This window comes from Poecilia reticulata, chromosome 20 (assembly GCF_904066995.2).
Source record: "Poecilia reticulata chromosome 20, P_reticulata-male-v2, whole genome shotgun sequence".
In the NCBI taxonomy this organism is placed as follows: domain Eukaryota; kingdom Metazoa; phylum Chordata; class Actinopteri; order Cyprinodontiformes; family Poeciliidae; genus Poecilia; species Poecilia reticulata.
The window spans coordinates 14,312,076-14,435,634 of NC_088849.1; the positions used below are offsets into that span (position 1 = coordinate 14,312,076).

The window sequence follows — 123,559 nt, forward strand, 5'->3', positions numbered from 1 at the left end:
AACACCAGTCCTACGGACAGATTAGAGTAGCGTATCTCCAAAACTCCTCCACAGTCTGTTGGTCAGGCAAACGGCTATGTCTTGGTAGATTTACAGTTATTGGAATCATTTTCTGAAGTATATGTTTTTATTTAAACACAAACTGTCTACAATGTCTCTGATGAAGACCATAAAATGAAATGCGTTTGTCTGTTAATAAAATTGTTCCCTCAGCGTTTTGAGTGTTCCTGGAGTCTTCCTCTTACCAGATGTGTCCCTCTCTGCATCCAGCTTGGAAGTAGATGAAGTTGTGCCAGGAACCTTTGGATCTCCGAGGTTTACGGCTTTGTCATTCTCTACATTTTGGGGTGATGACTCTATACTTGACCTGTCTTCATCCTAATATTACTTTTTATGGAATATTAGGATATTTATTTAGGAGTATCTTGGTAAAGACGGCCGGGTACATACGCACACCACGCTGTTTAAAACCAGGCTTTTCCTCCACTTCACATTTATGTACAAATCATGTCGGTCTTTCACATAAATCCCGTTGAGATTTAGGGCTATGAAGTGACAAAATGTGAAACGGTTTAGAGGGTGTGAATACTTTTACAAGTTTTTTTTTTCCTGTCATGTGTGTTTAGCAATACGGCGATATCTGTTTTTAAATTAAAAAAATATGTACAGCAGATTCGTCTTTATCTTTCACAGATCATCATCTGGGATTTACTTCCAGTTCCTGTGATTCTCACAGAGACCTCCAGTATTTTTCAAAAGGTGCTTTTCTCAGTGAGATCGGAGTGAGAGATTGCTGGGCGCAACGCTCTCAGTGCCAGAAGTGAATTACAGCGACGGTCCCAACGCCAGAGTTCTTTCTGCTTGTTTTCTTCCAGAAAGAACGAGGTAATGCTTTACTCAACACATTTCATCCCGATGGCTTGTGACTGCTCCCTGGCAACGCTATCCGTGGTGAGTCACAGCCAAAAGTATGTGCGGTTGGACTAAAGCAAAAGGATGACAGAAAGGAGAAGACTGCTCAGGACCTCAGCTCAGGAACACATTCATCTTCTCCCAGTAAAAGTCCTTTTGGCAGGTTTATACTGCATTAGTCCACTCAAGCCCAGCAAAGAGGGATGCATCCATCATCTTAAATGCAAAGGAGGATGTGATTTTGATTTCTTGTGAATAAAGAACCCTCCCTGTTAGTATAAATAACCCCTTTAATCCAAAAGGTAAGCTGCTATGAATCAACATTTTAACTGCGTTATACATTTGTGAGTACAGTGGTTATAAAAAAATATATATATACATACACACCCGGGTTGAAATGCCAGAATTTTGTTATATGACATTATTTCCTCCTCTAATATGAGCTATTCCCCATGTAGCTCCACTGAAAAATCTTTTGATAGAAATTAAAAACTACAATAACATGGTTGTATAAGTCTGCACATCCTATTATTGGCTATGTCTGTGACAAAACACTGCATTCAAGCTCATCTTGAACAGGATCAGTCACCATTGAAAGAACATCTGAATCTTGTAGGGCTTCTCTTGACATTTTCTTTGTTTCATCCCACAGGAAAAAGCCGTCAGCCTGGAGAAGGGCATCAAAGAGTTTCGACGGCATACACTATACGGGACACACTAACAGTTAACATCAAGTGGAGTGCAAGTACCGAGAACTAGATTTCATTTCACGTCTTATAAAATGACTGAATAAGACCTGGTCAGACGGGAAGAGATACAGCAACATTAAAGCCACTGTGGGAGTGTGGATATCTAGAACATGCAACAACAATATCTTGTACTCGCAATGCTCAGTACAGTGTCAATATGGAGGACCAGCGTTCACTAAATTTTCTAAAACCACATTGAGTGTCCCAAAAACATGTGGGGAATGCCCTGCCACATGAATACCACTACCATTGTGAAGCATGGTGGTGGCAGGGCCATGCTTTAAGCTTGTTTTTCTACAGCTGAAATGTTTTCACGTACCAGTTGACGCTTGAACAAAACCTTCGGAAAGCGGACGAAGAGGAATTTCATCTGTTAGCGAAACAGGGATCCAAAGCATACGTCCAAACCATTAAAAGAATAGCTTCTTGGACAGAATTTTAAGAAAAATAAGTCACGGGGCGGCTTCTGATGAGAACCAAATTAAGAGGTTTTGTTGCAAAGAACAGAGAGCACACTTTTACAACCACAATGTTTAAGTTTTCCATTTTGATTTTTTTTTTTCTTCTAGAACATATTAGTTTATCTTTCCATCGAGTTGTACAGGGTTATAGGTCACTATTGGGTTGGAAAATGTTTTGGAACCATTAGCCTTGCTTTCTGCATGTAATAAACCAAAAGAGCTCAAGCAGGGGTCAGTACATCCACTGTTGCTTCACCATAAAATAAGAGCCTGGCAGAGATTCATTTCCTCTTTAAACAAAACTTCCTCAGTTAAATTTGTTGGAGTTTGAATTTTATGGAGTGTTTCAGACAAAAAGCAACCAACAAAGGAAAGGTTCAAGGGGTCCCTTGGCATAAACAGCTCAGAAAGCTCTGAGCTTGGCTGAATTAAAAGAAGGGAGGATGGCTGTGCTCATTTGAGAGCCCACAACCATCAGCTTTAGAAGACACACCATGTCCCCGCCCCACAACAACCCCCCCAGCATATTATCTGGGATAATTTTTTCTTCATTGTTCATCCGTGACCACACCGTCTCCAGAATCCTCAGAAAGAAGGGAAGAAATTTCTATTCTTTCATTTTGCAAAGATAACCAGTTGCAAAAGATTAGCGGATATTTAAAGATTATCAATGAGATCAGTGTGGTCAAAGTCTAAATATGCCTAACATTTTGTTTCAGAATGAATGAATGACTGTAAATCAACTTTATTCTAATATGTGGTATGAAAACCATAGCACAAAACAGGAAACACCATGAATCAAAAGTTGTGAGAAATGTTGAACTCTAAAAGGTGTAATAGGTACAGCTGGTCACTCAAAGTCAGAAAGAAATTGAAATAACTGGATTCGATGTCGTTTCACATTCGAAAAAAATCCATTGTGATAATGGCGCCATCTTGTGTTGATAATACAGCAGTTCAGAAAAGAACATAAACATCTCCAGGTGGTATGGATCCCTGCGCTTCTGCTATTTGATAGAACAAACCTTTGATAAATAAGGACTCACAATGCAGAACAGAAACAAAACATAAATATTTTAAAATCCCCCCCAAAACATTTGAAAGACATTGTAGCGAGTGCAATGTTTTGCAAATTAATCCAAACTCAAAACTTTTTTTTTTTTACATTTCATAACATTGCAACCACATGCGTCAATTCTTTCTATTGGGATCTTATGAGAAAGGGCAACACAGTAAGAGCACCTAACTCTGATCCTTTTCCAAATATTTTTAGTTAGAAATATTTGGTGTGCATATTTAGCTCAAAGTAGCTAAATTTCTATCAAGTTGGATGTAGAGTATCAGTGAATATTAATTTTGATGTATTGCCATTTTTGTAGGTCTGAAATGTGATGAAGCAGTTTAAGAATGAAAGTTTTTTTTTAATCTAAACTGTTTCAGTGTAGCTCTGGGTGTATGTTTAAGGCTATTTTCCCTGTTGAAGGTGGTATGTCCCCTAGCTGGATTAAGTGGATTTATGGGACTAACATAAATCTACAGAGTGAATGAGGAGACAGGATGACACTTAAGATATTCATTGCCTCCCAAATTTTAGCTCTTTTCTGTGCAGACTTTTATGTTTCACTTCAGGGAGACCTCACGCCAACATAACAAAGACCACAACCCTAAAAGAAATTAAAAGTTTTAATTTACATAATTCTAAGAAAGCAGAATATATAAACCAACAAAATAAAATATCCCAACAAGCACATAAACAAGAGAAAACTGGGATTAAACAAAAACGCATCTCTCCCCTACCGAAACAGTTTGACCATAAGTTAACATTTTTTCAAGAGTACAAAAGCCATTCAAGCCTTCACAACAGGTGAAGGTGTAACACAACTCCCAACTATTTGTGGAAAACCTCCCTATTTGTTGACATTTTCATTGAGCAAATCTAAAATTTTTAAATGAAAATGAGGATTGAAAGCTGAAAGACTTCGGTGCAATGCCAGTTGGCACACTATTGGAGCACCAGTTTATGTTCTTTGGTGCTGATTGGCTGTTTGCCCAGGAGCGAAAACAGGAAAGGCCATAGTAGCTTGCTCCTGCGGTAGTACTGAGACAGTTCCCACTGTTGCATATTGATGCATAGTAAGTCGCATTAAAAAATTCAATTATACGCCTGTTCTGAGAGGGTCTCAAGTATTCATGGATTTTAGTTATTCATGGACTGCTGGTTCCTAAAGCTGGGGCTTACAGTCGAGTTGGCCTGGAGTGCTGTTTTGCGCCTCTGAATTTTTGTTCCTCAGCACCGATTGCGAGCGACACTATTCACTCAAACTGTACAAATTTGGAGGGTGATCTTGCAGAGTAGGTTCATCTGCACTGGCATCTATATAAACCCTCTGTGAGGGATCATTTTCAGAGAGTACACATCAAGCAAAGTACACATCAAGTATGAAAGCCACACTGCTTGCTCAGCTCGCACTCTTAATGTGAACCTCTGAAAGTATCACTGTAACTTTGCAAACACCAGGGTTCTGCTGTGTATCGGTATCTTAACACACCTTCAGTAGCACAAACTTGAAATAACTTTGAAGTTATTTCAAAGTGAAAATTGACAACATTTCTGCAAACTTCTTTCGGTGGAAATCTTGTGTGCTGATGTGTAAACTCCCCAAATCACATCTAAAATCCTCAAACCTCAACAACTTTCAGTTGTACTCTACACCGCCTCGTGCTTGCTTCTTTTTTTTGTTTGTTTCTTTCACGCCTTTTCACATATTTCTTGATTTGAGACATGGAAACTAATCTAACATTTGTGAGCCATAAGTCTGAACACAACAAAAACATGAAATGTAACAATAATACATGGTGGTGGCTGCATTATGATGAGTGCCCTTCTTTATGATATGGTGGGGAAAAACCTCAGTCAAGGTTTTATGAATTCCCTTGTCCTCCTTGTTGAAGGTGTCGTCTCCTTTTCCTGTCCGTCCACGTTTTCCTGTCCGTTCATGTTTTCCTGTCCGTCCACCTGATCAGACAGTTTTTTCGCTTCCTGTTTAGGGTGCAGGAAGCGATAATATAACACCAGCAAAATCAGCCCCAGCAATGAACCGCCATAGATTACACCACTAACCACCAAGAGAAATGTAATTGTCTTCAACTCTGGCTTTAAAAAGAACATCAATAAAGGAGTTGAGAAATTAATAACAGTCCAAAAAAAGTAATAGACGGTCATGTCCCGTTTGGTGCCTTGTCCTTTAACGTTAAAAAAGGTAAAAACCAGAATGGCGCCGATGACGCCACGGTACAGCAGCTCAAGGGCTCCTGAACTGCAGAAGCTGGTTTCAAGACGGTGAGCCCTTATTGTTCCCAGCAGCCAGAGGGAAGTAAAGCCTACTGTGCTGTAGACGCTAAGGATGAGGAGGAGGCTGTAGCTGAGAATGAGACTAGTGATGGTGAAGAGTTTGTAGAGCAGGTAGACCGCTGTGGGGAGGCCTGAGGGCAATTCCCGGCTCTGGGGAAGAGATTTGCGCAAGCAGATCCGATAGTCCACCAAAGACCACGCCAGATTAAAGAAAGAGAAGACCATAGATATAGCTGCAAGAAAAAAGCAACTAAAAGTGATAAATCTGAAAACATCTGAAGTTAAGAAAGAGCTTTGTCGTCTACTCACACTGTAAGACCGACCACTCCTCATGGTTTTGATGTATGTACAGCTGTAAAAGAAGTTGAGGCGCGCTCTCCAGGAAAGTCTCGAAAAGCTTCAACATGCTCAGATCGGCGGTGTCGCTGAACAGTTTGCTGTGGTGCGAGGCGCTGGACCCCTCCTCATCACCATTCTCAGACGTTTGATTGTGTGGCATTTCTTGTCCCCAAATCTCTTTGTATCCTTGTTTAAGCAGTTGGCAAGACCTGGCAACAGTATCAAAATGATTAAAAAAAAATCGTCATCATGTTATAAATTCAGTTTTTTCTGCAGCTGTGATGATGAAAGTAACACAGTTCGAGAGCCCACTTTCTGCAGCACTAACGAAATTCCAGTTTGCAGCCTGCAAATCCTGTATGCACGACATTAAGGCGCGTACGTACCTGAGGAGGATTCCCATCCCAAATATGTGCAGGACTAAATACCGTCGCTTCGGTTTGCTGTCCATGACATTTTTATGCATATCTTCTAAAAACCAGGCGTAGCTGAAGATCTGGTTTACTGTCAGCCCAGTGATTATAAACAGTGCAGTCAGTCCACTCCAAACATAGAGCTTTTCGTGAAAATATCTTAAAACCAGTGCAGTATCTGTGCAAATGTCCCCTAGGTACATGAATAGTCCCACCAGAGCTAAAAGCCACCGCCACTTGGAGAACTGCTTATCTGACTGCTCCATTGTTATCACTTTAAAAAGCTGGCACTCCTGCTCCTGTTTGGTTCCGAGGACGAAGCGGTCTCAGTTTCTGTTCTGGTAAGCTTCGTGGTATGCGAGTGTCATCATCACCGGTGGCTTTAAAATCTCTCTGGAAAAGAAATGCAAGTAAAATTGATTTAAAACACTTGTAATTTACAATGATGCAAAACAATTATTTTCCTTATGTTAGCAAAAAAAACAAAAAACTGCATATGCCTTGCAATCCTGGTCAGTTTATGTTATATGTTTTTCTGCTTATTTTATATCTTCCTGTTCGTTAATCAGTCATAAAAATATTTATCATATCAGACTGAATGGCACTTTGGACGAAAGCACAATCACACATGAGAAACAAATTATAGCACAATGTTCAGGACTCTAAATAGTTCAATCTAAATGTTTTAGATGTTTCCCTGCTTCTGCATGCCTGATTTCAGTAGATAGCTGATTAACAAGCTTTTTCTGAACTACATTCATGCGAATCAATGCGTGTTAAAGTAGTGAAACACAGAGGTGTGACCAAGTCACTGTGATGCAAGTCTCAAGTAAGTCTCAAGTCTCTGTCCTCAAGTCCGAGTCGAGTCTCAAGTAAAGACGGTCAAGTCAAGTCTCAAGTCAGGAACCTTTAATTTCAAGTCATTTTTATTTTTTTATAATTTGCAATTATACATAAAATTCAAATAATAGACCATTTGTTCTTTTTAAAATCTGTATTTATCTCAAATAATAGAACATGTGCAGCTGAACACAAAGTATAAAAAACATTTTTAAATTGAACCTCTTTATTGCGCAGTTCTGTTAAACTTAATATTCAATAAAAAAAAGTTTTCAAAAAATGAAATAAGTATATATGAAGTAAACTCAGGAAGGTCTGGTGCATTTATTTTTCTGCTTTTATTTCTAAGTATGTTAGTTTCAGTCCAGCGTAAATATGGGCCAGATATTCTAAACACAAAATTTATTTGGGACAGTCACTGTATTTGGTCTGTTTTAACAAATAAACCACATAAAAAATCAAAATCATTGCAAATAAAGTGGAGTGGTTTTGAATTTGGATGTGATGGTAAAATAAATATCTGTCAGGAAAAGTGGGTTAAATCTACAGCCAATTTCACATCTCAATATTGATAAAAACATGTGTGAATCAAGCTGGTCAGAACCACTAAACACAAAATAATGAGCTCATTATTTTATGTCCTACTCAGTTAACTATCCCACTTAGTGTTATATTCAGGGTCAGTGAGATCAGGGTCAGTTTATTTTTACAGAAATTTTTGAAAGATGGCCAAAAAAAAACTGTTTTTTTTTTTCCAGCAAAGCTATACTACTTGGAAATGGGTTCTGTGCGACATGTGACAGTCTCGCCGGTCGGTGCATTAAGCTAAAAACAGTTGACTTAATGCACTGACTGCAGTGAACAATATAATTTCCCAACGATGTCTTCAAATACACCAACCATCCTTAGATGATACTAGACCGGCTCATCATCATGATGGGACAGAGAGACTCTGTTCCCTGAGTTCAGGTCCAGAATCTGCTTTCTGTTCCGGAGCCCCGCTCACTATCCACCGGCTTCGTGAGCTAATAACACGGTGCACATTATTTGTGGAGGCATTTGAAGGACCGGATTTATGGTAAATCATCACCAATTTAACCCGGAGTACACATGCTAACACGAAGTTAGCTAATGTAAATTGTCTTACAGCAAAAGAAAAGTGCCACCTACCGATCTTTGTGAAGCTTCAAATGCCGGACAAAGTTGGACAAAGTGGTCGCATCTCCATCCGATATTCTCTTCTTGCAGGTTTTACAAGCTGCAGTTAGTTTTTTTATTCGAAAGTTCATAACCTACTAGCCAAAAGAAATTACTCGCGGAAGCATATTCGAGCGGTTATTTCGTCCTTCGTTCCCTGAGCTCTGCAGCGTCGCCGCGTTTTTTTAAATGTCCAAATCCTGTTAATTTGATTGGTTGAGCTGCAGCTACGCACACATACAGACATGAGGAGAGAGGAAAAACAGAGGGACGGTCTGCGCATATTGATACGGAATGAGTGAAATTAATTAGTGACGCCACTTTATAAATAATGTGTTTTAAATTTTAAGACTTTGAGTAAAAAATATCAAGTCTTTTCAAGTAAACAGCTTCAAGTCGAGTCAAGTACCAAGTCAATGGCATGAAAGTCAAGTCCGAGTCTTTGAGCATTTTTTCAAGTCAAGTCTCAAGTCGTGATTTTAACGACTCGAGTCTGACTCAAAAATTTTTTAAAAATAAAATAAAAAAAGAGTCCAAGTCATGTGACTCGAGTCCCCACCTGTGGTGAAACATCCCTAAAACATGCAGTACAGCTTACCTTGAGGAGCAGGGATAAATAAAATACTGCCTGACCGATTGGTAGCTTTATTGAAAATTGAGGCAAATTCAGAGCTAACTAAGGATACGATAAGAAAATGTTTCCTTCCCTAAAACATACCTTCTATTGACTTCGTATGTTGTACTTTCATTATGTTCCTATTTAGAAACAAACTCATATATCTTAACCTATATCACATACGACACACAAAACTTGTTACTTTCACAATGACTAAGCACATATAAGAAATAAGAAAAGCAGAAGTAAACTTACAGAGACAACGTCTATGGCAAAGAGCTCCACACAATCACAGCTGGAGATTACACTCCCTGCATTTTCTTTTTTCTTTTTCTTTTTCCGTTCCTTGAAACCTGTGCTTAGCCCCACCTCAGCAACCAGTAAACAAATCAACACTCAGAGCAGACATTTGGAATTACATAATACATGTCATTCCTATGAAGGTGCGGTGGTTGTGGGAGTGTGATCTTTACACTTCCCCTTCACATGTCTGTGTCCGTTTAAACGTCACCAACAAGTTATTAAAGGAAGTGAACGTATTTCAGAGCAAGTCTAGTTTCCCGAAGGTGAACTCTTAAAATTAAAATACAATTCTTGAAGAAGAACAGCTGCATACAGACACTTAAAAGCCTCGTGCTGCTATGCAGCTTAGATAAATTGCAGCTTTCTAACTTCCTAAAACACTGTTTTCTTTGTAAGTGCCATGACTCGGGTTGTAGTGCCTTCCAAAATTTGGTGGTGGCATTATGGAACTGTGGGGATGCTTTTCTGTATCAGAGACAGGGAAGCTGCTCTGGGTTGATGGGAAGATGACCAGGGCAATCGTGCAAGGAAACTGTCCGCCACAGAGTTGGATAGATCACCAAACCCAAACATAGAGCCAGAGCTGATTACACAGGATTGGTGTTCTTGTCTTGGAATAGCCTAGACAAAGTCCCAAATAAAACTGGAAATCAAATTGATTCATATTTGTCCTGTGAGGACTGAGCCAGCTGTATGTGTGACATATGTACTTCCACATTTGGGGCGATAGGCAGCTAGTCAGTTCGCTTGTGCTGCTTGGCCCTGGTTTTGCATCGCATTACTTCCTGCATGTCTGCTCTCTGTAAGGGTTTAGAACGCAGCTAATTGTTACAGATTCAACCAGTGGATTCCTATGTTTTATTCCATCAGGATTATGTCAAGATTGTACTACATATTCAAAAATATATCTCCATAACATTGTGATTTAAAAAAAAAAAATCTTTATAATAAATTTCTCCTGAGGCTTATGCTAGTTTCTAAAGTTTTTGTTTGACAATTAGCTTGAAATGTGTGAGATCCTTATCTCACACATTTTTGCTGTCATATCAGCATCTAAACGCCAGAGGCTATGAAGGTTTGTAAACATGACCCTCTGGACTGGATGACTAAATAACTTCCTGGAAAGATGTCCTTGGTGTAGAGAATCTCTGAAGAAGTCTATAAAAACTAAATGTTTTTGTCAGCTTGTGCAACAAAAACTAAAAAGAACAAAAAAAAAAAGAACAAAAAAAATGTGTGCTGGTCCCTCAATTTTGGACATTCGCACTGAATAAATGACGTCGTTTAAATAGGTGTTTATCTATGCTTTGCTTGTTGTAAGTGGTGGGACCAGTTGGACCAGTTTACCGTATGACGGCGCACCAAAATATAGAAACCACTCATCTCTACAGCTCTCCTTCTACTCCAAACCTCTAGGAAGCGGCAGAGAGCCCCAGCTGTTTCCTCTCCTGTGCGTAAAAGAGTCTCTTTGGTCAGGCGCAGCGGCTCCCTCTCTCCGTGGACCCTCCTACCAGCAGAAGAGTGACACGCCATTCAACAGCAGCCTGGCCCTGTGCATGCAGGACGCGGCGAGAGCTCGGATAGATCACACCATCTGGTCGGTTGAGAAAAAGCACAGAAAATCGCGTCTGCGCGAAGGACAAAAGAGAAACTTTTACGAGTCGCGTCGACATGGGGATCCGGAAAAAGACCAACAAGAACCCGCCGGTGCTGAGCCACGAGTTTGTGATCCAGAACCATGCAGATATTGTTTCCTGTGTTGCTATGGTTTTCCTGCTCGGGCTGATGTTTGAGGTGAGTCCACATGTTGAGCGGCGGTTGTTTTTAATTGTAGATTGCGCAGAGTTGGTGGACGAGAAAGCTGATCTCCTCGTCCCATCTGTTCTCGTAGCATCTGACATGGCTGTCTGATCAATTCTTCTCTACTTCCTCCAAAAGACCGAAAGTTTTCAGTGCACTGCGGTCCCGCTTCGCTCTTATTCTCGCATTTAGTGGGCCTGTCCGTTCATCTAAAGGTGTTTGGGGCTTTTCCTGGGAGCAGAGCGCACTTTAAACATTTGGCTGCTTCCCGTCTTGAAATCAGTATTTCAAAAACACTCGTCTTCAGGCCCGCTTTTTAATCGTGTATTTGTCGGACTAAAACCAAAATGTAACATAAATAAACCATATGCGAGCTGCTTGCTTGAAAATAAGACGCCGCACATTTGAAACGCAGTGTCGAGCTCCGCGGTTGGAAGATTTTGCACCAGCCCCGTTTGCTTAGTTTATGCGTAGAAGTGTTACGTGGCATTCGCACAGCGGTCGAGAGGGTTGTCATCCCCCGCTCGTACCAAAACAGAAAGTTGTCCTTTCGAGCAGAAGTGTGCCTTAAAAGAGACGGGGACCAAACCACCGTCCACTATGGCCTGTGTGTTATCTTCAGGTCCACTTTAAACCACGTTTGTTTAAATCTATCGCGGTTTCATCCTCAGAAAGGAGCGATGCCGCTTCTGTACGTGTTTAAAGCAACTTCCGGTGTTTAGTTCTCCAAAATAAAGTTCGTGACCTTCAGCAGCCTTTGAAAGGTGTTTTACTGTCGCTAACCCATTGCGGAAGTTGTTTGAATTGTCATCACCCTTTACTTTTAGTTAACAGTGATGCGAATATTTATCAGTATTAATGGTAAATAATTTTTCGCTTAAGATGCTCTTTTATTTTGAAGAATAATTTTCACTTTCATGCCAGACTCAAAAATGGAGAATAGAATTTAACAATAAAAACTAATTCACGTAACAATACAATTAATAAATAAAGCAGCTATTAGCATGTCTTAGAAAAGTGCATTAATTTTAGTCATTTTAATCAAAAAGTGAAACAAAAAAATATTATGGAAGTTTATCACAAATGGAGCTATATTTTAAATGTTTGTGCTTTGTACATTTCATTATAAAAACCAAAAAAATCAGTTTCTCAGAACGTCTGACTGTCAAATAATACAAACAAAAACTTTTGGTAATGCTTATGGTGGCCTGCACAAACATGGGGAAAACTTGTTAGCTATCCAGCAGACAGATCGTCAACCCTCTACACCAGGAGGATAAGCCACTAAAAGTCACATGATGATGGAAAGTTTAGTGGAATGAAAAGAAGAGTAAAGAGGCACAAAATTCAAGTAGACGTTTCCAGAGCCTTATCATCACTTGGTGTTGGTCCTCTCATTTGCCCAGGACAATGTCAGTACAGCTGTCCACCAGAAAAGTTTAGGGCACAAGTTTCAATTTTGGAAATTACTTTTTTTTAAAAATGAACCTTTCAACAGTGTCATAATTTCCTTCACATACATCTTCACAACTGCATATACTTGAACATATGTATCAAGTTCCTCGGTGAAGCATGAAAAGAAATACCATTACTTGAGTCAAACACTTACCTTGCACTTTCCCCCAGCATGCAAATTCAAAACGCATCCTGGAAATGAACCGCAACTTTTTCAATGTCGGCTTTGCTGCAATTACATGACTGATCATAATAATAAGATCATATATATATATAAACGGCTTTTTAAAAAAAGGGGGCTGCTATAAAATAAAGGTTACTTATATTGGTCTGGATTTACAACAGCGCTGCTTCTGACCATCATCACATGAATCATTATTAATAATATGCCCCAAGTATTTTTACTTTACAGTCACATCTACCACTTTTTTAGGTCTGCTAAATAAAGTTCTTTAGGGTTTGGCAGCTTATTCCGGTGACTGTAATTTACCTATATTCTACAACAGCTTGGCTCCTCTCCACATCAGTCTCTAGACAATACTATTTGCTTTTTTCCCCACGTTTTATATTTTTCTGAAGTGTTTTTTTAACAATAAAAAAAAATTCATTTGCTTCTCCAGCCTTGTGTTGTTAATACATATTATTCATCTCTTTCTAAATCCACAGGTCACCTCCAAGTTTGCAGTATTATTCATTACTGTCCAGTACAACGTGACCATATCAACAAATGGTAAGTGATATGTATACATAAACCGATACCGGTTGATAACGTGTTGCAATTTTTGGTTTAAGTCTATAAAGCAGGATTTTCTTTGTGTTTTCTCGTTGGAAGATTTGGATTCCAGAGCAGTGCCTGCTCCGGTGGCCTTAGACGAACTCATTTTAAAGCTTTCTCTTTTTTTTTGTGGCATTTTTTAATTCTCTCTTCCGTTTAGAGCTAAATTTAGTCTGCCTGATTTATAAGTTCTCCAGTGGCAAGGTTGTGCCGGACGAATTCGGGGCTGAGGAGCAAAATAGGCCTCACACACAATTCAGTCTCCTGATGATTTCAAGGTTAACATTTTCTTTGCCAGCTTTGTAGACTGTTGAGAGAATCCATTTATTTTCAGAAAGGCAAGCGTTTTATCTAGGATCTCTCTGCTGACCCCTCTCTGTTACTTATTTACTACTCATATCTTATTAGATTAATCTTTACTCGGATATCTCAAAAGGCCGTTGTTGTTTTTTTGTTGTTGTTTGTTTTGTCACTTCTACCTTGCAGACATGTTGAGTGGTTTCATGAAGGAGAGCCTCTCTGGCTTTTTTTTTCCCGTCAGCTGAGAGATACTTGGCTTTTCTCTGCATCTGCAGCAGTGGTAGTTAATTTTCTATATGGTGAAATTCTGCGCAGTCAAGACTCTGTAATCTTAATGGCGCCGTTCGGGATTCAGGATAATTAAAATTATGACTCTTCACCCAAGGTGAATTAAGTATGGGGCCAATCCTTTTGACCACATGGCTCAGTACTTAGGATTGGGTCTTAAATGTATGTTGCAAGGAAAAAAAAAAAAGTACAACCTTTGAACGTTTTCGTGTGTGGTCATGTGACAACCACAGACCTCAATGTGCTTTGCTGGAATTTCATGTGATGGTTCAACACAAAGTAGTGCAAAAGGTTAGGAAAGTGGAATGAAAATGTTCCTTAAATTTCAACATTAAAGAAAAAAAAAAAACATCTAGTTTGGCCTGAATTAATGATGAGCCAGTCCAAATCCATACTTACAGCTGCAATCTTTTAGAGTAGATGCCTATTAGATGTAGCTCAAGGTCAGGCTGATTTGATGGAGATACTCAGTTTGCAAATTCTCAATTGTTTTCAGATCTGGACTTTGGTCATTTTTGCGCACAAAAATACTCTATTCCGTGATAGCTCTGGGTTTGTGTTTAGAGTTGCCGGACGGTGAACCTCTGTCTCAGTCTGCAACGTTCTGCAGCCTCCTACAGGGTGTCTTTCAGGATTGGCCTGTATTTAGCTTAATCCATTTTCCCATCATCTCTGACCAGATTCACACACACAAAAGTTGTTTTTTTTTATTGAGTGTGTTTTTGTCTCCCTAATAAAAAATAAAAAAAAAAACACTGCGGATTCTGGTTGTGATGTAATAAAATGAAAGAATACTCGTGCAGGAGAGTCTCTATATATTAAATGTGGATGAGTCACCTTGGCTGACGAAAGCGCAAGTTTGAAATCGTGGTCGTGGCGTTGACTCTGAATGACTGGTCTGTGTCTCAGAGGGCCCAGAGGAGACGGCAGTGAACCACTTCCACCACGGCATCAAGGACCTGGCAACCGTTTTCTTCTACATGCTGGTGGCCATCATCATGCATGCAATCATCCAGGAGTACGTGCTGGACGTAAGTGAGAAGTTATGAGAGTGTTTTTTTTTGTTTGGTTTTTTTTAACTTCTGAACTGTTTCACTTTAGGCCATTTCTCATCTTGTTTTTTTTTTTGTGTTTTTTTTTTGTGTCCTGCAGAAAATCAACCGGAAAAAGCACTTCTCCAAAACCAAGCACAGCAAGTTCAATGAGTCAGGCCAGCTCAGCGCCTTCTACTTATTCTCCTTCGCTTGGGGCACGAACATCCTTCTATCTGTAAGCCCACCCTTTGGCTGGTTTTGTTTTTTTTTTTTTTTGTTTGCTTGCGGTTCAGACTGAACATTGTATTTAAAAGCTTTGTGCTCTTAGGAAAACTTCCTGTCCAACCCCATCGCCCTGTGGGAGGGTTATCCCCACACGCTGATGCCGTAAGTTGCCATATTTAGCGTCGAGACGCGAATGAAAAGCAAAAAAAAAAAAAACAAGAGCGTGTATTGTTTTAAAGCATCTCGCTCTCTTTCAGATTCCAGATGAAATTCTTCTACATTTGCCAGATGGGCTACTGGCTACACTCTATCCCAGAGCTGTATTTCCAAAAGGCAAAGAAAGTAAGTATTGCTGTTTGGACCCCGCAGCTTTTTCCTGTTTGGCTTCCTGGGCCGTGCGGTATTGTTTCTAAGAATTATCCTCTTCATGCCGAAACGAATGTGCCGATCCCACACTGGTGTAAATATTTTGACCTCACTCCGCCTCCTCCTCTCTGTGTTTACCGTTCAGGAGGATATTCCACGGCAGCTTGTGTACATCTTCCTGTACCTGGTCCACATCGCTGGCGCCTACATTCTGAAGTAAGCGCTGCCGCCGAAGGGAAAAGTCGGAGCTTAGGGTGAAATTGGTCATGCCTTTCTGCTTCTAAAAACCTTCTCGCTGTGTCTCTCAGTTTGAACCGGCTGGGTTTGATCCTGCTGGTGTTGCATTATTTTGTCGAGCTTCTGTTCCATGTCTCCCGTCTCGTCTACTTCAGCAACGAGAACAGACAAATGGGGTGAGTTCCGGATTTTGTAATCAGTGGATGCGGATGGAAAAAAGTTTTGTGAGCTTAAAAAGAAAAAAAAAAAAATCTCCACCTTTTTCCTTTGTCATAGATTCACCATCTGGGCTGTCTTGTTTGTGATTGGACGGCTGCTTACCCTGTCCCTGTCGGTCCTCACCGTGGGCTTCGGCCTCTCCACCGCTGAAAACCAAGGCTTCGATTTGGCCGCAGGAAACTTCAACATTTTCTTTGTGCGGTAAGAACATCCGATGATACAAAAGAGAAAACAAGTTTTTGCATACGCTGTTGATAAACACAAACAATTTTATTCTTGCTCCTGACCTAATTTTTTTCTAATTTAGGTCAGTTAGCATTACCAAAATTACTTCTGGTTAGCTAAATGCCAGAAGGATTGGACCATAAAAAATAAAAAAAAATGAGATGATGAATAATAAATGTTTTTGCCACTCAGAGAACTGATTCTTACTCTAATCTGCTAGGATGACCGTCCTGTCAGCCATCTGCTTTACGCAGGCCTTCATGATGTGGAAGTTTATCAACTTCCAGCTGCGGCGATGGAGAGAGCATGCCGAGGCTCAGACGTTGAAAAAGAAACAGGCTCCTGCTAAGAGCAAGTCGAAAAAAGACAAAGGTGGGAGGGCAAGAAAACACCCAACTACAAGTAAACTGTGAGAATAAAAGTGTAAGAACATTTTTAGCCAACTCCCTTTTTTTTTCTTTTTCTTTTTTACAGCTAACGGGGTAAACGGCGTGAGCTCTCATGGAGCTGATTCACCGAGATCAAGAAAAGAGAAGTCCTCATAAGACACAAAGAGGAGAAGAAAAAGTAAACATTCCTGCCAGCCTTCCTCATCCTGAGTATCTCAAAGAGCCGTCTCTCCCAGGGTCTTCTCGGTTTTGTCCAGCAGGCTGATTCAGCGGCTCCTTGACCCCCTCCCTTCCCTCCGCCCCCAACCCCATGTGCGGATCCACCTTCCCGCGCAGCACCGACCTCCCAGCTGGAATTCCCAGGGCCACTCAGATTTGCTTTTGCTGCCAATCGTCCAGCTCACGTTCATCTCCAAATCTTCCTTCCGTGGTATTAATGAAAAACCAACTAATAAACTGAGGGAAAAAGACCTTATTTAAGAAGTGCCTATTGATGTGGATTGTTTGTTTTTTTTTCCGGTGGGAGGGCGGGGGGATGGGGGGGGGTTTGTTTTGTACAGATTGTAATTGTACCAAATCAGGAATGATCACTTTATTTCTTTTTCCCCACTTCAAGTCATTTAGTGCTTTATTGAAATGACGTGTATTCCTTTTCTTTCACCTCCATATCTTGTATTTATATGCCAACCAGCTCATCCAGACGCTGTCCTTCTCTTGGATGAATTCCATTTTAAATTTCTCCTGCATTCCCAAGATTGGAGGTTGTATAAAAGTCCCATTATCTCCGGCCTTCACCCAGATCACACGTTAGTCGTTTTTTTGTTGTTTTTTTTCCTACCACATCAGACATAAACAGACACCTGTAGATAGAAAGGAAATAATTGATTAAGCTTGGAATAAGAGGATATAGAAGCAAGCAAATGAAACGAGTACATTAATGGTTCAGTATTGCGCGGAACTGCCAGCCAAAAAAAAATTAAAAAATGGTAAACTAATGTAGCATTTGACTATTGGAGTAGGTGAAAAGCTTTGTAGTCACAACATGTTTGTCACAAGCTTCTATAAAAGTTGCCGCCGTTGTAATCATACTGTTTTAGACGCATTGTGCTTTTTAGGTTTTAATTCTGTAGCACCAACGAAGACACAAATCAGGAAAAAAAAAAAAAAAAGAAAAACGTTCTTGTGATTTGTCCAACCTCTCTTAATGTTAAGGTGGAATGTTCTTAATGTGTTTGTTCCATCATCTTACCTGTAGAAATATATATATTTTGTTGTAAACCTTTGCTCCTTCCCTGCCATTCCCTACTGAGAACTGACCGTGCCAAAAAAAAAGCCTGGCTGACCATATGCCTTTTACTTACCCACCACAGAGCATTATAGGCCAATCAGCTGTACTTTCAAGACTTTGTTACCTAAGTAACACAAATGTATTCTAAAGAGCGAATTCTTAATTTTAGGCATACCGTTTTAGCGAGCGACAATAAACTCCAGCAGTGTTTGGTTCTCTCTACTTGCCCTGGGGGGTTTATCCTGTAAAGAAATAAAATGATCTTGTTGAAACGGAAGCGTTCTGGATTATTTTTGCCTTATGTGTCAAAGTCCAGTCAAGAGTAGTACATAGCCACAATGATTGAGTGCACTAAAAGTAGCTCAGAATATATATCAATTGTATCCAACATCAGTATCCAGATCACTGATTTTGCTGTGGTAGAAATAATTCTGCGTACCATATAATTTAATGGGTGTAGTAGAGTAATAGAAAACCAGCAGATCCAATAGTGACATGCTCTTTCTATATACCGTATTTTCCGCACTATAAGGCGCACCTAAAGACCTTCAATTTCCTGAAAAGCCGACAGTGCACCTTATAATCGGTGCGCCTTATATATAGACCAATATTGAGCCACAACAGGTCTAGCAGCTACGTTAAGCAGCCGCCGACTTCATTTTCCCCCGTAGAAGAAGAAGTGCGCGGTGCATGCTGGGATAGTTGTCAGAACGCTGGTTTGTTAATAAAGTTTGATAATACATGTAAAGCCAGGGGGGCGGAGGGGAGGGGGAAGAGAGACTGAGACTGCGGCGGCGGCGTGTCGGTTGGTCTGTGTTACCCAGAAAGCAGTTGGGAACAATATCACAACACCAACACCGTGAGTGAAACAATGACTGGGACAGACTACTATATAAAGTACTCGGGGACCACTTCTGTACAAATGTGGATGTGTAATAATAGAGTACGGAGCATTACGTCTATTCTATGCGCCTTATATACGGAAAAGAAAGTTTTAAAATAGGTAATTCATTCAAGGTGCGCCTTATAGTGCGGAAAATACATAATTGAATCACGAGTTGAAAGGGTTTCTATAAATGTCTTAGTTCAAATCAGTGAGGTTTTTCATCCAGTGTTAAGTGGATAGCTCTTATTTCAAGTCTGAGGTAGCAAACGTGTATGTCACTGGCCTAACTAAAAGGTATACAGCAGCCTGCCTGCAATGAAGAATGGTGGTGGTAGCAGCATCATGCTAGGGGGATGTTTTTCAGCAGCAGGATAGGAAGGAGAGATGAATGCAGAAATCCACAGAGACATTCTCGATGAAAATCTGCTCCAGTTGCTCTTGACCCAAGACTGGAGCGACAGTTCGTTTTTCAGCCAGACAACACGACGACCAAGATTGGAGTGGCTTTGGAACCTCTCAGTGAAATGTACCGGAGAGGTCAAACCAGAGTCCAGACTTGAATCTGACTGAACATTTCTGGAAAGTTCCGAAGATGGCTGCACAGACATCTCCCATCCAACCTGTTGGAGCTTGAGAAGTGCTGCGAATAAGGATGGGTGAAAATCCATAAAGACGGGTGTGCTAAGGTTGTGGCAAAACCTTAGCACAAGGTGCAAATTGCTGTTGAAGGCGGACCAACAAAGTGAAAAGCAAAGGCTGTGAATATGAATGCAAATGTGATTTCTTGGGGGGTTTTTTTGTTTTTAATAAATTTGCAAAAATCTCAAAACGTTTTTGAACATAATTATAACGGGGTGTTTGTGTATAGAATTTTCAGAAAAGAGTTTAATGTAATACAATTTGAAGAAGTGACCTGGTGAGCCATCGAGGTTGTACCCCGTCCTGTCACTCACCCAATGACTGCTGGAGATAGGCGTCAGAGACCCAGTAATAATCCATAAGCATGCACAATGATGGATAAAACACAATGACTAAAAATAATGTGGCATGGCACAGGATCTTGTGTACTGGGGAAAGTAATGTTCTTGTTTCAGCCAGACAAAGTGAAAAATCAACTCAGTATACCGTGAAGCATTGTGGTTGAGAAACGCCATGTTTGTCATATTATGGAGTCAGACGGGATACATGAAAATGCTTGAAGAGCATTTATGCTGATTTGTGCGGAGGAGAAAATGGCTCGGAAATCCATGTTTCAACAATCTCAAACGCGTCAGTGTACGAGAAACCTCTTGGTTCCAGACCAACAAAATTAAAGTTTATGGGGTGGCCAGTCCATTCTTCAGCCCTCAGGGCAATTGAAAACTTGCAGTGTAACATCAAAAATGCTCTTTCTGAGGAAAGACCAAAAAATAAATAGATAAATAAATAAAAGAAAATCAGGGGAATTGTAAAATGAGATTATGTAGTAAATTATAAAGTACTAGGAATTTCCACTGGGTTTATAAAATAAAGAGGAAATAATGTGATGACTATCATTGCTATCATCGTCATCTTAGAATGATGTCTTCAAAGGACATCATTTTGGCCACAAAATCCATATTTGAGTAAGTTAACTTATTTATCAGTTTCATGACTGATCCCAATTCCCACTAAAGCATTTTTCAACCTCACACAATGAGGACATGACCTTAGCACTGATTGATTCAGTTCAAACGGGAAACAGACCACTAGGCGGTGCTGTTGCACAAAATTTGGCTCAGAATAGCCCTGCTCGTTTGTTTGGTCAATCGATATTTGTCCAAGACTGTAAATCAAAATAGCAATATATATATAAGTACACGTTTATTGTTAAGAATCGGGAGGCCTTGTAAAGAACATGTTCAATAGAGAACTTTTTGTCGGTTTATAGAACTGTCAACCAAAATTTTAGAACAAGTTAGTTCGGCAACTGTTAATTATTAACAGAAGAAACGCAACATTTCAGTGATATAATTAAAATAAGCACCAACATCAATGCTAAGCGTTTTGGTTTGATGCAGCTCATGCAACGCCAGTTTTACGACGTCGCATAAATGTTAATGATCCTAAAATGTACAACTACTTTGGTGAGCCTGAGTAAAATAGTTGCAATCTTCTTTAAACAATGAGGTTTTTTTATTCTAGAAGAACCACAGTCAAGGGTGGGGGGAGATGTTATACTCAGTATATCCTTGCAACCACAACATCCATCAAAAAACATTGTTGATATTGTACAGTGGTGACTATAAGAAACTGTCGGTGGCTGGCAGATTAAATGTCGTCAGAGTGATGCTGATTAATCAAACAGCAAGTACCGTAATCCTAACAGGTAAAGCGCCTCGGGACTGCACAGGAGCCCCCACCCCCGGCGGTAACTGAGTCGATTTGTGTTCGGAGCCCCGTGATGTGGTTTCGTGTGTGTGTGGGGGAGGATAGCAGCAGCAGCAGCAGCAGCAGCTACCAGCCAGATAAACACTCAGCATTGGTTTGCAGAGCAGGAGTAACATGGCGGCACAGTTAGCCAGCAGAAATGTTGTTTCACTACCGCGAAGGTCAGAGCTGGCTGGGATAAACAGGATTTAACAGTGAGGACTCGGCGGAAAGTTTCAAATCGTAAGTAGCCACACGCCTCTGTGCTTCTGGCAGAGAACAGACGGGTTGTTTTCGTTGTGAAATCCACGATTCGGAGCGAGAGGTCTCCAATCTCGGTCGTGTGTCTGTCTGACAGAGGCTCTCTCTCTCTCGCTTTGGCGTTAGCCTGTTAGCAAGCGCTAGCTTCTTGGCTAGGCTCCCTGCTTGTGGCAGTTGTGTTTTCTGCAGCAAACTAAACTAGACCGTGAGCTCGCAAAAAGATATTTGCATTTTTCATATGCTGTTTTTATTTCATATGTGTCCGGCCAACGGTATATTGTCACCCAACCCGGAATTTTAACGTGCACAACACTTTCATGTGTCATTGTTATTTTGTGCTGAGTTAGCGAGGGACCGTTCCTTCAACACCGGGACGAAGTTCCCCAGTTTAGCAGGGACATGGTTAGCATGCTAGCGGTTGTAGCTGCAGGCTAGTCTCGCTGTTCGGCAGAATATGAGCGAGTGAAGACAGTTCCCATCACCATGTGTTGAAGCGCACATCTATTCTTGCGTTTGTTGTGGTTGAAACGAAGCTTCATTTGCTACTTGCCACGTCAGATAAAGTTGATGAAATTGTTCACGGTGCTTGGGGGACTATTTTCCTTGGCTAAACTGGTGTATATTTTCCTTTTGGCGAGCGTCACAATGCCTCCTCGTTAGTGCTCACTACCACTAAAATAAGCTTTCAACGTGTGCGTGGGAAACTTAACATTTTGTGCCTATGGATATTGTTTAAGAACTTATCCCCTCTCAAAACCTATCTAAAACTTTATCTTTACTTTGTTTGATGTATTTCTTAGTATTCATGTTCATTAATGTTCTTCATCAAACCTTTCAGGCCTTAGCAGAACAACTATTTATACTGAGATTACGTGACATAGACGTCTATTTATTAATACGATGACTCTTGAAGGCAATTGGTTCCTTGGATGTTATTTAAGTACATTAGAGTAAATTGAGGTTGGATACAAACACAAGCCACACTTTTAAGATTTCTGTCTAAAAGGGGAAATCACTTGCACAGAGCTGCTGCATTCATTTATGATTGCATTACACACTGCTGGACTCTCTCTTTTTTTTAATCTTAAATCTTTGGTTGCAATGGATTTTATTTAGGGGTATTAAAATAAATAGTCCTAAAGACAAATGCAAGGAGTAGGACGGCAAGGGCTGTTAACAAAAATGAAGGGAGAAAGGTCTGAACTTTTACAGTGGGAATAATTTATACAGCGACAGTGCTCCCAGGTGACCTGGATCATCATCAGGTCAGTAATTGAACAGCAAAGGAACGTGCACACATTTCAATCTCCTTAGGTATTATGTGTCAGCCACCAATAAAAAAAAGAATAAAATGACATGCTTTATCTGGATTGTAAAAAAAAAAAACAACCAAAAAACATTACCTTTACATCATAAATCAGTGATATAGAAAGAAAACATGACACAGTAGCAGAGCAGTCAGCTGATGGAAAGGTATTATATGTATTAATGTATCCGGTGTCAAACTGAATGCACAAAAATGTTGCGAGCTGGGTTTCACTTTAACTTCACTTTACAACTTTGAACACTGTAGATTTGTGTGACCGCATAAAATCTCAATAAAGTATTTCAGTTTGTGGTTGTAATGTGACAAAATGTGATAAAGTTCAAGGAGTGTGAATGCGTTTACTAGGCATTGTAAATGAAGTTATCTGGTATATAACCTGCTGTAAAAGTGCTGCTAGTTTTGTCTAAACTTTTTTTTTTTTTTATTATGACTGAAATAAGAGATAAAACAAATACAAGACATGATAAAAATTTGGTCAACATTTTTTACATTGAATGAATATTACCCTGATCAGTCCAATACTTATGTTTGGTTAAACTAATACAAATAATTCTTGCTATCATCTGTTTTTGCAGTGTTGCTTCCCCCCCCCCCTCCCCCCTTCTCTTCCCAATAAATGAAACTTGCCCATGTTTTGCTTTTGTTCAAAGCCTTAAGATGACTCAGTCGGATAAATTTGCCTTACCTTGCATGCTGTGTTTCTAATTACCACGCACGCTGCACTATCAATGCTGATATGTTACACTGAGCAGCTCCACTTGGACCCACGAGTGAATAGGACTGAGGGATGCTTTCTCAAAATGTAAGCCTTTAATGCAGCGTGGGGGGATGCTGCTTTGGAGGTTTCACTTGTGTGTTGCGTTGTTGTGCCTGTGTTTCGAGTGCAGTGCTCTCCTTCTAAAGGGGCCCTTCTGCTTGACTGGCTCAGAACTATACAGGCAGACAGCTTGTGTCATTTCAATGAGTGTCGGCACTTCTCTGGAGGAACGCCTCCCGTGGAACCAGTTGAGCAGCCTGTGTTGCATCACTCTGCCCACCTGACGGTGTGTCGTAGCTGTCACATCGCCTATGCGAGATCTTGCGTGACGGTGTTGTCCTGCCGCGGTTTGACTTCAGCTAGTTTGTGTGTGAGAATCGGATGTGATGGATTTCAGGCACGTCTGCCAGAAGTCGTAGCAAAGGACAAGTTTCGTGAAGTTTAGGAGAAACACGTTTGGCACAAAGGTTTGCGTTTCACATTCGGCGCACCTTGGCCTCAGTCAAGGCACATAAATTGATTTACTGCCTGGCAGGAAGGTGAACCAGAGACTGTGTGTTTTGACATAGTTATTAAAATTGACGTCTGAAATGATATTAAATCGATTCAGCTGTGGGGGAAAAATAGTATGTTATGCTTTTCACGTGCTGTGATCTGCCAGTATCTCAGCATTTTGGTTTGAAAAGAATATCCACAAGTTGTCGGTGCCAAATGAGCGAAGGTTGAAAAAAAAAACTGATGATCCAGACCCCCCCAACTGATTTGATATTACAAACTTATACTCTTATTTATACTCTTATTTTTTATTTTTTTTTGCAAGACATTCTTTACATTTAGCGGTAAATTTTGTTTTTATCAACCAAAGTGTTCACTTCCATTTTCCTATAGGACAGCCATTAAGCTGTGGGTGTTCTCAAGCAAGTTCGCATCAAAATAAACAGGGTTTCCTGCTGTATGCGATGCTGTTCGTGAAGACATGTGTGACTATGAATTAACAAAAGTTTGGCACATGTAGAAGAAGGAATATTTGAACTTTTTGCTTTCATAATTCTTCTGAAAGACGCAGTGATGGTCCATTTTCAGTTTTCTGGGAGATGCCGCCAGGTTTTTATTTAAAATGTCTTGGTGTTTCATCGCACGCCCCTTTCTCTTCCTTTAGAAGGGAACAGGGGCCCACAGCATCATAGGTGCGATACCGTAGCATACCATACTTGGGTTTTGTTTTACACCACACTCACACTCGGTGTTTGTCGGCAGAAACTCAATCTTCGTCTTGTCGGACCGAATCACAAGGTTACAGTTAAAGCCGACACACTGTACATGTTTGTTTCTTATGGAAGGACAGACAATGTTTTTCTTTCCCGACATTCCACACAATCAGCTAACATGTAATATCTTTTGTGAATAGTTGGCAAACCCAAGATGCCACTCTTCTGCTTCAGTTCTCTAAAAAATTATTTTTGGAGATGTTTTTTTTTTTTTTTTACCATCCCTACCGTCTTCTAGTCTTGTTATTTTCAGCTTTCTAAAAAAAATAAAAAAGATTTGGATATAGGTACATTTATTTGGATAGAATTTTTTTTTGCAGCCATTTCCTGATTTGTTTGCGAAGATCGACATGTCTAACTTTAATGACAAGTCCTGTTGTGGTTCCCGTTTTCATACGTTGCTAAGAGAAACACAGTGTCATATATATCTATCCCTCAGGAAACCAGGAAGTACTAGGTTCCTAGACAGTCTAATAATTGTAAAGTATTAACAATATTTAAATCGGATTTCTTTTTTTTCTTTTTTTTTAAGGGTTTGTTTGGCATGCCAACAAATGACATTTTGTTTTTTCTCCACTCACTTAACAAATGTACTTTGTACTAGAATTGAAGCTGAATTTTGAAATTATTATTTTTTACACATTCTTACCAGGTGTGATGAATGTGCAGCCAGGTGACCAAGAAGAACAAAGTTTTTTTGGTGGGCATTTATCTCAAACGACTTGAAGTTTACGGAAGCAAAAGTCAGTCTCGGTAAAGCTTTTTGCTTGCAAAATATTCCCCTAATCTTACTTGATGCCCATTTATGTGTATGTGAAATACGGGTATTAGAGAAAAAGCTTATGACATCTGTGACACCTCCCGACTGCTCAGAAAGAATGCGGTCCTGTTCGCATTCAAGTCCACATTCCTCCAGTTTCGAGCACAGCTGAATGTCCGAGCTTTTTTCAAATTCAAAGTGCAGGGAGAATCGCCTAAATAATAATGTGAAGGGGGGAGGAAAACAAAAACGGAATATCCTTTTTCAGCGAAGAATGTTAGTGGGGTGATGACGCAATCCACGCAAGCACTTGTGCAAATATTTGGATGTTTACACAAGGAAAACTGGCTGGAAGTTTTCTCACACTAACTTGGCACATGAGTGTTTCCTCAGTTATTCTCTGACAGGGCAAATTGCTGCAGTTATAGCAGTAGGTTTGTAATATTTTAATCCCATCAAGTCACACATGATTTAAATGTTGCTTTCTTAATTCTTAACATGTTTTCCCACCCTGGGTTTTAAATTGATTCACAGCAGCATCCATGTTCTTTAAGTTTGTTTTGCTTCGTACTATGTTTTGTTAATAATTTTAATAAATGAAGCAGCATTTTCTTCTTCTTCTTCTTCTTAGTACTTGGCCAACAAACTTGTGGCCATGTGTGCAATGACTTGCTCTATGATAGGCTGCATTGTTGCACCACCTGAGCGATACAGCCGGCTAATCGTTTGACCCTTGCTCCGATTCAGACGCCGCTGTTTCGTTTGTCTCATACTGTTGCACAACTCTAATAGTGCAGTACACACACATCAACGGGTAGCAAGGAGGGCATGTTGGAGAGCAAAACTCTGGTGGCACTGTCACCTTCTCTGGCATCCATCTGCATGGTGAAAACTTGTGATTCTGCAACACCAAGGTGTATACCTTGATACTAGTAGTAACCTGTCCTTGGCTACTTTACTACAACTGTTTAAAATAATGTTCATCAAGTTTCCTTTAATGTTGTGCTTTAGCATTATGGTTTATGTCATCGTTCATATGAGTTTTACTTTTCGATTGCGTGGTTTTGTGAGCTATGACGGTTTCCTGAATTTTCTTGACCAAAGCTGAGAAATATGGAAGAAGACACCCAGAAGTTACAGAAAAGTGATGGGCGCTACGTTTATTACGCTGGACTTCGGTGTCGGGGTATAACGGAAAAGCAACGGTTGTCAAAGTCTTCAGCTCACAAATTTGAGTCCATAAAGTGAAGATTTAGAGGGTATTCAATCTAGCTAGGAGAAAAGCATGAACATACCCCAGAGATCTAAAAATCTGCCAAAATTACCGATAGATTTAGCAACACTATTTTTTTTTAATTCACCACAGAGATAAATAACTGTTTGTACCTAACAATGTTCAGGAATTGCATCAGCATTCAGTTTAGATGCTTAAAATTTTGATTCAGTTCTGACCAGCATTGAAACGCTGATGGCTACTGGTGATTTTCATCATGATCTTCCTAACAACGTGCCAACATGGCCCTCTTTACGTTGGTGCAATAGTTGTGCAAGCCTCACTTTTCTTCACATAATCAATTAATGTTTATCTCATGGAAGTTTAGTAGTACAATGGCCATTTCTGCCTGCAGTTTTTCTGTCATTGCACGGCACTAGAAAGTTAAACTATTACTACTCGTGTTGCCTGCAAGGGGCATTAAAATACTGCAGCTTTAATACTTTGGTTAATTTAGATCAGACACAGAGAAAAATGGGTCATAGCTGGAGCTTATTACCGTTATATTTCCAGCTGTACCATTACAGATGCTACCCTAAGTTATTGTGATATTTGAGGAAACAATACAACTCTTGTAAATTGTATTGCCTTTATTTGGGAAGTTATATATTTTCATATTCTGATAACCTAAATAGAATAGGAATTCCTTTATTGGCCCACAGTGAAGAAATTCTTGCGCTTCAGCAGCAAAGTGATAGACAATCAAAGCAAGTTGGTTCACACAAAGGCAGAATATACAGTGTATATATAAAAACTGAGTTAAAAAAAATACTGTAAGGAGCAAAGTTTCAACTTGAATACTGTGCAGTTACTAGAAATGATGCGCTCTGGTCCAAAGGAATGTGCAGCTGAGCAGGTCAATCAAAGAAAAATGTTCAAAATGTGAAGGGATGGTTATAAAGTTGAACAGCTGCTTGGAGGAAGGATCTATGATAGCTCTCCTTTGTACACCGAAGATGCAGCAGTCTGTATCTGAAGGAGTAACGGTTCAGTAACTGCTTGATCATGGGTTGGGAGAGATTGTCCATCAGTGATGTTATTTTAGCCAGAGTTCTTCTGTCTCCCCCCCACCTGCACTAGGTCTATTAAGCAACCCAGAACAGAGCTGGCCTTCCTGATGAGCTCATCTATCTGCTTCCTTTCAGCTGTAGATAAACTGCTGCTCCAACAGACAACCCCATAAAAGATGGCTGATGCCACCACAGAGTCAACGGAGGTCTTTAGGAATGCCCCCCTGCACACCAAAAGACTAAACATTTATTTGGTTTGCAATTGCAGCTCAAGTTTCCCTTTTGGTTTTCTTTTTTGACGACATCATTGATTTTAGAACTCAACATGTCTCTAATTTCGGACTTGGTTTGAAAGTCAGCAATGCGTATGTGAAACTGAGAAATCCTCCAGGCCTCTGGGCAAATCTAAGTATTGTTAAATGTTGGACTTGTGGGCATAAACGGAACTTTCAGATTGTTAAAGATAGGTAAACGGCATGCCCACTGAAATGACATCATTAGTGACTCAGAAATCTCATGTTTGACCAGTGAACTAAGTTACACCCACACTCTTTTGCCGACACATTTTGATTCATGAGAAGAGCACCGGAGAACTGCAACCGTCTCTGGTGCTGATGTCTGTACGGTCAGTTTTGAACACCATGTTATGCCAGACAGCCCCCTCTAAAGTTTTCTCCTGTACTCTGGGTTTTTTTTTTTTTTTTTTTAAAAAAAAAAAAAAAAACCTGACATGAATCTGGACGTTCATGAACTAAATGCAAAAGGATTGCGTTTTTACTTCATACTCTGGCCAGACTACTTTCACATTTAAAGTTGACACGTTGGCTGTACTCTGTTAAAAGAACAAGTCTGCAAGAAAACACATGCTTTCTATTCCAGCATGGAGACAACAGGCCAGCCTGTGTTGTGCTATCTGCCCATCACAGGCTCTATAAGGTCCTCTCTGTGTTCTTGACATGATGCACCTTCTCCCCATGTTATCTGCTGTCTTTGTCTCGCCGGGCATCTCACCCCTGCTTCCTCTGCGTTTGGGTCGTCATGGAAACAGGCGTGTGACAGGTCTTGGGTGGGCGTGAGGGATGAGCTGTGGGGTAATGGCCAGGTTTTTTCACAGCGCAGCGGCGGAGAGGGGATGGCGAAACGGCACAGAGAAGAGACCTCTTAAAGTAAGGCAGCGCTTGCTGATGGAAAGCCGAGAGCCGCTTCGACGTGGAAGGGAAGAAGTGGGGATTATTAACTCTGTCTCTGCTTCAACAGCTGTTCTCGTTGCGTTATTAGCCAGGCTTCAAATCAGGTCCCTTATCTGTCTGTGCCAGAATATGACAGGACTGTCTGAACATCAACCTGCGGAAGATTTTTATCTACCTTGGCTAGTTTCTCTTGGTTTTTTCCCCCTCCAACTCGGTTGCATTATCATCAAAAAGTGAAGCAATTTTCAGAATATTGCAACATTTCCAAGTTAAGGCTCATATTAATAGTCAAGCAAAAGGAAGAAATGTTAATTGGCTCCTTGGTAAATTGTTCTGCTTTGTCTAGAAATGAAAAGGAAAAGTAATCACCCCTTTCTGCCAATCAAAAGCTCTTTTCTCATCAGCACCTCTGAACATCCCTATGAACTAAACGCATTGAGTCATTAGCAGCTGCTTATCCTTTAACTAGGGCTTCGACTGAAAGCATTAATTAATAATAAAAAAAAACAAGGTGTTTAATCTGCACTGCCGAGTGTAAATGCACATCTGAACAAATCTCAGACCTCCTACTGCAAGTGAACACAGCACTAAATGATCAAGTTAAATGGCGCACGCCCCCTCCCCAGTGTTTGGTAGGTGGCTGTGAGCACTGTGAAGTGATGAGAGCAGCACCGTTTAATGATGATGATGTATGATTAAACAGCACTAGATAACACAAGTGTTAATAAAGCAGAAGTGACGAGGAGCGTTATCCTAGAATAAACTTCAACGGTGACTATTACTAAACATTTCTAACACTTAAAAAAAAATAACAAAAAAAACCAGTGAATATATGTGGTGAGAAAATGAGACATCACAGCAAGGTGAGAGGACAAACAGCTGAAGAAGTAATCACAGGCTGTCGGTGTCACCGTGCCAATATGTTCCTAATCCAGACTGTATTTTTTTTTCCCTCCTTACTGTATTTCTGCCTTTTTTGATTTCTATAGCCTTCAGACTGAGCTTTTATGTTCTTTTCAATTGTTTCTTTAACTAGCTGAGTGAAGAGTATCTTTTTGAAACCACCCAGTTGACAAGGAGGAAGAAGGAAAAGTACAAAACTAAAAAGCTCTACAAATATTAATTTCTTCTACTAGCACAAGAAGCTGCTCTGCCAACTCAATTGCTATAGCAGCTTTAAACGGAAATAACGATTGGCAGATCAGGATTTTATGCAGTGATAAACAAGACAGAATGCATGGACATGTGGAACTGAAATATAAATAATCATTCACATTAAGTTTAAAGCTTCTCTGCAATTCAGTCAAATCTATAAACTGTTATGTCAAGCTGCACAATCATGCAGAACACCTCGTCATAAAAGGATATTTAAATTTCTCAGCAATGGTATTTTTTAAATTTTTTTAAAGAAATGAATTTTTTAGTCATTCCCCAACCACAATGGTGAGGAAGGTTTTTGTCGTCCATGAAGTGTCAAGAATTTTTTAAATTTTATTTATTTTTATCAAAACATTGAAAGAAATAAGAAAATTAGCTGAGTTTCTAGCTAGTTTCAGTAAAAAATGCAAAAACAGGCTGTGTTGCACAATTAGTTGGGGGAAACTTCCTTCCTCCATCTATAAACCAATGAGGAATAACCACATCAGGCAAAGGGATGGTGCACAAATGGTTTGGCCATAATTTGCAATCAGGTAGTACGATGATGCCCTTGCAGCTATTGGTCCTACTCTCTCACAGCCTTTAAAACCACGACTGACGTACTTTGGTGCACATTGACATCATATGTGAATGTACAGTTTCATAATGGGACAAGATGATCTGCTTCCGAGGCACCTCTCATAGCAGCTAAGGTGCTTTTGCAGCCAAATTAGCTTAGGGCTATGTAGGAATACGATAATAACCTCCTGGGTGTACCTTGATTAAAAAAGTAAATGAAAGATGGAATGGCAGAGTAAAAAGAAACTCTTTTTGTTTTTGTGAATTGCTCAAAATTCACATTTTAAGCCAATGGTTGCGCTTTGCCAGGGCCTTGGAAAAGAGCTCTGCATGTAAATTTGTGTTCCTGCTCTGTGATGCAAGAGACTGATTAGGTTGTACATAAGATGAATGTTTCAAGTCACTACTGCTAAAAGTTGCTGTGCAAGCTATTGAGTATTCCGTTTCACAAACTGCCTTTGCCCTTTGGTTTTGTTCTTTGCTCAGAAGTTGGCGTAACGTGTAAACTTGTGAATATCTGCTGGGCTCGGGATTTAGCAGGATCCCAAACCCACATGTTAACAGTTTGTTGCAAATAGTTAAAATGTGCTGCTTTATGCGCAAAATTTCAGTCACACCAAGTCCCCTTTGCAATTGCAGTGCTTTCTACTTGTACATTTGCTGATTCGGCTTCAAGTTAGGAACTTGCGTTTCTGAGTGTTATCAAAAAAAAAAAATCTTTAATTCCAGTATTAGTGACTTGTCTTCCGAAGAACTTAGACACCTTTGAACTTTTTTTCTTATTTATTTTTTGCTTAGATTTTATTTGATATTTAACACAGTGCATCATAAATCTTGCTATGAAACATGGTGATGTTAACATCATTGTGATTTTTATTTTCCCAGGATGAAAAGAGGAGCTGGACTGAGTTGAATACATCACAGTATGAACATCTTGATTTTCTGTCCTTGCACACCAAGTTCAGTTTGGAATCCCCTTTTACACACCGATACATCAGGAAGACATGAAATTGCATTACTATTTCTTAATAGTAATGCAATATTAGTCACATAGTCAGCCATACCAATATGAGCATTGGTAAATCATTCATGAATAAGTCATACAAGAGTGTCGCAAACACACGGTGATGTTTGCAACGCTCTTTTGGAGTATGCCATTGAAAGTATTTCCAACAAGCCAGTTATATTCTAGGCGTGCAAATTATTCATCCATGTAGATCCGTTGGCGTTGCGATCTGATATATTGAGCAGTTCTGATAAAACTTACAGAACATGACATTAAACTATAATTAGTACGTCAGACCTACACAGAGACTCAACCTGGGCTCCAGGAATCTTGAGACAAGCGACCGTGCTCCTCCACTTATGTAGGTCAGCCGTGGCAAAGTGCATATTGATCTCCACAGCCAGATGATAGTGTTGTCTACTTCTCATCGCTATGAAGGAGCCCCTCAGTCAGTTTGGCTTGAGCGGAGGAGACAGCAGAGATCACATGACCGTGTAGCAGTGCTTTCGCAGCTGTTTTCCCTTATGTTGCGAGCTTTGAGCGCTGCGGAGCGGTACAGTACAGTAGAGCAAATATATTGAAATGTGGTAGATTTTCATTCTATTACAGCTGGAGTTTAATCTTTCACTGCTGCGATGAGACAAAAGGTTTAAATTCTGCATACGCTGTTAATATCAGTGTGATCTGCATATGAGAAGATGCTTTTAATTAACGTTTGTCAGCATGGGGTTGTCAGTGGAGATTCTGTCATCTTAATTTGTTAGGGTGAGCACCCTCCCTCCCCCCTTCATCCCTCGATTCATCCTTTCAAATGCAATGAATCCATGGCACTGGGTGTTAGCATGTGCTTGGCACCATTCCCACTGCCCAGGGTGGAATCCTTGGCACTCGAGGAGGCAGCGAAAACTTGGATTGAGGAAGCCGCCTGCTGGAGTTTGACTGGGTGGTCCGAAAGTATGCAGCAACACGCCACCCTTTAAAATAAAACCAACCTGTACAGAAACCTCTAAAGCGATGGGGCAAACTGCGATTTGAACCAGCAGTGCGGGTTGGACCGCTGTAGCATGGAGTGACATGTGTAAAGCAGCAGCTTTTCTCAATTGCTTTTCTCAAAGTCAGAGGAATGAGGGCATTCAGATCCACCTTTTTCGTTTCTGAACACGTTGTGAGGGTCGAACTCTGACCCAGTGTAGATCAGTCCCCTCGACCCCCACCATCAGAGCAGAGAACCCCGCTTTCTCTCTCCTCCTCGTCCTTTCATTCTGATGACTCAGTTTTCATCTGTCAACTGTATAGCATCTATTTTTTGCTGTTTGGAAGGGGAAGTGATTATCCTTATGCAACCTGTTTACTCCTCCGTACAGTATGGTTAACCCGCATTTTATTAGGTTTATATTTAATGTAAATTGTTCACGAAGCACTGTGCTTCTGTTTGTCTTTCCCTTCTTTGTTTACATCAACCCTAATGAGCCTCATATTGATGCCTCATTAACTCCTGCATGCAATGACTGAATTCACTTAATGTATTTTTAAATTTTTTTTTTTTTTTTATAAATGCATTGATTAGACATTTCCTGGCTGTTATCAGTTTGACATTTTCTGTGGCTTCTGATTAGCTGATTTCTGGTTTTGACGTGGTTCAGTTTTTTTCTAAGTAGTTAAACGCAAAAGGAAAAAAACAAAATATTTGCTTCTGGCTCAGGGCACTCAATGTTTGAGGCATTTAATTAATTAGAAAAAACAGATTTTTTTATTTTAATTTTATTTTTTTGGTATTTAACCAGTATTTATCCAATCACTCGTTAGAATCAACCAAAGAAAAATGTCCAATCTCTGGCCAATGCATTTCTAACTTTATATTTCAACTGACACTACAACAGTACATCTCCTGTCAGTTCGATAATATGGGAAAGAATGGAATGGAATCTTTTAGCCAGCTGACTGGCTGTGCACAGCAATAGGACAGAATCGCATTACTTCTCTGTGACTCCAGCACTTTCTCTTGATGGACTTCACACTGCAGGAATGGCATAAAAGCAAGTTTAAAAGGTTGTTACGCCTTGACGACGGTGACAATGCCTAATAGTGTTGCTGCACCTCAGGATCTGCTCACCACCTTTGTAAACTTTTATGTTCAGTACTTAAGGTGACGTTTGTTCTACCTAGTCCATCCTTTCAATATTTGAAATTAAAAGGAAAGTCTCGTGAAATTTTGCTAAATCTTACACGACAGAATTCCTCGACCCGGCTGTTGCTAAGGAGGGCGCTTCACCCGACGTCTTCCTCTGTCTCGTCCAATTACATGTTCCGCCGTCAGAGCAGCAGCACTCTTAATCAGGTAATGCCGGGTTTTACAGTCATCCCCCCTTAAACGTGCTCCAGGGATCATCACATTGCTCAGACCGCAGCTCGGTAGAGGGAGAAAACGATTGTACGCTTCCTGTCGTCACGTTTCTGAAAATTCAAATTGATCCATTGTTAAGTGAGTAATTTATGCCTGTTGGCGTCCTCGGCTGATTAAAATGACACGGTTATGTCATCCCATTCCCCTGAACCCACCCAAATACACACACACACACTAACATGACACCTTTCTTGTTTAGTTTCACTTTCACCACATGCCCTCGGACCCGATGGGAACTCATTCCTTGCAAACTGATTAGTTAGTGGACACGTCCCCCTTTTCCCAAGCACATGCAAGATACCCGACATGCAGGGCCAGCCATTCTTAAAATACGTCTCCGTTTAATTTTGCTCACTTTCCCTCCTATTGTCACCGCTGTCTCAACCTCCTACACATTTACCTTTCGCTGTGACTCATCCTTTACAACTCATCGTATCAGTCCCATTATTACGCCTAAGCATTTGTTTTTACTGTCGCCGGGATCAGATAAGAGAGCTAGCTTGTTGCTACTTAAGCCGAACTTGTAGAAGCTACTGCATCAGCTGTCTGAATGTTATTTAATAGGCTCTCTTTGTTTCTTGTTCTCCTGCTCGCCAGCCTCACCTTTGTGAATTTAAGTAAACACTTCCAGATTTTTTTTTTTAAAGACTCCGTCGTTGTGAAATAAAAAAATTGCGTTCCAAGATAAGTGTTTTATTGTGCCACATTTCAAGTTGGTAAAGCAGAGGAAGTTAACCTAGATTACGTGTCTGAGAGCGATAAAGTGACAGATAAACTTGAAAGGTAAAGCACCTCGTGCCAATGTTAACACGAAAGTGTGCCTTTTTAGCAGCTTTGATCCTGCAATACACAAATACGCTCAGAACATCCAGTAATACACACACACACATTAGCATGCTGCACGTTTCATCAGATGCACAGCTCTGGTGAAGCTCTGACTCGCTAGCTCTGATTAGTGAGTCGGAATATTTTGCTGATATTTTAAAGCTGAAAATATCAGCGTGCTGAAAAATATCTTTTTCGATTTAGGATTGATTTGAGTTTTAAGCTTTGCTCATAATCAAACACTGGAATCCCAAAGTTTTTAAAATGCCAAATTCTAAAACAGATTTCACTTAGGAAATATGAGTAGCATGTTGGTTGGTTGACAGATTGGATTAGATTCAATTACATTCAAGCATGCCTTTTTTCCCAAAGGGAAATGAAGTTGTAACTCGTATAATCTAATTCTTTTCCAGAGTCATTGTAGATGCTGATGGCAGGAAAAAATTGCCAATAGCAGTCTGTGTTATAGCAGTTGTAACAAAACCTCTGACTGAAGACTTTAGTTGTACAGTAATCTCATGAAGAGGCTGTCCGTAACGTTGTTTTTTATGAAGACTCCTCCTTTTGGCAACTCTCTCCAGATCGTCAACAGTAGTCTCAAAATAGAACCAGTTTTTCTCTATCAGCTTGTTGAACCGTTTTTAGTCCCTGACTCAGACGCTCCTACTCCAACAGCATCTTGCTGCAAACATCGAAGGACTTTAGCTTCGTCAAAAAGTACAGTCTGTTTTGTCCAGTCTCGTAGACGGCTATATTGCTGCCTGCTGAGTCCAGTCTGTGTTCCACGTGAACACGCTGGTTAATATTCTCCTTTCTCTCACCCTTTGCTTCTCCTCCCATTACAGAAATATGGTCTCCGTTTCTCCTGAAATCTTCATTGATCTCGCTTGTTTTGTTCACATTCAAGATAAGATGATTGTTCCTACACTGACACAAACGGCGCACCAGCTATCTGTAACTCAGCTTCTTGTCAATCTCAGTCATCTGCGTATTTCTGCAGATGACAGCACTCTGACTTCTACTGGAAGTCTAAGGTGTACCGAGTGAAAAGGAACGGTAGGAGTACGGTCCCTTGTGGCGCTCCTCCGCTGCTGACCACCTGGAGTAAATCTACGAATCAGATGCTAAGTTTAGTTTGTTACGCTATTTGTAAAGTGTTAATAATAATCATGATAATGCCTTACTCTCTGTAAAATTAGTACGCCTGTCTCCCCCTCTTTAATAACCTCTCAACACGCCGAGTGTCTTCTTAAAATCGATTTGGAGAAATCCTGCGAGAAGTGTAGTTTGTTTCCATTTTGCACGATCTAATGCTGCCAGATCTTGTTGCACACCTGCTCAACAGCCAATAAAAGCGGTACTCTTTCATGATTGGACCAACACCAAAGATAAAAGGAGAACACATCCTGTCCCACTCATTTTCTTGAGTCTTTCTTTCTGGTTCAAACTGAAACTGGGCAACAAAACAGCTGGGTAGAGGTGCAGCGTTGAGCTTGTGCTTCTGATCTTTACGGCTAACCTCTCCTTAGAGAAATCCAGTTCGATTACATTCCTCTGAAGTGTGTGTGTGTGTGTGTGTGTGTGTGTGTGTGTGTGTAGAGCAGATGTTTTCTGGCTACTTTTAAAGGCAGGTTGAGCTGAAATGCCCTGCAGCAGAAAACCGAGATGTGTATAAAGTTTCAGAAAAGTTAAAATTTCTGTCGCATTTATCTGCAGATTCCTAGTCCTCTGCTTGAGCCTCTTGCTCGTGTCTTCTCGTTCTGCCGTCTTCCGGACATTTTGGGCTGTAACTTTTGGACAGTGGGTGTGTTGTCACCGGCCTATGACAGCTCGTGGGTGTGACGACTATAAAAATGTAGTGATCACTGCAAATCCCCGTCCCCTCCCTGCGCTCTCTGCTGTCTGTTTACACGTCTCTGCTGTGCACACACACATACACACGCAGGCCTTCCCTCAGCAGAACAGGGGAATAAAAAAAAAAAAAAAATCTGCTGATTCTGCAGCGGCTCGGGTGCAGAGGTGTGGACGTGGTTATCGGCGCTTCACAATTTAACCCAGATGAAATTGTCTGGAAGTCTTTATCTGATTTCCTTTTTTGTGCTGTACTTGGCTGCAGTGTACCTGCTGCGAGTCAACAAATGCTGCTTGTTTCTCTTCAGCTTTAGGCTAATGCCAGCTCTATTTTTGGTAACGCATACGCGTTTGACTGCAGTTTATCTCACCTTCCCTGATGGAGCAAACTTTATTGATTGTAGTCAAGGAAGCTGATGTCAGTGAAACCTTCTTTTTAGGATTAGAACTTAATGCCAATTACTTTCATTAGAGTAGACATCAGTCTTGATTCTTATGTCATTGACAGCCATTAGTGGGCCATTTAAAAGGCACTGGAAGAGAGCTGTATTGTGATTAGCCCCTCGGTGACCTGGCCAATATGGTCATCTTCTGTCCTGTTTTATGGGAGCCTGATTTACTGATACAGCAACTCTTAGCTTAGCTTAGGTTTGGTTGGGTTGGTTTAAGAGCATTTTATGCAAAAAGAGTCCATAACTGGAAGAATGAGACGTTTGAATGAGACGCACTAATTGATAACTACTGTGATTAACAGCTCCTTGAAAGCTGTATGAACATGTTTCTTTTGTTACCTTTTAATTTGAACAGAGAGACTAAAGATAAAGCTAAAGTTGAGCTTTGCATAAAGAAGCAGCTCGGATAATGTTTTTTGAAGAGAACTTGACCCTTAAATTTCAGTTTGTTTGTTTTTTTTGACCTCCTAATAAACTGGCTTGGAAAATTATTTGGGGCAAGTAGATTGCCTTCTGTTCCACTGGCAAATCTTTTCATCCAGCTCCTAGACATGTATTATATTTATATTGCATTTGTTTGAAATAATTTTTTAACACATTTAGATTTTTTTTATTTTTTATTCGTCTATCCCCATGGACTGCAACACTATTAGAGAAAATTGTGCTGCAGGTTATTTGCTAAAGGTAGTGGTTTGATTTCAGAAGAACCCAAATGTGTGTTAAATGTCATGCTGTTGCTTGATGCACTTGTGGACCAAAATAGTGGGAGTTCTTTGTTCTTAGTTTTCTTTCAGTGCACGGTTCACTTTTGAAATAACTGTTTGGTATTATCAGATCCACAGTGCTCTCTCATTTTTTTTATTTTATTTTTTTACAGTAATGCTGGATCAATAGAGTGCTTTCAGCCTCCGACGTAGTCTGTCGTATAGTCCAAAGATCAAGTCTGGACTGTGACTGAGCATGTGACAGAGTTAAGTCTTGGAGGAAATTTCTCCGTAGGCGTCAGAACAGATTTACTAAGAGAGAGCAAGAGAACGGTTGAAATAGTCTCATTTACTTAAGTATTAGTTTAGATCAGAGGTGTCAAACTCAATTTCACCTGAGGGCCACTTCAGCATATTGGCCACCCTCAACGGGCCAGAAAACATCTGACATCTGCTCTATACACACACACACACAAATTGGGAGTTTCCAGGGCCAGTTCTCCAGACTGCAACTTTTAGATGCATCCCTGCAAAAACACCCCAGACAAAAGGTTGACTTAACTCATCAGCAGCAACTCGGTTCTGAAGAGGCTTATAATGAGTAAATGATCCAGGTGTGTTGGAGAAGGAACGCCTCTAAAGTTGCAGATGGTAGCTCTGGAAAACTAGACTTGGGCAGCCCTAGCATAAATGTCTGAAAATACAATGTTGAAAATAAATTAAACAACACCTCATATTGTTAAATAACGCTTTGGAGCGTCTGGTTAGGAAGCGCATTCCAAACCTTTGGTTGAAATGGCGCGTTAAATTCATAAAATGGTCATCAGAGGAATGACATGGCGGGCCTTGAGTTTGACACATGTGGTTTAGATTGTTATTACTGTTGCATTACCGTGGAAGGTCATTATAAAACTGCACTGAGACATTCTGTAACTTATCAATTTTGGCTATTTTTGTAATGCACTTGCAAATATATGTAATTTTCCCCTCTTGTGGCTTTCTGTTCCTTTCTTGGTTTGCTTCACAAGGAGAATCTGTTTACTCTTGTGTCATGTCAGCACATCACATCATGTCAGTGGTTTCCCCAGCTGGTTCATTTGGTATGTGCAGCAAAAAGCAGAAGTATTGATTCCTGCTTAGCATTTGATTTTGTCAACAGGGGTTCTACGTAAGCCCTACATGTTTATAACACAAGCGTAAAATAGATGGCAAAATTATTGTTTTGTATAAGATTTTTGTTATTATTATGTATCTTTCTTGCAGCAGGTACAGGTTAATGTGTTTAGTCTTTATTGGCTCAATACTTCTAGCCAAAAGGATTCAAATCTGTTTTGGGCTGTTTAAGTTAGATCAGCGAGTTGTTTGTGTACAGCAGCCTTTTAAGATGGACACATTTGTTATTGGATTCTCATTTGACCTTTTGACTAAGTCGATTTGTCAACATTTTAAAGTCTCTTAAAAATAAATTTCAACACAGCAGTGACGTGTGGTGCCATTGTCGTTATCTGCGCCAAAGTGAAACAAGTTTCCCTAAAAGATTTACACTGTTTTATATTTCTTCAAAAAAATATCCAGATTTGAAGAATAGACTGAAAATGAGCCCACAGCATAACAATGCCACCAATTTGCTTCATTCATGAGTTCTAAGTATAATTTATGAAAGAGTTTCCTCAATGATGGCACACCTATATTTGCACATTTCTTTCTCTGTAATTCAAGATCTATATGTGTGGAGCTTACAGTTCGAGGCTGGCAGCTAAACGGAATGAGTGGCCATTTTGGAGGCATTTGCATAAACTTGCATTACAGAATTTCATCCTTTTTCTCAGTGCAGGTTTAGTTTTGCAGAACTGTTCTTTTCCCAGTCACGGACTTTTGAAATGTTTTGATGGTCTATTTATTTGAATGCTGGGAATGTTTAAGAAGTCACATATGACTGTTCCTCTGATAGAGGAACAGTGTTCCTTCAAGCCTGGTAGTTATTGAAGGTTTAAAGCAGATAATTGAGCAACTGTGGCTGTAAGAATAATAAAAAAAAAATAAAATATTTATCACTAATCCACTGTTGTTTACGTGAAATCTGTCGAGGTTCATGGACAGAACATTGACAGGACTGCGTAGCTGTTACAGCAGAAGATGTAGAGCACATTTCCCCTGCTGGACTCTTGAGTTGAACTGTCAGGCAGCTGCAAGCTGCTGAGTGAGCTGCAGATGTGCAGAGTTGCTGTGTATGGCCCACCTAAAAGGCCTGGTAGTGTATGTGAGCAAAAAAAATGCTTTGAAGACATTGTCGCGTTAGGTTTTCAAACGTTATTTTTATTCTAAATTCAACCAAACACAATGCTGTGTTTACACCAATGTCCTCTCCTGGGGACTTCGAATAACGCTTTAGCTGTTCCCTGGATTTCATTACAATAGATAATGAAACAGAAGAAGTCTCGCTTACAGAATAAATGCTACACTTAGTTCTCGCCTGTTGCCGTGCTGTTCAAGCATGTGCTCCTAGGATGCTTTTGCATGACACCAGTTGATTGCCACTGCGGAGAGCTCATTCCGAGTGTTGCTGTTGTTTCTCCCAGCAGGGAGAAGAGAGTGATGCGTAAAGGTTTCCAGGCTTCATCATCTTGCAGCAATGGCCTGAGGGACTCTCTGGACTAAGACCACGGTAAGAAGAGCAACCGCAGCCAACTCTCTGCTGATGCAACTCTGCTGCGCAATATGATGAATGGACTTCTGTCAAATATAAATGTTGACATGATTCAAACACTGAAACGACAAACTCCCGCTGTTTTATGGTCTTGCGTCGTTGGAAAAATAGATAGACCCGGGTGAGCCTGTGGAGATGAACCTGTGTGTGTGTGTGTGTGTGTGGGGGGGGTTGTGCTGCAACATTTGTTTTACAGACCAAAGCAATGGAGGTTTTGCAAACTGATCTGCTCTACAGATCCTGATATTGCTGAAAGATTGAGTTTGAGCTGATGCTTCCACAAGTTTGATGAATGTGCTCCTCTGTGCTTGTTCGTTTTCTTCTGATTTGACAGTTTTGTAAATCAGTTTTGCAAAAAAGAGGAAAAAAAGAAAAATTGTTTCATTGTTTATTTTGCTTTCTCTTGTTTTTGCTCTTTTTCTGGAAATTGCTGGATGTTTAAACACTCTCTGTTTAGCTTAGTTTCTTTCAGCCAGCTTACTGGCAGTTTAGCGGAACGTTTTCCGTAAAGCCAGAGTGACTCTGGCATCAATAAAACAACTTTAAATCACAAAACTGGTGTAATGGGACGTTGTAGTAATTTTGGAAGCAGTATTTTAAAAAAACAAAACAAACAAAAACAACCTTGCTACACTATACGCTATGCTGGTTCCAATCCATACTTTTCTATATTCAAAAGGATTTCTTCTTCACTTAAAGTAGAGGTGAAATTTGTTTTACATGACTTTCACATTTTAGTTTGAGTTAGGGCTGGACGATATGCCTGAAAAACGTATCACAATGCAAGCATTTCATTCGAGTCTATATGGATAATTGATTAGTTTTTTTTTTTGTTTTAAATATCTGAAATGGAGCCAAAATCGTGGCATGACGTTTTCTGTTTTATTCGCAATTTCCTCTTGAGCCGTTGTGCTCATTTCTTTTTTCTCCGCTATTGTTTCTATTTTATTTTTTTTAATCACTTACGAATGATGGAGGCAAAACCTTTAACTGATTCTGTGCAGGTGGTTGCTGGGTAACCAAAGAGAGTGAGTTAGTTGACAAAACACACCTCGCTTAGCTGGCTGTGAGACGTTGAGTGACCAGAGCCGTAGAACACTGTGCAGTTCAGGGTCAGAGTTCACTGAAATGATTGAATAGTCTATTGAACGTAGTAACTGTTGATATCGATCATGTGTTTAATGTGACATAGATTTAAGTTTTTCCCTCCACTAATTGTTTCTCTTCATCTCTATTTTTTCCTTCCATGTTGAAAAGCAACTGATCCATTTGAATTATGGAGATCAGACCGGTTCACTCTACAGTTCAAAGTTTTATACTGCAATGTGCTCATCAGGCAAAAACCTTGTTTTATTGCAAAACAAGTTTTTTTTTTTTATGTACATGCTACAATAAGTGGCCGGGTCAGTAGTGGATTGATAATGGCTCAGATCAATTAGGTAATTGACCCTTGGAGATTAACTTGGGATAACCCAACACATCAGCCTCTACATTAACCTGATTTCCCTACTGTTATCAGTAAATCTTCCCATAGCGATTAACCACTGATGGATTTGGACTACATTGTTGTTTGGAGATGCATACTCGTAACAGCAGTAGTCGTTTTTTGTCATTGCTTTATGCTAAGTTGGCAAATTGCCATTGTGATTTACATATCCAGCCATTGTACTCCCCAGTGTTTCTCTGGCAACCAGATGCTGAACCATCTGCTTCTCATCCTGCGACATCCTGGAGTTACTGCCGCCATTAAAGATTGATGAATGTGATCAGCTTTCAGTAAATGTGGGGCCTGGCTTGTTGTTGCTATCTGCCACTTTAGTGCCATTACCTGGCAGTGATTCCAGAGGAAAGAATATCTTGAGTGGGACTAGGTCGTATACAATTTGATCAGTTTTTTTTCTTTCTTTCTTTTTTTTTTTTTTGCTTTATTTTACCCATCAGGAGAACTTTGAGAATTTTCCATTGTTGGAGTAATTAATGGTGCAAAGTTAATTTTAAATGGGCTTTAGGTGGTTGTTAAAATTTAGGTTTCTTGCATGCTCTTTGGTGATCTCTTATCCTGCATTATTCAGACTAAAATCAAAGACTTTAGCTTTTTCTGCCTTAAGCTAGCAAACATCCTGATGAGATAAGAAAACATGGAATTGCAGCATATTCTTAGTTATTGGGTAAGAGTTACCGATTGTAATCAGCCAAAATTTTTATTTTTATTATGCAACTGTTTGTAAGCAGTGTTTGAATACATGACAGTTGAAATATTACAACATTCCAAATAATGTCCTCGAGTTGTTGTTGGTCTATGCAGTTTTGATCATTGTTGATCTTTTTTGTTGTTGTTATTGTGCAGTTCAAATTTAAAACTATAAAGTCATTTATATTATGGACACAATTACTTGGCGACCTTGGTGACATGGGAATATAAAGTTGTGTGTCACCATAATGCATATGAAGACTTTGGGGAGCATAAAGGTCTTCAATAAGTGTCTTGAGGAACCTCTCATGTTTTTTTTTAATTTTTTAAAAATTATTCTCAGATTAATAACTGCCAAATAACACAAAGTGGTCCCAGTAGACCAAGTAAAGCCTGACAGAATCCCGGACAGTATCAGAAAGTCTCTCCTGCTTTTGCAGACTATTTAATGGTATGTTATAGTAGACTGTCTCAAATTAAGGTTCTCAACTCGTAGAGAAATTTTATTTCATGAATTTACTAGTTCTGTTCTGTGGTCATAAATCTCATGACAGTTTGTTTATGTTGTCGAGGCGGATGGTAAATGGTTGCACACCAGAACAGAGACGTAAACTAGGCTCATTTTAAGAAGTCACCTGATTTATCTGTTTTCTGGAGGCTTTGTTGAGAAATTGGCGCAATCAGCTCGAGCCCCTGGCTTCACCGTGACCAAGTCACAATACACAGTGTACCTTTAGGTTTTTGACTTTCATTTTTCTGTCGTCTTGCCATCCTGCTCTGCCTTTCTGTTGACACAAATCCGATAGCCCAGCATCTGGTTCAAGGTAACGGCAGCTGTCAGCGAGGCCAGAGTTCGCCACGACCTCCACCTGTGTTCAATTCTGCCGAAAACGATATTGTTCAAATCCATATTTGCCTTGAATAACATCTTGCATGAATCCAACAAGTTTGTGTGTATGTTGGCTCTCCCGGACGCCTCTTTTCACCCTGGCAAAAATACTGGGGCGTAAAACGAGAAGACAAGTGTCCTCTGGGTCCTTCTTCTGTCATGATTTCCTCGTCAGTTTGTGGGAAATGAATTGCCTTTACTGCAGGCCTCGAGAAGCACTCTTTATCCGTGCACTCTTGCTCCCCATGTCCCTCCTGGGGCCGGTTGTGTCGAGACGCCACGTGAGGACAAATTACACACCAACAAGACATTGTTCAGCCCCACCGAGGTTATGCGCTTTCTGGAAGGGTCCTCGTTATAGCAGTGAATGAAACTACAAACACTGCCCCAATAGCTTCTTATTCAGTGTGATGAATAGTCTTGCCCAGCGCCCAGTGAGCTCCAGAAACACTAGGTGTGTCTCTAAACAAAGCCATGTTAAGCCACAAAATTACAGGAATGGCACACTGGCAGATGCAGCCGCCCCTTGGCAACTCGAGACATTTCTTTCTTCCATTATGTTGCGAGTTCAAATGGGCAAATCAGTAGTTTTATAGTTTTTTATGGCAGTCTGGTTTTGACTGTGCAGTGTAAGCATCGCGAGTAGTTGTGAGAACTATGCAAAGAGAGGATTCTCAAGAAAAATTGTCTTAGAACGGCTATGTATGTCCTCATTTGAGGCACGGTGTGGTGTTTTCTTGGCTGTACATGCAGGTGAATGTCTGAGTTGGATTTCTAAGGTGGGGGAGCCGTCTGATGGAGCGGGTTAGAAGCAGGTTCTAGTTGAGTTTGATGGGAGGGAGCGCGATTGCTTCCGGTGCTTTGTGCGGCGTCAAACCACTTGTCGTCCCCGCACTTCTCCCTCACCAGACTGGTTGGCTCCAGCTCAATCCTGGGGGTGGTGGAGGTCTGCTCATGTGACACTCAAGTTATAAGCAACGACACACACACACACACACACACACACCTATGGCTATCGTTCTAAAGAGCACTCTGAAAGTCAATTGATTTCCCTGGAGATTTTGTTGGCGTTGTGAAGTTATATTTGCTATAGTTTTGCTTTTAGTCCTCTTGTCAGAAATGTCGTTCTGTCTTAGCTTCTGGAAAATTACCAGTGTCATTTTCTTGAGGTGGCGTTGTTTCTCTTTAAAGCGTTTTTAATAACATGCCCTGTCGTGCAGCCGTGGGAGTCGGTCACAGATATGATAAAGATGGGGGGGGGGGGGGAATAAAAAAGTAACAACGTGAGAATTGTTCACACTGTCAGACCATCGGCTCACAAATATTCGCCGTCTGTGTTTATGTGAGAGAAACGGGAAGGAGTCTAAAGTAGAGACGGCTATCAGGCTCGGTTTCAAAGTGGGGAACTACACAGAAGGGCATTGCTCAAATAAACCCCATGACCCCCCGGCATCATTTCCACTCAGTCCTTCAGACTGTGCTTTCCCCAGTCAAAGCTGCTGCTTTGCCAGGAACACGTAGAAGATAACCAAACGGCATGCCCACGGCGTTTTATACCTAAAGGATGAAAATGTATTTCAACTTAACGCTTATAAATCACATAATGCAAGATGAGCTCTCAGTTGCATTATCTCTGAAATGTTTTTTTTTTAACACCCTTCAAAGGTAATTGACGCATCATCTCTTACTGCAACAGTCTTCCTGGAGTGAGTTTAGACTAAATAAAAGCTGATATCACTTGTTTCCTTTACGGTGTCCTTTTTGCAATTTCTTGTGACACTAAAAGAAAGCATGTCATGGCCAGCAGCTCTGTATTTGGCTGTTTGGTTTTTGCAGATTTATTTATATTCTTTTCTTTTTTCTTAAACTGCAAATGGCTTGCACTGATGACTGTTGGAGAATATGTCCTAACTTGGTGTAATAATGAATTAGAGGAGTTGATGGCTTGATGAGCTTCAAATGTAATAGATACTTTCTAGAATATGCCAATCATTCAAGAGCATAATGAGGTTACTTACCCTACCCATCTATAACCTACTTATCACTGTCAGTGACGCCCGAGACAGAAGTAACAATGAATTGCTTTTTTCCTGTGCTATCCTTTAATCAGTCGTAATCTTTTTATTTTGTATTATATAAAGGAGGGCTTAGGCTAAGGATCTGTCATCTGTAGAGCTGAAACCAGACAATTATGATTACAGAACAAAAGACATCTAAACAATTTTTTTTGTTTCGTCTCTGAACACCTCAAACATACTACCTCCCCGTGTGACATCATTACAGGAAAGCAGCCAAAAAAAACTTTGGACCTCCAGAAGTTTTGTTTATCCATGGGATACCAGAAAGATCCTCTTCACCTGCTATTCAGGTTTAAACAGTACGGGAATGTCTACTCATCATATCGTTCAGGAAGGAGGCGAGATCCGTCTCAGAGATAACTCAACCCAACAACAAAAGCAAACAATGCTGGCTGAAGCTGATGTCATTATCTACATTGAAATGAGTGCTGAAAGGCCACTCAGACGAAGAAACCTGATTAGTTTAGATTACATTGTTGGAGATATTTCTTATAGGCTGATGAAGCAGAAATTTAAGGGGTTAGCCATAAAGATCATTGGAAAAATAGAAAGCTTGCCAGACTTCGGAGGACACCCGACTGTGAAGCAATATGTTGTCTCTGCGTTTTGTTGCACAAGTGGCTGGTGAAGGTCATTTTTTATGCGTTTCTTCATAAGGATGAGGGATGACGATGTCTTAAGATGTCCTGGCAGGTTGGAGAAAATGCTATCATTTACCGACTGTGGTAGTGTCCGTGAATTTTTAAAATTGTCCCCCAGAGACATGGAAGCTTTCAGCGATTTTCCCCCACACGTGACTCTTGTTCATTTTGGGTCTTGAGGCTTTGTAGAATAAGGGCTCCTTTAAAGCCAGGTGGCAACTTTAGGCTGAAAGCAGACATAGTAGTAGTTCTTTTACCCTCTGAGGGATTGTTTCATACTCTATGTTCTGTAAATGTAAGCGCATTTTTACAGCATATTTGTTTGCTAATGATTTCCCAGTGGTTATTAGCTTGCCAGCAGTCCAGACTCTTCCTTTTTTTTTTTTCTAGATGGGAACCCCCTGTTAGTGTGCCTGTGTTGAGACCCCGCTCCCCTTTCCCAGCTACAGAAGCAGCCGGCAGCCTGCTTGCCAGGCCGTCTGGTCGTCTGTGTTGGTGTCATTGAGACGTGCTCGGTACTTCAAGTCTCACTTATTTGTCTCAATGTAGAGTGACCCATCATTGCTGCTATGTCAAGGAGATGGAGGCGACCAATCATATCTGGCTCAGCGAAGCACGCTCAGCCAATCAGAATCAGAATCCCCATGGTAACTTGTGCTTTTGAAAGCCCTGCCCCGGCCAATAAAAATGGAGAATGGCACTTGGCTATTAGAGTTTAATGGCCTGCTGCCATTAATAAAAATGATATAACCTCTAATATTGAGTTTTATGTTTTCAGCCAGCACACAGCTTGCTCTGCACAAAGATGGCGGTGTTCAAAATAGCAAAACAGTAGGACACATGGACTCAGGCGTTTGTGTCTGTTCACTCGCAGTGCTAGTCAACAAGGGAACTCAAGACACTTGTCAAAAGGACATGTTTAAAACCGTAGCCAAAGCTTTGGCTTCATTCATGTCGAGCCAGTTGCTACTGCTAGCTTACAGTGGGTCACTCCAGGGCAGGAGGCAGTCAGACTAAGGTTTGCATGGCCACTACCTCATTCATTATTTTAGCCAGCATCTGCCAGGCTATGCTACCCTGCTCTCCTCTAAATACTGGCGTTCTCCACTCTGCTTCCTCCTTATGTAATGGCAGCAAGTGGTGTGTGTCATAGCTGTTTCCATGGTAAGGGTAGCTGAGACGCTAACACAACACAGCATGCGCCAGCTGTGGTACCTACTCTGGGAAAAGACCTGCATGTTCTCTTTGAAGGGTTTCATTTAAAGGTTCGTTCTTTTGCGAGCCGAAACCATAGATTCGGTCCCTTGCAGAAGTATTCATGTCCCCCTGACCCTGCTGTTTAAAAAACATTTTGTCTTGTTATTGCTCACTGCATCCTTCAGTGGGGTTTGTTTGGATTTAAAGTGTTGTAGACATTCCCATTCTGTCTCACTTTATTCTGATGCCCATAAATAATAATCCAATGCAGCTAAATGCTTTAAAGTTCCCTTTAAAGGCTAATTATCCTGTTGTAAACTTTTTTTTTTTAATTTTCAGTGTAAATACAGATATTCTGTTAAGGTCTCAGAGGCTTACTGTAGTACATTTCTGAATAAATGGCATCATGGGGGAAAAAGCAAATAACTTAGGAATAAAGTTTTGGAGAAGATCAATAAAGGGTTTGGTTACAAATATCCTAATCTTTGAGTGTCTCTTCGAGTACTGTTTAAGCCATCATCTGAAAATGGAATAATAAAAAAAAGCAACAAAAAAAAAACGTGCAAGTAGCCAAGAGGTCCATTGTATCTCTGGAGCAGCTAAAGAATCTTTAGAGATGCTAACTTTTACTTGTGCGCTCCAAAAGCCATTGTTGAAAGCATTAAAAAGTAGGATAACAAATTTTGTTGGACGATAAATTGTCCCAGAAATTATTTTGACAAGCAATAATGTTGTTTTGAGACCATTTTCCAAGTAATATAACGGTAACGGCCTAACAATGCAAGAACACGTTCTCGAAGATTCACTAAACTTCAAATTCTAACAAGTATCTTAACATTCGACACTGGAACTGGAAGACATTTTAAATATCCAAAATAAACGAGCAAAAAACTCCAACAAAAAATAAAAAACAAATAAATTAATTATGGAGTGTCTGTAAACAAAACTGTCCTTCAAATTAAGGGCTAGTCGAGACCAAAGCACCAGACTGAAGACTTTTGCTTTCCAGTTTTCGGTAGAAAGAGGGAAACAAAAACAAGCTCAATATCGGAAGATATTGAGCTTGCTTTGATTTATCATGCTATTAATTGATTTACTGTTTATTGTGACAGACCCTAGTAAGAAGTCCTGTTTGCAGCCTGCAACAATCCATTTATCAAACATGTGGAAGAGGGCGCTCTGGTTAGACGAGACCAAAGTTGAACTTTTTGGTCTGCATTCAAACAGCTGTGTGGGAGAAAAACTAATGATGCCCTTTACCCTCAAGACACCCTCCCTTCTGTTCATAATTATGCCTTACTCCATCACATAAAATCTCAATAAAGTACAACGAGGTTTAGCAACATCAACTGCCTCAAGGAACTTTATTTACATGCTTTTTAATGTAATCATTTTGTAAGGCAATGAGTTTTTACTTTCTAAGATACTGAAGGTATCCTTCTATATATTTAAACCTGAGTCCATTAGCTGCTGACAGATTTTCAGAGGACGATGGTAATTAATAAGATATTACTGCACTTTGATTAATAATTGATGGTTTTTCATTTAGTGCCCTCAAATTCTGCTCGTGGTAACTTAAGAGTAGGATAGAGAAGGAGCAGTTTTAGCTTTTGAGAACTGCTTATGTTGGTTTCAAGAGCCTAACCGATCCAACTTTAAAGCTTTTGTTTGCCGAATCTGTTTTGAAAAACAATTTTTCTCAGTGCAGGAAATCTTTTTTTTTTTTTTTTTTTTTTTTTACCCCCAGCCACTCTGCTCTGTCAGGTCAATAATAATAAAAAGAAAATATTTATTGACTATTCAATATGCAACTGTGGCCAGGAATCTACCACACTACTCTGTTGAGCATCAGCTGAGCGCATCAGAAGGGCAGCAGCACCCACTGGGCGCTGACTTTATCTGTGATCGTCAAGGGGAGAAATCTGTTAGCTTGTCATGGAAAGCATATAATGTTTAGATTAAACTCAAAAATTGTGACATTCCGGGTTAATTTTAATTGTAGAATCTTCAAAAAATTCAGTAGAATTTATTGTAGATTCTGTGATCGTCAGATGGCTGAAGTACATCGTCAGTGTCCTGCTCATGATCTGACTCGGGCGTGCTGAAGCAAAGATGCGTCTAAAATTTGCATGATGCCACTCTTCAGTGCCAGGATTTGAAGACCCCTGGTACACAAGACTGGTCTCTGTATACGAGACCATTCAAACCAATCGTCTCGTATAGTGAAACTTGGACAAAGTTATAATTTAGTAAAATAAAAATGTACGACAACTGGTAAAGCATTATCCGAGGAAGAAAGGACAGCTGATTTTGATTAACTTTGGATCATTCCCTCTTTTTGAGTATCCGAAGTAAACCCATTGTACTCCTTTTTATCCCAAATTAACAAGTAAATAGCCTTTTACCACAAACACTGTTCCACTTCCAGCTGCCTCTCTGCCACTTAAACTCTTTGTGCTTCAACTGTTTGCTTCCCTCAAGAGACTCCCAAATGTATTTAGCAAAAAAAAAAAAAAAACAATGTGTACAGTGTAGGAAGTGACCCTATAAGACATTTCTAAGTAGGCAAGTGTTATTTCCACATAACCTCAAACAGTAGGAGTCCTTATTGTTGTGTTTTTGATTGACCTCGAGTCTTTCCAGGCGAATGGCGGTCCGTACAGTGACGCAGGCACACGTTACTGTAAACTCTCTGTCCTGAATGTGAGCTGGCTTCACTTGGTTTTGTGTAGCGAATGGGTTTTTCTCAGCACACGGTTGAGCGCACAGTCTGTTGCTGCAGGCGAAGCGCGGTGCTCTCATTTCAGTCTCTCTGGGGAGAACTGTGCCATCGGAGAGAAATGATTGAATCTCTACCTCTGCTCCATTTTCACTCATTTCTCCCGGACTGGATCAACTTATGCTTCCAGCACAGACTTTGTGTGTGTGTGTTGTATGTGTGCGTGTGTTTGTATGTGTGTTGTATGCAGATGGCCATAAGGGCCCTCACTCAGTCCTGCATTGTCATCCTTTCACATACCTTTGCTGTCTTACCTTTTGCTCAGTCAGTTAGCTAGTGAAATTGTTGCTTCTTATTTAAAACTGTGATTTCCTGTGCGTTTCATTTGCAGACGCTGATATGCATTGATGATGAGTGGAGTCGGTGAAAACTCATCTGACCCTGCGAGGGCAGAAGCACGAAAACGCAAAGAATGCTCCGCCGAACTCATAGGACCCAGGTAAGCCTCAAGAATGATTTCATCTCACACCCCCACCTAGAGATTTTAGTTTTTCGTCGTGTTAGTAATTCGAATTACCAGGCCACTGCAGATTCAACTTTCTAATAAAGAAACTCCATCAAGCAGCGGTGCAGGTCAATTTAGCCATCTACAATTTTAGACTCTTGCAGTTCTGCTCAGGAAATTTCATACTCAATTTTACAGATAATGACGTAAAGTGATCTTTTTTTTAAAATATTTTTATTTTATTTTAAAATCTCCACACAGTACATGGTAAGAAAACAGGCTTATAGGACGCTGAATATTCGGTTTTGATATCGGTTACAATCTTGTATGTCATAAACAGGGTTTCCCCCAGAAAACTTGCTAAGCCCGGTGGTCGGGGCGTCGAGGTGGTCCACCGTGTTTTTGTATTAAAAGATATTAAGTTGACAGGAAATGTAAAAGTATTACTGTGTAATTATATGTTACGGGAAAAGATCTCCAGTGAAATGCTATTTAAACCCACAACTAGTCTAAAAACAACAAATTTGCACTTCTGTTTAATCCAAATTATGTCAGCAGCTCCATCAGACCCCCAGGGCTTCAGGGGCCCCATAAACACTAATATTTTAAAACAGACCACAGATACATAAATGTAACACTTGTTTATTGAGATTATTAAATTTTATTCAATTGTTTAGGCATACATAAATTAAATTATTTTAAATTGTTTAACATTTAAATATAAGATTTTAAGGAGCTGGCAAGTTTACTTTGTAAAACTTCAAAGAACAATATTCATAATTAGATTGCTTTGTTACCATAGCAACAATCTGATGCTGTGAGTTTAATCTTTGAATTTACAAATACAAATTAGTAAACTGCGATTATAACTTATTGCTTTTTAGGCTGGCCAATTAAACTACTCTCTTCTCCCATATTTCACTAAATCTAACACAGAAGCTGTTAGAGGTGCTGATATATTTTTAGCAACAAAAGGGGCCCCTAAATCCAATTCTGCTCAAGGCCTCATCCAGCCTTGGACCGGCCCTGCATGATGAGGTAATCTGCTGCACTACGCAGAGATGCGCAACAAACGGGAGATTTAATTCAATGCTGCTAATGTAGCTCTTCCATTTCGTGTCTGAGTTTTTAATCGTCATAGAAACTATTTTGGTTGGTCGAGTTTATGGGACGAGTTTCAAAGATCTCCGTGCGGCCGCTCGCATTAACTCCAAGTAGACAACGCATTTGATATGGTTTGATGCATCGTGTGACCTGAACAGTAATACTAAAAAAATTATAAAATAATATAAAATCAGCGTGATGCGTGACTCCGAGGGGAGGGCGAAAGCTCCTCACCGAGCTGAACCTGCATGATGAGGTTAGCGCTGCTCGTTATCCACAAACGCTCCGGTCACAGACATAAACTTTACAGGGAAGACAGGCACCGAGCCACACGCTGGGCAGCATGTTGAGATGTAAACGCCACATATAATTGTTCGTTCACAAAGATAAATCATTCTCACCTCTCCACAACGCGCACCTCTGAATTCGCAAAAAGTTATTCCTACGGTTCACATGGAGCTGCGCAACCAGCGCTAACGCGGCGGGTTTTAAACCCTTACCTAGAGTTCTCCAAAGGATCATAATTCCTCACAGTATGTTTATATAAATATCCATACAGGTCAGCCTGTGTCCAGTTTAAGTGAAAGGAGGCCCGCGCGATCCTTGCTGAGGTAAAGCAGCGGCAAAGCGCAGAGGCAAAGCGCAGAGACACCTGCTGTGTGATTAGTCCACGCGCTATTGGGTTTAAATGCATAAACTATCTATTATAAATCTATCCTTTAGGAATAAATCTGCTCTGCTAGTGAAATGCTAAGAGCAAAAGAGACGCTTGCAGCCCGGCTTAAAAAAAAAAAAAAAGACGTAAACAAGCAACATTTAGCCTGGCGGCGGGGCTAGTAAAGCGTGGCTTATAATGCACTGGGGGAAACCCTGCATAAATGTCAACCAATACAAATGTGCACGGCCAAGAATCAAACGAGGGGTAATATAAAATCTTGAACAATCAAATTCAGTGTTTCTATATAATTAGCTCTGTTGAATTAATTTAAAGTATAAAGCAGCTTGGTTGCAGGTTTAAAGGAAAGTAGGTTGGGATGACAGAGCAATGTTTGGATCTAAAATAAGGGCACAAATTGACCCAGAACCATTGAGGAGATAATGAGTTATCTTTTCCAGGAGATACCAGGAATTTTTACAGGAGCTTCAATGTCCCGCGTAAACGTATCTAGTTTCCTTCACACGATGGCCTACAGCTTTTTTTAATTTTTTTTATTTTTATGCTGAGCTTGTTTAGGAAGGTCGTCCACGGCGCCACATGTATGAACCTGTTGATAATGAATGTTAAACTGTTGGAAACCTGTTTTATTTCCCCCTTAAATGGTGCCAGAGTAACAGAGTGTAAGAAAAATACATTTATGGCTTGAGCAACAGGGTTGAGGATGTGGGTTGTACCCCATGAAAAACTTGGCAATTTCTCCCTGCTAATGCGAAACATCTTTAGGTGTAGGCAGCGTGATGGCGAGGGGCGGTACGTCCCTCGCTGGAAAAAAAAAAACGAGGCTCGTCGCTCCAGGTGGAAATCTCAATGTAGAGGGATACAGAGATGAGGTTGTGCAGTCAGTGGCCTTCACATGAATCCACTCTCGTGGACTGAGCTCTATCCTCCAAGACGTCAGCCTTTGTTCACACTGCGATTTAGAGTGGAGAGGATGGAACAGCCTTATTGCAGTCCTGACCCTTAACCACAGTGACCATCTTGGGCATCAATTTGGGTGTGTTTATAATACCGAAGCGACCAACACAACCACATCGACAGACTTGAGGTTTAACCATAGGAGCACACAGTACAGTGTAGGGCTATAACGATTCATCAAAGCTATTGATTAATTCAAGTACCTTGATTATTAGAATTCCTCGACACATTGTTCAATTATGATTACTTTTAATTCACTGCAATCATATGATTTTTTTGTTTTGTTTTGTTTTTAAACTTTGTGGGTGAGGTGTGCAGCGCTTTAATGTGCTAATGAAGAATGCTAAGTGCTATTAGCAGCTATGGAGGGAGATGGAGAGGCACAGAAAGCTTTCCAATAGCGCCTCCTCAATGCGGCAACACCTCAGCAGGAAACATTAAGGTGTAGGTTGGTCCTAAAACAATCAAAACCAGCTTGATCGAGCCTGTAAACATCGTGTCCGAGCCTGATTCAACCTGACTAATTAACTTTAGAGGCCTGAGATCAAAGTAAACTTGATATATTACTTTAAACTGCTGTCAGTTTAACATGCTTTGTGCTCAGCCGGCTTATTACTGCAACTCTCCCCATTTTTAGCTTGTATTAATATCTTCAAGCTCCATTTTCTCACTTGTTGTACTTACTGATCAAGAAGAGTAATGATGTGAAAAAACAATAAAAAATAGATTAGAAATATGTGTAAAAAAAAAAAAAGAAGCTTTTTCATACTTCAAACTTGAGACTGAAAGTGAAGTGTTACAAAAAGGCAATGTTTAATGTCTCTAAGTTTGCTTTTTAATTTGTGAGATAATGAGACTAAGAGTTTTATTGAATCATATTGTATTTTAAGTGTGTCTTAAATGTGTTTTCTTAAATAGGAACTGAATTGTTGACTAGCATTTTCTCTCATATGTTTCTTTAAGTCAGCTACAACCTAGATGCTCAGAACAATTAGTTGATTACTTGATTACTGAAATAATAATTTAAAACAGCCATAGTCATATGTGACCCAGATAGTGACAAGCCTTGCATGTATTGCTACCTAAAATGTCTGGAATTACATAGAGACATATCATATTAGGTACGCATGATTATAAAAACTTTAGTAAGCATTTTGAAGGTTTGCTGTTAAAACCTCAGATATTTAGCTCGGTGCTTCTAACTGTATAAGTGAGTGTGAACAATATGGAAAGATTAAAGGAGCTGTCTGAGCTCCAATATGCATGGTGGGGGGATTTGAAGAGTTTAAAATCAGAATCATCACTGTATTAAAAAAAAAAGGCTACAAGTGGAGCATGAATGCAACAAATGCCCACATCTGGTCATGTCAGCCCACTCTCCCGTAACACAGACTGCCACATGCTAAAAGATGCCTTAAGAAACCCTAAAGTGTCATCATTAGACTTACAACAACTCTTGCCGTTGTTGATATAAAAGTGCATTCCTGTATACAATCAGAAAGAGAGTGCAGTAGAGGCAGTGTTTGCTCGTCAAGAAAAACGGACTTAAGTTGTAGTCACGCTTTTAGAGGTTCCCATTGAGCGCGCGCGTGAGTCGAGCGAGCGGTGTGGCCTATATACTTGATGCATACTTTGGTGCTGTATTCTCCAATCGTGAGCCGTGGTAGAGAGAGTTCCTATACATGTCAGTGCAGGTGAACCTGCTCTGCAAGAGAACATTCCAGATTGTCCAGTTTGAGTGAAAGGACCAGGAGTCGCGCCAACACGAATGGGCGGGGCTGGCACGTTTATCGCATACTGCCTCTGTCCTAGTTCAGTGAATCAACTGCAAACCTAGCTTAAATATTGCCAGAGCTAAACAAGTGAAAGATTAAAAAGAAATTTTCTTTTTAATCAAGCAACGATCAGTGGGAATATTGTGTTTTTCCTTCAAGGTTGTTGCAAAGCTAAAATGTTCTCCTGTTGTAAATTTAGAGACAGATATTAGCTTGGTCCTTGCTTTTGAGAAAGGGTGCCAGAATATCTTATTTAAATGACAGATGAATCCAACACTAAATTATTTAGACACCAGCATCTTCAGAATAATCCAATTTCATTAGCGGAGAAGAGCTTCATGTAAACTGAAAAGTGTGGAGGTGGAAGAATTGTCTTGTGGAGATGCTTTGCTACAGCGAATCCGGGCCACTTCAAAATTAACAGATGGAAGGTCCTGGATTGGAGTATAGTCCAGATATTTATTCTTTTGAGATGCTGTGGCTTGAAACAATTTAAACACTTTACAGCTTCAAGTAAAGAGTGGCAGATGTCTTCAAGGAGCAACTCACTAAAAGTTATTCCAACCAAGGAGGGTAACACCGGGATTTAGGAAGGAGGGTGTCATTTCTTCGCTCTAGAAAATGCTTGTATCTTCTTGTTTGATGTGCTAAAAAAAAGCTAAATTAGCCATCTAAGTGATCTTTTTTTAATTAAAAAAAGAAAAAGTTGATAGGGTTTCGTAATTTTCCCCAACATTGGTCCCCCATTGCTTTTTTTTTTTTTTAAAAAAACAATTTTTTTTTAAATTGTTTTCCCCTCTTGTTGTTTTTATGTCTCTGCAGTCCCAAGCGGAGCAACGAGAAGCGCAACCGCGAGCACGAGAACAAGTATATCGAAGAGCTCGCCGAGCTGATCTTCGCCAACTTCAACGACATCGACAACTTCAACGTCAAACCTGACAAATGTGCAATCCTGAAGGAAACTGTGAAGCAGATCAGGCAAATAAAGGAGCAAGGTACGAGTGGCAGCCTGGTCGTGCCGTCTGTCTGCATTGTGAATAAACTGCAGAAAAAACATGACAAAAAAATGAAATAATAAAAGTGAACGCTTGCTCAGGGCTATATTGAACATTTTGAATTTACAGCTCGTGGGGGAGGGGGACATGTTGCTTGACGATTAAGTAACCGTTTTAAAGTTTTTTCAAAATGTTCTTTTTAATCAAGCAACAATCAGTGGGAATATTCCGTTTTTCCTTCAAAGTTGTTGCAAAGCTAAAATGTTCTCCTGTTGTAAATTTAGAGACAGATATTAGCTTGGTCCTTGCTTTTGAGAAAGGGTGCCAGAATATCTTATTTAAAAATAAATAAGAACTTGGTCTTTTTAAGATGCACAAATCAAGCCAGTTGATATTCTCATTGTATTTTATTTGACTCGTACGTCTGCTATGTAAAAGTGACTAAAGTGAAACAAAAATCCCATTCCACATCAAGCCGTCTGCATTCACACAGAGCAAAGCAAACAAATGGCTGGTTCATCCTCTTCCTCTCTGTCCTCTATAGGCCGGTGGTCAGGCAGGGGAATCTTTTTATAGCTGCTTATAGATGCTGAACGTTGTGCTTTGAAGGAATGCCTAAGGTTCTTTTAACCGCACTTCATTTCTCACTCTATGGAAGGGTTGTGTCAGATGTCAGCGCTACATCTTTTTCTGTGAAAGGTGCAGTTCAAATCAAAAGTCTCTCTCTTTTTTCCTTTTTTTTTTTCTTGATAAAGGTCTGAAAAAAGCTTACAATATTTTTGGTCCAATAGTATAATTGTGGTGCGTAAAAATTTGAGGAAAAAAAAAATCAACCATTTAATTCAGCTGCATAAGTTTAGTAGGGATATTACCAACTGTATGTTCTTGCATCTCTCTTATTAAGTAAGAGAACCTGAATCATTTGTATTGCATACTTACCTTTATAATTTTATAAGCAAGTCTTTCTGTTTCCTGTGGATTTTAATGCGGTACAGCACAGGCCCATTTCTTCTAGTCACACTTCAACATGGGAAAGGCAAGAAAACATGCCTTTTATGGAAGGCAGATGTGTTATAAAGGTGAGAAAAAGGGTGCAATAAAAGAGCTACCTGCTTGAATCTACATATATCTATAGTCAGACTTGGCGAGCTTAGACGACATATTGTGAAAAACTAGGATAGTTTTGGAGTGATCCTAAAACGTCCGAGTTGTAACAACCTTAATTTTAAGATTAAAGGTCTTAAATACACCCAGATTTTTAATGTCGTGGTCATTTTAACTCTTGACATTTGTCAATTGCTTTGTTGTACCATTTTGAGAAATCTGTTGGTGTGATTCATTTGTTTATTCACTTTTTCAATTGAGCAACCAAGGTGTTATTACACCAGCTTTTTAAAAAAAAAAATTTTATTATGATATTCTATTTTAAGGTGCATCTGTAAGTAAAGCAAAATGTCTACCATACTGGAGTAAAAAGTCTCAAATTTAAAGATACTTGCAGAAACTCTCAAATAAGCCAGATAAGGCCCCATGTGTATCTTACCACCCAACACATCATAAGGAGGGCGGAAAAGGAAGCAAAAGAAATTTCCAAGCTTATAATTAGAGAAGTACTTCAAGATTGGGCTGGTCAGGGGTCACTTAGTCTAAAGCAAAGCTTATCCGAAGACGCTGTGGTGAAAACATCTCCTGTTCCACCATCACAGGGCTGAATGTGCCGTTTCCCAGACTCTACACTTACCTTCGCTAGAACTGTGTGCTTTGAGGCGAGACGAGGACTGAGCTTTCAGGCAACAAACACTGCATGTGGGTCTAATGGGAAACGAAGGGCGAATATGTGGAAAAGCACGCCATGCACACTTTTTAGTACAGTGGGGGATCAGTGATGCTGTGGGCCTCTTTCTCTTCCTGCTGAGATGTTGAGATAGAGATTTGTTGTGGAGGCAGCTTTAAGGGGTAAAGCAAAAATAATAATGACCTCATGATCTTTCAAAGTTTTAAAAAACAATTGTATTGACATTTGTACTGACGGAATTTTATAAAGTTTATATATTTTATAACTGTCTTATAAACAATTTCTTATTGCTTTTTTATATTATTTGCTTTCTAAACACCTATTTGATTTGAGTTGAAGAGAAGATGGCATTAGAAGACCTGGTATGAAACTGTAGATTTCACTCTAGTCTTATTCTCGAAAAATTGGAAGCGGTAGAAGTGTGTGCAAAATGCTTTTCGGTTGGCAGTGGTGCAAGTAAATGTGACACTAACGATGCTGTAAAAAGTGAATATAGTGAACCTGTTTTTAACTACTAAATAACTATACTCACTTTCAAGGTCTGAAGTTTCAAAGGTATCCAGTGTGATATTATGCTAATGGAGTAAATGATCCATGAATTCAGTTTGTGTGTGTGTAGATGGGAGAATATGCATATTGGTATATATTTAAGGGAGCTTTTTGCATGTTTATGTGCTTTAGCGCTGTAGATTCAGCTACAAGTTTCTGAGGTTTGAGGATACGAGCCGCGTAAGGTCAACCAAAGAGGAAGTCGGGGTTTCATCCAGCCACAATGTTACGAGCTCAAAGTAATAGTAGTAATTAGTCGATGAACGGTTCCCTCTTAGGTCTAATGATTAACACTGAAATGATTTTTCTCACCTGATTTCATGTAAGAAAAAGAATATTCTTATGTAAAATTTTAAAGCACCTTGTGACATTAGTTTGCAGATCACTTGTAACTCAGACAGGTCAATCTTCCACCAACAAATATTCAAAATGAAGGAAATCTCATTGTGATTGAATGAGTGGGGTTTTAAATAATCAAATAATTCTCCTCCTACCTTCAGCTGTACATTAAAACCCTGTTGTTTATCCTCACTGAAATAAGATGAATTATGTTTTCTTTCTTTTTCTCTGCCTTGTTAGTCCATAACTGGATAAATACAGCAGTGTGGAAAAGGATATTCTCCTTTGAATATATCGTTTGCTTTTGTTTGTGACGCTTTACCTTTCTAATTCTTAAAATTTTTTATGAGACAATCAGATTCGATACAAAATTCAAATGACAATGGCATTAACAGAAAAAAATTTTCAACACCTATCCATAGTTGAAAAACTAATAGCAAAACTAATAATAATGATAGGACTTTGCATTATCTGCTAATGGGCAACTTTGCACAATAAAAAAAAGCAAAAGAAAAGGCGCCGCTGCTCTGTAAATTAATGTGCTAGTAAAGCGTATATGGTGCCCTGTCTCGCCAGTTTATGATGTAGTTGTTAATACGTTACACAATCCTTTTAAGTGATCAATCGCTCCTGCTATCCGTGGCACAGTGCCACACTTCTGCAGAGAGACGGAAAGCCAGGGGAGGCGGCCATGACAGTGAGTGATGGGTCTGCACTCAGGGCAGCTGTGTTGGTCTGCTGGACCCCACTGGGCCTGGAGAGGTCCTGCTGATGCACGGATCATTAATGCTGGAAAAGATTAATACTTGTCTGTGGGCTGTTGCACAAACCCACAGCGCAGAGGGAAACCTGCATTCGTGTCAACTTTCACACATCCATACCCATAAAAAGGAAGAGCGTGATTCTGTTTGCTTCTCACCACAATCTTTTGTCACCATATGGTCAGCTCTCTCCTTGGCATGGTGCGCCCGTTAAATGTGCCCCCCCACATCCCCCGAACAGCCCACTCATATTCCGCCTCTCATCGTCTGCTTGGAAAGTAGGGCAGCCTACGCTATGAACATAAGGCCTCTCTGCATGTTTATTAACCCAGTCACATGGACAAAGTCATAACTCATTATTTTAGTTACTGAGGCTAAGAGGAATCTCTTAATTGTTCAAATCTAAATGAAATGTTTGGTGATTTTTAAGGGTTTTGGTCTTGGAATTTTGTACGTTTCTTTATCCGTGCCATTTTAAAATGTTAACAAATCCGCCAATCAGAAGTGTGATTTTTTTTACATTTTTATTTTTCTTTAACCTGGATTTTTGACCATTTAGTTCACATTTTTAACCAGCTATAACATCTCCTACTAGTGATTAGCGTGGCTAGCGTTGCTGAAACAGCAGCGTGTGTATTCCTTAGAGCAAAGATTCCCAAAAATTTCAGCTTGTGACTCGCAAGGTATGACTGAAAAAAGAAATTATACAAGCACTAGGTGACCAGTTTTGGTCACCGTCCCATTTCTCTATGCATCTCTAAATTCTATTGAATTTGTTTTATCACTGGTAAATTACAGTTTAGCAACATATTAATATGTTGCTGAACATGTTGTGCAAACACAGTATAATCTTGGAATCTGTTCTGTTGCAAGAAAATCAAAATTTTTTTCATTTGATGAATTTCCTATATTTGTTGGACGTATTTTGAAAAGCTAACTTTTGAGCTTAAGATAGCTTAATCTAATTTCATATTATTATTGATGATAACATGATTAAGTTTGTTTGTGGTATTGGATAAGTAAAAATGTTCTGCCCTTCCTGGGAACAATTTGTTCTCCTATTTTGTACATGACTTGTTTACACATTCTCCCTGTTCCATAATAGCCCTTCTTTTTTTTTTTTTTTTTTTTTTCCTGCACATGGCGGTGTAATCCATCCAGTGTCTGTCACCAGTGTGGCAGTCGTGCGCTCTGACACGCTCATTTACAGCAACCTTTCACTCTGTTTGCCGCGGTGCGCTTGGGCTGGAGCCACGGCCAGCCGCATGTTTTCACAAAGGGACCGAATGTGTTTGCTTTGTTACCAGATGGATACTTGTTAAAATCCCTGTCAGCCAGTGACCTCTTTAAAGTATGTGGGTCGACTGCAGGGGGAAATGCAGAATCGTTTGCTCGTGCTTCTTCTCGGTGACCTCTAAGTTTTGTCTTTGTGGTGGTGTTGTGTTGTTGTGTTTTTATTTGTTTTTTTTTCTCCCTCTGCATTATCAACTTGTTGCTTTGGATCCCTGTATGTGGCTTTTAAGTTTGTCTTATTGATTTATCTGATCACAGAAAAGGCTGCAGCAGCAAACGAGGAGGAGGTGCAGAAGGCTGATGTCTCATCAACAGGCCAAAGTGTGATTGACAAAGACGCCTTGGGACCAATGATGCTGGAGGTGGGTGGATTGCGTTTGTATTTTTCATTCATCATGATGTCATTTGCAGTGCCTTCTCTTTTCCTTTTAACATTTTTGTCACATTACCCTTTAAACTTCCTAGAGTTTTTATTGAGACTATTTTTTAATATTATATATAAACTTTTGGTGCATGTCTCTCACACATTAAGAGATTAAAATGTGGACTTTATTCTTTGCGCAATAACTTAGATTGTACTTTTCTTGTCTTACAATAGATTATTAACTAGGCTATTTAAACACAGTAATAATCTCTAAAATAAACCAGTGTTTTTCAAACCTAGTCCTCAGAAATCCACTGTTCTTTATGGTTTAGGTACGTCTCAAATGACTATTGCCTCCACAGTAAGCTATAATATGTTGCAGAAACCTGTTAATCACACATTTAAGTCAGGCTTGAGGCACAGCAGAAAAACCCCTACAATATGCAAGATGGGGGGTTCTGAGCATCAGTAATCTAAGTCATTCCATTGTAATTCATGTTGCATGTTTAGAGTTACTGTCCCACAAGAAGGAATACTTCCAAGCCAGTATTAAGTATTTTGCAACCCCTAAAAGCTTTTCCGACGGGTTTGTCCTGAGTTTAGCTGCATCCATAGGTTAAGAAGTTCAGTCTTGAATTTCCTGTTACTGTCCGTCTTCTTCCACACGTCTGTTGTGCCTCAAACGACAGAAAGTGACTTTCTGCTCGCCAACCTTCCGTTATTGTCAGATTTATGGAAAGATTGACAAATAGTTGTCTTGTGAACAAATTCTCCCACCTGCAACTCCTCCACAGTTACCACGGTCTTCTTGGCTGCTTCAAAAAAAAAAAAAAAGAAAAAAAAAAAAAAAGAAAGCTCTCCTTGCCTAGCCTGTCAGTTTGTGAACGGCGTTGTCTTGTTTTACTCTTTCAACGTAAAGATGATGCGTCCGGCCTAAACCCTCCTTAATACTTCTCCAGAACTTTAACCCTGATGAACACGTCTCCACAGAACATCTGTATTCACACTGAGATCAAATTGCACTCAGGTCCAAGATTTCATCATACACTCCTCTTAATAGTGTCGCACTAAGTGAAAGACTCCACCACAGGTCAACTCACCTCTTGAAATTATGATTGATGTCTACCGAAGAGCACCATTCACGGAGAACAATCGCAGCTGTGCCAGTAGTGATTATGTCAGAGTGTAGCTGTGTGAGGCTAAAGCTGCCAGCATCTTGTATCCGCCCCTTGATTGGCTGTAAATCACCAAGCTGAGCAATGGCCCGGTTGTACAACGGAGAGCCTCTGAAGTGCTTGCGTATAATGGGAAAGAAAGCAACAGCTCATCGAATGAATCAGTCCATTGAGTCCGTCCTCTCACCCATTTCCGCCCTCCCCGCCTCGCTCAGATCTCCCGCGTTCCCCTCCCCCCCCCCACCTCCCGCCCCTCATCTTCCCTCTTCTTTCGCCTCTAGATCCGTCCTGTCATGGAATATTTATAGCACTCCTGGTCCAGCGTCACTGAATCGACACACTAACTCGCGGCTAAATATAGCCCAGCACAGCCTGCGAGCTTTCCCATCTGTCAGCAGTCCCCAAAACACGGCGATAGGCCATTCACACCAGCTCCGCTCCGAGCCGCGATCCCTTCCGCGATCCTGGGCTCATTACAGGCCGTTCAGAGGAGAAAGGCTGGCAGCAGAAACGCACATCCCTACCTCCTCTCCTCCTCCCCCCACCCTGCCCCTCTGAGACTCTTTGCTCTCCAAACACAGAGGGATGGAGAGGAGTGTGGGGAAACATTGTGCTGCTCTTTTAACCTTCTGTGGACAGATTCATTACGTCACGTCACTGTTGCGTATACGTTGCCCTAAAAAGCACTCATATCTTCTTTTCCCGATTTTGTGTCACAACCACAAACTTCAATGTATTTTGCTGGGATTGCATGTGACTATTCAACACATGGAGTTGTGAAGTGGATTTTAAAATCTTTAGTCTGTTCTATATGTTGATATAAAGACACTCTGGACAGATGAGAGCAACATTTTTTGCTTTTCTTCAAACCTGATGCTCATCTTTCTGGATAAACCAACCCAATGCAGGGAAGCATGGTGGCCTTAAATAGGTCTTAAAGTCTTAAATTTGAGTTGGTGAAAACTCACTAAGTTGCTCTTTTTGTGTTGATCTTTCACATAAAATCCCAATAAAACATAAAATATTTGGTTCGGACATGACAAAAATCTCCAAACTCAACTTCTACGAATACTTTTACATGGCTTTTGCTCTTTATTCTTGATGATGTATATACCAAAAATTTTTTGTTTTTTTGTTTCAGCCATTACCAAAAGCTATTAATGTCACGTTGCAGCAATATGTAGCCTGCAGTTATTGTTCACAAGTAAATAGAGCTGGGAGCAGGGATCATACAATTATTCCCAACGTTGCCGTTTGGAACACATCGACTCGTATTGGCTCAGCCGTCTCTCCAGTGTATATTTAAGGAGGGCACTGTAAATTAAAAGTATTGGCTAACGGCGTTGAGCAACAGTGTCTGGAGAAGCATTAGAGTTGGCACGACGCAATGTTTATCCTGTCCAGTCCATGTTCTTTCCTCACACAGGATGGACTTGCACAACCACGTTGCAGTTTGGAGCAGGCCCAGTTAATGCACTGATGGATGAGGTAGCTTTGAGGTTGTTTTTAGATTAGGAAGTGTCAGAGCAGGCGAGGGAGAACCTCCATCACGCTGTAATCTTGGATCAAATGGAAAAAGGGTTCAGCGAACCTCAACATTTTGTCCGTGGGGGTTTTGGACTGTGTGGTTTTGTAGCTATTTCCAGGAACGACAATAAATGTCGCGCTAAAAAGTTTGACAATTGTTCAGTTTAACCGTAGCGATCGATTAAGCAGAGATGAAGAGCAGATGTCTTCGGTTCTATCGTGACACCGGCTTTACAAGCTCCAGTGTTCTGTTCCTGAAGGCTGTAGGTGATTTGATGGCCTAATTGACACCAGCTTGTGTGTAATGGCTGACCTGGGGCTGTGTTCTTTCAATTAAGTGCTGCTCCTCCTTCTTATGCTTTAATCAGCCACATGGGTTTATTCTGCTTTTATCAGCTTCACTGATGTTCAGCTTGGTTTTTTTTAGCTGGTACTAATTGTACCAGTGGTTTTTCTGTAAGCTTAGTGTAATAACATACAAATAACAGAGTAGGCGTTTAAACATAAATAAGGGTTCAGTGTGTACTCAACTTTTAGGTCATGGGCCGTTATGGGTACGGTACAACGGAAAATGGCAGATAGTTCAAATGTTGCTTTCTGGTTTCTCTTAATAAAAATAAAGAAATTTCCCATATTAGGAAGGAGCCTCTTTAGTTAATTTTGCAAAACGGTTTAAAAGCTTTCAGCCACATTTTGCTCCTCTAAGGGCTAAATGTCAGACAATAACTAGCAGTGTATTTAGGACAAATTAGATAAAAGTTTCAATTGGTCCTTCATGCAAATTAAAAGGCACTATAAAACAAAGCAAAATTGCAAGCTCAGGTTAAATTAGCTTAAATTAGAATATTAAGTCACTCATCTTGTTTGAACATTTTGGTGGCAGGCGGAATGACGCTTGCTACAGTTGCTTCATTATATGAGGTTTTGCCATACGCCACTCTGCTGCCCCATTAGGAGCTATAACCAGAACTAAATTAGAGGAAGAATTATTTAGTCTCTGCTCCTCCACTCCAACCTGAAATGTCCAGAATTTGTTGGCTTCTTTAAATCGGGATTTAAAAAATAAAATAAAATTGTTTTTACTGCAGCTTTTGCATAAAGGTAAAAAATGTCTATGTTCATTTTTGACATGTTTCAACTTTACTTTTAAAGCTTTTTCAATGCATTTTATTTTACATTGAACTATTTTTCTTTACACGTTTCCTTGGCCGAAAATAAATAGACGTATTTATACCGGCTGCTCAGACTTCAGACAATATGTACATAGTATCTGCTGTTCTTGAATGCTTTTCATGCAAAATAACAGATTAAAACCCAGTAGATCTGAAGAAAAACACAATTTCTTGCATCAATAAACTAAAGTTGCAGCTTTCCCTTGTCTGAGAAATGGGAGAGCATATTAATCGGTGATATTCCCCCTTTAGGCCACTTGCAGCAGGGTTATTAACATATTCTGATTAATGAGGGTGATTGCTGCGCAAATAAAATCCTAATTATTCATGAATTGTGTTTTTTTTTTTTTTTTGTGAGGAGGAACTTTGTAAACAAACTCTAAACCGCCTCTTTGCCCCTCCAGGCCCTCGACGGCTTCTTCTTCGTGGTGAACATGGAGGGCAACATCGTGTTCGTGTCTGAGAACGTGACCCAGTACCTGCGCTACAACCAGGAGGAGCTGATGAACACCAGCGTGTACAGCGTGCTGCACGTCGGCGATCACGCCGAGTTCATCAAGAACCTGCTGCCTAAATCCCTCGGTTAGCCCTCGGCTTATTCTCCCTGCCAACGATTTCTGCCTCTGCTCCGTCTACCTTGCGTCACCTGGCGCTTTTTATTAGCCATGTCGTTGTGATTTAAATGTTTACTGTGGTTTTTCAGTGCTGGAAAGCTGGCTTGTAAAAAAAAAAAAAAAAGAAAAGAAAAGAGATTTGCAGTATGCAAAGATCCTAAAGGTTCTTCTTTTTCTGTTTTGCTGATGCTCAGCCCAGACTTTTTCCTCTCACTCTTCTCCTCATCCTCCCTCGCTGTTCAGCTAATTAACTTCCTTTTTTGGCTTCTCTCTCCTGTCAGCAGCATAATGCTCTTCCTACATTCTCATTTCGTGCCCTTCCTTCCCCTTCTCTTCACTTTTAAAAAAAAAAATGTTTTTCTCTCGTTCTCTGCCGCACACCCCTATCGAGATCCTCTTTTCTTGTTCTCAATTTCCCATACTTTCTAGCCCACCCATTGAAGTTATGCTTCGTGCGTATTTAATGTAAACATTACAACTGTTTGTGCAATCCTCAGCTTAGGAATTTTTTTTTTTTTCCCCCCCTCCATCATCTCGTTCCCTCAAATTAACCCGTATGGCTTCACTTCCCATAAGGTGAGCTTTGCGCCACCGCATCCCATCAGGAGCTCCGAGTCCTCCTCTGCTGGTGCTCCGGATTGAGGTCTGAGTTACCCGGCCATCTGGGTGGGAGAGCTGCGCAGAGCAGAGTACCCTGGAAATGATCACTGGGCTGTGTCCCAGTTACTGGGAGATTATCAATGCACTGAATGAGATCACAAACCAGATGGAGTGTGATGGGAGTTTGCTAGAAAGAAATGAGTTTGGCCTATACATGTCTTTTTTATCTTGCTTGTCATGCGTGCGTGTGTGTGTGTGTGTCTGAGTGAGTTATTTCATGCCTGTGTAAGTGTTGGACAGGAGAAGAAAGATGGGCAGTGATGTTTTGGGAGGACGTGCATATGGAGGCCTGGCTGTGATGCACTGCTGTGGATGGATGGCTCAGGGTTCCAACTGCTCATTAAAACTGATCTCTACCCAGCAACAGCTCTCCTCTTTTTTTCGCACTTCCTCTGCCTTCATTCTCCCTGCGTTGCTCTCATTATGTCTTCCACTTGCAGCGCGCTCGCCTCCTCTTGGCTCGCTCTTTGCATACTTCATGTTTCACCGTTCACTTTCAGTCGCAGGGAAAAGTGTCCCCCCTCACCCCCACCCTCTCACAGACTATAAAAGTCTCCTTTGCCTCACCTCTCTCTCGCTCTCTCTCTCTCTTTCTCTTTCTCTTTCTCTCTCTCCGGCAGTCAACGGCGTCCCGTGGTCCAGCGAGGGGCCGAGGAGGAACAGCCACACGTTCAACTGCCGAATGCTGGTGAACCCGCACAGCGAGAACCAGGACGAGTCGCACGAGCCCCAGCAGCAGAAATATGAGACCATGCAGTGTTTTGCAGTGTCAGAACCCAAGTCCATCAAGGAGGAAGGAGACGGTATGGAAGCGGGGAGGGAAGTGGGAAAGAGATGGATTGGAGGATCAGTTGACACTAAAGTAGTGACCTTATAAAACAACCTTGGATAAGATGGGGTTTTTTTGTTGTTTTTTTTTTTTATTAATTTAGCGTAACATTTTGACATATCTGTATATTTCTTACTTGTTTGGAAGTTGCCATGAATAGAAAATAGCAATGGCTACTTTTTTTTTTTTTTTTACATTTTTAACAGGGAATGTGGATCTTGCATACTTAGCAAATTCGCAACAACTTATGAAGCCTGATACAGATGTGCTCAAAGCAAATAATGATGCAGCAGCACAACCGAACAGTGAACACATTCAAACTCCAGCGTTGGATTGGATTGTGGTTTCAAACTCGATGCCTATTTTACTTTCAAGTCGTTTTTCTTCTGACTGCTAAACTTCCGACCTTTGAAAACTGAAAGGACACAGATTTGTGTCCATCACCTAGAAATCGGTGTACGGCAACAGAGGACACATCTTAGAAAGAAAAAAAAAAAAGGCCCCGTCTTCTCTGTCTACGTTGACTTTACTAGATCAGGCCCCTTTGTTTCTACTGCATTAGACAAGCGTTCTTTACATGACCTCCAACCAGAAACGCTTTCATTAGCCTACCCGACATAAAAGGCTAATGTTGCCAGCTGTTTTCCGGCTAACATGAGAACATCGCTGGCTGAAGGTGTGTGAATGATTTGGGGCATTTGAGCACCAGAGCACGATCGGCGGTTACAGTTAAAGGAATTCGCCACAGACAGAAACAGAAAGAAGGGAAATGGGGGGGAGGGGAATTGATAGCGATTAAGATTTTTGATGGCCAGACCTCCCATGAGGTTCTATACACACACGTGTGTGTGTGTGTGTGTGTGTGTGTGATAGCCTGTGGCGCACATCTCTGTGAGGAACATGAGGGATTGTGGATATTATTGGCTCACAAAAAAGTTGGACCACAGACTTTTTGGGGTCACCTAAGCAGTCGAATTGGCGAAGTCATTTTTTATTTTTACGTTCGCCAAACAAGACTGTCATTACTGAGCCGTGTTGGGGCAGGAGGAGGCGCGGTGAGTGCGTGACGGCGCTTTAGCCGGGACCAGACGGAGGTGCGGACGCAAACACTTATCAAGTCACTCACACTCCTCCGAAAGGTCACACTACATCATTTCCCTCGCCAGCAATAGCTGCTCCTCGCTAAAGGAGCGGAGCCCTGATCCCCACGCTCATTAATAACTGTATTAATTATGCTGCCTGGGAATAACATGCATTTCATTATCACTCCCTCCCTCTGTCTCTATCCTTTACGCCCCCCTTGTCCTCCCCTCTCACTCCCTCTTCGTCTCTCCCGTTTTATCCTCGTCCTCTTTGTTCCATCCTCCACCTTGTCTTTTGTTCCCGACGTTTATTCGCTCTCTTCTTCTTTTTTGTTTCCTTCTTTCTGCTCAGACTTCCAGTCGTGCCTGATCTGCGTGGCTCGGAGGGTGCCCACAAAGGAAAGGCCCATGCTTCCCACGCATGAGAGCTTCACCACTCGCCAGGACCTGCAAGGTACAGGGAATCAGACGGACGGCAGCTACAAACTGACACATGGAGATCGGAGTTCTTAATTTGCATCCGATTCAATACTTGTTTAGGTTGAATAAAGCAAAAAAAACATTAAAAAATAGACTGCCTTTGTGTTGAAAGAAATTTCAAACTCTGCACAAATCAGCAAACATCGCTGCTAAGTATTTAAGCATCGTACAAAAGACCCCGTTAGGATTGGACAAGCTGGCTGCAGCCACCCATCTTGTCTGCACTGTAGGAGGTGAAAAGAAAAACTGTTGCATACACGCACGCAGCTGTGCGCGCGTCACCTGCCCTCTGATGTACTAATGCCGTTTGTGTGGTATGCACACCCACAACCACATCACAAAAAAAACACACACCTTCATGGTTAGTCAGCGACATATAGTAATTTCCTGTAGTTTCCCACCCAGGCTTCCGTAGGTGCGCATGAATGGAAGCCTCTACTTACCGAGCTGTCCGTTAGCGCCACACAGAGTGCGACAATCACCATCATTTGTGGCGTTCAGGACACATAGTTTGACATATCCCCCCCCCCACCCCCCCCACCCCCACCTTAGAATTAAGCAAAACACGACGTAAGCTGCCGGACTGCCTCTGTAGTTTCTTTTTTTGACGCCTTGGTGATTGTTAAATGTGATGTATTGCTGTAAATGGCTCCTGTTATTGCTACTGTGACAAGTTGGTCCATGTAGCTGTCAGTCAAGCAGGAGGGAGTTTGTCAGCCCTTAAGCGGTCTGTTGCTTCCATTTTAAATGGCACACACTTGAGGGACAAGTGTCGCACCGCTGCGAGCGATTGCCTGTGTCGACACAAATATCCTGGACGTACTTGTTAAACCAGGTGGCAAAACAGTGACTTTTATTCGCCCTGAAATTCTCATTTGAAACGTTAAAACTTAGCAGCCAGTTTGGGTCGGGAGGTAGAAGTTTATAATTCCGTACATTTGCAGCTACCGTAACGTCCTCCTTTGCGACTAGGTAAGATTACGTCGCTGGACACGAGTCTACTGCGAGCGTCCATGAAGCCGGGCTGGGAGGATCTAGTAAGGCGCTGCATCCAGAGGTTCCACCTGCAGAACGACGGGGAGATATCTTTTGCCAAGAGACACCAGCAAGAAGGTTATTATTTTACACGTCTTCACAGTTGGTTGCAGAAATAAATCATTAAATTCATTATAAATAGTCGGATGGACGCTTTTCCAACCAGTATAACTGACTTTGAACTGTATTCTAAAGAAGAATGGGCAGAAATGTCTGGATACGTAAAGCTGAAAGACGAACAGTGAAATGATTAAACCTGTAACTTCAACGGTACACTACTTCCATGTTTGTTTGTCATATCAGGCCATAATAAAGGACTTTGAAGTTTGTTTTAGATGTTTCAAAGAGGGGAAAGAAGTTCAAGGCTCTGGAGAAAGAGGGGGGGGAGAGAGGCTTTAAATATTAAATAGTTGAATGAATTGCAACAAAAAGCAGCCAACCATGAACTTCAGTCCTTGGATTATCCATCAATCTACTCTAATACTGGAACCAGCAGGAACACATTTGTTTTATTTTCTTCCAAAAAATAAAAAAATAATTAAAAATGTTTGTGTGCTTGCTGACGTGAAGCTTGCTGTGTCTACAGTTCTCCGCCACGGTCAAGCGTTCAGTCCAATCTACCGGTTCTCCCTCTCTGATGGAACCATCGTTTCTGCTCAAACCAAGAGCAAACTGGTGCGCTCATCTGCCACTAACGAACCCCAGCTCTACATGTCCCTGCACCTCCTACAGAGGTATGTCTCCGTATCTACACATCTGTCAGAAAGGAAACTAATCTTAATCTTAAACTAATTTCCACCTGCAGGGACAAATCCTTGATTATTCTGTCCTCCAGTTTGCGCCACAAATCTAATGGTAGTTAGATTAAGTGTGTAGTTCAAGCGAAGGATTGATTACGTGTTCTATGAAAACAGTTAATGGTAGCAGTAGCTCCCTAATTGACTCCATCCAGGAAAGAAAAACAAAAAACAAAACAAAAACAGTTTAACACAAATACTGAGCCAGAAATACTTTCCATGTAAGGAAAAGCACAGAAAGCACTTCTAAGATAACTGAGATGTGCAGAAACCAAAACCGCCTCTGTTTACTGCAGCTTTCCACTAAAGAGTCTCACTAACAAACCATTTGCACAAACATAAATGAATGACTAAAATGTGACATGAAGAGATAATGACGACTATTTTAACGTTTTTATGCCTTTGTGCAATTCTTTAAAGTGTTAGACGTTTTAAGCGAGCTTCAAGGTTTTGGCAATTTTAATGTCTTTCATTTGATTTCCTGTAAAGTACTTTGGATCGCTGTTTTTATGAATGGGCAATATCTCCATCTATTGAGGAAAAAGACAAGAGTATGCACAAAAGTTAATTACAGCAATAGATCTTAATGCGATTTATTCCAGGAAAGCGACGCAGCTCGGCACAAAGTTAATGACGGCAGAGATTCCAAATAAAGCACAGCCGTTGCGTACATCGGTAGTTTTTACATACGACACTCACTTCTTTTGCGGTCTCCGTTCACAATTACATTTTACGGTTTTGGGTTGATATTTTGTAAAACGTTAAAGTGGAGATATTTTTTTTGTTTGTTTTTGCTTAATTTCTTGTTTTTAGAGTCCAAATCCATTAAAGACAAAGTGACAGCAAGGAGGACATGAAACAGCTTTAGTCCATTTAGCTGATTATCCCTTCATGACTATATTTATCCTCACTCCTCCGTGAAGTTAGTTGATATTAAGATTTATGCCTGTGATAAGCTGGTGCAGAAGTTACCCAGTGAGTCAGTGAAGTGTTCCTACTCGGATCTAATTTTTTTATTTTTTTTAGATTGCATCAAAAATACTTGCAGAGATGTAACTTTTCATTTCTCACGCTGTTGTTATTTTATTATTATTATTATTATTATTATTATTGCCTGAAAGTTTAATAATTAAGACATTTCTCTATCTGTTCATTCAGAGAGCACCCGGTGTGTGGAATGGGTCAGGACATGGGTGGACAGGAAACGGGGATGACCCCCAAACCAATGAACCCCTCCACTCCCTCCATGACTCCACCGACCCCGTGCAGTTTGCCCGGTTTGGGGATTCAGGGCCAAGACACTACGATCAGCAGCAACAGCACGCCTTTCTCTCCCCCGGGCCCGGCCGGCCCCAGGGAGCCAGCAGCCATGGGGGGCCACATGCAGGGCTACCGCTTCGGCTGCCCCCCTCCACACCCCAACTACACCGGGGGCATGCAGCCGCCGCAGCAGGGCCCCAACTGGAGGATGAACAGCCCTTCTCGTGCCAGCCCCAGTCCGGCTGGTGGGCCCCACCCGCCTCAGCAGAACTCTATGCTGTCGCCAAGGCACCGGGGCAGTCCAGGGGGCGCGGGGAGCCCCCGTGTAGCCGGGGGCCTGCAGTCGCCATCTCCTGTCGGGATGTGCGGCAGCGGCCCTGGAAGCGCGGGCAGTGCCCATTCTAACAGCTACACTAGCAGCTCTCTGTCCGCTCTGCAGGCCCTCAGTGAGTGCCACGGCGTGGGACACGGGCCCTCGCATGCACACACACTGGGCTCCCCTGACCGGAAGATAGGCTCCCCAGCCGGGGTCACACCGGGGTCAGGGGTAAACCCTCACATGATGTCGAAATTCGGAGGAAGCTCGAGCATCGCGGGCGCAGCGGGAGACTTTGGCACTCACTCGGAGGTGAATCAGGTACACGCTCAGGCTGAGGGCAACCAAACGGAGCCCAAGGAGGAAAGGGAGGGGTCCCTGGATGGTCACGACACTCACGACGCACACAGCCGCGTCCACGACAACAAGGGCAACACCAAGCTACTGCAGCTGCTCACCACCAAGCCGGAGCCCCTGGAGACACCCCTGTCGCCGGGCGGCGGAGGAGAGGGAAAGGACCAGGCTAGCGCCGGGGCCCGAGGCGGCCACGCGGTCGGGAGCACTCACGCCACCTCGCTCAAAGAAAAACACAAAATCCTCCACCAACTGCTCCAGAACAGTACATCCCCTGTGGACCTGGCCAAGCTCACCGCTGAGGCTACAGGCAAGGAGCTGGGCCAGGACCAATCACAAGGTGCTGGGAACCCGTCGTCGGGGGCAGAAATCACTCCCAAGCAGGAGCCGTTGAGCCCCAAGAAGAAGGACAATGCACTGCTGCGCTATCTACTGGATAAGGATGACACTGTAATGAAGGACAAGGTCTCTAAGCTGGAGCCCGGGGAGGTGAAGGTCAAGGAACACCCCCAGGTCAAGGTGGAGAAGCCGGACGCCGGATACGATCGGGCCGAGCAGGTCAGTGTTTGAAGAAAATATTACCTCTGCTGTGGGTGTGTTTGCGTTGCTGTTTATGTACACAGACACACACACACACACACACACACGTTGGCAGCTCTCTGATTAACCAGACTGAGCTTGAGCTGTTTTTGCGAAGAGGAAGTGGGTGATATATGTTATGGCTGAAACGATTAATGGTGATAATCGATTATAGAAATAATCGGCATTCAATTTGGTAAGTGATCGTTAACTGGAATATATAGACTCGGAAAAAGGCAATTTGCTGAAAGAATAACAAACTTAGAGCAGTAATTAATTTTAAATTGTACAAAACATATATACATTTTGCATTTAAGATAAAAAAAAACCCTGTCTGTAATTATGTTCTACCTAGAACAAAAGGAAAATTATGCATTTATTAATTTAATTTAAAAAAAATCAACATACCATATAACATCAATAAAAGAATGTGCTGAGCTCTTTGCATGTTAGAAGTTGGTTTTTTTGATAATCTATAGAATGTGCTGTTTAATTCATTAATCGTCTGAATAGTTGATAGAATAATTGTTAAATAAGATAGCAGGTTGCAGCCCTGCCATATATTCTAAAATAATACAAATGCACCTCAAATTTTTCAGGTTTTATCCGCCATGTCAACTTCTCAATTCTGCAGTCTGTGTCGATTGATTACGAAGAAGGCCAATAAAATGCGCGACCCTTACGAAATGTGTTCGCACGGGGTGTGAAAACTTCCTCCCTCTCCTCGCATTTTAGAGTTTCGTCTTCTCCAGTGAATCTGCCGCGCCTGGGCTTTATTAAGGCTTATAAACACATCTGGTTCCCTCACCGCCTTTGTGTTGGCAGCGGCCCGCTAAGGGAATCTATCTGCCAGCTTCAAACAACTGTGACATTTGGAGGGAGCTCCCTGTGGTTCTCTTCAGCCATTTGATCCCAGTTGCATTTGGCCGGAGTCCTCAGGTTTGGCAGAGCCGGAGGCGGGCTCGGCGCTGAAGGAGGGAGGGGAGAGAGAAGAAAAAAAGAAGAAAAATGAGCGAACAGTGAGAGTGAAACTCAAGTCGATTCAACAGGGCAGAGGTTTGATGGCCTCATACGTTCAATAAGACTCCTATTCGTACAGGAAGCTGCACTGCTAAACCACATTACAGAGCATAAAACCAATATCCTTCCTCTTATTGATCTCCTCTTATTTTCTATTCCGAATCGGCATCTTTACACAGCGGTCGCGTTTTCATGTGGAGGCTGTTTAGGTACACGTATCAAACAGGGGCGGACGGGATTTGCTGGATAATGAAAGACTGAACAAAGAAGAGGGAGATGAGAAAGGTGTAGATACCCCCAGGAGAGCCCAGCCTCGGCATGCAGAGAGAAAATGATGAGCCATATGCTCTTGCGTGTTCTCGCTGCTGCCATGGAGATGGCGGGCAGAGCGATCGCTGGGCTTGTAGGACGTACACGAAGAGAATTGCGGGGCTTAATAATGAAGGTTTGATTTTCGCGGAGGTGCAAGGCACTAAAGTAAACCCGAACAATGGAACGGATTCGGTGGTTTTTAACGGCAGCTGTGAAATGGGATCGTTATTAAAAGCAGTCATTCCTTCAGTCGGCGACGGCTCATTCCAGGCTAACAGATTTCATTAATGAGAAAAAGGACATTTGTTAGATGCACACTAATCCGTGACTTCATTAGTCACTTCGTGTGAGTGAGTGTGTGTGTGTTTGTGTGTGTGTGTGTGGTTTTCTGCGCTCTTATGGTGAATCGCTGTTTGGCCGTGTGTGAAAGCTGACTGAACTAGTTACCGAGAGTCATCCTCTCCACTAACCTCACCCACTGCTTCCTCACTGACTCTCAACCTACCGCTGCCTTGCTCCTCCTCCTCTTCCTCCTTTTCTTCCTCCTCACCATCATCGTTTCAGGGCTGAATTATTGATGGCCGGGGCAGAGTTAAATGAGAAATCAAATCCCAGTTATGGCTGTGGTTCACTGTATGGCAGCTTGAAGCTTGTGATTTGATCAGCTATCGGTTATCAACAGAGCAGTAGGTGGACGTATTAGGTGACTGTGTTGAGAGTGTCGTCGCACCTTTTTTGTTCTTTCACTACAAAGTGAGACGAGAAAACGTGTCGCGCGCGCACACACACACACACACACACACACACACACACACACACACACACGCAGGGTTATGTTCCAACAGTCTGGAAAGGTTTGAATTTGACTTCCTAAGTATTTTTCACACAAAGTATTTTCAAAAGTAAAATCATAAAGAGAAAACCGAGGATGTTGGGGTATTTCCAAGCCAGTTTAGACGTGGAAATAAAACAGAAGTCTTATATCAATTCATCCATCCATCTATTCACACATTTATGCATCTGTTTGCTTATTCCTCCACCCATCCCACCACCATCAATCAAATCTTTTATCCATCAGTATGTTGAGATCTTTCATCCACCCCACCCACTTGTCTTTCTTTCCACCTATTCATCCAACCTATTATCCTTCTGTCTCATGCTTTTCTGTTTGTCTACACATCCATGGATCTAACGTCTTAGCATATTTAGTTCGTTTATCTGTTTTTTCAAACTCCATATTTAAATTATATCAAATCATTATAGAAATGTCTCATAAAACCTGATCTACTCTGTAAATTTTAAAGCTTTGCTTTGTTTTTTGTTTTTACCTTTTTGTTTTCCACAACTCTAAAGAGTCCGTTCTTCAGCAAAGAAGGTCTCTATCCGCCTGTCCACTTCCTGCTCCATGCTGGTGTTATTTGTGAACCCTACGATACTCTTGAATCGTAGGGTTAATGGCGGTCCTCTGTTTAGTTGAGAACTTTCGATTTACCTGCCAGGAAGCCTAAAATCCATCCACATGGCTTTATCCTAAATCTCAGCGCGCTGCCTTTCCAAAGCCACAGTGGCGATGGCATCCGGCTTCTTCACATTCCAGCTGCGTGGCAGAAGAGCACCTGCCACCGACACCCTGCTGCCACTCTCCTCTGCCGCTTTAAGCGTGGGGCTGTTTTAGGGGCGGACGATGTGGACTTAAAATTTCATTACGATACGAATGCTACTACTCAAATACTACTCTTGGAAAATATCTCCATTTAAAATAAGCCATTTTTCAGGACGTCATAAGTGTGTTATTTTTTGTTTGTTTTTTTATATATCACTGAGGTACACACACATTTAATCATATTATTTTTTTAATTTGATATTTATTGATGCTCTTGTAGAAGAAATGTTGCAGAAAAATAGCCAAAATAAAACTGCCACTAAACGCTGTCAGTTTGTTTTGGTTTATTTAGCGTCATTTATTGAAATTTGAGACTGGGACGAGTCAAAATTCTTATTGTGATCACATTTTTCTTAATTTATTATAAATGCCCATTCCTTGGCTGTTCACGTTGCTGCTTCTCAGATCGTCGTTTGCGCAATTTTAACTATTAGCCATTATTCTGAGATCATTTCAAAGCACGTGTCCAAACGAAAGCAGCCGCAGTTTTGAGGGAGGCGGCTCACGGCTGAGCAGCCACGTTCGCGACGCAGCGCTTTCAACATTTTTCAGCCTCTGGTTACTTGAGAAGAGCTGTGTAATTTGATCACTTGTCATAAATAGTTTCTTAAGTGGCAGTCATTACCAAGTTGTTGCTCCAGTGAAAGAAATGTAATTCTATACTCGCTAATTACCAGACAAGATAAATAAATAAATAAACATGGCTGGAGGAAAGGAACTGGGCTTTGGATTGAGATTTTTTACCTGCATTTAAGTGATCGAAAGCAGATATGACATAAACGGTGTGCGCACAATTACAAGGCAAGTCTTTATTTTTGAGGATTATTTTTATTGATCACCAACTGCAGCGTTAATCCAAGCTGCTGGTAAACATCAGGCATGAATGTTTAAGAAAGTAAACGTGAGATTTTGACTCTTTTGAGAATATTCTTAAGTGCACAATTATTGTGCAGAATTATCTAAACAAAATTAAAATGCACATTTTCCCATCTCATTTTTTTTTCTCTAAGTGAGAATTATAATCCCCAAGTCAAAACATTCCAGTAAATATTTCTGAAATTGAGAAATAAAAAAATTCTGTAACCAGAGTTTTGACCCTTCTTTTCAGAAAAAGTGATAAGCTTCCATTCGTGAAGTCCGTCAGTTTCTATAGACTATCAACTATCAACTTTTTGTCATTTAATAATACCAGTCCCCTACCTGGTATGGACTGGTAGATGTTCCACCCACTGGTTCATCCATCTGAACTGCCAAGAGATTTGGCACATACCTAAGATTTCCTATATCTTTGAAAAATCTGTCTTCAGATACTTCTTGGCCCAGTCTACATGCTTTAGCTTATGAGGCTTGTTCAGTGATGGTCGGGTTTCAGGCTTCACTACGTTGGCTGTGTCTCTGAACAACTTCTGGCAGTTATTAAATATGATGGAGCTGGATGATGATGGATTCTTGGTAGCCTCACACCTGGTTCTTCTCAAATCCTTAGTGCTTAATTTGTCATTTTTCTCAACACGTTTCTTCTCACCCTGTCGGCCATTTGTAACAAAGCTTTTGATTTTTCTGGGATCACGCCCCAAGTCTTAGTAATTTCAAGATTACAGCACCCCTTAAGAGATTTTTTTTGGTAATTTTTGACTTTTGAGAGTCAGTAAGTCTCTTTTTTTTAATTGTTTTTTTCGGCTCATTTTACTGAAATAGAGGAAGCTGCTAGATAATTTAGCTCGCCTTGATATATGTTGTAGATCTTTTAGGCCACACCCTGCCTCTTAACACAGATGCACATCACCTGGAATGGTTACATCCATTCAGCATTCAAGTTTATCCTGCTTAGATGCCTAAAAATGATGACATGGTCAAAATAATCACTTCCCTTATAATTGAACACACAGGATCCACACAGGATTTTCACTTTTTAATGAAAATCATGATGAGTTTCAAAGGAAAAACAATAATAGGCCATAATTTAAATTAAAATATAGGTAAAAGTGACTTTGCAGTGCTCCATGTACTATGCATACATGTTATTTGGTTATAAACCTTTTCAAAGATGTTAAATGGCTTGAAGAAGTGATTTATCTTATTTTTAAAATAGCCAAGCTCCATTACCCTGTGACGTTCACCAAGTCGATCATTTTTTTAATGACTCATCTGTGATGGTAGTTGGTAAATATGGTGTGGTGTGGTCATGTATCTGTCAGCAATATTTAGTATATTTATTTCAAGCTTAAATGCCAGCATTCTTGCAGGGCTAGGGTCATTTTAGTTTGCGTACTTGACAGTGGCACTTCTGCTTTGCTCGATCTGTTTCGAAGTTCCCTTTTCCAGTCAAATGCCGTGAACTAAGTCAAGAAAAAAAAAAGAGAAAAAGACACTCTCCCGCCATGGAGTCCGCTCCACACCAGCATTGACCAGTTCTTGAGAAGAACTAGTCGAGGACAAGACAGGTTCATATCAGTAGTTTTGAGAAAACCGAACTTCTCTTTGTTTATGAATAAAGCTTTCATAATGGGGTGTGCTGCGGTGGCGCAGGGGCTAAACGCAACCCACAAATGGAGGCCTCAGTCCTCGCCGCGGCCGTCACATGTTCGATTCCCGGCCTGGTGGCCTTTACCACATGCCTTCCCCCTCTCTCGTTGCCTACCTTCCTGTCAACTAACTATCAAATAAAGGCCACTAGAGAAAATAAAACCTTGAAAAAAATAAATAGCTTTCAGAAATCTGAATTTGAAAGAATGTGCAGTCAGTGCAGCATGATTCCCTGTCCACTCAATAGTTTTAAAATTGTGTAATTAAGCGTCTTCGTTTTATCAGCTTTACATTCAATTATGCTGGACTTAACTCTCCAATAACGTTCTGGATGCTGCAGCCTCTTTGGTTAATTTCTCTTAACAGCAATAGATATTTAATCCCAGTAAAAGTTGTTTTTTTTACTCTTTTTTTCTTTTAGGAAGGACCGCTGTAATAAACAGCTCGAACACAGTGATAACTCAATTAGAAAATCCTGTATCCAAAGATGCATAACTCGACAGAAATTTCTTGCATGGCAGCTGCCGCAAATTCTAGGCTAATGCTAGGCTAATGCTTCCATACGAGTCGTTGATGATTCAGCTCGTAACATTTCAGTGCAGTTTTGGTTGACATTGTGCTGAGAGAACATATTGAAAAAGTTGTTTGTCTGCTTCATGAACTTTGCCCTTTGCTTTGAACGACATGAAATGTAATTATCGGTGTTTCAGCAGACAGATGTCTGTGGATATGAATACAGCAGTCAGAGCAGGACACGTAGACATACTGTAAACAACATTATAAAAGGTAAAAAAAGGTAAATTTCTTGGTGTTTAAAAAAAAAAACACCACCACAGATGCACAAGACATGGACACAAAAATGGGCAGCAGCTTTAAAAATAAAAAATAAAAAGACAATTCGGCTACATGTGGACAGTTGGTAAACAAATCACAGATAGTAGACCTGTTGGGAACATTAATATTAATATTTTGATTTCAGCTACAGCTATGTAAATTTGATGAAAATATGTAGGCATGAGTAGGTCTTGCAATAGCACAGAATTCAAAACATCCCGATCTTGTCCGTTCTGTGCTATTGAGAATTAAGTCAGTTAAACTGTAATGCCAAAAGTAGGATCACACACCCTGGCTACTTTTGGTAGGATACTACTTCTACTTCTTCTACACCTACTTCTGGTGTATGGTGCAAGGTGTACGTGGCCGTCGAGTGTATGTGAAACAGAGTGAAGTGTCTTACTTTTGCAGAGGTGTTGGTTTCTATCAAGTATCGGATGAGTCCCGGTTTGGTTTGTAGGAGTAGATGTTGGTCAGTGCTTCATCTCTGGCTCACTGTGGGGAAACGTCAGCCTGCTGTTGCTAGGCATGCAAATGTCTCTGAGTGCCTAAACTATGAAACATGCATAAAAATGTAGGACACATCAGCAGCTGACAGCCAATTCCTGCAGCATGAAGATCATTCTCTATGTCGGTACTTAAATATTATTTTTCTTTTAAGTAATTTAACTTGCTGTCATCGTCGCTATTCAGGAGCAGATTCTACCTTATTTTAAGAAATGAAGTTTGATAATGCATTAAATAAGGTGCCTTTTTTCCCCCTGCTTTTTCTTGAGTGCTTTCAGAGTGGAGTCTTAAGACTTAATTGGGTGATAAATGTCTAATCTGCGAGTGCTTTGAGACTGTATATTTACCAGGTTGTGATTTTTTTATTTTTTTTATTTCCTGCCTCTGAACGTTTGCGTGTTGCTTGTGTCCGTACGCTTATAGGTTGTAGTGCTGAGAAAAGGAGAACACGGATTGAATTACATACACAGACATGCACCGAAGGCCAGCCAGTTAAAAGGATTGATAGCGGCAGAACCCATTAAGAGTAAAAGCAACTAGAAATGGAGAGAACTGAAAGTGGGAGGAGAGAGAATCGAGGAGGAGGAGAGCAAACGGAGTGTACAGAGGCATTACATCATTCCTGACCTCATTAGGGCTTTTCTCTCTCCCACCACTCCATCCTCACTCTGCTACTCTCTCCAGGTCTCCTATATATCCACTCCGCTCGTCCTTTCTCAGTATTATCAGCATTGCGGGGCTAATCATTTTCATCCCGTTTATATGAGGACCCTACCGGGTCTGCCTCTTGTCGCGTGAAAGCTGAGGACCTTGAGCTCTTCAGATAAATGTTGTGTCAGACATTTTTTTGGCTACCCTGTTATCATCTGTAGCAGTTCCATGCCCGACAAATAAATGTCACTGTATGGAAAACCGAAGTGCAACACTAGACAATACTGTGGTGCTGTACTGCTGTACAGTATGTCACGATCTGTAAATATTAGCCCAGGCGCGATGCACTCTGCTGGACAGTTATGGCCACTGCAACTTATTTACTTAAATTCCCAGTGGCTGCCTTGAAATCATTGCATTTAATTGATTATCTGCTTTTTTTTTTATTGACTAAATTTTGCTTCATCTTATTTGGTGTTCTTATAATTGTTAGATGTACACTCCTGATCAAAGTCTTGCAGCTTAAAAACATGTCGCTGATACTCACGTTTTGTGCCACTGGACTAATACCAGGTTGAAAGTTCAACTTAAAACTTTTAAAAGATGAAATGGGAGTAAGACGCAAGCCAGAGTGGACTATTTCTTGAACACCTTATTTAAATTTAAAACAGGTTGTTCACCGGCTGATGAAAAGTTTAAAGCTATTAGTTTAAAGAGGGAAGCAAAACCTGGAATGGCACATGCCTTCAGTTAAAGCTACAGCCCCATATAGGCAAGTTTTTAGTGTTTTCACACTTGTTCAATTGGGGACCAAAATTACAGCATTTGTTACATTTTCACCTGGTGTGATTTGCTTTCACACTGCACTGTGTCAAACAAACCAAACGCTTTGAAAAATCCTTATTCACCTCCTCGCCTGTGGCGGCGCTGCATCAAGAACCACTGAAGGAAACAACAGGAAAACCTCTGAAGAAGATGTAGTGCAACTTCCTCCTTCACAAAATGAAAACAAAAATTGATTGGCATCAGATTTTAACAGTAGTAGGATTTCTCTTTTGTTTCTGATAAATAAAAAAGAAAACATACAAACCATTTCTCCCACTAGCGCTAGATGTGGGCGTTTGTTTTTGTTGTAGTTACCCAGAATGCCCTGCGCTATAGAGCGCTTCCTGCTTTTGGGGAGGTCTCCAGTCCACTCCGCATTCATATGTGCATTTGAACTGTTGAAGTTCACTTCAACTGAACTGAAACCTGGGTTTTTTTGGTGTACCAGAGTTCAATTTCCTTTTAACACCCTTTGACTTAAATTCTGTTATCTGGGGTCAGACTCCCATCCTTTGGACCAGAGAATAAACTTAAGAATGAAATATTTCCCGTCTTTTAGCGTCTCGTGTATGGCCCACCCAAGGAGCGAGTACGAAAGCAAGTTTGTGTTGATGGAGGCCAAGATGTAGAGATGCAGAGACAGAAAGACTTGTGCCATAATGATGCTGTACATACTTGAACAGGAAATGACATGAAACCAGATTCAAGCACAAATTTTAAGTTCTTAAGACTATTTCCTTAAATCTGTGATCAGTCAATGAACAGTCTGTTTGCTTCAATGTAGTTTTCATTAAAAATATATATATTATTTTCTATTTGTTCCCTTGTTCCTTTTTTTACAGCTCACCCTTCAACTTAACAGTTATTTGTAGTTGAATAAGTGGTCATTTTGATGCTATTGGATTTTAAGAAAATTATCTCTGTCACTTGTTTTCCAGGTGGAAATATAATTGTTACATTATGTATTATGACAAAATAAATTACCCCTTCAAAATGAAAGTAGTTTGTATTAAACTGGAGCAAATGAAAGGTCATCATGAACGAGTTTGTCAGGAGGCCTGTAGTCTGAAAACTGGGTAGATCGTGTTTCTGCAGCTCATACGACAGCATTAACAGTATCCATGTGACCTTGTTAGCACTCTAATCTTATCCAGGCTTGACAGTGATTTGATATATCTTATTGTTGGTAAATGAAGATAGTTTTCATCTTGCATGTTATGTTTGCATCTTGCTTTTCTCTGTCTTTCTCTCCTGCTTCGTAATGTCTTTTACGTAAAGCAAACATCCTGTTGGCCTTTTTAATTTTACATTTCAGACAACTGAAAGTGCCAGAAGTATATGAAAATACAAAGAAAATCCTAGTCGGTTCTTCCTTTTTATCAGTGCCGTGGCTCCACAAGGCCGCCACTATCTGGAAACGCTCGCCTCGTCTCGGAAAACCGAGTATCTGTTGGCGGCTGCTTCTATTTTCTAAAAATGGCAACTATTTCCCTGACCCTTAACTCCCGTCACTGAGCAAGTAAAGCTCTCCTCATCTTGGCCTTGTCCTTGTTGAAGATAAAAGCTTGTGGAAAGCTACAACAACTTGTCACGTCAGATGATATTCCTTTTGTATTTACATGTAGCCCTGAGTGGCGCTTGGCTCTTCGGTTGAACTTCTTTATTTTACGCCATTGAACTTCTTTATTTTACGCCATTATCTGGTTGAAAAATTATATATTATTATACATTTCGGATTCTGAAACGGGAGTGTTTCAAATTGTGAAAGGATTTCCAACAAGTTCTTTTAATTTGATCATCTCGGTTTTGGTCTCTAAAATGTCTTGAGTGTTTTTTCCATACTACGTCTTAAATGTTTTGCATCCTCAATTTGTTCGCACATTCTTCCGCTTTTTTTCCAAGACATAGTCTCTCCTCTCCTACCAAGACGTGCTTTTTTTGTTTATTAAGGGAGTTGAAATGTTCTTGGTAGTTATCTTCTGCCAGCTCATTCACTATAGGAAAAAAAGTATTAACACAGTTTGGCTTGAAAACGGATATTTCAGCAATTGACTAACAGCTTCTTGGAATGACTGTTGTGTGTGAAGCTTTATGTACATTATAAGACCTTGAATTTAAGTAAGAGTACAAAAGATGCAAAAAACAACCATAGTTGTACTTCAAGTAAATATAAGTTATTGGGTAAGCAAGATAACTTGAGTTGTTTTACCATACCAGGAAGGCCTTAAATGTGCATTATAAAGCCTTAAATATGACTTTCAGGAAACAAAACTCAAAATCTGGGGTCTTTGAAGATAAAACATTGTCTCTTGTGTCCAAACTGCTTTTGCTAATTTGAACTTTAAAGCAGTGTGATTGTTTTCACGATGCTACAGCCACCATGCTAGCTAGAACCAGATTCTTTGGTTTGAATCCTCCTTGGCTCTTTTGTCATCTGAGCATCAGACTACAGAAGGCGTTCCAGCAGACCTCTCTGGTCGAACATCTTGTCAAATGTTCATTAGAACATTATGTATCAGCACTTCCATGTCTGGCTTTAATCAGTTTCTAATTTGAATCCCACGTGCCTCATCTGTTTGTGTTTTCATAGTCATCGGAGCTTGACGACATCCTGAACGACCTGCAGAGCGCTCAGCCGCAGCTCTTCTGTGAACAGCGGCCGGTTTCGCTGCCCAGTCCAATGGACAAGCAGAACATCTTTAATGACATCCTGCAGATGTCGGAGAGCAACGCCGCCATGGCGACGCAGCAGCAACCCAGAGGCCTCGGACCCGGCATGGGTCAAACTAGTAAGTAGAGCTCAAACTCAGGAAAAGAAAGGCAAATAAAAAAAAAAACTGGATTTTAGCCTTTATTCTTTTTTTATTTTTTTTTATTTTTTTTTAAAAGACTTTGGCGCTGTCCGACCAGGGCAGCCGGGCAGGGCATTACCAGTGAGGAGTGTCTCTCTGGACATGAATGTCCCCTCACAGCAGCCATCATTGCAGTACCCCATACGGGCCAACAGCCCTTACCCTGTAATGCAACAGCAGCAAGGCATGTTGGGAGGTCATGGCATGATGCCCAACCAGCCTGGTATGGGCAATGCAGGTAAGTCTAACCTCTAAGCTCTTCAAGTCAAATCAAATTACGTTGTGGTCCAATATGCAAAAAACCCCAAAACAAAACAAACAAACAAAAATACAACTGTAGTCTTAAACTGTGACACTTGTGGCTGATTCCAAATTCCGATTAGACACTTTTCCTTCTGCCTCTGTGTCTTTCACCCGAACCCATCAACATCATGACACACTGACTCACTTCCTGTGACAGGAAATAGTCGCCCACACACCAGCGAAGTTTCTCTCACTGCGTCTCCCACAAATCGATCCTCCCCGAGCAACTTCCAGCATTGCTCACAAAAGATTTTCCCTTTCACATCGATCCACAGACCAGCGCCACAATATGTTTGCAGAGAACGTTCTCCAAAATCTTTTCGGACCGTTTTCTCACCGCTTCTCATCTCTGCGTCGTTGTCCTTCCTCCCGCTCCCGCAGGATTGATGACCCAAGGTGATCCGCGGCAAGCCATGCAGCAGCAGCAGCAGCCGGAGGGATGGACCGGTCCAGCTTCTGCACCTCCTATTGGAGCTTCCGCTCCGGGACAACAAGGAGGCATACAGGGTAGGATGGTGCCCGGTAATGCTCCGATGAGACCCAACAGCCAGCCAGGACCCCGGCCGATGCTGCAGTCTCCACTAATGGCCAACGGTGAGAGCCAACTTTAAAACGTCTTGGTATGAAGGCGCAGAAATAAGAAGCTGCATTACAGAGACTTTAAATCTGTAGTTCATGAAATCGCCCATTTGAAGCTGCTAAAGTAGAGTGAGGAATACCTCAGCTCACCCCCTCATAGTTTACTAGCTTATCACAGTTGTAAAGGATGCCATCTTGTGGTTGGTCGCGGTGTAGCAGGTGAATTATTTTAACACCCATCATTTTTCCCTTTTTTGCTCTCGTGAAAGAGAAATTGCAAAAGTATTTAAAAAATGAAAAAAAATCTCTGGGCATCTCTCTAATAATTCCATTGACCTGGGTATTTCTTCTTTTCTCTTTCAGCCCAACCTGATATGGACATTAATATGGTCGGCCACCATTTCTCTCAGCAGCAGGCTCCGCCCAATCAGACGGCCCCTTGGCCGGACAGCATGATGCCAATTGATCAGACACCTTTTGTAAACCAGAACAGGTAAGTTTTTAACCACAAATGACCGTTTTGTGTTCCCAAAAGGAGCTGGTGGCAATCTCCGCGTCTGGGGATTTTCTTAAATGTAGACACAGGTCCCCCGCTACCCCCGAACCTTTCTGTAATACAAGTGGACATTAGGCATTTTTGTTTCTTTTTCCACAGACCTGCACAGCAAGACGATCTCCTCTGCAATCCGAGTCTCGATCAAGGCAGCGCAGTGGACGAAGGGGCCCTGATGTCCCAGCTGTACTCGGCTCTAAAAGATTTCGATGGTTTAGAAGAGATCGATCGAGCTCTCGGCATCCCCGCCCTGGTAGAACAGGTGAGCTTTTTATAACACCGTTTCTCACAAGGGTGATAATGCGACTTGAATTGTCTTAAATCTTATCGAATAAGTCTAAATATTTTTGCTGTGCATTTGTATTCTGCCTCTTTTTTAAATCGGAATACCTCTAAATAAAATCTGGTGCAACCAGTTACCTTCAAACGTCTCCTCATTAGTAAAAAAAGAGTCTACCTGTTTGCAGTTTAATCTGTGAAGGCCTCAGAAGTTTCATAGAGGACATTAGGGAGTAAAGAGCATCCTGTAGATTAAAGCACATAGCAGACAGGTCGGCGTTACGGTTGTAAATTCCTAATACAGAACACTACAATGACATTTGCAGTTGTTGTGAGAAAATGGTTTTAGAAAAAGGTTAAGGTGACTGAATCCTTTAGCACGATTCTGTAAGTTCTGTCTTTTTTTGCACCAATTTCTTACAGATGTTCTACTAATGTCGATTGTTTGCCGTTTCAGAGCCAGTCACTGGAACCAGAGCAGTTCCCCCCGGACCCCACCATCATGTTGGATCAGAAGCCCCCAATGTACGCGCAGCAGTTCGGCCCGCCGCCCTCCCACATGGTGCCGAGGGGCTTTCCCGGCCCTCCCATGCAGGAGCCCGGCTTTCACCCGATGGCCGGCCAGATGGGGCCCCGGCCGAGCTACCCCATGATGAGGATGCAGCCGCGGCCCGGACTCAGGCCGGGCGGGGTCGCCCCGAACCAACCCAACGCGCTGCGGCTGCAGCTCCAGCACCGGCTTCAGTCCCAACAGGTACGCTAGACCGCCCCGGCATGAGGCGACACGCAGCCTGTCGATCGACTCTGAACTCACAGGTTTGAGTTACGTAATCGCTCTCGAGGCTGACGAATTTGAAGCCTCTGATTGCACACATTTAGACTTCCTAGTGGTCTTTCTGTATTTCGTACCATTATTACCAATTTCTTGTAATTTGCAGTAAATTATGACATGTGTGTGTTCGTCCATGTGTGTGTTGTTTTTCGCTGTTAACCTGTCAGGGGACTAGAGATGAAAATGAATCCTCGTGGCTAAATATTTACATGGTGGTTTTCACAGATTACAGAGAGTGAAACTTAAAAATTAATTAAAGAGGTGCTGAAATAAATTTAAGTCAGTAACTCTTTTTATTTGTGCTTAAATGTGTTTTTGTGGGGTGGGGGGTTTCCAGCAGAAAAGTCAGCCAATGATGACGCAGATGACTGGTGTGTCAAATGTGAACCTACCTCTACGAGCCAGTGCCCCAAACCAGGTACAACCAATAACATTCGTGCACAAACATGTTCCATCCACTAATTTAGCCTCCTGATGCTTCACAATAAACTAAAGACTTAAAGACGTCACAGTATATTCCAAAAGTATTCATACGCCTTAAAAAAAATTTTTTTTTCACGCTTGGACACATTGGAACCAGAGACACGCATATGCAAAACGGGTTGCATCTGACATCTCGTCACCGTCGCTCTGGCGCTTCCTTTTCCTGCTGTTTCCAGGGAAACATCAACGCTCACATGTTGGCGCAGCGTCAGCGGGAGATGCTCAGCAACCACTTGAGGCAGCGACAGCAGCAGCAGCAGCACGTTCAGCAGGCCCAGCAGGTCCAGCAGCAGCGCAGCATAGCTATGAGGGCCCAGGGCCTCAGCCTGCCTCCCAACATGGCCGGAGGCCTGAGCAACCCCAGGAACCCCCAGGCCGCCCCCCAGCAGTTCCCTTACCCGCCCAGCTACGGTACCAGTACAGGCCTGGCCTCGTCACCTCCCCCCACCAGCCCCTTCTCCTCCCCTCTCTCCCCCAGCCTCCCCTCTCTGCCCCCCAACCCTCAGCTCCACCTGCATGGCTCCTCCTCTTCCTCCACCTCCTCCTCCTCCTCCTCACAGATGATGATGGGAAACACAAACATGATGGGCGGACAGTATGTGGGCGTACTCAGCCCCCAAATGCAGCACAGTGCCTTTCAGTTTCCCAACTCAGGTACTGCTCCCCCTCCCCCCGCCAGCCAACAGCACACTTCACCCAAGAACGCTGTATATATATGTGTGCGTGTGTGTGTGTGTTGATGTGAATCAATTGGAATGCGTCACTTCCAATTGATGTCGAATGCCAGATTTATAATTTCATGCATTGATGATCACTATCATCATAAACCGATACAGATTAAGCTGCATATTTTAGTCAGTAAACCTATAAATTATCTCCTAGTTATGCTTTTTTTACTCCACTAGATGGAGTCAGAGCTCAATAAATCGACCCACCCACCTCCCAGTTTGGCCATGAATTATCTGAATAGTTTGTCGTACGTTTACCTGATTTATCTAATGACATTTACCATATTTACGTCTTTTTGAGATTTCACCTTTTTTTTTGTAAAATAATCTCCATCTTCTCTCTTCTTCTTTTGTTAAAATGCATGTAAAAAATTCCACCTGCCTGTAATTGACCCTGAATGCTGACACTTTTTCACCTCAAAACACAGAGGCCTCTTGTATACCTCATCTGTTTTGTCACAGCACTCTTCTTCTTCTTCTTCTTCTTCTTCTTCTTCTTCTTGCATTTGTTCTAAATATGTTTATTGCACTTACTTTCTGTGGGACGGGTATGGTTGACGTGTTTGAATTTGTCCTCCGTAGGTATGAGCCAACAGGCAGACGGGAGTTTTGCTGGAGCCAGCACGCCGCAGAGCCCGCTGCTTTCCCCGCGCATGGCGCACACACAGTCCCCCATGATGCAGCAGGGCCAGCAGAACGCCGCTTTCCAGGGTTCCCCTGACATGAACGGATGGCCACAGGGTAACATGGGAGGCAACAGGTGAGGACGACCAGTACATCCAGCTGAATGCGACTGTGAAAAAATGTAAAGACTGAGTTCGTGTTTGTGGACCTGGATGCTCTCAGAGTTCTGTTTATATTCAGAAAATGTTGATCAGGAATGTTTGTGGGTTTTATGGTCTTCTGGTGAATAAAATAATCTTAAATTAATGCTTTACTGGCTTAAGAAGGAGAAAGATTTATGTTTGTAAAAACAAAAAAAGTCAGTCCACATGATAGCCTCAAGAGCAAAGAACAAAGGATGTTAGTCTTTTTAACTATCAAAACATGAGCAGCCAAAATAAAAACAAGTATTTATTAATTATGAGCATTCTGGGACATGTCGGTACTGCATTTTTTTATTATTATTATTTTAATCCTGTGAAAATTCACGTGCGCACACGGTGACTGACGGTCCAACCTAACGGCCTCCGTTGCGTTTCCTCTGCCCAGCATGTTCTCGCAGCAGCAGGCGTCGCCGCAGTTCGCCCAACAGAACAGCAGCAACATGTACAACGGCAACAGCATGGGCCTCAACAACCAGCTGAGCAGCCAGATGAGCGTCACGTCTATGGCATCGGGGTCCTCGCCCGGCTTGCCCTCCATGGGGCAAGAGCAGGTGAATACTTGCCGCACTCCACGGCCATTTTGGATGGGTGATTGGAGTCCGTTTTTCTTTTTTTTTTTTTTGGAGGGGGGCAGCTTAGTTGTCGAAGTGAAGTCGAGAACTTGAACATAGTCCTCTGCATTCGTCGTTCCGCTTACTACAGTCCAAGCGGTTCTCTGGAATATTAATTGCATATAGTGACGTTGTGCTAAATTTTCAGATGTAATTGGAGCTCCAGTTATTTGTCTAAATTTAGTTGTTGGTTGTGACTTTCTGTGGACAATAAACATGTTTAAGCATCTGATAGTAGCAACCTAAAATCATGCTCCTCGAATGAGCAATGATTCGAGGAGCAGTTGTACCAAAAAAAAATGATACCGAAAGCTTTTTAATTAGTTTTAAATCATGTCTGAGGGATTTTTAACTATCCCTGAAAAATACTTCAGGGGTGATATTCAGTCGTAATTGATTTGAGAGAATCCACAATATATATCAACTTTTGCACCCAGTTCTTGCATTATTTTTATTTTTTCATTTTTTTATTTTTTTTTAAACCAATAAAGTTGATTCTTGTGTCATGGATTAAAACCGCTCGGATGAATTAGAAATCTGACAATCATGCCCCAGACGAAAGCCGACTCCTTCTGCGTTCATCTCCGTATTTCTGTTTGACTTATTCTAGGCGCTGTGTTTATCTCTCTTTTATTTAATTGCCCTGCTGGTGAATAATTTACTCCGTAGTTTACGTAACTCCTCTAAAGTTCTGCTGCTTCTCTTCCCAACTTTTAGGGCAGTGATGTAACTGGGCACTTTAAAGTCAGACCATTTAGTTACACTTTTATGTAGGCTGCTGACGTTACTCACTGACTCGCATGTTTCGTGTATCAACATCACTCAATTCCTGCCGCGCCCCACTCGTTGTAATGCCCAACAAGTTAATTTGTCTGCGTTTGTCTCGCTGGTATCGTTAGGCTGCGCGTCTCCGATGCGCTGTTGTTGACCGTAATGCTTTTAAGCCCGTAAAGATCCATGAATATTTAACTACAGCGCTCCTGTTTGATTGCCTGCTGTCCAGAATGTTGTAACATAGCAGCGTGTCCGTCACTGGACTTACCTCGCCTCCGGGTTTGTAGAAGAAAAAATATTGGCACTTAGATTATTTCAATTATTTACTGTTGAGCCATTAGTGCATGCATTTGTGTTTTTCTCCTATGGGTTTTACGCTTGACGATGTTCCTCCAACATGCTTTGTAATTCCTATAGTTAGACAAGTTCAATGCTGAGAGGTTTACATTTAGTAATAAAAATTTAATTCTTTAAACACTCTTAAATGCATCTGCGTTTTCCATAAAATGTGTTAAATGATGTGTACTTTGCTTTAATTCAGTTTTGTTTTGTTTTTTTGTTTTTTTTCTCAAGATTTGTTAGAAGGAATTTATCATAGCACATTTTTTATGACGGGCTTTGCGCTAAAGAAACCGGTTCTTTGTCATTTCTAGCTGACATGTTGAGCTTTTAGCTGCTGTGCTTGACTACATTTTAAATGTAATGCGGCTGCGTTTAAAACAACAAAAAAATGAATCAGAAACAATTTCAGTAGTTTAATTCAAAGTATTATTAAAATGTCTCTGTTATGGTCTATACAATTGTGTGGGAGAAATGTTGGGTTGTTAGTTTCCCAGCATTCACCTTCCACATGCAGGACAAGCTACAAAAGGTCATTGCTAAACAAGCTAGCTGTTTAGCAATGACGGCTAGCTTGTCATTGATAATTGTAAACAATTATCTTAGTAATCAAGTAATTGATTATTCTGATGATTAATCGAATAAAGCTTCCCTCCTTCAGTAGTAGCTACTTAAACTAGTAAAGAAGAAGCTAGCAGATAACTTGCCAAGATGAATTTTAAAAACACAGGTACTCGAATCATTCCATAATCGTCTCAGCCCTAGTTAGTGATGTATGCTGACAGGACACACCCCTCATCGCATTCCCGTCGTCCGACCGCGACATCTGCCTCGCTCTCCCCGAGCGTCCACTTGAGACTGCAAGAAGTTTAAGGCACTCTTATGCTCATGAAAAGTTCTCTTCACTACTCCTTACAATTTTGCCACGTTAGAAGGTCTTTTAAAGCCTAAGGCGGTTTGTGAGAAACTTTCTAAGTAGGTGAAATTCTAAGAAAATTTTTAGAATTTGGGAAATTTTAAGAATTTTCCTAAACTACTTTGTGTACACAAGTGCTGAAGTGTGACCTAATGAAATTTGCGGGTACTCCGTGAACGGTTGCTTTAAGTGCATAAAGTAATATTTGCATTTCCTCCACAGAAATTCTGTTGACCCCCTTGAAGCTTCTTAACACGAACCTCAGCGATCAGCTGGTGCAGGGAGCGCGTCGGCCCTTTAAGAATCAAAAACACGAACTCGTAAGTAACCGACTGCCCCTTGGACCAGCCGGGCCGTGTCCTGAGCCCCTTGTCCCTTCCCCCCCTCTCTCACTCCCTTTTCACCCCAACTGACCCGTCGGGCCCCGGACTGACACAGGAGTGAGCAGAAGGCCAGCCTACCTGCCCGTCCAGCCGCATTCACCGTCGTGTGACTTACTGTAGGGCCCTCCTGGTGGGATACACTGACTTCAGGGAGCAGAGGGGGCATCAGTGGATGTGTTGAATGTATTCCTCTCAGCGGACAGCGGCCATCTACAATCTCATCTCAGAGCAGAACCGAGTCGTTCTTCTCTCTTCACTCATTTGGGACGTTTCCTCGTGGGTTTCAAACGGCAGCAGAGACTCCCGGGTCATGTTCACAAGTACGAACGGAGCTCAGTCGGGTTTTTTTTTGTGTTTTTTTTTTGCCTTTTTGCTGTATTTTATTTTATAATTGTTTTTTTTCTTTGTTTGTTTTTTCTTGTTATGAAAATTAATATGTAGATTAAAGACAGAGGAGGGAGGGAGGAGAAAACTGATCTCGATAAACACTGCAGAAGAATGATTTGAGTGGAATTCTATTAGAATAATTTAGTCAAGAGGTTTATATAGTGTATTAAATTAAGTTTTATTTTTCTGTATAGATTCATTTTAATTATTGTAGATGATTCTTTATCCTTGTAGCAAGAAGATATTCCTAAAAGTGTGAAAGAGGCACTTTTTATTGTTTTTTTTAACAGTAATGGTTGAGAAGATTCTTCTAATCGCCTGAATTATGGATTATAATCTTGGTCCAGCTGTTTCAGAAGATGTCAAAATCAAATATGGTTCAAAATGAATTGTACATACCGATGAGTGGAAAAAAAACCAACCTTTTCTTTCCTATTTATTTTATTCCTTACTGGTCACTACTGCCTCTCTTAAAGCAGAGCAGTTATATGTGCTTTTTTTTTTTTTTTCTTATCGTTGTTCTGTGAAGTCCTGACATTCTGATGTTCTGGTACGACTCGGACCGGGGGTGCAGGTTGTTCTTAGTGGGTGTGCTGTGTATACAGTGTACAGATTACGGCTTGCTTCTCTGCCTTTTAGCATAGAACACAAAAAAAAGTGTTTTAAAAAAAAAAAATAAAACTCCTCACAGCCATACATTAACTAAAAATTATAAAGGAAAAAAAAAGAAGAAAAAAAGTGTGCTTTCTTTGTTGTCTGGAGTGAAAACTGCTTCGTACAAGCTGCTAGGTGCAAACTGTTCGGGTGTGATGTAAACAAGCAATAATTACTTGAGAATCCTTTTCTGTTTGTTTGTTTTTGTAATTTTTGTACAGTTTCCTGAATTTGGAAAGGAGAAAAAAAAAAACCACGTTTTTGCTCTGCGTTTGGATGCAGTATTAAACACCGTTTTTTATTGCAGTTTGTACCAAGAAAAAGTCTACACACACACACACACACACACACACACAGCGTTCTTGATAAATTATGCAGCCATCTGAGGGGGGCAGGGGACCTGCAGAGGGGAGGTAGTTTATTCCCCCCCTCGTGATCGAAATGAGCCCTCTCTTCCTCCAGCCTTTTCTTCTATCGCAGAGGTCAGAGTTAAGACTGCACCTGCTCTGACAGACATTTAGCCATATTTTATGACCTCAGGCAATTAAAGTATAAAAGTGTTCGCTGATGACGTGCTGATCTATTTCCCCAAAAGGGAATTGAGATCTGCAGCAAATCATCCTCTCTAACCTCAAAAAAAAAACTTTTATATAAACTATTTTACCCAGGAACAGACTTTGATCAAGCCAAATGATTCCTCACATTTCAATTGGATTTCTTTCACCTTCTTAGTTAGCCAGCCCACACAAGGAAAAAAAAAAACATGAAACATGAAATTCCTAAAGATGTCACTTAGCAGGATCTAAATGCAGATGTTCGTCATAAACCAGATTCACTCTGAATGTATCGTCATTGAAGACCTACTGTTCTTTCTTTTCTAACCTGTCGTCGTCGTCACACCGTTGTCTTTTCTGCTTTTTTTTTTTTTTTTGTTTTCCTCCTCGTTTCCAGACATAATTTGAAAAGTGTAGAGGCTGCTCGCACACACTGCTCGCCCTGTGGGTGTTTGCCGTCAGTCTACAGGAGATCATACTTTTTTTTTTTTCTTTTTTTTTTCCCCATTATATGCTGATCTGATTGTAAAAAATCCACCCATGCAGAATAAAGCCTTTAAAAGCCATTTTCTCAAATAGGCTTTTAAAAGGATTCAGAGCCCTTTGCAAATTTCCAAAGATTGTCAGCGTTTTGAAAAGAACTTAAAGCCATGTGGTAGCAGTGCTTTTTTTTTTTTTTTAAAGAATTTCTGAAGCCAAGTGCAGAGGAAGTGCACATATTCAGACTTTGGACCCACTTAACTACACACTATATTTTCTTCTCTTTAACGTTTGCTTTTACAGAACTTTAAATACCCTTTTTGTATTGTCTGCTGGTTTCTTAGAGCTAAGATGCAAACCTTTGAAATGCTAAACACCCTAGCATATTGCCTTAGATTTCGTCCTGTTCTTGTAAATTACACTGCTGTCTGTATAAATTTGTATAATGACTGGTTGTACAGTATTTGAATGGGTGCACCACTATTCACCTCTCCTCCGCTGCTGAAAACACGGTCACTCCCTTCCCCACACAACCACGATCATTGCTCTTCTATGTTGGGAGAGGCTCGGTCCTCTCCTCACTGTTGTATGGAAAAGAAGATACACAGAGATACTGAAGCAATATGTACTATACTGGATTCTTCTGAAGAAAGATCACTGTTTTTTTTTTGTTTCCGTTTTGTTTTCTGCGTCGTCCGCGAGTCGCACTGTATACCTGCATCCATCTGACCTTTGTTATCCCATGGTTGTGTTTGTGTGTGAGCATGTGTTGCGTGCGTGAGTGTGTGTGTGCGCGCGCGTGTGAGTGTTTTATGCAAAATTAGATATATAAGAGAAGGTAAAACCACAGTTATGCAAGTTGTGAACTAATATGGCTTCGCTGATGCTATTTGCCTTGTAAATAAAGAATTCTGTTAATGCATAATTTAACTGTTTGCGTCCTTTATTTCATGATGGTAGTAACTTTAAAAAAAAATAAACATTTTTGCTTTGCTTTTAGACTACCTCTCCCTAAGGTTTAAAGGCTTATAGATAAATTTCTACCCAATTTTATTCTCTTAAATCACTGCATAAAGGGAGATCTCCAGAAAGTGAACGATGTAAAATGATGTACATAATCATGGGGAAGACTGACGATGTCCTGCAGACAGTTACCGACTCCCTCCACAAGGAGGAAAAGACACAAAAGGTTACTGCAAATGAAACTGACTTTGCTGTTTGCAAGCATTTTAAAGAAAGTTGAGTGGAAGGAAAAAAAAGTGCACAAGAACGATTGATGACTACAGCCTCGAGGTAAAGCCAGTTTTAAGAGTTCAGTGGAGACCACAGCAATAGTCAGTCTCCAAATTCCTTTAGATGAAAGTATTTTTTATTTTATTTTTTTACTTTCATCTAAAGTCAGAGTCCAAGCAGCGGAAGAAAACACGTGGAATCCAGTTTTCACAGTCTGACTATAACGGGAAGCCACGTCATCTGCAGTTGTGGGATCACTTGGGTTATACTCAACACCTTGTCAGTTCCACTTGAAATATGGGTGCGTAACGAATAGATATAACTCATAGGGATCGTTCCGCGAATTGAATTGGTAATATAAATTACACTTTTGATGATATTCTCATTTACGTAGTATTTTCTAATTAGGGGCTGGCATTGACTCAGCATATTTAAAGTATAGCGTCTCGTTGCAGCCAGCCCATAACCACCTCAAATATAAATATTGAGTTGTTATGATCCCTGATCAACCCCGAAATAACCGAGTGACCTCCCGCTGTCATCGCTTATTGGAGTCACACAACTACACTTCCCTACAGCGCGGATATATTCTAGAAAATGACTTCAGATGACTTAAATTGTCGGTTGCCGAGGCGACCACGAAACGGCTCCCGCGGGTGGATGCAAATCGGAGAAAAGAAAAGTTGGAAACGAAAAGACCACTGGGTGTGGTTGCGATGCTAAAGGGACGTAAACTGCCAGGTGGGTGAATAATTTAAAGAGGTTTTTATTGCGTTGAGTGGTCCGTGGAATACTGACGTGTTCTTTCGTCTAAGCACACCAGAGTGCGTGAAATAAAAAGGTGTTGCGCCTGAAAAAAAAGAAGTTTTCTGAGACCTCATTTGCATTTGTTTTGTTTCATTTGGGCAGGTGTGAGTTTGTTCATAGAAAGGTTTGGAGAAAATCTCTCTAACCGTGGAATTAAAGAATGTGTGCAATCGTGTATAGGCTAACTTGGTGGGCTGTCCTGCGCAGATTAATTGAGATGCATGAGGCTGAGCGGATTCCTCAGCCAATGGGGAAGAGGAAGACGCCGTGAAGCATCTTCAGCGGACCCTGGACACGATAGGTGCCCTCAGATGACCAGAGACGCGTCCAGATTTAGGTTTGCGAAGCTCAGCTCTGATGGCATGACGGATACGACCGCCTCCTGAAACGGCTGTGATTGGTAAGCTTTTCTTCTATTATATTTGAAAACGTATTTCTGACTCTCTTGCTTTCTTTAATTCTTTAATCGTGTAAATCTTTTTTTGTTGTTGTTGTTGTTGTTGTTTCCCAAAATTACGATTTGCGCACGGAGCATGACGCACGCCATCTCCAGCCCTTCTCTGGACCCTCTCCCCACTGTTCAGTAAATTACTGGTCGGGAAACGTTAAGGTCCATTAAATGCTTCATTAATGCTGACCTCTGCTACGACCGACTGTTCTCTGATTGGTGTCATGACCCTGGTTTGTCTCTCTATTTACTGGCAGGCTGGGGGGACTGGTTCCTTCATGGCCTCCTCACTACTGTTTAGTTGTGTGACGTGTGTGACCTCTCAGCTGGAAATATTGCAAAATCGGCTGCCCGTCTTTTTTTTTTCTTTTTTTTTTTTTTTTGAACGGCTGTCTTCAAACGTTCTCTCAAAATTTTCTCCACTTTTTCAGACCACATTCCCAGAGTGCTGTGTCCTCTTTTTGCCCATTAAACTAGTGAAAATACACAAGCTAAATATGATTGAATGGAGGATACTTGCAAGGCTTTGAATATAAAATGCAAAAAAAAAAAAACAACAACAACAAAACAAAACAATAAATCGAACGAATTTCAAACAAAGAAAATAAAAGTCTAGAAATCCAAACATATTTCCTTACCTTTTGTTTTTCCCCACACTCCCTGAAACCTGGAATTCAAATCAAATTCCAGACTTTTACAGGCAGAAATTTTTGGTCCTTTCTTAGTCAATTTAACTAAAAATAGTTAATTGTGAATTCCAGACAGGCAATCCCCCGCAGAGCAGAGTTTAAAATGAAATCTTCAAAAACTTAACTTGGATGGTCTGGTGAAGAGACGGATACACTTTTTAGATAAGGGGGCAGATAATAAAGCCTATTTAATACGTTCCCTCTTCTTTGCTTATAAACGAATTCAAACGGATTACTTCATTACAAACAAAGGAATCCTGCAATTTACCCAACATGCATGAATAAGATAAGAAAAGATGTGATGTATGTGAACAAATGCAACGGAAGCATGCCCAGATATGCTCACGCTCCTGTCTTTTTTCGATTGATTAAACGCATTAAACTGTAACACTCACCTCTTTTCCTCTTTCTCTTCCTCTGAAGAATCCGTCCCTGTTTGAACCTTCACGCTCCGTGCTCTCATGTCAGTGTCCGTCTCCAGCGTCCCCGCAATGTTGAAGGAGAAAAGCTACCAAGCCGAGATGCTGAAGGGAAGTCCCGTCCGGGGATTCTTCCCCAGCCCCTATCCCTACGTGGACTTCTTCCCCCGGACACACACCCTCCTCCACCCGCTCAAGTCGCTCGGTCGACTGGTGTCGGACCCCCGGGCGTCTCTTCCCCTCGGGTTTCACGGAGGCACGGCTCCGTTCCTCGGTCACAACGCGTCGGGCTTGCCGTACACTAGCCAGATGTTTCCCGGACACGTGCTGCACCCGAGGCCGGAGGAGCTGGCCGCGGTGGTGACGGAGCACGCCGCCGGTCCGCTGTCGTCGGACTTCAGCAACCCGTCCAGCGTCCCGTCTCCATCCGCCAAGTCCTCCAACAACACACCGCCCAAGGAGAGCTTGTTTCGGCCGAGCACTGTCGACCTGTCTCCGGAGAAAAGGGCCACATCCTTTAACTTCAGCGAGGAGGACTTGTTCATGGTGCTTTATGGTTACTCTGGGGGCCAGCAGAGCAGCGGGGGCCACGCTATATCGGGACTGACGTTGCAGGAAAACTTAGGTGAGGCGCTTTTGAATTTTCGGTACAATTTCTACTTAATGCACAATTTTAATTGACAGAAAGATTAGAAACAACCCCCCGTTGAGGGGCCCTATGGGCCACAATCCAATAAACGCGTTTTTGCCATGTATTCATTTAGGCGACAGTTAAAACAAAAATCTTATTTCTATCTATACATTAAAATGATGAATTTGTCAGTAATTTATTTAATAAACAATTAAATATTTGCTTTAATGAAACCGTAATAAAAATATATAATTGAAATTCATCATTGTGTATATGAGAGGACGATTTATTAAATTTGCAATTACGTAAATAAACATGTAAGTTACTGAACAAAAAGTTTTTTTTAATATTTTAAGATGTTATTATTTATGTAATTTCATTATTTCATGCCATAATTCAACACATAAGAAATCTGCCAAGTGTATATTTGGTCACTTATTTGTTAGCTTAAATAAAACTGGAATAAATACAATAAACACAAACATCAACACATAAAAGCAAATAAGTAAACCGATAATACAAATTATTTTCGCAATCCCTCATACAAAATAGATAAATATAAAATACTATAAAATATATTCTATTTTTATAAATATCCATCCATCCATCCATTCATTGTCTTTTCCTGCTTTTCCTTTTGTTTTTATCCTCTCAGCTTCTGATCCCTCCATTTCTCTACTGGACAAAGAAGCCCTTGAGCTCCCAGAGGGTAAGATGGAACCATCTTTTATATTTCCTAAACGTGCGCTATAAGGCGTTTTGAACACCGGTTCTGTGTTGCAGGACTGATTGTCCTCCAGGCTGCGTGGGGACACACTTACCACTGTGGAGTTTTCACAGATAAGGTCAGCATTCCCAAAGGCTCGCGTTTCGGACCTTTCCAAGGAAAACTCGTGAACACCAGTGAGATAAAAACATATGACGACAACACTCTAATGTGGGAGGTGATGCTGTTATATTTTCAAAAATGACATACTGCAATCAACTGCTGCGTCATGTTTGACATTAACATCGTCCTCTGCTCTCCTCCAGGTGTTTGAGAACGGTCGGCTGAGTCACTTTGTGGACGGCAGAGGCGCTTCTGGAAACTGGATGTCTTTGGTGAAGTGCGCTCGGTTTCCTGAGGAGCAGAACCTGATCGCAGTGCAGCTCCAGGGTCAGATCTTCTACGAGGCCTGCAAGGAGGTCACACCAGGCCAGGAGCTTCTGGTGTGGTACGGAGACTGTTACACACAGTTTCTTGGGATCCCACTCACACTGAAGGACCCCAGAGAGGAGAACAACAACAACAGTGCTTCTCCAACTGAAGGTCTAAATCTACAGCTTCTCCAGACCTTTTCTGTGTTCACTTGGCCTGCATTCCAAACCGCTGAAATAAATTCTACATCCTGCAGATTCAGGGGAGGGCTTCAAGTGCGACAGATGTGGGAAGGTGTTCGCATATAAATATTACAGAGACAAACACCTGAAATATACACGCTGCGTCGACCAGGGGGACAGGAAGTTTCCCTGTCACCTATGCAACAGATCCTTCGAGAAGAGGGACAGGCTGAGGATCCACATCCTGCATGTGCACGAAAAACACAGACCTCACAAGGTAGAGTGAATTCAAACACTGTGGGCTCGCATTTAGCTACGGTTTTTGAGCCATCGGTGCTGAAAGAACAGCTCCCAAGAGTCAGCGAGGCAGCATATGCCAGCTTTTTTTTTTTTTATTATGGTTTATTATAACGTGGATTACTTTGGCCAATGAATACATGATAAATTTCATTCTCATATTATTTGGTGAAATAAAAACGAATTTAACCAAACTAAGCAATTTGAATGATTGGTGGTAATAAATGAAGCAGCAAAGTGAAACTATTCCTGGCACATTATAATATTCACTAAAATAACTTCAGCCATTTTCTCTCTCTTTTTGTTCTGGTAAAGTGTATTAAATGTACTGAATGTCTCATATGCAGTGCTCCGTGTGTGGGAAGAGTTTCTCCCAGTCCTCCAGTCTTAACAAACATATGCGGGTCCACTCCGGAGAGCGACCGTACAAGTGTGTCTACTGCAACAAGGTAAGATGAGGCCAATTCAGTTTATTGGCTTAAGGTAAAAAAAAATAAACAGGTTGATATATTTGACTAATATCTCAACGTTCAAAAGCGCAGAAATATTAAAGAGTTTACCCTAAGCATTCTTTCAGATTGCAGCTGTGGGTTTTGTGCAAAAAATAAAACATAAAAAATTAGGCCAAAAAGAGAATATTCAAAAGATTGGCATAAATGAACAAGCTAATCCACGTGCATAACTGTAACTGTAAGTAAATTATTTACTTTAAAGGCCTATATGTCTCCATGGTGTGATTGTACCCATATTTGTAAATAAATGATGTTACTATCCTTAATTATTTGTTATACTGCTGTGATTCATTAACTCCATACCAGTTATTTTAATTAAAATTAGATATTGGTCTAATCTAACTAGTGTTTCTCCTTCTTTTTCATTATTTGTGATTTTGTTTGGGATCTGTGCTTTTCAGAATTTGTAAGTCTACATGTTTTTACTCCCCCTTCTTTATTATAACAGTTGCATTTTCTCAGTCACTCAAACCAGCTTCAACTTTTTCTTACACATTTCCACACGTTTTTTTTCCATATACAAGTATGCAAAGTATATGCCAACTCATTTAAAAGCCTATATCAACTAGATTTCCGTTTTATGGGGTGTAGAAGAATGAAGGGAAAATAAAGATTTACAATGCAAACACAATGCTACACTTATAAAAAAATAAAACATTGCATTTAGTTTTCACCCTGAAGTATGATGTCGTTTTTTAATCTACAATAATATATTGAAGAGTTTAGAAATGGTATAATATGGCATTTTGTTAGATTTTAATACAGAAGCAAGATAAAAATAAATGACTTATATTTATATATACCTATACCTTGGTCCAGGCATAAGCTATGTCAGTTAAACAGAGACTTTACAACAATAAAAAATAAATATAAATAAATACTCATAAATACTTTGTATTTGAGAAAATACTCGCAAAGTATTTTTAAGTTCTCCTCGGGTTTCTCCGACCAGCTCCGTGCTTGAAACCTTTTGGTCTCCTGGTTTCACGGTGCTTTCGGCACGCGCCCTTGTTCATTGTTCCTCGCGAAAGGCACGCTCCACTTCCAAGCCAATTATCGCCAGATGTTCCACACAGACTTTTGTCCCGCGACGTTACAGAGGCTTTTTATTTACGGTCGTGCGATGAAGCAAGTTGTTTCCTTTTGAATGCGCTCTCTTTTTTCGTTTCGTTTCCCAACTCTTTTTCTGAACTCACAGCAGGAAATACATTTGTTGTAAATCTTTTCACGTGCGTGTTGGTTATAAAAACATAGTTTTTTTTTTTTCATTATTTAAAAAAAATAAATAAATATAACTTCTATCTTATAGGCCTTTACTGCCTCCAGTATCCTGCGCACGCACATTCGCCAGCACTCCGGAGAGAGGCCCTTCAAATGCAAGCATTGCGGGAAGGCCTTCGCCTCCCACGCCGCCCACGATAGCCACGTCCGCCGGACCCACGCCAGGGACAAGCCGTTCCAGTGCGAGCTGTGCGGGGCTGCTTTTCAGGAGGAGCAGGAGCTGAAATATCACGAGACAATCCACAAAAGTAAGAATATTTTTATTTGCAAATTGGTTTGCTTATTTTGTTTTCGTTCATATTTAGGCTAACAAATGTAGCTAAAGAAAAAAAGGTAAACCTCAGAAGCATAAAGATTTGAATTAAAATGAGACAAAGTTTCAGTCTATGTTGTGGCAGTAACGAGATCTTTTTAGCGTATTTTTTAATTTCTATAACCTGCTTGTTTTTTTTATTTTTCTTTATTAAATGTGGAAATTAGGGATATATTTGTAAATACAATGTATTGCCTTCTCTTCCTTTAGAGAGACCAATCGACACTCTCACTGTTTCTTCTTCGGAAACTGGACTGGAAGACCACTCTGGGCTCCCAGCGAAGGAAATCCAAAAAGCACAGAAGAAACCAGCAGGGCAAAGATTTCCCAATTATACCGGGTTAACAGTTTTAAACTCTGATTATAGACCCTGGAACTAGACAACTAAGAAAAAGAGGGGACATGGATGGTTATTGTACAGCCTTATTTAAATCCAAACACAATTATTTAAATGGTATGGCATCTATTTATGTAATGTATAAATGTTATTATGTGGCTTAAAGCTATCACTCTACAATAGCCTGGTTTAGTCGCGCTAGGTGTTATTATTATTATTATTATAAAATGTGTGTTACATTCCTGTTTTTGTTTTCTTACATTCAATGTAAATTATATTTACCTCTTTCATATAGCTATACATTTTTTTATTTTTTTTTACAAGAAGACTGCAACGCAAACAAAAGCAAACCAACAACACTGGTCCCCTTTTCAAGCTTTACCGTTTTCTTCATTTGTGAAAATAAATGATTGCATGAAAAAGAAATAGGATTCTTGGTTAATTAAAAAATATATATATACAGCATATTTTAGTTTATTTAAGCTGTACAGAAAATTATAGAGACAAATATCTGAATTACACATGTTATATTAATTATGAAGTATTATTACTGATATTTTTTGTCCAAACTTGCAATTGAACTCCAGCTAAAATAAATAAATAAATAAATAAATAAATAAATAAATAAAACAAAACCCTTCCACACATTGAACAATCTCTTGTGGTAAAGCTCCACAGGAGAAAAATGGCATCATGATGCAAATAAAAGGTAGAATTAAAAACAGATACATTTTCGCTACTCCATCTCTGGTCTCTTGTCTCGTAGCCTGGATGCTCTCAGTAAAATGAAGAAGCTCTGCCTGGAGCAAATGAATGACAATAGAATGGGGCTGTAAAGTGGTCTATTGCCTCTCACACTAAAAAGTTCACTGTGACTGACATCTGCCCTCACACTTTGTCCAACTGTCCCCCACATGTTTGCCTCAGAATAGATAGATAGATAGATAGATAGATAGATAGATAGATAGATAGATAGATAGATAGATAGATAGATAGATAGATAGATAGATAGATAGATAGATAGATAGATAGATAGATAGATAGATAGATAGATAGATAGATAGATAGATAGATAGATAGAAAGAATCCTTATCGCGATATTGGCTGCACCTTCTTCTGAAAAGAGCTCAGGGGTCAGCACCTCCCAGAGTGTTCGACTTACCCTCCTCTCCTTTCAAATAGCCAAAATATAGCTGCTTGAACAAGTGTGGATCAACCCTCACTGGACCTGCCCCTCCCATGAGTAGCTCTACAACCCCCACCGAAACCACCGTGATGGGGTATTCACTGTGTAAAAACAGGGTAGCCTCCCCTTTGTGGTTTCCCAGGATCAGAGGGGTGGAGGAGAAGGACGGAGAAGACAAAAAGAGAGACAGAAGGAGTAAGGGGAGAATGAGCTGCCACAGCTGAAATACTGAGATTGTTAGTGCTGTGTGCTAAAAGAGTGGTTTTACAGCACCTCCTGTGATTGGCTGATTTAGGACTACGGCATGGGAGAATTTTTATCTGGGTCGTTTATACGAATTGATTTCACATTTAACCGCACGGGCGAGCCAGCAGGGCCTCTCCGGGGCCATCTATCAGCTTCATCTCGGTATTAATGTAATATTAATAATAGCCGAGCTCCATGGTTAACGTGTTTGTAGAAGTTAATTCCCTCTGAGACCGGAGCAAACATAATAACTCTTTACCAAACAAGTGTAGCACTTTGATACTTTATACCACTCAAGCACGCCACACAAATGTGGTCACAACTAAATGCACCACTGTGATTAATTAATAATGTTCACTGATATAAAGAGGAGAGAGCTGCTGCTGAAACATTCTTACAGATGGAGTCACCTTGTACACTCAGATGTTGCTTATAGTCTGGGCTGAGTAGTCAACAGCTCAGATGTATTAGCGACTATTGATTGGCTAATAGCTGTCAGTGTGTGTGCGTGTGTGTGTGTGTTCTTTAAACAGCGATCAGACTTTCATCTGAGTGGACCTTTATAGTATGAATGCAACAGCTCTCTGTTAATATATATGCCTCAGTCTGACACCAAACAACAAACTTTCTGATGCTAAAGAAAAAGTAAAGCTTCCAGATATGTTTTACTTTTTAGATTCTTTGATTTATGGACATAGTTTTTAAGAAATTCCACCAGAGTAATTTTCTTATCCCACTTTGCACTGTACCTTGCAAAAGTATTCAGTCTCCGAACCTTTTCACACGTTGTCATATTACAACCAGCAATTGCCACAGCAATTTACAAATCTTTCCACACATTCTCAGCTGTATTAAGGTCTGTGGACTTAATTTTATCCAAACCATTGCAGCTCTTGCTTGAGGTTTAGTGTTGTCCTATTAGAAAATAAATCTTTGACCCAGCCAGAGTTTGAGTTCTGCGGGCAAACTCAAACTCTGACCGGCTTCTTCTGTCTCTGCCGACAAGAAGTATCCCCTCAACCTTATGCTGCCACCACCATGTTTCATTATGAAAACGTTTGGTCAAGGGAATGTGCCGTGTTAGTTTCCGCCACACATTGCGCTTTGCATCTTCACCAAAAATGTTAGGAGCACCTTATGATGTCTTTCGTCTTGCCAGTTTCCCATAAAACCCAGATTCTATGAGAACACGAAGGTCACCAGTTCTCTGACCTTCACTGAAGATTTCTGGGACTCTTGAATCTCTCCTAAACTCCTAAACTGGCCGTTAAGTTTAGATCTGGGTTCTACCACTCAGTCCTCAAGGGCCAGCATCTTGCAACTTTTACATGTGTCTCTGCTCCAACACACCTGTGTCAAATAATCAGGTCATTGTCAGGACTCTGGAGAATTTGACTACGTAGTAATGAACTAATTCAGTCATGTGATTCAGGTGTGTTGAACCAGGGAAACATGAGTGGTGGCAGAAACGGAGTTGCCAATCACTGGTTTAGATGGGTGGAAATGTTTTGGTACGTGTGCCGCTTCATGCTGTTTTTGTTTGTGGATGAGAGGATAAACTGAACTCTCAGTCTGATCTGATAGTGGGTATAATATATTTGATGTTTTATCATCTATCTCAGCTTTAAACATCCACATCTTTCTCCCTGATCTGTTTGCTGGGTTCCTTCGTCACGATGTTTGTTCACTTGTGTTCTCCAATAAACTTTTTTGTCGTTGAACAGAACAAGTGGATTTATGCTGAGATTGATCAAAATTACGTAGAGGGGGACTATAATATTTATTGCTAAGGTGACTTCTCTAGGCAGCAGGGGAATCAGAGTAATATCGGGGATGATACGAATGCATGCAAAACTTTTCAGGTTTTAATTTGATGAAAAGAAAAGAGAAAACCCACGCATTACTTTCCTTTCTCATCTACATTCTCATAAAATACATGTCACAAGATAGTTCAAAGGGTATTAAAACTCTGTCAGCACCATGAAAACAGCTGTCATGGATTGAACATAACAGGCCAGTCGGGATGTTTGTGCTGTTTTTGCGTACTTATGTACATCAAGGAAGTGTAAATGTATTGTTTGCTGGCAGGAAAAACTACTCATGTTGACCTGTCAAGTCTGTCAGTGAAAGTGCTTCTCCAGCATCAAACCAGCTCTTTACGTCGCCATCAGTTGCTAAAGAAACACCCGGGATGGAGCACAGCTTCCCTGTCAAGTTATTTTAAGATTTTGTGCCAAATCCAGTATATCTGACACTGACAAGAACTAATCATTCATTTATCTGTATTAAATGAATTTTAGTTTTGAAAGCATTTCTAATCCAGAGTTCTGTAACTCTGTCAACTTTCACAAAGAAGACACTTCATCTGCGTGACTTTTATTTCTTAAAAGAAACATGAGTCGAGCCATTTGTGTTTGAATGGACCCAATGAAACCCCCTACGCCCCACGCTGTTTGAGTGAAGAAGTAAGGCTGATCGGCTTGTGTCCTACGTGAAGCATGCGTCGGGTCGGCCGGAGGTGATTTCAGTCGGGTGTTGAGGACAGTGCGGCAGAAGGCCTGCAGAGTGGCTCGGCGGCAGAATGAAAGGCAGATCAAACACTGTCTACAAAGCCCCTCCATATTGCTCTGGAGTGTGTGTGTATCTTCTAGGTGGGATTGATGGGAGAGGTGGGCAGATGGCCTTATCCTTCTCCGTGGGGGGTGGTGTGAGGTTGCTGGGTGCTCCCAAGGGGCAACATATTTGCAGACACACACGTGGCCACATAACCCCGCACCCTCCCCAAAAACAGACCCCCCCCACCCCCGACCCACCCCCATTCAGCAGCTCATTTTCAAATCTACAGTGTACCTGTATATTTCCATTTATCTCATGAGCTGTTTCACCTTTGATGGACTGCAGGGTTTCTCCTTTAGGCCGATTCATATGCAACGGCACTCAGAGGAATAATTCTGCTTGTAGGCTGACATCTGGCATTGTTATTCGAGGTGTTGGAAAGTGTTATAGGCTTCTGCTCCCCATGCGTTGCGCTTTACAATAGTTCTCTGTGTGTTGTTTGTGTCTTTATGCACAAGGCTTTTGTATGGACCCCACTGTTATTCCTGAGAGTGATGGAGCTGGCAGTAGGTTAGTGAGGAGAAGAGCTACTGCTACTGCTCTCTGCTCTCCTGTGAATTCTTGCCTCTGTAAAAATGGCATCTGGTGTTTCCAAATGATGCAACTTTTATGAATTTATTCTTTGTGTACCTTCAAAGAAGTATTCATAATTGTGTAGAAATGTTTTACGCCATCCCTAATAACCGCATGTGTTCCTTACAGTGAGAAAATTATTTGGCATTTACCACAGAGTTAGGCGCTTGAATCCATCCCCGCTTGCTGGGTTGGTGGTGTTGTCATTGGCCGAGAGGTTTTATTTTATTTACAAGGCAATAAATAACCACAAGCCAGAGTCAAAATCTGAGTCGCTAAATCCCTACAAATACTCCATCAAATTTTATGTTTACTGTTTGTTCCTCAAATCATGAAACAATGTAGTTCTGAAGTTAGTTTCTAATTTACATAGGGCACATTTTGAACAATTGGATTAATTTAAATAAGATTCATTTTAAAATCTTTTATATCTGAGGGTCGGTCTCAAATGAGTTCCACAAAGATGTAGATAGTCAAGAAATCGACAATAACGGCAGCTATTTTAAAATAAACTGAAGGTCTTTTATCTAGTTTTTAGGTTTTTCTCCCTTATCATACATTTATCCAGACCTGAAAAATAGCTAAAACAAATTCCACACTTTCCTAGAATTTGTAAGAGTAAAGTGTGTAAAGCTATAAAACAACATGAGCTGGCCCACTGTCTTGATGGAACAAAAAAAAATCATTTATTGCTCCTGAGGGAAGGATTTACAACATATGGACACTCGCTGTAGTCCAGCCACATGCACATCCATGCACACACAAGGTGACCTCCTTGCTTCTGAAGATGTTTGCTTGTTTGTCCACTTAATCCTAACTAAGCTGTCCATTTAGGCGAACACTCAGAGGGTTTCACTAATCCCGAGAATGCTCTTGAAATTAAAATACCTGTTTTTGCCTGGAAGAGAAAATTTCTACAATTTATTAAGAGTTTATTCTTGTGTTTAATGTAGTTTGATGATACTAAGCAGCTTGACGGGAATGAAATGCTGGAACTCATCCCTCTGGATGTGAATTATCTATCAGCACTCTTGTGTTTTCCCTCTTCTCCTTTCCTGTTTTTATTTCTTCCTGTTGAGTGCGGTCTTTTCTCAGGCAGGCTGTCACTGATTTCTTCATTAAAGCACATGTGGGAGCTGCATTGTTTAGTGTATAATTTCGTGAAATTCCAAATATTTATATCCTAAGGATGAGGCGTTAAGTCTGCAGTCTTTTTTTTTTTCTTATTAGTGAACACACCGTGCCTAAGTACCAGCAGGTCATACTAACAACAAGTCTCAGTGTGAGTGAGATGCTTAAAAATGAAGTCAGATGAAGCAAAAAAAAAAAAAAAAAAATCTGTTTAAAAAGAAACTATATTTTCTATGGTGACATCTTGGCTGTATTTTCCTGCTGGATATATTGGGTTTTGAAATAGTGCCTCACAAAGTTGATGTGTACCTGCCTTGTAGATTTTTCATTTATTTTATTTATCTAGGTTAATGCATGGATTGAGTGGTTTTATTTTTTTTCCCCATGTTAATCTTGCAAACCACCGATAAAATGTGTAAACTCTGTATTTTAGTCTTTTTTGTTGTTGTTTTTTTGAGACTGCTCTCTCTCTCACACAGGCAGATAGTTTGTCACATATGGTCCTAAAATTAAAATTACTGAATGGTTACAACAGAAAGACTGGGATGAAAAATTTTGAAGGGTGTTACAGTTCTTTAATAAATGTGACCAAAATTGTTCTTGTATCAAAATATGTTACAAATCCTTAATTTCAGTCTGTGTGCACACAAGACAGGCTTTTATGACATTATCATATTCTGTAGCCTATTTAAAATTGTTACCAAAAATAAGAAATTGGTGCAAAGAATGAAAACATACTGGAATTTAAGATAAAATGTTGACCTTTTCAGTCATGGGTTTTATTGCCTGACCTCTTTAAAGAATGGTTACATAGTCAATGTTGCCATTCCACTCCACCTCTATTGTGTCTTGAACAACTGACCATGACCCCCAGCAGCCCCAAAAGGCTTGTGGGGTCAAAAGACCTCAGCCTGCAGATGTTTCTGCAGCGATACCTCAAGACCCAATGACTGTTTAAGCACTTGAAGCTCTGTGACTGCCTGAGACATCAGTGGAGCTAAAACGTCAGTCAGATGATCCGAACAGAACGACCAGGAAGAATTACGGAGACAAAAACTGAAGGAGGACTTGGGCACTGAATACTCAGCCACAGTTAAGAGTACTTCAGCTCATGTGAGGTGCTGCGTGTGCACTTTGCTTGCCCATGAGTGTGTCTCAGCAATTCAACCGCGGCTTTTCGCTCCTCCCCCAACACTGAGTCATGATGGCTTTTTGACGGCAGCGCAGGAAGACGAATGCCCCTGTCCTGTTGAAACATTCATGAACCCTTATGACCCTCTACTCCACCTAATGTACCCTAACAGGCCTTTATGGGCTTCTTTCTAGCCTAGCATCACCTTAGTGCTGCTTCCCGGCATCTAAGTTCTTAACACCCCGCCAGCACTACTCTTTTACGTCCTCGCATCCAGTAAGCTCTCCTGAGCTAACAAAGTACTGCCACAGAGAGATTTACCATCCACTAAATCAAGCGGCAATTATAGAGCCAAGCAAAAGTATTCACACACCTGCAAATCTTCAAACAAACGAATATCAGAAACAGTCCCATGGTCAGTGGCTGTTTCTGATATGGGCAACCACCCAGGGCAGCATCCTGTGGTCATAAACCCTCTTTGTAATCTGATTCCAGGGGGATTTATTGATCTGTTAATATTGTTTCTTTGAAGAAAAAAAAAGCCCCATTAGGGTTAAAGGTTTGACAGCTGATGTCAACATCCCTCAGTGTCTTTTGCGGATTTTAATGCATCAGGTAAACCAGACAGTGAAGAGAAATCCTGGGTTTGGAGAAAGAAGAACGTGACCTTGAGTAGCTGCTGTTTTAACTACCACGACCAAGAAAAAGCACATTTTAAGATACTGGTCGTAATTGAGCAAAATGTCATCTTCTTGTTGTTGTCCAATGTGCTCTGTGTGTGTCCACCCTGTGTGTGAGTCCACAGGAAATTTTGTCATGAACAGTGTGTTTTTACTACTCTCCTGGCCTCCCCACTGTGTTTACCTCGCTGTGGTTAAAAAAAATGCCATATGCTAAACGGGTTTGTGTTACAGCTCTGGTTTCAGGGCGGCCCATCGGCCCCACACAAACTGTGGCATCAGTCAGAACGGATATCCAAGCTATAGCTAAGCTATAAAGTGGAGCTCCATTGATCTGTTTATGCTTTTCTAACAATCTCCAACACATGAGATTCGTCTTGGCCACAGACAATCTCCTGATGGTCATTGATTCATCCGGTAACACCAGAACAATTAATTAGGGAGGCAGGGGGGCAAAAAGTCCTTATTGAGGCATCAGCCATTCCTTCATAGCAAGACATTTCCATAATTAATGTTTGGTAAAATAGATCAGATTTTTTTTTGGACAGAAACAAAACAGTGAGACATAAACAATACATCACAGGCCATTATTGGCATGGGTAACAGAAGTCACAGAAAATGGCTCATATTACGATAAGAGTCGGTCTACGTCTTTGACAAAGTGCTTTTAATGAGTGGAAAACTGCAGAGGCAGCAGGAATTTAACTCCAGACTTTGTTTCTGATGGGATCATAGTGCCTGATGAGGTTAAGCATTGCATTGCAGCACGAACCTTTCTCACTAATCTTGCCTTAAGTGATTTGTGACGGACGCATTGAGTCAAACATGCATTATTCTAGAGATCCGGCTATGCTGTTACAACACAAAATAATTTCACATGTCTAATACTTTTCAAGACATCTACAACGGTGAGAAACTAATCTATCACCTAAGAACTGTTAAATATTTTCATATCAGCTTGAAATAAATCTCACTGTATTATTTGCATACTCTTCTTTTTGGTGGCATTCTAATGTGCCACCTCGATTCTTGAAATGAGCATGCCTCCTCGGTGCTGGTTGCTGTTTGGAGTGCAATGCTAAGGGAGGCTAAAATGGAGCATCTGAAGTTCCAGCATGTCTGATGAGCCCATACAGATTTTAGGTTTGTATACTGCAAAACTATTAATTTAATCAAGTAATGCAAATCAAGAAAATCAGTAATTGCATCCACAGGAGTTCACACAATGAAAACCAACCAGTCCCTAAACATTCACAGTAGCATGACATTAGTGCCCATCTCACCCTATTTTAGACTCGGGTCTCCTGCCTTTTCGACTTTGCTCTTCTGCCATATTTGCTGTGGAGGCTCCAGCAGCAGCAGATCAATGTTTCTGAAACAGAGCCAGTCGGCACACAGTCATGTTAATGGGACACACATCAACTTTGAGGGCTCTTCCCAGCAGACCAGCCCCCCACTGCACTCGCACACACTCCAAACAGCATCCAGCGCAGAGGAGGCAGAAGTCCTTATGCGCCATCCTACAGCCAGACCAGCTTTAGCAGCTCATAAAGGCTTGCATTATAAAACCAGGTTCATTAATGACGAACCCCCAATAAAAACATTGATGGTTCTTAGGCCTTACAGCAGCAAGAAGGGAGGGAACGTCATACGATCTGCAACATCTCTGTGACAGGAAGCTTTTCTTCGGTGGACAGGAAAAATGAATCAAATACCCATTTTCCTCTCGAGTCTGTTTGGAGATTTTTTCTATCCGTGTTTCTCACCAAAACAAATCAATACTGACACCTTTTACCATCATCATTTGGCATCAGAAATCATCTACGTGGAAATGTGATGAGGAAAACGTGTTTTCTTGTGACTCCAGAATCCATTACAGAAATGACAAGTTTGGAATGCTGCCTTCAAATTCGTTTAGTGTTCACACATGCTGAGTGCTCTGTCAGATCTCAAATTAGCTCCTCATTAATAAAGGCTATGGTGGAGCTGAAGGACCTCCCAAGGGGGAAAGGTTTATATGCATAATGTGATAAGGCCTATAGATAGTGGTTAGTTGTGTAGGTTTGAACTTTACCGTTCAGTCTACTGAATGGTTTATCTGATGGTGGCCATTAAAAAAAAATACAATCCAGTGATTTTTATTTATTTATTTTTTTAAATAAAAAATTACACTAAAAGGCAATAGAGCTCTACAGTTCATTGCTTCTTGAGACCTGAACTGCATAGTTCTTCTTCAAGGGAGCTTCTACTCTGGCCCTTATATTGGAAAGTTCCTCCAAGAAAAAAACTCAATTAGTTAGTATTCTGCTCTGGTCTGACAAATGTGGCTTGAGATGGAAACTGTACAAATTTGGTCATATGATCAATTAAAATTTTATTTAAAAAGTGCAACAAGAAAAATGGTTCTTGATGGTGAAAGTTGTCGACCTGTGGTATGGACTGTACTATAGATGCATGCATAGGGAACCAAATTTCTCCTTAAGGTACTGGCTTAATGTTTATGTGAATTTCCTAATTCCTATTCAAGAAGATACATTTTTTTATACACATTCGGGTCTCGACTCTGGAAATAATGGTGCCGGCATAGATGAGGGATTTTGCTCTTCTTTCTGTAGATTTTTTTGGCAAATAAAAATTATTAGAGAAACTTGGGATCAAAAATGCTTGTGGAATGTTTATGAACTTAATCTGAGGTGGTTTTTAAGTAAACTTGGCTTGCACAGCTAAAACATACACTCTCTTGTCCCTGCAACTGGGGACTATTCAGCAAATCCCCATCTAGCATCAGTCACACACTCTAATCATCATCTGTGTTGATTTCCATCCAGCTGCCAGGATGGAGGCCGGCAGCACAGCAGTTTCCTCCTCTGTCCTTGCGGCGTTCGGGCCCGGCGCCTTATTGATCTCAACAAGTAAGTTAATAAGCTTTGGACTCATTCATCAGCAGGGTAGAGACTGGAACTGCACACGGCAGGCTTAATCAAGTCCTCGGTGCCCGCCAAGCATGAACACGGTAATTAAAGGAAGAGGGAACGTGAAGACGAGGGAGAGAAGAGAGGAGCCCGGGGTCTACACGGTTCACCTCAGTGTAAGATAGAGAACCCGAGGGCTCCATTTATAAAGTACAGATTTATGAAGACAGTGGCTGAGGGATGACATGGTTACACTCATCACTCTGTCTTTTTCTTTTTGCCTTGCATCGCTCCCGCATTAATCTGGCCTGAGTTAATCAGCTGCTGAAATACAGCCGGCCACTCGGTCCGAACGGCAGCCTGAAAACAGGCAATTCATCGCGCACTAAGAAGGCCACCACATAAACACATAAACAAGATAAAGAACCCGCCCAACACCGCCCTCGCTTGCAGTTAACGCAAACAGTCGAGGAAGGTCACCGAAACCATCATCTTCCTCAATGTTTTCCCTGTCAAAACAGAGATACCTTGTCAAACAGAAATTACAAGCTTTTAGTTTTCTTGGATTTATTTCATTTATCTTAATGGGGGACTGCTGGCCACATTTATTTTCACCCCCTGGTAAAGATGTGCAAAATAAGTTCTTCATCAGCAGTTCGTCTTCTCACAAGGTTGGAGGAGGGATATTTTCACAGTTAAGGCTTGGATCATTATTGTTATCTTTCAGCAGAACGATAACGATCAGTCCTCAGACTTATTTTCCTTTTAGTGTTAAAATCTACCACATTTCTATTTTACTTTGCCCAGTGATTTAAAACGGTTCAGATGCCCTGAAGTCGATCAAAGTTCCCTTTGGGCCTTTGGAAGAGACAGATGCACGACAGCACCTGTACTCCACCACACCTCAAATTGGACAATTTTTCATCAGTTATTGGCCTCGTGACAACAGTTGAAGACTGATTGGAATCATTTGCTAAAGATTTTCAGTATTCACATCAATTCACCCAGCTTTGGTAGCTGAATTTAAAACACTGAGAAAATAGTTTATTTTAGAGTGAAGCTATCAAATATATATATTTTTTAACCCTTTCATGCATAGTGGTTACTACAGTGGACAGCTGTCTCAAAGTCATTTTCTTGTGCTTCTTGTGGATTTTTATGTTATAAATGCACACAAACCACTGAAGTGGACACTATGCGTCATAAAATACACTATCAACTACTGGCCATCAGCTGCATATGCAAGAAATTATTTTTCTTAAATCCAATATGGCCAACAGACAAAAAAAAGCATTCCAACCGACCCGGTCCCTCTTTCTACTGTAGGTAAAAATGTATATATCGTGACATCAGATAACCCCTAAAGAACAATATCACTGATTGTATTTTTCAAACAACAACTTTGTATTTGGAGAAAATTACAAATGATCACCTATAAGAAAAGAAAATTAAAAAAAAAATGTTTACAAAATTTTTTCCTACCTTTTTTTATGACTTAAGAAAATAAAATAAAAAATTGGAAAAGAAAATCCTGACACAAAGTATCATAATTCATGCATGAAAGGGTTAAAATGCTTTTATGGAATTGAACATTTAAATTATGTTGTTTTTACGTGCACATTTAGTAATAGTAAATAATTAATCTTTAACCAACCTTAAAATGATCTTTTACCAACAATCGTTCATCTCTAATGCATGCTTTCTATACCCACGAGTTTGCATAATGTACAAGCGGACCTCTTTTCTCAGGTGTCCTTTTCTCCCCTGTGGCCCATTAGCCTTGAACCTGACCATTAGACTGGCCCTTCAGCTCGTGCAGCACACATCTAATGAAGGCAGGTCCCAGATTGAGTGTCCATTAATTGTGACTATTATTGTCCTGTAACCCATCTTGGGCCCGAATGCAGAGCTTAGATCTGGAGAAGGTGTGTATGAGTGAGATCATCTGTATGACCTGGGTGGTTGCTGTGGTGAGGCAGCTGACGGGTACTGTTAGTATCACTCTGGGTCACAGTGGAAATGTCCTGATGGGTTTATCCACACGTATCCTCACTGACCAATGCAGTACATCAGTCTTGCTTGAATAACTAAGTTATAATCTTCCTTGAAGTTTAAACAGAGATATACGTAAAAGCTTTACAAATGTTTAACAATCAGTCAGAGGCTGATATTGTAATATGACACTGATAACAAAAGACATTAATAAAGGGGAAATACTTTTTATTTTCTTTCTTTAGTAACAAAAAAAAGCCACACCAAATGTTTGGACCAGCAACAAGTAAGTCAAAGTACTTTTTACTCTCAGTCCTGTTCTTGTTTGGAAGATGTTGGCTAATTCTTGAACTTTTTGATCATATGCTTGCATTCATTGAGCTCTCAGTGTCTCTTACTTGAAGTTAATTGGAGGTCATCTCCCACATTGTTAGTCCATCGAATGCACCCATCCAACAGCATGATTCCCCACCACCACCATTCAAAACGTTTCTTGTGACTAAATAGTTCAGTCCTCTCCAGAAGACATTCGACTTGCCCATGTGGGGATTTGGCGTTTCTTCTACTCTTCTTCTACTATTTCTGACAAACTTCCTTTCATCTGAGGGTGACAGCTGGGGTGAGATGGTTACAACTTCATCACAACTGGTGTCGGCATTGCTTCTTGTTGTCTGCTTACTCAGGTTAGTGATGCATCATTCATGGCAGGATTGACATCTTCTGCTTCAGACGGTTTTCTATGCATGTTCTTTATGCTCATGTTAAGGGTTTTACTTCCTGTTATCTTTGTGTTATCTGCGTCTGTGTCTCAGTTTAAGCTTCCCGTCCAATCTCTGCTCTCTCTAATCACACAGTGCAGTGGACACTCTGAATGCTGATCCCCCTGTGGGACGCCAACAGACAACCGCAATCACAACCTGCCTCACAGTTCCTAATTAGCACATGGAGGACATTTCCCAGGGTGAGAAACGCACACAAAAAAGCAACACTGAGATGCCAAGAGTCCTGCAGTGGAGCATGCTTTGGGTAGGTTTTAATATGCATGTGTGTGTGTGTGTGTGTGCGTGTGTGTGTGTGTGTGTGTGCGTGTGTGTGTGTGTGTGTGTGCGTGCGCGCGTGCGTGTGCGTGTGTGTGTGTGTGTTTTGGACTGGAGCACACTCCGACACTCACGGAGCAACTCAATTACTGCAGGACTCCTCCACAGATCTGTTGGCTTATCTGATGGCCAGATCGCCGGATCGATGCAGAGCAGCCACAGTGGGTGGATTTAAGCCTTGTCGATCATCGATGTGGGGATCTGCAGAAGAGACGCAGCAGAGGTGGGAAACCTGTCCGGGAGGCCGGCAGACCAAACGTCACCATGCGAGTGAGCGTCGTGAGCTTTTAGGAGAGATGCGAGTTTGCAAGGCCTGTTCTGTCAGAGCACTTTACAGTAAAAAAAATAAATCACTTTGTGCTCATTTTATCCCAGATCCTAATTGCCCAGTGTTCATTGATCTCTGTGTAATCATTGACAGAGCAATCTCTGAATGACTAGCAAGGGATTCAATTAAAGGCTCACGGTGCTGATGATGATTTCTTTTTTTTTTTTTTTCCATCCAGCTTGTGTAACACAATCTCCCCCGATGCCTCCACAGTAACTCGCCCCCAATTAATGCTTGGCTAATAGGTAAAACGAATCACCACTTGTTTCTCAGTCACAAAAAGGCCCGTGATTAGACCGGCGCTGGACACAAAGCAGCACACTCCTCTGTTTGAATTGAAGTCTTGTATAAAACTTTGTCCCATTGTGCGCTGTACTTCCTGGCCCACATCAGGCCTCACTGTCACCGGGGGCCAATTGCACCCCTCTCTCCATCCCCTTTTGTGGTGCAGCACACTTTTGCTCCTTGCTGCTTCTCGGAGAGGTTTAGTGGTGGTTTATAGGGGGGCAAGGAGGATGAGAATAATGAAGGAGCTGCCACGTGTGACCAACAATGAGATGTTGGGGATTACGGCGAGGACAAAGGGAGTGTTGCAGTAATTAACACCACTCCTGTGCATGTGTGTGTGTGTGTTTTGAACTGTGCATCAGGAGCAGAGGGCATTGCTCTATTAGCAGCTGTGTCGACGTGAGAGACGAGCAAGAGTGTGTGTGTGTGTGTGGTTACAGAAATAATTAATAAAGAAATAAAAACTACGAAATTCATGACTTTTATGTTTCTACAATTCTAGATACTTAAAGGCTAGTTCTATGTGTTGTGCAGACCATTATTTAATTTCTGCTTTATTGTGAAGACCTCATGTCAAGCATTTGAACTATTTGGGGTATAAAAAAACCTAGATTTGTGAGTCCTTTGATGATCTTTATGAAAGTTTGCCAAGAAGATGCAAGGGTTTTTTGCATTGTGAAAGATGTTTCAGGAAAAACCTCCAAGCTGTCAAACCAGCAAAGCTTTCAGCTCGAGCTAATTATTTCCACTGAAAGGCTGCCCTTCCTTTCATCCCTGATCCATCCATGTCTCCCTCTGTCTGTTTCTGTCCGGCCTTGTTTCCAGCTTAGGCTGATTAGCAGGAGTGGTCCTTTTACAGTGTGGTGGCGGGTTAATTAGTGGGATGAGCTCAGCAGAATCTTCCTCTTCGGGGGTTAAGAAGACACACGATCCAGCACCGTTTGGCCTCTGAAGACCTAGGACCTGGTGTTCTGTATGTTGTCAAAAGAGGAAAAACAAGTCTCAACTTCTGAACAAATCTGGCACAGACAAAAAGTCTTCACTCTCCTCTCAGATGTCCCCAAAATACAAAATGCTTGAAAATCACTTCAGGTGTTCAGAGGAACTGACATTTTTAAGCTAAAAAAATGTCAGTTACTCTGAACTGACATTTCAGTTCAGAGGAACTATAGCAGTTCAGATGCTATAGTTCTGATGCCCTATAGCATCTGAACTGATGCTATAGGGCAGAACCTGCCTAAAGGCCTGAAAACACACTTCAGTTTGCAGCTTAAGTCCTCTAAAGGGGCAATTATTTCATTCATTTGGAGGTAATTGTCTCCCATGAATATGAAATGTTTGTCAGTCCCTCCTTTAACACTGAGTGCTGTGTGGATGCCTCTGAAGGAGGACAAAAGCCCTGAAGCTATGGTCCATTTCCATTTGCTTTAGAGAAACCGTTTACAGTAAACTGAGGGTCTCTACTGACTCTCCTGAAGCCCTGATCTACACGCTGCAATGATGGACATGATGAGCCAACTGCTAAAAGTCGTCTGTCTTCAGAAATAAGTTTGCTATATGTAAATCTCAGCTTGGGAGGGTGTACTCGCATGCTTGAATACTTTAAAATTTAAAGAGACAAAAATGAGGCTTTGGTCTGTCTCTGCCTGTTTTTACAGCTACATTTTAAAACATTAGAATGTCATGAAATAATTACTTTATTTTACTATTTAATTTAAAAAAAGAAGTTGTAACACTGGGGGGAAAAAAAACTTTTCAGAAGCCATTGCTTTTTTTCTTTCAGGAGCCAATCATAATATGAGCTAAAAATGTTCTTTTTTTTCTTAAGTGAAGGGACCAAACATTAAAGGCTTAGAGTAGTTACTAAAAAGTAGTAGCTAAAAAGTACAGAGGCTGTTATTGTCAAAACAATATTTTAGCTGAGATTCAAACCCATAGCTTAGAAAACATTGCTTGCTGTGCATGAGCACCAAATTGTGCTCTACACCAAGCAATCACTCCAAACAGTAAAAAAACAAACATATTTTTACTTGCTATTTTAAAAAGTGTGTTGATAAATAACTGAAATCTTTGAATATGCTCTGAGCGAACAGATGAATTTGTTTAAAAAAAAAAAATGGAGGTACAAAAATGTGATCTTTCTCCCTCACTTTTAGAAATTGGGGGAACAGTTGTCCACTTGCTCCATTGTTCAGGCCTTGCAACATAAAACTAGCTACCAAAAAAAAGCAGCTTACAATGCAGCTTTGCTAACAAATCCACCTAGCAGTAAGGGATAAAACTGCTGGGATGTTTTTAAAATAGTTTCTTTAAGACCCCTTGGTATTGACCCCTCTCTGATTCGCTTTGAAATTCAGTATTTGAGAGCAACCAATCTAGATTCATACTCAATGAGAACACCAAGAGCGTAATATATTAACAGCTCAAAACTTTTGATCTTCCCTTCAGAAAACTTGAGCCATCGGTTAAAACTGAAAACTTCCAGATGAAGTTAACATTTTGGGCTCTGGTCTTTCCTAACTTCAAACCATTTATATTTAAATTTTTTTCAGATAAGTAAAATCTGATGAATTTATCCTGACATATCCAGACCACAGGGGAGGACATTCAGCCATTACCATGTTATTGTCCCTCCTAATCAAAGCTGTATGCTATCAGAGATGAGATCCCCACGGGGAAGGGAGCTGTTGGGCTCTTTTCTTCACAAGGCACATATTTGTTAATGTCCCCATGATTTATTAGGAAAGGGACATTCAGTCTGCCTTTGTCATGGAGAGACATGTGCATGAGCATGCTCACCGGGTGACCCGAGGGCCCAGAGGAGAAAGAAGGAAGGAAGAAGAAGGGGGGGGGTGATGTTCTTAGCATAAGCATGAGGACCAATCTGCTAAGATTGCTCTGCACACCAAGGGGTCTTCTACAGACTTACACTTTACCAGGGGTCTTTATTTTGGGTCCCTCGCCCCGTTTTCCTCACAATTACTACACCACCTTACTGTCCTGATCCACTTGTTTCATTCATATGCGTCAGCGGCGAAGTTTCCAGCTGCAAGCCCCTCTGAATGGGTGTAGCACCGGCTACAGACCAGGGAGGCAGCGCCAGAATGTTCACTTAGGAGGGAGACACAAAGAGGACGGCTAATTTTAAAAGGATTCCTCTCCTGTAAACAGACAGTGAGAAAACGGTTCCACCGAGGGTTGTAGCTCAAGCATAGAGTCCTATATCTCTAAGTGCCGTTCTAGAGCCATTAGCTGATGAAGCCACGCAATAATTTCCTTATTCCTTATTTCTGCACATTTTCAATAAAGCACCTCAGCAAGTGATGGCTTCTTAAAATAAAGGGCCCAGAGGAGTGGACGGATGTCTAGGAAGAAGCGTCATCGTCATCGCTCTGGACTTCCAGTTACAGATGCAAACGCCTCAATATCTGTCATGTTTACATGTTCCCGTATTCTATAAGGGATGGATATAACGGTCAAGGCTACAGAGTCTACAGGAATCAGGCTGAGCTGTGGATGATGGGGGATGGGACTTTCACCGACATACATGTCTGTGTGAGTTTCTGTTTTATTTCCTTCAGCTCTCCACAAACGTCAGACATGGCGAGCGCAGACACAGAGCTTCATTAATGATTCCTGTAATGTGGATCGTGCTACGATGGATAACAGGAAAGGTGTGGGACAGAGGAGAGAGACATTTCAAGGCTGTCAGATGTGTTGGGTGCCAGCCCATCATGAGAATGACAATTGTGTCTCAAATGTTTTCATATATTCTTCCACAATAGTTTGGTCAAACATTTGGTCCATTTCTCCAAACAGAATGAATGTGACTGAACCTGGTTTGTAGGCTACCTCACTCAGACGCACTGTTTCTGCTCACAGGTTTTCCATGAGGCTAAGCTCAGCGCTTTGACATAGCCTCTCCAAAACATCATCAGCAAAAGTTCCCTCAGTTGTCATATCGTTGAGGGATTTTCGGAAATTAAATAGATCGTCAGAGTGCTGGTTGAGTAACGGCTAGTCAGATATATCATGTGTTTAAGTCGACTTTATCTTTTTAAATCAACTCAACGTGAAAATGTTTCTATCAGCTCAATACAACAAGGATAACAGATATTAACAATCCACAATCTCACACCTTTGGTGCCGTTTCCTCCAGCGGGTCAACATCTGTGCTTCTAGCTGAAGCTGTGTCAGTCTGCAGGTCAGATTTAACTCTCTCTCTCTCTCTCTCTCTCTCTCTCTCTCTCTCTCTCTCTCTCTGCCAGAAACAAAGTCAATTTATGCCAGAAACAAAGTCAATTTATGTATTTAGCATCAAGAGTGGTTGAGGCACTGTAGATGGTATGTTCCTGTGCTAAGGTTTCTCATTTTTCTAGCTTCTTCACATCCACCATTTTATAGGATGCATTATTAGAGTTCATAAACTTCACGCAGCTGCCATGTTGTCACTAATTCGCTGGTCTACGGTCATTGTCCATTAAGAGAGCTGGTTTTACTCAAACTTTAACGTACTGACAAAACGTCTTAAGATGTTGCAACAATAATTATTATAAAATATACTTTTAATCAAACCTACATTTTGCGTTTTTATTGCTCTGATGTAATATTCGAATTTTAAATATTGTATTTTTCAGTTGCTGTAAATGTAAAAGTATCACAATAAACAGAATAAAAGGTTTAAAAACTTCAGTCTGTGAGTAATTAATCCGTCAAGTGTTGATGTACAGTGTCATAATGCCTGTTATCAGTCCTTGTCATTGTTGGCACGGAGCGCCATCCACTGGTCACGTCAGATAACAGCTATTCATTTAGCAGATTGTTGTTGCACGATCTTAAACGCTAGAGGTCAGTGTTGTACTTGTGTCATCAGAAAAGGATGGTTGGGGTTTTAAAGCTTCATTGCTTCTTCCATTCATCTCATCCATCCCCACGGCAGCACCTCATGTTACGGGTCTGTTTCTCGCACCAGGTTGTGCTTTAATGAAAAGCCTGGATCATAAAACTCTCACTGCACCCAGTTCAACAGAAAACAATCAATTTCTGCATCAAACCAGACAAGCAATATGGATATGTTTGCTTCTGGCTATGGTGAATGGTACAAACTGTTTTACTGCCTCTCCAAAAGTTTTATTTATTTTTATTTTTATTTTTACGTCAGTAGAAATAATCCCGAAATAACAAGGAAATTACTCAGTTTAACACGTTGACTTAATCGAATGTTTTGCAAGAACTGTTAGAAGTTTTTCGGTTGTTGGCATTTTTCCCCCCACGCCAGAATAATTTCCGAGAAGACATGGACACATTAACCTTTAAAAAGAAAAATCTCCACATGCCATCTGTGAGCTGTCCATGTGCTCCCAGAGCTTTTCAGAAAGGTCCACAAGTCAGCTAAATGTCTCCAGGTTTTTCTCTTTGAATCAGTGGCATTTAGTTCTCAAAAATAAAACCTGCTGCACGATGAGGCTTAAGGACCCTCAAAAACTACAGAACTACAAGGTCTAATGACATTAAAGCAGTAAAACATAATTAGAAATGTTCCAAATTACCCAAATGTCACATTAACAATTCTAAAAGCAGAATAATTGAATCATCCTTTTCTCAATCGGCTTTATAAAGGTCATCTGTTCTGACACCAAGGCACCAAAATGGCTTGTAAAAAGATTTTTTTTTTTTTTTAAATTAGGTGTTTGTGTGGGAACGCCCTCAAATGTTACATTTTATTAAAACAATATATTATTTCATTGTGATTTTATGTGAGAACAAGACAAAGTAACAAGCACAGTAATTGTGAAGTTGATGTGAAATCTTAGTCGCTTTAACATATTTCTGTTAACTTCCTTTTATTTGAAAAGTGTTTTATGAAGCACACGTTTCATTGTGCTCTCGTGAGATAAGACCAAAACATAAACTTTTTCCACCTAAAAGTACAATATTTATCTCGAACTATCCCATCTTGAACTACTTAGCAAAGGAGATTGCTGAAAAATTCAGCATAGACAGCTGGTAGAAACATTCCCCGAAATCCTGGAATTGCAGCTTGTAGCTCATAGCTTATAGCTACAGGAACAAAGAGGAGCAGAATGAGAAGAAGTGACCGATAACACCGTCAGTGATTCAGGAAATTAATAATTTAATGTCCACCGAGGAAGCCATTTATCCATTTCATTGACCGACAGATCGGGGGGGAGAGAAATGATCAGAGATAAAGCAGCTAATATCCTCAAGATCTCAGAATCATTCAATTCTCATCTGCGGTGACACAAAACACGTGTTCACGAGTTACAAACATCGAGAAGTGTGCAAAAGATTAATATCTCCAAAAATATATTTTTAGCTGCGTCAGCAGGAATACAATCTGTTCGGATACAGTTTTTAGCCACTGAGTGTGTATCGGTCTCTGCTTGTGACGTCAGACGCAGCCGGACACAGATCGCTATTGTCCGCGTGAGGCTGCCTGGGACCACTGACCGGCCACTGCTATGTCAGCAAGGGTCCCAGCTGTCCACATGTCGAAAGAGGCCCACCATATGTGCCGACAAGCATGCTCGTCCATGCAGGCCGAGTTTTAGAGTAACCTTAGCTTAATTTAGATTAATAAACTGTGGAGATGCATTTATTAAGGACTCCGTTTTTTTTTGTTTTTTTTTGTGTGTGTTTTTTAAATTAATCTCTCGAGCGCGTGTATTACTTCACTCGGCTTCAGATATAATCAAATGGGAAGAACAGGAAAAGTCGCTCACGAAGACAGACGTCCCGACTTGACTTTTGTGGCGTAAACAACAGGATCAAGACGCCTTTACGTATTGAGGGCTCGCCACCATTTACACACCGGCGTACTTGGCGGCGCACCGAAATAAGCGGGGTTTGCACGTAAAAAAAAATAAAAAATAAATAAATCATAAATACAAAAGCGATAGGTGTCTGCTCTCTGTTACCATAC

At 40.9% G+C, this 123,559-nt stretch overlaps 4 protein-coding genes across 10 annotated transcripts; 3 read left to right on the plus strand and 1 right to left on the minus strand.

The window, feature by feature from the left end:
- Positions 1-3,787: 3,787 nt before the first annotated feature.
- Positions 3,788-10,590, minus strand: xkr9 (XK, Kell blood group complex subunit-related family, member 9). 2 transcript variants are annotated; one of them, XM_017302002.2, is made up of 4 exons: positions 9,135-10,590; positions 6,200-6,619; positions 5,784-6,022; positions 3,788-5,707 (listed from the first exon to the last, which is right to left on the minus strand). In XM_017302002.2, the coding sequence occupies exons 2-4, from the start codon at positions 6,490-6,492 to the stop codon at positions 5,037-5,039; spliced, it is 1,203 nt and encodes a 400-aa protein (XP_017157491.1). In that variant the 5' UTR covers positions 6,493-6,619; positions 9,135-10,590; the 3' UTR covers positions 3,788-5,036. The 2 variants fall into 2 exon arrangements, with proteins under 2 accessions (XP_017157491.1, XP_008394578.1); XM_008396356.3 differs by having other exon boundaries at positions 8,237-10,590.
- A 111-nt stretch (positions 10,591-10,701) lies between these two features.
- Positions 10,702-18,060, plus strand: tram1 (translocation associated membrane protein 1). The gene is made up of 11 exons (XM_008396355.3): positions 10,702-10,976; positions 13,104-13,167; positions 14,710-14,831; positions 14,953-15,069; positions 15,163-15,221; positions 15,317-15,401; positions 15,571-15,641; positions 15,734-15,838; positions 15,939-16,082; positions 16,327-16,478; positions 16,581-18,060. The coding sequence occupies exons 1-11, from the start codon at positions 10,854-10,856 to the stop codon at positions 16,649-16,651; spliced, it is 1,113 nt and encodes a 370-aa protein (XP_008394577.1). The 5' UTR covers positions 10,702-10,853; the 3' UTR covers positions 16,652-18,060.
- A 2,758-nt stretch (positions 18,061-20,818) lies between these two features.
- Positions 20,819-95,073, plus strand: ncoa2 (nuclear receptor coactivator 2). Of its 6 annotated transcripts, none has more exons than XM_017301950.2 (22): positions 20,819-21,300; positions 40,441-40,526; positions 50,675-50,782; positions 56,123-56,295; positions 61,291-61,394; positions 65,675-65,852; positions 67,165-67,347; positions 68,808-68,909; positions 69,908-70,048; positions 70,557-70,704; positions 71,926-73,255; positions 84,205-84,403; positions 84,504-84,704; positions 85,151-85,363; positions 85,712-85,841; positions 86,004-86,163; positions 86,638-86,934; positions 87,350-87,430; positions 87,672-88,149; positions 88,806-88,983; positions 89,436-89,601; positions 91,913-95,073. In XM_017301950.2, exons 3-22 carry the CDS (start codon positions 50,691-50,693, stop codon positions 91,922-91,924), a joined length of 4,566 nt encoding a protein of 1,521 aa, XP_017157439.2. In that variant the 5' UTR covers positions 20,819-21,300; positions 40,441-40,526; positions 50,675-50,690; the 3' UTR covers positions 91,925-95,073. The 6 variants fall into 6 exon arrangements, with proteins under 6 accessions (XP_017157439.2, XP_008394571.2, XP_017157441.2 ...); XM_008396349.3 differs by having other exon boundaries at positions 87,353-87,430; XM_017301952.2 differs by having other exon boundaries at positions 40,444-40,526.
- Positions 95,074-95,165: 92 nt separating this feature from the next.
- Positions 95,166-103,010, plus strand: prdm14 (PR domain containing 14). Its single transcript, XM_081602000.1, has 9 exons — positions 95,166-96,588; positions 97,749-98,369; positions 99,031-99,084; positions 99,159-99,319; positions 99,408-99,684; positions 99,770-99,972; positions 100,340-100,441; positions 101,814-102,033; positions 102,309-103,010. The coding sequence occupies exons 2-9, from the start codon at positions 97,787-97,789 to the stop codon at positions 102,476-102,478; spliced, it is 1,770 nt and encodes a 589-aa protein (XP_081458126.1). The 5' UTR covers positions 95,166-96,588; positions 97,749-97,786; the 3' UTR covers positions 102,479-103,010.
- Positions 103,011-123,559: the final 20,549 nt, after the last annotated feature.

Bases quoted from the DNA above. Each gene is read 5' to 3' on its own strand.
- xkr9 (XM_017302002.2), bottom strand. From the start codon at position 6,492: ATGGAGCAGTCAGATAAGCAGTTCTCCAAGTGGCGGTGGCTTTTAGCT. The intron at 6,023-6,199 runs GTACGTACGCGC...TACTGTTGCCAG, and splicing joins GGGATGGGAATCCTCCTCAG to GTCTTGCCAACTGCTTAAAC. The intron at 5,708-5,783 runs GTGAGTAGACGA...TTTTTCTTGCAG, and splicing joins GGAGTGGTCGGTCTTACAGT to CTATATCTATGGTCTTCTCT.
- tram1 (XM_008396355.3), top strand. From the start codon at position 10,854: ATGGGGATCCGGAAAAAGACCAACAAGAACCCGCCGGTGCTGAGCCAC. The intron at 13,168-14,709 runs GTAAGTGATATG...TCTGTGTCTCAG, and splicing joins CGTGACCATATCAACAAATG to AGGGCCCAGAGGAGACGGCA. The intron at 15,642-15,733 runs GTAAGCGCTGCC...TGTGTCTCTCAG, and splicing joins GCTGGCGCCTACATTCTGAA to TTTGAACCGGCTGGGTTTGA.
- ncoa2 (XM_017301950.2), top strand. From the start codon at position 50,691: ATGATGAGTGGAGTCGGTGAAAACTCATCTGACCCTGCGAGGGCAGAA. The intron at 56,296-61,290 runs GTACGAGTGGCA...ATCTGATCACAG, and splicing joins CAGGCAAATAAAGGAGCAAG to AAAAGGCTGCAGCAGCAAAC. The intron at 68,910-69,907 runs GTACAGGGAATC...CTTTGCGACTAG, and splicing joins CACTCGCCAGGACCTGCAAG to GTAAGATTACGTCGCTGGAC.
- prdm14 (XM_081602000.1), top strand. From the start codon at position 97,787: ATGTCAGTGTCCGTCTCCAGCGTCCCCGCAATGTTGAAGGAGAAAAGC. The intron at 99,320-99,407 runs GTGATGCTGTTA...GCTCTCCTCCAG, and splicing joins ACAACACTCTAATGTGGGAG to GTGTTTGAGAACGGTCGGCT. The intron at 99,973-100,339 runs GTAGAGTGAATT...TCTCATATGCAG, and splicing joins AAAAACACAGACCTCACAAG to TGCTCCGTGTGTGGGAAGAG.